The following is a 144,179-nucleotide window of genomic DNA, read 5'->3' as shown; positions in this document are numbered from 1 at the left end:
AGCTTCTCGCTAGCCCGGTGACTCATCCCTCCGGCGCCCACTTGTTTCGCTCCCATTGTTCAATTGAGCTCATCCCCCCACCCATCCACACCCATCCCCCTGATGTGTTCTGCTCGAGCAGTCTCCGTGCAATAATTGAGTTCAAACAAAAATTAAGGTGATGCACGATCAATGACCACTAAAGCGAGGTTGTAGTTCAACTGAAGGCTCTAATAAGCTAGATGTTTCCCCAGCAGCTCAGGTACAGAAAGAAGGCTGCTGGGGCGGCACGGGCTCTTATACCCCACCTTGCAGGGCGGAGCTACCATACAGCTTGACCAATAGGAAACATACAATACCTACCAATGGTGCTCCAGCATTACCAGGTACCGTAATACCTCTACACAGACTACCACATTCACCCCCTGTTAAAAAAGAGTCCGGCGGGTGTGGTGGCTTGATATTACAACATGGTAATGTGGTAGAAATTATGGAGGTACCGTAATACCTCCGTACAGCGTTTTGTAACTATTTACAGATTCACAATTAACTATATACACTTTAAAATGAAGCAATCAGTTGATTGGGGGCCCTGGTCATCCTCTGTGATCGTCGAAGCTCTGGTGGTGACGCCGGTGGAGGCTCGGGCGTCTCTGACTCCGGGAGCGTGGCCTCAATCTCTGTGGCAGCTTCAACGCCCCAAGACGGCGCTGGTGGGGAAAACGGTTGACCTGGGAAGGGAGTGTCTGCGGGGTGCGTCGGTGAGTGGGGAGGCCTAGACGGGGCCGGCGGAAGGACTGATCCTCCTGTAAGGTGCACCGGTGGGAGGGAGGGTGGGACTGGTGGCTGGGGTGTGCGTGGAGTTCCGGCGGGCGGCAGGTCCCGTAGGGAGACCGTGTCTTATCGGCCGTCGGGGTGCGCCACATAGGCGTACTGGGGGTTAGCATGGAGAGATGTACCCTCTCGACCAGTGGGTCCGACTTGTGGACCCGCACGTGTTTGCGAAGTAGGACGGGTCCAGGGGCTGCCAGCTATGTTGGGAGCGTGGTCCCTGAGGAGGACTTCCTAGGGAAGGCAAGGAGACGTTCATGAGGTGTTTCGTTGGTAGTAGTGCATAGTTTTGATCGGATGGAGTGAAGTGCATCGGGGAGGACCGCCTGCCATCGGGACACTGGGAGATTCTTGGACCGTAGGGCCAGTAGGACTTCCTTCCAGACCGTCCCGTTCTCCCTCTCTACCTGCCCGTTTCCCCGGGGGTTGTAACTGGTCGTCTTGCTGGAGGCAATGCCCTTGCTGAGTAGGAATTGATGCAGCTCGTCACTCATGAAGGAGGACCCCCTATCGCTATGGATGTAGACGGGGAAACCGAACAGGGTAAAGATGCTGTGGAGGGCTTTAATGACGGTGGCAGCTGTCATGTCGGGACAAGTGATGGCGAAAGGGAACCAGGAGTACTTATCAATCACGTTTAAGAAATACGTGTTGCGGTCGGTGGAGGGAAGGGGCCCTTTGAAATCTACGCTGAGGCGTTCAAAGGGTCGGGAAGCCTTCACCAGGTGCGCTTTCTCTGGCCTGTAGAAGTGCGGCTTGCACTCCGGGCAGATTTGGCAGTTTCTGGTTACGGCCCTGATCTCCTCGATGGAGTAGGGCAGATTGCGGGTTTTAACAAAGTGGAAGAACCGGATGACCTCCGGGTGGCAGAGGTTGTCATGGAGGGTCCGGAGTCAGTCTACTTGTACACTGGCACAAGTGCCGCGGGACAGGGCATCAGGAGGCTCGGTGAGCTTCCTAGGACGATAAAAGATCTCGTAATTATAGGTGGAGAACTTGATCCTCCACCGTAAGATTTTATCATTCTTAATTTTGCCCCGCTGTGCATTGTCAAACATGAATGCTATCGACCGTTGGTCAGTGAGGAGAATGAATCTCCTGCCGGCCAGGTAATGCCTCCAATGCCGCACAGCTTCGACCATAGCTTGGGCCTCCTTCTCGCCGGAGGAATGGCGGATTTCTGAGGCGTGGAGGGTACGTGAAAAGAAGGCCACAGGTCTGCCCGCCTGATTGAGGGTGGCAGCCAGAGCTACGTCTGATGCGCCGCTCTCGTCCTGGAAGGGGAGGGTCTCATCGATTGCGTGCATCATCGCCCTGGCGATGTCTGCTTTGATGCGACTGAGAGCCTGGCGAGCCTCTGCCGAGAGGGGAAAAACAGTGGACTGGATTATTGGGCGGGCCTTGTCCGCATAATTGGGGACCCACTGGGCGTAATAAGAAAAGAAGCACAGGCAACATTTCAGGGCCTTGGGGTAGTGGGGGAGGGGAAACTCCATGAGGGGGCGCATGCGTTCAGGATCTGGGCCTATGACTCCATCATGCTCTACGGAGCCGAGGATGGCTAGGCGATCGGTGCTAAACACGCATTTGTCCTTATTATAGGTTAAGTTAAGGATTTTTGCGGTACGGAGGAATTTGCGGAAGTTGATGTCGTGATCCTGCTGGTCGTGGCCGCAGATGGTGACATTGTCGAGGTATGGGAACATGGCCCGCAGACCGTACCGGTCAACCATTCGGTCCATCTCCCATTGGAAGACCGACACCCCATTTGTGACACCAAAGGGAACCCTTAGAAAGTGGTTGAGCCGCCCATCTGCTTCGAATGCAGTTTACTTGCGGTCGTCCGGGTGAATGGGGAGCTGGTGGTAGGCTGATTTAAGGTCTACTGTGGAGAAAACCTTGTATTGCGCTATCTGGTTGACATTTCAGATATGCAGGGGAGAGGATACGCGTCGAGCTGCGTATACCTGTTGATGGTCTGACTGTAGTCTATGACCATCCTATGTTTCTCCCTGGTCTTTACAACCACCACTTGAGCTCTCCAGGGGCTATTGCTAGCCTCGATAATGCCTTCCTTTAGTAACCGTTGGACTTCCGACCTAATGAAGGTCCGGTCCTGGGTACTGTTCTGTCTGCTCCTGCTGGCGACGGGTTTGTAATCGGAGGTAAGGTTTGCAAACAGGGAAACGTACTGGTAGGCGGATTTCAGGTGTACGGTTGAGAAGACCCGGTACTGCGCAATCTGGTTAACCATGTCAGATATGCGTGGGAGGGGGTACGCGTCGAGCTGCGTGTACCGGTTGATGGTCTGGCTGTAGTCCACGACCATTCGGTGTTTCTCCCCAGTTTTAACTACTACCACTTGAGCTCTCCAGGGGCTGTTGCTGGCCTCGATGATGCCTTCCCGAAGCAGCCGCTGGACTTCGGACCTGATGAAGGTCTTGTCCTGGGTGCTGTACCGTCTGCTCCTGGTGGCGATGGGTTTGCATTCTGGAGTTGGATTGGCAAAGAGGGAAGGTGGGTCGACCTTTAGGATCACCTTTAGGGCTATGGAGAGAGAGCGGGTAAATGGAGTTGAAATCAGCCATGATTGAATGGTGGAGTGGACTCGATGGGCCGAATGGCCTTACTTCCGCTCCTATGTCTTATGGTCTTATGGTCACGAGGCCGCACACAGTAAGGGGTGGTAAGGACCCGCCGAATTTCAGAGTTAGGCTCTGGAGGTTGCACTGGAAGTTCAGGCTGAGGATTAGTGCAGCGGAGAGGTTAGGGAGGACGTAGAGGCGGAAGCCGCTGAATTCTACGCCCTGGACCGTGACCGTATAGACCCCCGGATCGCTATGCAATGGGATCTGGAGGCCAGGGAGATTTTTTGGTTGGCGGGGTGTATCGTGAGGGAGCAGCGCCTTACCGTATCTGGGTGTATGAAGCTTTTGGTGGTCCCGGAGTCCAGCAGGCAGGAGGTTACCTGTCCGTCAACTTTCACGCTGGTGGATGCGTTGGTCAGGTTATGGGGACGAGACTGGTCGATTGACATGGCGGCGAGTCTTGGTTGGTCATTGCTGGTGTCGGATAATGGGGTGGCTGGTGAGCCCGGGTCCTGGAACGCTGGTGGTGCCCATGTGCTGAGGGGTAGACAAGATGGCGGCGCCCAAAGATCTTGAGGGTTACAAAATGGCAGCGCCCATGGAACGCACGTTGTGGGGGTGGAACAAGATGGCGGCGCCCATGGAACGCACGTGTTGCGTGGAGGGGAAGATGGCTGCTCCCACTGGCCGCACGTGATCTGAGGGGGGGGATGGCGGCGCCCATTGCCCGTGACCAAGTGGGGTGGGAGCGATAGCAGCTACTGAGCGGGCCTGGCACACTGCGGCGAAGTGGCCCTTCTTCCCGCAGGTTTTCCAAAGGGCAGCGTGGGCCGGGCAACGTTGGCGAGCTTGCTTCTGTTGGCCGCAAAAATAGCATTGGGGGTCCTCGGGGTTTGTTGGCTGGCGTGCAGCGCAGGCGTATTGGGTGGGCAGCGCCCCCGCTAGGGCGGCTGTCTGTGGGGTCCACGAAGCGTAGGAGGGGTGGGCCGCGCGCCTGGGGGTGTAGGACTGGACGTTGGGCAGGGTGACCGTCATGGAGAGCGCTAGCGGTTTAGTCTCCGCGAGGTCGCGCGTGGCCCCTTCTAGGAGTCGCTGGCGTATGATATCTGACCCAATTCCAGTCACAAAAGCTTCCCACATAAGGAGGTCTGAGTGTTCCGTGGCCGTAACGGCCTGACAGTCACAGTCCCGGACTAGTGGGATTAGGCCCCGCCAGAAGTCTTCTATGGACTCACCAGGGAGTTGAGAGCGAGTGGCGAGTACGTACCTGGCGAACAGTGTGTTCGTCTTCTGTGCGTAATTGTCCTTGAGTCGAGTCATGGCTTCGGTGTAGTTTGGCGCGCCCTGGATTAACGGAAAGACTTTGGAGCTCAACCTGGAATATAAAATCTGAATCTTCTGAGCCTCTGGAACAGGGGTTGGTGCCGCGTTGATACAAGCCTCGAAGCAAGCTAGCCAGTGCTGGAAGTCCTTTCTGGCGTCGCTTGAGTGCGGATCCAGCTGCAGGCGATCCGGTTTGATACGGAGGTCGATCCTTAGAAACTGATAGCAATAAATTGAGACACGATCAATTGGACAAAGACAATAGTTGAATCCAACTGAGGCTTTATTGCTATCAGATGTGTGGCCTCCCACAGCAGCTGGCGAAATGGCTGCTGGCTGGAGGACACGTGTATATATACCCCGCCTCCTGGGCGGAGCCAGCAGGCAGGGACTACCGGTGAACCTGTAGTACAGGTCCTACCATACATCACCTAATACAGGTGCAACAGTGGTTTACCACAGGGACGTAGTGCTCTTTTAACAAAGTCATTGCGTCCTCGAAACCGTCCGCATCTTCGATAAGCGTGTAGATTTCGCGGCTCACCCTTGAGTGGAGGACTTGCATTTTCTGTTCGTCCGTGGGGGTAGTCGGGGCCGTCCTGATGTACCCGTTGAAACCTGCCAGCCAATGTTTAAGAGTTGCTGCTGCATTTGCCGTGTGGGGGTTGATTTGTAGACACTCTGGCTTGATGCGGAGAGCAGCCATTCTTCAATTCTTGTTCATTAAATTGATGCACGATCAATCACTACTGAAGCGAGATTGTAGTCCAATTGAAGGCTTTAATGAACAAGTAGTTACCCCAGCAGCTCCAGTACAGAATGACTGCTGTGGGTGAAACACAGACTCTTATGCTCCGCCTGCTGGGCAGAACCAGCAGGCAGGTTCCACCACTCATACTACAGTATAAGGTACATCCCACCTAGGTACCGCGATACCCCTAATATAGCCTACCACAACCTGCACCCTGTGTGCCCCGTCCAGCTCCAGCGGTCGCGGAAAGGAGTTAGCCCCCATCAGCTGCTGCAACAGGTCTGCCACAAACGTCATGGCACCCGCTCCTTCGGACCCCTCTGGTAGGCCAACAATTCTCAAATTTTGTCTGCCGGCTCTGTTTTCCAGGGCTTCAATTCTGTCAAGCAGCCTTCTCTGTCGCTCCTTCAACCCATCTATCTCTATTGCAGCGATCGTTTGTGTGTCCGCCTGTTCCTCCACCGCTTGCTCCAGCTCCTTGACCTTTTTGTCCTGGGCCTCTAGCCTTTGGTTCACTTGCTCCACCGCTTTCTGCAGCGGTTCTAAGTTATGCCGCTTCATGTCTTCAAAACTTCCTTTTATGACCTGCAGCATATTGTCCACCGCTGCTTGGATCGTCTGGTCCGCGGTCCGGTCAGCCATCTTTGGTCCCGGGTCAGCTCCCACACCACTTTGTCTCTGCCCCTTCTTTTCTTGCTTTCGCTGCTTTCTGCTCTTCTTTGTTTCATATAGGGGCTGTTTAGCACAGGGCTAAATCGCTGGCTTTGAAAGCAGACCAAGGCAGGCCAACAGCACGGTTCAATTCCTGTAACAGCCTCCCCGAACAGGCACCGGAATGTGGCGACTAGGGGATTTTCACAGTAACTTCATTTGAAGCCTACTTGTGACAATAAGCGATTTTCATTTCATTTCATTTCTTTGTTTACATACAGCTCCACACACTTCAATCAGCAACTTTGTGGTGCTCAAAAGTTCCGAAAAGTCAGGAAACCAGGTCCAAAAAGCCAGCCGGAGTAAGAGCCACCGAATGTGCGACTCACTCCCTCATAGCCGCCAACGGAAGCCCCTCCAGAAAGATTTCTAACTGTGACAGCGAGTGGAACTGGCATTCTCAGAGGAGAGCTCTGAGATTGCCACAATTGATGCCTCACAGCTGTCATCCCCAGCCTCTACCAATGCAGAGACACGCACCTTGGTGGGAAATGTTAGTGGACAGGCTCCTGGGGCACAATCTGGTGAGCACCACACAGTCGCTGATGCACATCATCTGCAAGACAGCAGTCGGAGGACTTCTGGATCCCAGGTGCCAGCTGGGTCCCAGCCACATGCTGAGCCTATGGAATATGCTATTCTGGAGCTGATCGAGACGTTAGAGAGCAGCCAGGACATTTAGAGGAAGATGTCAGCGACACTCCAGCAGGTCCATGGCTGATTGGAGTAGACCCAGAGACTACGGGCGCAGGAGATGTCGCCAGCAATGCGTGGCACCGAAGCCAACACTGCTAGGGTGGCGACTGCAGTGAAGAGTCTGGTGTGCGATGTCAGCAGCATTAGTGGAGTTGGCCAAGGTGTGGCGCAATCGGTGACGGCCATGGCTGAGGGCCTTGGCATAATGTCCAACTCGCTGGGGATCGCGACCCAGTACCAGACTGACCTTGATGAAGTTCTGAGGGACATGTCCCGCTCTCAGATGAGAATGGCTGAGGTGCTGCGGAGCTTGTCCCAGTTGCAGGTGGGCATTGCCGAGGCGCTGCAGAGCATGGCCCGGTCACTGAGTGATGTGTTGGGTGCTCTGGATCCGTGGAACACATACAGACCACCAACACTTAAAATAGTACAGGGAAGATTGAGAAGCGTAAAGGCTTTGGTTTTGACTATTCCTGTGTTTTTTGCGGGGTGGGGTAGTTCTCTCTCTTATCTTTGTTCATATCTTTGCCCTGATAGGCAGCTACCTCACTAGTAGTTAGAGCTCAGCTAGTGAACAGACTGAGGTGGGGGAAGGGCTGCAGCCTGTTGGACCAGTTCAGACAGGTTTCGATGAGCTTAGAAGGTGTGTTTGGTGGGGATGGTAAGGAGAAAACTTTGCTTGAAGGGAGGTAGCTGGCAGGTTAGGGGAAGGCGGGGTGGGGTGGATAGATTACTGATGATGACCAGGGTTTTTGTCTTTGTCTCACCTTATGGGTGGGGGCTGATGGCCATCTTTGGTGGGCCTCGGTTTTAGGAACTTGGAAGAGGGAGGAAATAATCCCTTGCAGGGGAAATGGCTGATTTGAGAGGGAAGGGGGTGAGAGACCCCCGATCAGATTAGTCATGAGGAATATTAGGGGTTTGGAGGTCCCAGTGAAATGATCAAGAATTTTCTCTCACTTGAAGAATTTAAGGGCCGATGTGGTGCTTCTGTAGGGGACCCACCTGTGGGTGAGGGGTCAGACTAGGCTTTGGGAGGGCTAGGTGACTCAGATGTTTCATTTGGGCTTTGATAGCAGGGTCCGGGGGTAGCAATCTTAATTAGTAAGAGGGTCTGTTTTCTGGCGGCAAGGATCGTGGCAGGTCAGGCAGGTAAGTACGGTATAGTCACTGGGGTGCTGGACGGTACGTTAGTGGTGTTGGTGAATGTGTACACCCCAAACTGAACGATGTAACATTCATGAGGAGTGTGGTATTATAGGTATTACGGTACCTGATAGGCTAAAGCACCATTGGTGGAAACTGTATGCTTTCTATTGGTTAGAATGCATGATAGCTCCGCCTTGCTAGGCGGGGTATAAGAACCAGCAGCCTTCATTCCGTACCTGAGCTGCTGGGGGAAACATCTAGCTTATTAAAGCTTCAGTTGGACTACAACCTCGCTTTAGTGGTCATTGATCGTGCATCAATTTAATAAGCTAGTTTTTTTTAAGAAGAAAGGATGGAGCTCCGAATCAAGCCGGAGTGTCTCCAACTTAGCCCCCACACGGCGAACTCAGCGGCAATCTTTAAGCAATGGCTGGCGTGCTTTAAAAGGTATCTTTTTAAAAATATATATTTTATTAAAGTTTTCAAACACAATTTTTCCACCTTACAAATCAACATGAAAGATAACACATTAACTAATAAGTAACATTCCTTAAATAAAATAGTGAACTAACAAAGTAACAAAAAATAGTGCTCCCCCCCCCCACTCCACCCCAACCAGAACAAAACAGGTTGGCCCCCCCTCCCCTCTGGGCTGCTGCTGCTGACAATCTATTTTCCCTTAACGTTCCGCGAGGTAGTCAAGGAACGGTTGCCACCGCCTGGAGAACCCCTGAACCGATCCTCTCAACGCAAACTTCATCCGTTCCAGTTTTATGAACCCTGCCATGTCGTTTATCCAGGCCTCCACGCCGGGGAGTTTCGCTTCCTTCCACATGAGTAAGATCCTTCGCCGGGCTACCAGGGACGCAAAGGCCAGAATATCGGCCTCTTCGCCTCCTGCACTCCCGGCTCCTCCGCTACCCCAAATATAGCTAACCCCCAACCTGGCTTGGCCCGGACCTTCACCACCTTTGAAATCACTCTTGCCACTCCCCTCCAGTACTCATCCAGTGCCGGACACGACCAAAACATGTGTGTGTGGTTCGCCGGGCTTCCCAAGCACCTCCCGCACCTGTCCACCACCCCGAAGAACCTGCTCAGCCTTGCTCCCGTCATGTGTGCTCTGTGGAGAACCTTGAATTGTATCAGGCTAAGCCTGGCACATGAGGAAGAGGAATTTACCCTACTTAGGGCATCAGCCCACAGCCCCTCCTCAACCTCCTCCCCCAGCTCTTCTTCCCATTTTCCTTTCAGCTCCTCTACCAGCGCCTCCCCCTCGTCTCTCATCTCCTGATATATTTCGGACACTTTGTCCTCCCCGACCCATACCCCCAAAATCACTCTATCCTGCATCCCCTGTGTTGGGATCGGCGGAAATTCTCTCACCTGTTGTCTCGTGAATGCCCTCACTTGCATGTATCTAAGGATATTCCCCGGGGGCAACTCATACTTTTCCTCCAGTGCTCCCAGGCTCGCAAATGTCACGTCAATAAACAAGTCTCTCAATCTCCTAATTCCTGCCCGATGCCAGCTCTGGAACCCTCCGTCCATCCTCCCTGGGGCAAACCTATGGTTGTTCCTGATCGGGGACCACACCGAGGCACCCGTCACACCCCTATGTCGCCTCCATTGCCCCCAGATCCATAAGGTTGCCGCCACCACTGGGTTCGTGGTGTACCTTTTCGGGGAGAGCGGTAGCGGCGCCGTCACCAGCGCCTTTAGGCTCGTTCCTTTACAGGACACCATCTCCAGCCTCGTCCACGCCGCCCGCTCTCCCTCCCTCATCCACTTGCGAACCATCGCCACATTGGCGGCCCAGTAATAATCGTCCAGATTCGGCAACGCCAGACCCCCTCTGTCCTTCCTGCGCTGCAGGAACCCCCTCCTTACCCTCGGGGTCTTCCCTGCCCACACAAAACTCAAATCTATTTTCTTAAAATAGGCCTTGTGATCAAAATGGGGAGACATTGAAACACAAAAAGAAACCTTGGGAGGACCATCATCTTGACCGCCTGCACTCTGCCCGCCAATGAGAGCGGCAGCATATCCCACCTCTTGAAATCCTCCATCTGCTCCACCAGCCGCGTCAGATTGAGTTTATGTAAAGTTCCCCAGCTCCTGGCTAACTGAATCCCCAAATATCGGAAGCTCCTTTCCGCTTTCCTTAATGGCAGGCCGTCTATCCTTCTTCCCTGATCCCCGGGGTGTACTACGAAAGCTCACTCTTCCCCATATTAAGCCTATATCCCGAAAAGTCTCCAAAATCCCTCAATATCTGCATAACCTCTGTCATCCCCTCCACAGGATCCACCACATACAGCAGTAGGTCATCTGCGTAGAGTGACACTCGGTGTTCCTCTTCCCCTCTAACCACCCCTCTCCATTTCCTAGAGTCTCTCAACGCTATGGCCAGTGGTTCAATTTCCAGCGCGAACAGTAATGGGGACAGAGGACACCCCTGCCTTGTTCCCCTATGTAACCGAAAGTACTCCGATCTCTGCCGATTTGTGACTACACTTGCCACCGGGGCCCCATAGAGGAGTTTAACCCAACTGACAAACCCCTCCCCGAACCCAAACCTCCTCAGCACCTCCCATAAATACTCCCACTCTACCCTATCAAATGCCTTCTCTGCATCCATCGCTGCCACTATCTCTGCCTCCCCCTCCGCTGGGGGCATCATTATCACCCCCAACAGCCGTCGCACGTTAACATTCAATTGTCTCCCCTTTACAAACCCTGTCTGGTCTTCATGCACCACCCCCGGGACACAATCCTCGATCCTCATCGCTAGCACTTTTGCCAGCAACTTGGCGTCTACATTCAGGAGCGAGATAGGCCTATGTGACCCGCATTTCAGCGGATCTTTATCTCGCTTCAGGCTTAATGATATCGTCGCCTCCGACATTGTCGGGGTAGAGTCCCCCCTTCTCTGGCCTCGTTAAAGGTTCTCGCCAGCAGCGGGGCCAACAAGTCCACATACTTCCTATAAAATTCCACCGGGAACCCGTCTGGTGTTGGGGCCTTCCCTGCCTGCATGTTCCCCAGCCCTTTAGTCACCTCGTCCACCCCGATTGGCGCCCCCAGACCTGCCACCTCCTGCTCCTCCACCTTCGGGAACCTTAGTTGGTCCAAAAACTGTTGCATCCCCTCTTTTCCCTTCAGGGGTTGGGACCTATATAGCCTCTCATAAAAGGTCTTAAACAGCTCATTTACCTTCCCTGCTCTCCGCACCGTAGTTCCCGTTTCATCCCTAACTCCCCCTATTTCCCTCGCCGCTATCCTCTTACGAAGCTGGTGGGTCAGCAGCCGGCTCGCCTTTTTCCCATATTCGTATCTCATCCCCTGTGCCTTCCTCCACTGTGCCTCTGCCTTCCCTGTGGTCAGCAGGTCAAACTCCGTCTGAAGTCTTCGCCTCTCTCTATATAGTCCTTCGTCCGGGGCCTCCGCATATCTTTTATCCACACTCAAAATCTCCCCCACTAATCTCTCCCTTTCTTTGCCCTCTTTTTCCTCCTTGTAAACCCTAATGGAGATCAACTCTCCCCTAACCACCGCCTTCAGCGCTTCCCATACTACCCCCACCCGGACCTCACCATCATCATTGGCCTCCAGGTACCTTTCAATACATCACCGCACTCTTCCACAGACTCCCTCATCCGCCATTAGTCCCACATCCAGTCGCCACAGTGGGCGCTGTTCCCTCTCCTCTCCTAGTTCCAGATCCACCCAGTGCGGGGCATGATCTGAAATGGCTATGCCCGAGTACTCCATTCCTGTCACCCTCGGAATCAGTGCCCTACTCAAAACAAAGAAATCTATCCGGGAGTATACCTTATGAACATGGGAGAAAAAGGGAAACTCTTTGGCCAACGGCCTAGCAAATCTCCATGGATCCACTCCCCCCATTTGCTCCATAAACCCCCTGAGCACCTTGGCCGCTGCCGGCCTTCTTCCGGTCCTGGATCTAGACCGATCTAACCCTGGATCCAGCACAGTATTGAAATCCCCCCCCCCATTACCAGGTTTCCTACCTCCAGGTCCGGGATACGTCCCAGCATCCGCTTCATAAATCCCGCATCATCCCAGTTCGGGGCATATACATTTACCAGCACAACCTCCATTCCCTGCAGTCTACCACTCACCATCACATATCTACCACCGTTGTCCACTACTATATTCCTAGCCTCGAACAACACCCGTTTCCCCACCAATATAGCCACCCCTCTATTTTTCGCATCCAACCCTGAGTGGAACGCCTGTCCCACCCATCCTTTCCGTAACCTAACCTGATCCGCCACCTTCAGATGCGTCTCCTGAAGCATGACCACGTCTGCCTTCAGTCCTTTTAAGTGCGCGAACACTCGGGCCCTCTTAATCGGCCCATTTAGGCCTCTCACATTCCACGTGATCAGCCGGATTGGGGGGCGTGGGACTGGCCTAGAGTAGGTGATGGCTAGTCGGGGGGGTGGAGGGGGGGCAGCCCCCCAATCCGGCTGATCACGTGGAATGTGAGAGGCCTAAATGGGCCGATTAAGAGGGCCCGAGTGTTCGTGAACTTAAAAGGACTGAAGGCAGACGTGGTCATGCTTCAGGAGACGCATCTGAAGGTGGCGGATCAGGTTAGGTTACGGAAAGGATGGGTGGGACAGGTGTTCCACTCGGGGTTGGACGTGAAAAATAGAGGGGTGGCTATATTGGTGGGGAAACGGGTGTCGTTCGAGGCTAGGAATATAGTAGTGGACAACGGGGGTAGATATGTGATGGTGAGTGGTAGACTGCAGGGAATGGAGGTCGTGCTGGTAAATGTATATGCCCCGAACTGGGATGATGCGGGATTTATGAAGCGGATGTTGGGACGTATCCCGGACCTGGAGGTAGGAAGCCTGGTAATGGGGGGGGATTTCAATACTGTGCTGGATCCAGGATTAGATCGATCTAGATCCAGGACCGGAAGAAGGCCGGCAGCGGCCAATGTGCTCAGGGGGTTTATGGAGCAAATGGGGGGAGTGGATCCGTGGAGATTTGCTAGGCCGTTGGCCAAAGAGTTTTCCTTTTTCTCCCATGTTAATAAGGCTTACTCCTGGATAGATTTCTTTGTTTTGAGTAGGGCACTGATTCCGAGGGTGGAAGGAACGGAGTACTCGGCCATAGCCGTTTCAGATCATGCCCCGCACTGGGTGGATCTGGAACTAGGAGAGGAGCGGGAACAGCGCCCACTGTGGCGACTGGATGTGGGACTATTGGCGGATGAGGGAGTCTGTGGAAGGGTGCGGGGATGTATTGAAAGGTACCTGGAGCCAATGATGATGGTGAGGTCCAGGTGGGGGTAGTATGGGAAGCGCTGAAGGCGATGGTTAGGGGAGAGTTGATCTCCATTAGGGCTTACAAGGAGAAAAAAGAGGGCAAAGAAAGGGAGAGATTAGTGGGGGAGATATTGAGAGTGGATAAAAGATATGCGGAGGCCCCGGACGAAGGATTATACAGGGAGAGGCGAAGACATCAGACGGAGTTTGACCTGCTGACCACAGGGAAGGCAGAGGCACAGTAGAGGAAGGCACAGGGGATGAGATACGAATATGGGGAAAAGACGAGTCGGCTGTTGGCCCACCAGCTTCGTAAGAGGATAGCGGCGAGGGAAATAGGGGGAGTTAGGGATGGAACGGGAACGACGGTGCGGAGTGCAGGGAAGGTAAATGAGGTGTTTAAGACTTTTTATGAGAGGCTATATAGGTCTCAACCCCCGGAGGGAAAAGAGGAGATGCAACAGTTTTTGGACCAACTAAGGTTCCCGAAGGTGGAGGAGCAGGAGGTGACAGGTCTGGGGGCGCTAATCGGGGTAGACGAGGTGACTAAAGGGCTGGGGAACATGCAGGCAGGGAAGGCCCCGGGACCAGACGGGTTCCCGGTGGAATTTTATAGGAAGTACGTGGACTTGTTGGCCCCGCTGTTGGCAAGAACCTTTAACGAGGCCAGAGAAGGGGGGACTCTACCCCCGACAATGTCGGAGGCGATGATATCACTAATCCTGAAGCGGGACAAAGATCCGGTGCAATGCGGGTCACATAGGCCTATCTCGCTCCTGAATGTAGACGCCAAGTTGCTGGCAAAAGTGCTGGCGATGAGGATCGAGGATTGTGTCCCAGGGGTGGTGCATGAAGACCAGACAGGGTTTGTAAAGGGGAGACAACTGAATGCTAATGTGCGATGGCTGTTGGGGGTGATAATGATGCCCCCAGCGGAGGGGGAGATAGAGATAGTGACAGCGATGGATGCAGAGAAGGCATTTGATAGGGTAGAGTGGGAGTATTTATGGGAGGTGCTGAGGAGGTTTGGGTTCGGGGAGGGGTTTGTCAGTTGGGTTAAACTCCTCTATGGGTCCCCAGTGGCAAGTGTAGTCACAAATCGGCAGAGATCGGAGTATTTTTGGTTCCACAGGGGAACGAGGCAGGGGTGCCCTCTGTCCTCATTACTGTTCGCGCTGGCAATTGAACCACTGACCATAGAGTTGAGAGACTCTAAGAAATGGAGGGGGGTGGTTAGAGGGGGAGAGGAACACCGAGTGTCACTCTACGCAGATGACCTACTGCTGTATGTGGCGGATCCTGTGGAGGGGATGACAGAGGTTATGCAGATATTGAGGGAGTTTGGAGATTTTTCGGGACATAGGCTTAATATGGGAAAGAGTGAGCTTTTCGTAGTACACCCCGGGGATCAGGGAAGAAGGATAGACGACCTGCCGCTGAGGAGAGCGGAAAGGAGCTTCCGATATTTGGGGATTCAGTTAGCCAGGAGCTGGGGAACTTTACACAAACTCAATCTGACGCGGCTGGTGGAGCAGATGGAGGAGGATTTCAAGAGGTGGGATATGCTGCCGCTCTCATTGGCGGGCAGAGTGCAGGCGGTTAAGATGATGGTCCTCCCAAGGTTTCTTTTTGTGTTTCAGTGTCTCCCCATTTTGATCACGAAGGCCTTTTTTAAGAAAATAGATAAGAGTGTTATGAGTTTCGTGTGGGCAGGGAAGACCCCGAGGGTAAGGAGGGGGTTCCTGCAGCGCAGCAGGGACAGACGGAGACTGGCGTTGCCGAATCTGGACGATTATTACTGGACCGTCAATGTGGCGATGGTTCACAAGTGGATGAGGGAAGGAGAGGAGGCGGCGTGGAAGAGGCTGGAGATGGTGTCCTGTAAAGGAACGAGCCTAAAAGCGCTGGTGACGGCGCCGCTACCGCTCTCCCCAAAAAGGTATACAACGAACCCAGTGGTGGTGACAACCTTAAGGATCTGGGGGCAATGGAGGCGACAAAGGGGTGTGACGGGTGCCTCGTTGTGGTCCCCGATCAGGAACAACCATAGATTTGTCCCAGGAAGGATGGACGGAGGGTTCCAGAGCTGGCATCGGGCAGGAATTAGGAGATTGAGAGATTTGTTTATTGACGGGACGTTTGCGAGCTTGGGAGCGCTGGAAGAAAAGTATGAGTTGCCCCCGGGGAATATCTTTAGATACATGCAAGTGAGGGCGTTTACGAGGCAACAGGTGAGGGAATTTCCGCTGCTCCCGACACAGGGGATGCAGGATAGAGTGATTTTGGGGGTATGGGTCGGGGAGGGCAAAGTGTCCGAAATATATCAGGAGATGAGAGACGAGGGGGAGGCGCTGGTAGAGGAGCTGAAAGGAAAATGGGAAGAAGAGCTGGGGGAGGAGATTGAGGAGGGTCTGTGGGCTGATGCCCTAAGTAGGGTAAATTCCTCTTCCTCGTATGCCAGGCTTAGCCTGATACAATTCAAGGTTCTACACAGAAGCGAGGCTGAGCAGGTTCTTGAGGGTGGAGGACAGGTGCGGGAGGTGCTTGGGAAGCCCGGCGAACCACACACACATGTTCTGGTCGTGTCCGGCACTGGATGAGTACTGGAGGGGAGTGGCAAGAGTGATTTCAAAGGTGGTGAAGGTCCGGGTCAAGCCAGACTCGGGGGTAGCTATATTTGGGGTAGCGGATGAGCCGGGAGTGCAGGAGGCGAAAGAGGCCGATATTCTGGCCTTTGCGTCCCTGGTAGCCCGGCGAAGGATCTTACTCATGTGGAAGGAAGCAAAACCTCCCGGCGTGGAGGCCTGGACAAACGATATGGCAGGGTTCATAAAACTGGAACGGATGAAGTTTGCGTTGAGAGGATCGGTTCAGGGGTTCTCCAGGCGGTGGCAACCGTTCCTTGACTATCTCGCGGAACGTTAAGGGAAAAGAGATCGTGAGCAGCAGCAGCCCAGAGGGGGGTGGTGGGGACGGACCTGTTTTGTTCTGGTTGGGGGGGGGGGGAGCACTATTTAACATTTTTTAAAAAAAATATTACTTTGTTATATCACTATTTTATTTAAAGTGTGTTATTTATTAGTTATTGTGTTATCTTTTTTGTTGATTTGTAAGGTGGAAAAATGGTGTTTGAAAACTTTAATAAAATATATATTTTTTAAAAACATTCCCGTATCTCAATAATGTCACCATCTACGGCCATGACCAGCAGGACCACGACACCAACTTCCGAAAATTTCTCCAGACCACTAAAATCCTTAACCTTACATACAACAAGGATAAATGCGTGTTTAGCACCGACCGTCAAGCCATCCTCGGCAACGTAGTGTGAAATGGATAGGCCCCGACCCTGAACGCATGCGCCCCCTTATAGAGTTCCCCCTCCCTCACTGCTCCAAGGCCCTGAAATGTTGCCTAGGGTTTTTTAGCTACTATGCCCAGTGGGTCTCCAACTACGCGGACAAGGCCCGTCCCCTGATCCAATCCACAGCTTTTCCCCTGTCGATAGAGGCCCGCCAAGCCTTCAGCCGCTTCAAAGCAGACATTGCAAAGGCCACGATGCACGCCATCAACGAGTCCCTCCCCTTCCAGGTCGAGAGCGATGCGTCCGGCATTGCTCTGGCGGCCACCCTCAACCAAGCGGGCAGACCTGTGGCTTTTTTCTCTCGTACCCTCCATGCTTCCGAAATCCGCCACTCAGTCGAAAAGGAGGCCCAGGCCATAGTAGAAGCTGTGCGACATTGGAGGCATTACCTGGCCGGCAGGAGATTCACTCTCCTCACGGACCAACGGTCAGTTGCCTTCATGTTCAATAATGCACAGCGGGGCAAGATAAAAAACGACAAGATCTTGCTGTGGAGGATCGAACTCTCCACCTACAACTACGAGATCTTGTATCATCCCGGGAAGCTAATCGAGCCTCCTGACGCCCTGTCCCGCGGCACATGTGCTAATGCACAAGTGGACCGCCTCCGAGCCCTCCACGAGGACCTCTGCCACCCGGGGGTCACTTACTTTTTCCACTTTATCAAGACCCGCAACCTGCCCTACTCCATCGAGGACGTCAGGACAGCCACCAGGGACTGCCAAATCTGCGCAGAGTGCAAACCGCACTTCTACCGGCCAGAGAAAGCGCACCTGATAAAGGTTTCTCGTCCCTTTGAACGCCTCAGCATGGACTTCAAAGGCCCCCTCCCATCCACCGACCGCAACACGTACTTCCTGAACGTGATTGACGAGTACTCCCGGTTCCCATTCACCATCCCCTGCCTTGATTTGACCGCAACCACCGTCATCAAGGCCCTCCATAGCATCTTTGCACTGTTTGGGTTCCCTGCTGACATACACAGTGATAGGGGGTCCTCCTTTATGAATGACGAACTGCGTCAATTCCTGCTCAGCAAGCGCATCGCCTCGAGCAGGATGACCAGTTACAACCCCCGAGGTAACGGACAGGTAGAGAGGGAGAACGGAACGGTCTGGAAGACCGTCCTACTGGCCCTACAGTCCAGGAACCTCCCAGTCTCCCGCTGGCAAGAAGTCCTCCCGGATGCCCTCCACTCCATCCAGTCACTGCTTTGTACGACCACCAATGTAGCCAGGTAAAATGGCTAACTCCCGATTTAAAATGGCTAACTCCCGATTTAAAATGGCGAACGGCAAAGGCTGATGGGAAAGTCAGCCAACAGGACACAAACGAGCAGCTGCAGGTTGAGTGTGTATTTACCTCTGGAAAGGCCAGACAAGATCGATACCAGCAACCATCAGCATAACAAAACACCAGCCACCTGCATATTAATGAGCAATCCCCGGGAACAATGAGCAGCATTTAGACACATAAAGCCAAACCAGACTCTTTGGCGCCAGCAGAAGCCGACACAATGGGACGTGAACGACCACCTCAGGACCGCCCATCGATCAGGGAACCAGGTACAGGGTCCGCCTGGAATCCAGCATTGGAGAAAATCGAACCAAGTGATTGGGACAAAGTCCAATCACTTGGAACCAGGTACAGGGTCCGCCCCGAAAGGCGGGAAGCCCCTGGGGTCTATGAGAATCAAGCCCAAGTTCAAATTGTTCTTCTTGACCGGGTCACTCAGCAACGCGAACCAACCCTTGACAGTGACCGGTCCAGCCACCACTGATATCCAGTAAGTCTTACTTCAATGCTCGCTACGAGATAGGCGCTCCTAGCTACCAATCTGGACCAACTTCGAATCCCGCAGGCTCAGAACCCGAACGAAAGGCCATTCGTTTCCCTGACCTGGCTGGCCAGTTCCAAGTTAAGTATTGGCCTGTTAGTCATAGAAGTAGCTTATACATGAGTAGTGATTACTGTGCATAATAAATGTGCTTTGATTTAAATCTTACTAAGCGGTGCATTGGATTATTGATCATTACTCGGACTTGAACCACGTGGCGGTATCATAAAGATACCTGGCGACTCAAGAGCAAAGGTGATAAAACAGAGCAATTAAACTGAGGCAAAAGTTAGCAACATTATTTGGCCCCATCCTGACGGGACCCGATCTAGAAGTGGAAAACCACTCCGGGAGAACCCAGAATTTGAATTAGAGATCCAATTGGAAACAGAAAACCACAAGTGTTCAAGCAGTTCTGATCAATACTCATAATTCGGAAGTGTGTATGCATGCGTAACTAACAGGGCGATAAGGTAAAACTGATAGATTTTTGTTGCGTCAAAACTGTCGGAAGTTTGTATATCGGAAAGTAGCGAAAGCCGTACCCGTATTTACAGCACCGCCTTAGCCCCCTGTTCCAAATTTAAAAGAAGCATTCAGATACGAAAGATGGCAATGCATGCAATGCAGCGCCTAATGAACCCCGAGGAATTTGCGGTCGCAGCGACCAGCAGCAGTAGAGTGGGACAATGTCCCATTTGGGAGGAAGAGATCAGGAAATATCTCAAAGGGAAAGGATGGCTCCTTTGGAATGAATTCTGTGATAACGAGGAATCAGGGGCGAAATTCTCCCCCAACGGCGGGATGCCCGCCGACTGGCGCCAAAGCCGGCGCCAATCAGATGGGCATCGCGCCGGCAAAAAGGTGCGGAAGTCTCCGCATCTTTGGCGGCCTAGCCCCAACATTGAGGAGCTAGGCCGACGCCGGAGGGTTTTCCGCCCCGCCAGCTGGCGGAAATGGCGTTTGTTGCCCTGCCAGCTGGCGCGGAAATGCGGCGCATGCGCGGGAGCGTCAGCGGCCGCTGTCAGTTTCCCAGCGCATGCGCGGGAGCGTCAGTGGCCGCTGTCAGTTTCCCGTGCTTGCGCAGTGGGGAAAGTCTCTTCCGCCTCCGCCATCGTGGAGGCCGTAGCGGAGGCGGAAGGGAAAGAGTGCCCCCACGGCACAGGCCCGCCCGCAGATCGGTGGGCCCCGATCGCGGGCCAGGCCACCGTGGGGGCACCCCCCGGGGTCAGATCGCCCCGCGCCCCCCCCAGGACCCCGGAGCCCGCCCACGCCGCCTGGTCCCGCCGGTAAATACCAGGTTTGATTTACGCCGGCGGGACAGGCAATTTCTGGGCAGGACTTCGGCCCATCCGGGCCGGAGAATCCAGCGGGGGGTCCCGCCAACCGGTGCGGCCGGATTCCCGCCCCCGCCCAATCTCCGGGAGCGGAGACTTCGGCGGGAGCGGGGGCGGGATTCACGGCGGCCAACGGCCATTCTCCGACCCGGCGGGGGGTCGGAGAATGACGCCCCAGGTCCCAGGAGTATAAGACATACTTGGTGGGAGAACCTGAGCGAGATCCACAAAAAGAGCTTAGGGAAAGCTCGCAAGCCGATGGCAATCGTGTCCTGCTTGGCACAATTGCGAAGCAAAGAGGAGGTCGTTAGGACGCTCCGGAAAGAAGTAGAGAGCATACATCGGATGAGTAAGGTCAATGTAAGCGAGGTAGAAAAGGAGAATTTAGACTTGAGAAGGAAATTGGCAGCAAAAGATGGAGCGGTGGATGACGCCAAAAGGGCACACCAGTCTTGTCTGGCGCACTTAAGCAGCTTCCAGTCTCAATACGAAAAGGCCGATCAGGACACGCAACGTGCAGTCCTGGTACGAGAAGAAATGGAAAAACAGGTAAAGGCATTACAAAAACAGTGTAGTGACCTCAAGGCAGCATTAAGAGCACTCCATGCTGCCACCACAGAACAAAGACAAAGCACATTAGATCACGCAAAGTGCCGGAAGCAGATTGCAGAGCTGCAATCGCTGCTTTCTGTTCAAAAAGGTTTTCAGGAAACCTTTGGAGAAAGATTAGATCAGGAAGACGGCCCTGATTGGGAAGAATTGAATGAAACAGCGCAGAGATATGTTCAGGGAACATGTGCGCAGGGAAAGCCACAAAAGAGAAAAGCACCCCAACCTCCCACACAGCAGATAGTTCAAGCTCCAATGAACCCGGTAACCACCCACCGCACAGCCACATCGGACGATGCGGAATTTCTATATTCCATCCCCTTAACAGTGACCCAATTACGGGACGCGTGCGATAAGATCACACCGTTTCCCCCCACCTCAGACCCCCACCATTTCGTTGCCACAGTTAAACATCAAGCGAACATGTACGGCCTGGATGAGCGAGAGCATGTAAAGCTCACAGTTTTAAGTTTAGACCCGTCAGTAGCAGCAGCCCTTCCCGACCCACAGAACGTAGGAGGAGGCACCCTTGCAGAAATGCAGACCGCGATCCTGGATGCGATCGGGTATAATCGGGGTGACCCCGTAGGTGGCCTCAACAAATGTAGGCAAAAGAAATCTGAGCACCCCACAGCGTTTGCTGGACGCCTGTGGATTCACTTTGCAGCAGTCTTTGGAGACTTAGACCATGCCCATTTGTCCCCAGACAACATGGCCAAATGGACCCGCACCCTTATCTTCCATGCCACAGAAACAGGACAGAAAGCCTGCGCGAGTTATGATCCCTCAGCGGAGGCCCATAACGAGAAGTGGGTAGTGAAAAGATTGTCCCGCACTTGGGAGCAACCTGTTCAAAGTAAACCCTCAGTTAAGAATACTGAGGAAAAGCAGGCCGGCGCAGATATGCAGGCAGTAAAGACAACGCACCACGACCCCGCATGGGTGAATGAGGGAAAGAACAGCCCCCCACCCAAGTCACAGGAGTGTTACAACTGCAGACAGTTGGGACACTTCACAAGAGAATGCAATGCCCCTAAAAAGCCACAGAGAGCCCAGCAGGCGGGCACTCTGATTAAGAAAAAGACAGAGCCCATTCATAGCGTTAGCGCCCGTTCGGATCAGACGGACTTGACCGGAATGGACTGACGGTGTACGGGCTCCCCCAGTTGGGTCTGCGACACCCTTTGGGATAGGTCCGGACGACCGGTAGTCGCAGCAAAAATTCGGGACAGCCCATCGAATTTCTCTGGGACACAGGAGGGTCCCGCACCACAATAAATTCCTCCACCCTGTTTCAAAAAGACACGTGGCCCACTACAGCCACTTTCACCCTCAGCGGCTTTACAGGCCACTCACAGCAGGAACACATCACAGCCCCTGTACCCATTCAAATCGGCACCATCACCACCAAGCACCCCGTAGTTTTAGTTGACCTGCCCGACACAGCAGAACACATTCTGGGAATCAATTTCATGAATTCCCACCACCTTTCATTCGACCCAGTCAACCAGTGTGTCTGGAAGATGGCAAAATCCGCAAGAGCCCCCGCAATGCTCAACATAGGAGAGTACATGAACAAAATTAGCGCAGTCGGCGAATTTTGGTTCAACCCGACCACGCTTAGTACGGACAAGCAGGTTAGGGCGGTTCTGCAAAAGAACAGGACAGCATTCGCGACCCACAAGCACGACTGTGGACAGATGACTGGCTCCGTACAAGTAACAGGACCTGACCCTAGACCCCAAAAACAATATGGATTTCCCCAAGAGGCAGAGGGAGAAATCTCCAAGGTAATAGAAAGCTTATTAGAGCAGGGCATACTTAGATCAGTAGCCTCCACTAATAATGCCCCGATTTGGCCAGTGAGAAAGCCCGATGGTTCATGGCGACTGACCATTGATTACCGGGAACTCAACAAAGTCACCCCCGCAGCAGCCCCCACAGTAGCAACAAGTCCCGAGACCATGCTCAAGCAGGGACTCAATTCCCGATTCTTTACGGTTTTGGACATCAGTAATGGATTCTGGTCCATTCCATTGGCAAAGGCGTGCCAGTACAAATTTGCCTTCACCTTTAAAGCACAGCAGTACACGCGGACATGCCTGCCACAAGGCTTCCACAACTCCCCCTCCATTTTCCACCGACAGCTGGCAAATGGTTTAGCCAAATTCTCTCGCCCCGAATGTCTGGTACAGTACGTAGACGACCTACTACTGCAGACAGACACCAAGGAAGAGCACATTGAGCTTCTGTCCGAACTCCTGGAACTATTACACTCAATCGGTTGTAAAGTCAACCCCAAAAAGGGCCAGATTTTGGGAGAAAAGGTGATATATTTGGGAACAATTATCACACATGGTAAACGCGAGATCGAGCATAAAAGGATTGACTCGATTGCTAAATTGCCCCTTCACCAGAACGTTTCAGCCCTCCGGTCGTATTTAGGACTGGTTGGCTACTGCCAAAACCACATTGACGGTTTTGCCAGCAAGGCAGCACCCCTCTCAGACCTCCTAAAGAAAGGAGCCCCCTGGGAATGGGTTCCACAGCATACGGATGCTGTGGACTCTTTAAAACAGGCACTCATAGCAGCCCCCGCACGACAAGTTCCAGACCCGCTTTCCCCTTACGCCATAGAGGTAGCGACCACAGACCGCACCCTTTCGGCCGTGCTCCTGCAGGAACGGCACGACCAGTTAGCTTACGCCTCCAGACTTTTAGATGCTATGGAGCAGGGATTTTCAGCCTGTGAGTGGCCCCTGCTCGCAGTATTCTGGGCAGTCCAGTATTTTTCGTACATTACCGGACTGAACCCCATCACAATTCTCACCGAACACGCCCCCACCCAACTTTTACTGAACGGACGACTCAAGGACGGTACAGTCAGTCAGATTCGAGCAGCGAGATGGACCCTTCTCTGGCAGGGACGGGACATCACTGTGAAAAGGACAAAGACACACATCTATTTAGCCGACAACTGACAGTACCCCGGAACCCCCCCATGAATGCAAAATTTTCTCTCCACACAACACAGGCCCCTTTATTGCGAAAACACCCCCCAGAAAGATAGATAGTTCAACCCAGAGCCCCCAGCACATGGACACGTGTGAGCCCATAAAGATCTATGTGGATGGATCTTCCACAGTCTTGGATGGGAAGCGCATAACAGGTTGCGGTATCTATGTCGAGGACGCGCAGGGACATGCCCTCGAGGAAATATCGTTAAAACTACTGGACACTTAGGCACGCAGGCAGCAGTGCTCGCGGCCATCGCATATATAGTGGAACACCCAGATTCCTTCCCCAGCCCAGCAGACATATGCTCAGACAGCCTCTATGTCTGCAACAGCCTCACGGAATTGCTGCCCCTGTGGAAAGCAAGAGGATTTGTTTCCGCAGACGGAAAACCCCTCCCCTCAGCCCCATTGCTCCGTCATATTTTACAGAAAGCCAGAACAGGACTTTTGGGATAATCAAAGTCCGCAGTCACCATCGTTCCTCCCCCCCTGGAAATGTGAAAGCCGATGCACTGGCTAAAGCAGGTTCCTTGCATGGATACTTTTGGACACCCCCCGAAAGCGCACCAGTGAGTGCAGTTCAGGTCTCACAGACAAAGATCTAAGATCGAGGATCTAGTGGAGGCCCAGAAGCAGGACAGCAATCTCAGGGATATTGTAAAAGGAAACTATCCAACACCCTATGAGAGGTTTAGAAATGCACTGACCACACATGACGGTGTGGTGTTAAAAGACACCCTTTATGTGGTTCCTGAACAGGACAGGAATCAATTGATTTGTTTGTTCCATGACGGTCATGAACATCAGGGAATCGATCCCACTACAGCCCATCTCAAGCAGCTTTGTTGGTGGCCGAATTTAAAGGATGATGTAAACCATTACATCGAGAATTGTCTTATCTGTGCCCAGAATAATCCGGACAGATATGCCAAAAAGCCTCAACTCAGCCACACCCGCCCCGTTAATGGCCCCTGGACTAACCTCCAGATCGATTTTATAGGTCCATTGCCCCCTTGCAGGATTGGCTATAAATATGTACTTGTGGTAATTGACACATTTACAAAATGGGTGGAAGCATTCCCAGCCCGCACAAACACTGCAAAAACCACAGCCAAGATTTTGACCCACCACATCTTTACAAGGTGGGGACTCCCTCGCAGCATTGAATCCGAACAGGACTCCCATTTTACGGGACGTGTCATGCAGAATGTCCTCACGATATTTGGCATCACCCAAAAATTCCACTTAGCATACCACCCACAGTCGAGTGGTACCGTGGAGCGCATGAATCGGACCCTAAAATTCACCCTCAGAAAATTTCTACTTCCACAGGTTACACCCCACACACCCTCATGACTGGATGCCCCATGAAAGGCACAGAATATTTGTTCGGTTTGGACTTGACCAGCCCCGAGGTGACGGCCCTCACACACGAGAAAGCAGTACAGCAGTTAGTGGAAAATGTTAAAACGGCTCAGCTAGCAGCCGCAGTAAAATTGGGCACCAGAAAGAAACAGAGCAAGGCTTGTTTCGACAAGACAGTGCATGCGACTGAGTACAGTTTAGGACAGCAAGTTATGCTCTCTGTATATAACCCCAGCACATTCCTGTCCCCAAAATACTCAGGTCCGTACTCCATTGCGGACAAAGTAAGCCCTTCCGTATATAAAATAAAGTACCCCAACGGTACTTTATATGTGGTTCCATATAAACCAGCCGAAGGCATATGGAACACAGTCGAACCACACACACCACGTCATGCTTGACGCAGCACACCACACCCCGCCCACAGCCAACGTAACCCTACCATCCCCCAACACGTCCAGCCCAGCCACGGACTCGACCTCGACTCCACCCCCGAAATATACACTCCGCCCTGAAACGCCCACAGACTGCAGCAGCAGAGACAGCGACTGTGACTCGGACGATAGCCACAGCACGCCTCCCTACTATCCCCATGCAACAGGACCCACACCCAGTGATTCCGACTACGATCCAAGTGATCCCTTCATGATCACTTTCCTAAATAAACCCCACCACCGACCACCCAACTACACTGACGACCCCGATTTTGTCCCCACACAAATAGACACCAATTACTGGCACCAAGATAACTCGTTCAGACTCGTCTGCAACGACGAGAGCGACCCCACCTCACACCATGCAGCCCTTTCAGCCCTAACACACTCAAGAGTGTGGCACCCGGGAGATGAGGACGACCTTGGGTCTGACTCCCACACCAAGAACCCCTTTGCGACCCTGTTCGCAACCGAGGTGTCCAGATGATGTTTTAAAAGGAACCGCTTGGGAGAAGTGTTGTCCTTTCTGATGGAACCTGCAGAATGTTTTATGTTGTGTGTACGTTTGTGAAATGTTGTATGTCCGATAGGAGAGTTTTTTTTCTTACTGCCCCATGCCTATTCGGCCGAAACCTCTAAGACCTTGCCTACAGAGACACATCGTTGCCAGACACTAGTTCAGCAGAAACCTCTGAGGACTTGCCTGCAGAGACTGGTTAAGGAACCAGACGCCCGTTCGTAACTGCCCTTCTTATTCGAAGGAAGGAACCACTACGGCAGCCCCACCACGATGACGACATTTCTTGCCCGTTCTTGTCGGTTGCTCAGGCAGTGGAGAAACGGCTTGGGACCCGCCCTGCCTGGGAACCCCCCGCTCTGGTCAACTACGCTCAGGTAGGAGAGATACGGCATTGGTAGCCGTCCTACCCGGGGACTCCATCCAACTCTTACCCGTCGCGGCCCATATGCACTTCATTTTGGCACTTTCAGTTCAAAAAGTTTTGTTTTGTTTAGGTAACCTTTACATTGCCAACCACATGCTATTTACATCCTGAAACATTTGGATGGTAAATTGCACAGTCTGCGAGACGGCTCGCACTGGCTCATTATTGGGAAGTGTGTCTTGTCCTAAAATTCAATTTTTGACCGGAGAAGAGAAGAAAGAAAAGGAAAGAGAAGAGCCATGAGGACTTCCTTCATATGGATCAGCATCATGTTTATGGACTTTTGGTTGCGCGTGAACGCGAACCCCATGACTTCAAGCCCCCCCGCCGTTAATGTTTCACTTCCCCGCAGTATCCAGAGCCCAGTCACCAGCGACCCCACATCATCCTGGTGTGCCAGGTTTATAACCTGGTACTCCCTGTCCTATGTAATAGAAACTTTACTAGCATTAGCGATACTCTGCTGCATTGTGCAGACTATGCGTCTGTGGAAATGGAGAAGGAGAGCCTACCGCGCTCGAACCCCGGTATATAGGATCAGATCCCCTATGTTCGGATACGACCAGACCCCCGGCCTCCGCGATCTATAATAAAGTGCATTCACTTGCATTTATTGTAAATAAATAAATGTAAAGAACTGTTCATGAGTAAATTGTACGATTCTGAGCTTGACTGCCAAGCTAGGAAGACTGATGTATAAAATGCTATGATTTTGTTTGTATGGTTGAGGAAGTTAGGATGATGAAATGTTTAAGTGAGTGTAGTGGATTAAGAATAGTTAGAGGTGGACTTCCGGGTGCGGCGATGACCAGCTAAGTCGCACGTTTCGGCACCTCCCATTATAACGGACATTTGGGCTCTGATCGGGAGCCCCAATGGCAATTTTCGAAGGCCAAACCCACTGTGAGGCGACATAGAAGGGAGTCCCCCCGGATGTGAATGGATAGAAGAGATAATAGTGGCCAGATTGCGGAGGATCCTCTGGAGCAGCGGCAAAGAAGGGAAGTGAGAAGCAAGATGGCGGCGGAGGGAGGCCAGTTGGTATGGGGCCTGGAACAGCAGGAGTTCCTCCGGCGATGTGTGGAGGAGCTCAAGAAGGAGGTGCTGGCGCCGATGCTGCAGGCGATTGAGGGGTTAAAGGAGGCGCAGAAGACCCAAGAGATGGAGCTCCGTGGAGTGAAGGCAAAAGCTGCTGAAAACGATGACGAGATACAGGGCTTGGTGGTGAAGACGGAGACGCACGAGGCAATGCATAAGAGGTGTATGGGGAGACTGGAAGCCCTGGAAAATAGCTCGAGGAGGAAGAACTTAAGAATCTTGGGTCTTCCCGAAGGGGCAGAGGGAGCGGACGTTGGGGCGTATGTGAGCACGATGCTCCATACCTTAATGGGAGCTGAGGCCCCGACGGGCCCCCTGGAAGTGGAGGGAGCGTACCGAGTCCTCGTGAGAAGACCAAAGGCAGGAGAAATACCTCGAGCAAGAGTGGTGAGGTTCCACCGCTACAAGGACAGGGAGATGGTCCTGAGATGGGCGAAAAAGACACGGAGCAGCAGGTGGAAGAACGCGGTGATCCACGTGTATCAGGATTGGAGTGCGGAGGTGGCGAGAAGGAGGGCGAGTTTCAATCGGGCCAAGGCGGTGCTCCACAAGAGGAAAGTGAAATTCGGAATGTTGCAGCCAGCAAGACTGTGGGTTACACACCAGGGTAAACACCACTACTTCGAGACGGCAGAGGAGGCGTGGACATTTATTGAAGAGGAGAAGTTGGACTAGATTTGAGAATGAGTGTTTGAAATGAAGTAGCGAGGTGGTGGCAAGGGACTGTGAATCAGATGGGGGCAAATGTTCTTTCCCCTCGAAGGGGGGGGACACGAAGAAATGTGGGCGCCGGTGGGGAAGGGGAGGGGGAAGGAGAGAGGGAGCTGCGCCATCAGGGGCGGGGTTGAGAGGGGCTTTGTTCCCGCGCTGTGGAAATTGTGGCGGGAAAAGGGGGCGCAGGAAGGAGGGGGCCTCACATAATGGGAGGCTGAGGATAAACGGGGGAAGCCGAGGTCAGCTAGAGTTTGCTGACTTCCGGAAGCAATATGGGGGGAGCAACTAAGCTAGAGCGGGATCTAGCGGGGGAGGGGTTAACTGGGTTGCTGCTGCTAAGGGGAAGGGGGAGCTGTTACGGGATGGGATGGTCGGGACGGGAGGGCACCGTCCGGGGGATAAGCGGGTGCGTGGGAACCGGGTGAGGAGCTGGTCTAAAAAAGGGGATGGCTAGTCGACGAGGGTGGGGGGGGGGTAAAGAGCCCCCCAACCCGGTTGATCACGTGGAACGTGAGAGGGTTGAATGGGCCGATTAAGAGGGCAAGGGTATTTGCGCACCTAAAGAAACTAAAGGCAGACGTGGTCATGCTTCAGGAGACGCACCTGAAACTGGCGGATCAGGTCAGATTAAGAAAAGGATGGGTGGGACAGGTATTCCACTCGGGCTTTGATGCGAAAAATAGAGGGGTGGCAATACTGGTGGGGAAACGGGTACTGTTTGAGGTGAAGACCACAGTGGTGGACAGTGGGGGTAGATATGTGATGGTGAGTGGCAGATTGCAAGGTGAGGCGGTGGTGCTGGTGAACGTATATGCCCCGAACTGGGATGATGCGAACTTTATGAAGCGTATGCTGGGGCGCATCCCGGACCTGGATCGGGAAAGTTGGTAATGGGGGGGGACATCAACACGGTGCTGGACCCAGGGCTGGACCGGTCCAGATCTAGGACCGGGAGGAGGCCGGCAGCGGCCAAGGTGCTTAAGGGCTTTATGGAGCAGATGGGAGGAGTGGATCCCTGGAGATTTACCAGACCAAGGAGTAAAGAGTTTTCCTTCTTCTCCCATGTCCACAAAGTGTACTCCCGGATAGACTTCTTTGTCCTGGGAAGGGCGCTGATTCCGAAGGTGGCAGGAACGGAGTATTCGGCTATAGCCATTTCAGATCATGCCCCACATTGGGTAGATCTGGAAGTAGGAGAGGAAAAGGAGCAGCGCCCACTCTGGAGATTAGATATGGGACTGTTGGCGGACGAGGGGGTATGTGTAAGGGTGAGGGGATGTATTGAAAGGTACCTAGAGATCAATGATGACGGAGAGGTCCAGGTGGGAGTGGTCTGGGAGGCGCTGAAGGCGGTGGTTAGAGGGGAGCTGATCTCCATAAGGGCCCATAAGGGGAAACAAGAGGGTAAAGAAAGGGAGAGATTTTTGGGGGAGATTTTGAGGGTGGATAGGCAATATGCGGAGGCTCCAGATGAAGGGCTATACAGGGAAAGATGGAGATTGCACACGGACTTTGACTTGTTGACCACGGGTAAGGCGGAGGCACAATGGAGGAAGGCACAGGGAGTGCAGTATGAATATGGAGAGAAGGCGAGCCGGCTGCTGGCCCAACAACTTAGGAAGAGGGGGGCGGCGAGAGAGATCGGAGGGGTTAGAGACGAGGAGGGAAAGATGGAACGGGGAGCGGAGAGGGTGAATGGGGTGTTTAAGGTGTTTTACGAGAGGCTATATAAGGCTCAACCCCCGGAAGGGAAAGAGGGAATGATGCGTTTCCTAGACCAGGTGGAGTTCCCGAAGGTTGAGGAACAGGAGATGACTGGACTGGGAGCGCAGATTGAGGTGGAGGAGGTGGTAAAAGGAATTGGGAACATGCAGGCAGGGAAGGCCCCGGGACCGGATGGGTTCCCGGTGGAGTTCTATAGGAAATACGTGGACCTGCTGGCCCCACTTCTGACGAGAACCTTTAATGAGGCTAGGGAAAAGGGGACACTGCCCCCGACGATGTTGGAGGCGACGATATCGCTGATCCTGAAAAAAGACAAAGACCTGCTGCAGTGCGGGTCATACAGGCCTATTTCCCTCTTGAACGTAGATGCCAAGCTTTTGGCCAAGGTGATAGCGACGAGGATAGAGGACTGTGTCCCTGGGGTGGTGCATGATGATCAAACGGGGTTTGTTCAAGGGAGGCAATTGAATGCTAACATACGGAGGCTGTTGGGGGTGATGATGATGCCCCCACCGGAGGGGGAGGCGGAGATAGTGGTGGCGATGGATGCAGAGAAAGCATTTGATAGAGTGGAGTGGGACTACCTGTGGGAAATACTGAGGAGATTTGGATTTGGAGAGGGATTCATTAGATGGGTTCAGCTCCTGTACAGGTCCCCGGTGGCAAGTGTGATTACAAATAGGCAACGATCTGACCACTTCCGACTATATAGGGGTACAAGACAGGGATGTCCCCTGTCCCCGTTACTCTTTGCGTTGGCAATTGAGCCATTGGCCATAGCGCTGAGGGGCTCTAGGAAGTGGAGGGGGGTACATAGAGGAGGAGAAGAGCATCGGGTGTCATTATACACGGATGATTTGTTGTTGTATGTCACGGACCCAGTGGAGGGGATGCCTGAGATAATGCAGACACTCAGGGAGTTTGGAGAATTTTCAGGATATAAATTGAATACGGGGAAGAGTGAACTGTTTGTGATGCACCCCGGGGAACAGGGCAGGGGAATAGACGATTTACCGTTGAGGAGGGTAAGAAGAGATTTCCGGTATTTAGGGATCCAGGTGGCCAGGAATTGGGGAACCTTGCATAAGCTTAACTTGGCACGACTGGTAGAGCAGATGGAAGAGGACTTTAGGAGGTCGGCCATGGCGCCCCTGTCACTGGCGGGCAGGGTGCAGGCGGTTAAAATGGTGGTCCTTCCGAGGTTTCTTTTTGTGTACCAGTGCCTCCCTGTACTGATTACAAAGGCCTTTTGTAAGAAGGTGGACAAGAGTATTATGAGCTTTGTGTGGGCTGGAAAGACCCCAAGAGTAAAGAGGGGGTTCCTGCAGCGCAGTAGCGACAGAGGGGGACTGGCACTGCCGAGTCTAAGTGATTATTATTGGGCCGCCAACGTGTCAATGATATGTAAGTGGATGAGGGAAGGGGAAAGAGCGGCGTGGAAAAGACTGGAGATGGCGTCCTGTAGGGGAACTAGCTTAAAAGCACTGGCGAAGGTGCCGTTGCCATTCTCCCCGAAAAAATACACCACAAACCCAGTGGCGGTAGCAACTCTGAAAATTTGGGGGCAGTGGAGACGACATAAGGGAGTGACGGGTGCCTCAGTGTGGTCCCCGATAAGGAACAACCATAGGTTCGTCCCGGGAAGGATAGATGGGGGATTTAAATCCTGGCAGCGAGCAGGAATTGCGAAATTGCAGGACTTGTTCTTAGACGGGACGTTCGCGAGTCTGGGAGCACTGACAGAAAAATATGGGTTGCCACCTGGGAACACATTTCGCTATATGCAAGTGAGGGCATTTGTGAGGCAACAGGTGAGGGAATTTCCCGCAGCTCCCGGCGCAAGAGATTCAGGACAGAGTGATTTCGGGAGCATGGGTGGGTGATGGTAGGGTGTCAGATATATATAGGGAAATGAGAGATGAGGGGGAGACGATGGTAGAGGAGCTGAAGGGAAAATGGGAGGAGGAGCTGGGGGAAGAGATTGAGGAGCGGCTGTGGGCAGATGCCCTACGTAGGGTAAACTCTTCGTCCTCGTATGCCAGGCTCAGCCTGATACAATTCAAGGTTCTACACAGGGCGCATATGACGGGAGCTAGGCTGAGTAGGTTTTTTGGAGTGGAAGATAGGTGCGGGAGATGCGCGGGACGCCCGGCGAACCACACCCACATGTTTTGGTCATGTCCGGTATTGCATGGGTTCTGGGTGGGTGTGGCAAAAGTGATCTCGAAGGTGGTGGGGGTCCGGGTCAAACCAAGCTGGGGGTTGGCTATATTTGGGGTTGCAGATGAGCCGGGAGTGCAGGAGGCGAGAGAGGCTGACGTGTTGGCCTTTGCGTCCCGAGTAGCCTGGCGAAGGATTCTACTTATGTGGAAAGAAGCTAAGCCCCCGGGTGTGGAGGCCTGGATCAACGACATGGCAGGGTTTATAAAACTGGAGCGGATAAAATATGCACTAAGAGGTTCGGCTCAGGGGCTCACCGGGCGGTGGCAACCGTTCCTCGACTATCTCGCAGAGCGATAAGGGAAAATAGGAAAGGCAGCAGCAGCAGCCCAGGGGGGAGGGGGGGGGAGGGCTCATTTGGGTCTTCAGGGGTTTTATGTGTGTGTTTATATATTAGTTATTTATATTTGATTAAAAAGTTACTATCTTAGTTATTATTTCTGTTGTTTCTTATTTTGTTATTGGCAGTTGCCGATAGCATATTATTTATTTAAAAAACGATCAATGTATATATTATTACAAAGTTGTAAAATGGGAAATTTTTGTTTGATCGAAAAACTTTCATAAAATATATTTTTTTTAAATAAAAAAAAAGAATAGTTAGAGGTTCCCAGTTTATTGTTTTGTAATGCATGTCCCTGTTTGACATAGCGCCCTTAGAATTGTTAGTTAAAAATCTTTTGCATAGCTATGGTCAGTGCAGAGGCCATGAAGGAAGTGTCCCCCCCAGGTCAGGGAATGGAAAGCAACATAGTTATGTGATCCTTCACGCTTCGTGTTGGGATCACAAGGAGAGAATGTAGCCAGGTAAAATGGCTGACTCCCGATTTAAAATGGCTAACTCCCGATTTAAAATGGCGAACGGCAAAGGCTGATGGGAAATTCAGCCAACAGGACACAAACAAGCAGCTGCAGGTTGAGTGTGTATTTACCTCTGGAAAGGCCAGACAAGATCGATACCAGCAACCATCAGCATAACAAAACACCAGCCATCTGCATATTAATGAGCAATCCCCGGGAACAATGAGCAACATTTAGACACATAAAGCCAAACCAGACTCTTTGGCGCCAGCAGAAGCCGACACAATGGGAGGTGAACGACCACCTCAGGACCGCACATCGATCAGGGAACCGCTCCAGCATTGGAGAAAATCAAACCAAGTGATTGGGACAAAATCCAATCACTTGGGACCAGGTACAGGGTCCGCCCCGAAAGGTGGGAAGCCCCTGGGGACTATAAGAATCAAGCTCAAGTTCAAATCGTTCTTCTTGACCGGGTCACTCAGCAACGCGAACCAACCCTTGACAGTGACCGGTCCAGCCACCGCTAATATCCAGTAAGTCTTCCTTCAACGCCCGCTACGAGATAGGCGCTCCTAGCTACCAATCTGTACCAACTTCGAATCCCGCAGGCTCAGAACCCGAACGAAAGGCCATTCGTTTCCTGACCTGGTGGGCCAGTTCCAAGTTAAGTATTGGCCTGTTAGTCGTAGAAGTAGCTTAGACGTAGAATTTATACATGAGTAGTGATTACTGTGTATAATAAATGTGCTTTGATTTAAATCTTACTAAGCGGTGTATTGGATTATTGATCATTACTCGGACTTGAACCACGTGGCGGTATCATAAAGATACCTGGCGACTCAAGAGCAAAGGTGATAAAACAGAGCAATTAAACTGAGGCAAAAGTTAGCAACACCAATCAGACACCTCACGAACGTCTCCTTGTTTTCCCTAGGAAGTCCTCCTCTGGGACCTCCCTCCTGACCTGGCTGGCAGCACCTGCTCCGAAAACACGTGCGGGCGCACAAGTCAGACCCGTTGTTCGAGAGGGTCCATCTGCTCCACGCTAACCCCCAGTACGCCTACGTGGCGTACCCCGGCGGCCGACAAGATACGGTCTCCCTACGGTACCTGGCATCCGCCGGAACCCCACGCACATCCCAGCCACCAATCCCACCCTCCCCTCCACCGCAGCACCTTACAGGACTGTCTGAGGATACAGCAGGATTTAGATTGTCTGGAGACTTGGGCGGAGATATGGCAGATGGAGTTTAACCAGGACAAATGTGAGGTAATGCATTTTGGAAGGGCTAATGCAGGTAGGGAATATATGGTGAATGGTAGAACCCTCAAGAGTATTGAAAGTCAAAGAGATCTAGGAGTACAGGTCCACAGATCACTGAAAGGGGCTACACAGGTGGAGAAGGTAGTCAAGAAGGCATACGGCATGCTTGCCTTCATTGGCCGGGGCATTGAGTATAAGAATTGGCAAGTCATGTTGCAGCTGTATAGAACCTTAGTTAGGCCACACTTGGAGTATAGTGTTCAATTCTGGTCGCCACACTACCAGAAGGATGTGGAGGCTTTAGAGAGGGTGCAGAAGAGATTTACCAGAATGTTGCCTGGTATGGAGGGCATAAGCTATGAGGAGCGATTGAATAAACTCGGTTTGTTCTCACTGGAACGAAGGAGGTTGAGGGGCGACCTGATAGAGGTATACAAAATTATGAAGGGCATAGACAGAGTGGATAGTCAGAGGCTTTTCCCCAGGGTAGAGGGGTCAATTACTAGGGGGCATAGGTTTAAGGTGAGAGGGGCAAAGTTTAGAGTAGATGTACGAGGCAAGTTTTTTACGCAGAGGGTAGTGGGTGCCTGGAACTCACTACCGGAGGAGGTAGTGGAGGCAGGGACGATAGGGACATTTAAGGGGCATCTTGACAAATATATGAATAGGATGGGAATAGAAGGATACGGACCCAGGAAGTGTAGAAGATTGTAGTTTAGTCGGGCAGTATGGTCGGCACGGGCTTGGAGGGCCGAAGGGCCTGTTCCTGTGCTGTACATTTCTTTGTTCTTTGTTCTTTGAGTATTGGCCCTTCCGTCGGCCCCGTTTAGGCCCCCCCACCCACCAACGCCTCCCGCAGGCGCTCCCTTCCCAGGTCAATCGTTTTCCCCACCAGCGCCGTCTAGGGGTGCCGAAGCTGCCATGGAGATCGAAGCCACGGTCCCGGAGTCACAAACGCCCGCGCCTCCACAGGAGTCACCGCTGAAGTTCCGACGATCATTGAGGACGACCAGGGCCCCCGATCGACTGATTGCTTCATTTTAATTGTAAACTGTAAATATAAACCGTCAAATGTACATAGCTATCAGAATTGTAAATAGTTACTAAACACTGTATGGAGGTATTACGGTACCTCCATAACTAATTATAACATGTTGCCATGTTTTGTAGTTTCAGGCCACCACCCCCGCATACAGGAGTTGAATGTGGTATTATAGGTATTACGGTACCTGATAGGCTAAAGCACCATTAGTGGAAACCGTATGCTTTCTGTTGATTAGAATGTATGAAAGCTCCGCCCTGCTAGGCGGGGTATAAGAACCAGTGCCGCCCCAGCAGCCTTCATTCTGTACCTGAGCTGCTGGGGGAAACTCTAGCTTATTAAAGCCTTCAGTTGGACTACAACCTCGCTTTAGTGGTCATTGATCGTGCATCAAGGAGATTGTTGGCTGCACTACCAGACTTGGATACGCATCAGTTGCGGATGGGGGGCGGGGAGACTTGAATTGTGTCTTGAATCTGAAACTAGACCAGTTTAAGCTCAAGTTGTTTGCCCCTTAGGTGGTAGCAAAGGTGCTGCTGCTGTTAATGGTAGAGATGGGGTTGTGGGGGGGGTGGGGTTGTGGGGGGGGTGGGAGGGCGTCCGTGGCGGTTTATACACCTTGGCGGTAAGGAATTCTCTTTTTTTCTCCCCAGTACATAAATGATATTCAGGGATTGATTTTTTTTATGATGGGAAAGTCTCTTCTGCATAGGGTGAGGAAAACCGAATACTCCACGATAGTCATTTCAGACCATGCTCGGCAATCTGGTAGATTTGGTATTAGAAATAGGTCCAGTTCAGCGTCCGGCAATGGAGGCTGGATATGGGGTTATTGGCAGAGTTGGATTTCTGTGGACAGATATTGAGGGCGATAGACGAGTCTGTGGGGTTTAATGGGAACAGTTCGGTCTTGCACTCGGTTCTCTGGGAGGCCGTAATTAGAGGGGAGATAATTTTGCACAAAGCACATATAGATAGGGAGGCAAAAGAGGAATGACAAAAGTTAGTCGATGGTATCTTAAGCGTAGACCGCATGTACTCGAATGAGCCAACCCCAGAACTCCTGGCTAGCATGAAGAAGCTGCAGGTGCAATTTAACCTGTTGTCTACAGCTAAGGCGGTGCCAGTTGAGGGGGAGGGGGGGTTAGGTATGAGTATGGAGAGGTCAGTTGTCTCTTGACTTGCCAGTTAAGTTGACAGGTGGCCTCCTGAGAGATTATCCAGGTCAGAAACTCGGGTAGCAGGCTGCTGTCTATGCCGCACAAAGGTAGTTGAGTGTTTGAAGTGGTCTAAAAGAACCTTTGTGTGTCAGAGTTACAGGAAGGGTGTTGGGGGGGGGGGGGGGCGGAGAGAGGTTGGGTACGTTGGAGTTCCTGGAGGGTTTACAGTTTTTCAAGATGGATAAGAAAGAGCATGGAGAATTGGAGAGGCCGTTGGCGCAGAGGAGGTCTTGCCAGCCTTGGGTGGATGCAGACAGGTAAGGCCCCAGGGCTGGATGGATCCCCGATGGCATTTTGCAAGACGTTTGTGGGATAGCTGGTGCCGTTATTAGTAGGGATGTTGGAGGACTCGGTAACACAGGGTTCCCTGCCCGAGATACTGATGCAAGCATGAATTTCACTTCTTTTAAAGAAGGATAACGATCCCGTGGAATGTGGGTTGTATTGTCCTATTTCTATACTTAATGTAGACTTAAGGCTAAGGTGTTAGCGAGCTGGAACCATGCCTTCCTCAAATTATTGGGGAAGATCAGATGAATTTTGTTAAAGGCCAGCTATTGTTATCGAATGTGCGGCAATTGCTAAATGTGGTGCTTTCCCTGTCTGAGGGGTCGAATTCAGAGGTAATGATCGCATTGGATGCCGAGAAGGCATTCGGTAGAGTAAAGTAGGGTATCTTTTTGTGGACTTGGAGAGGTTTGGTTTGGGGCCCAAGTTTGTGTCCTGGACACGACTGTTGTACAAGACCACAACATCTAGTGTCCGCACCAATAACATGAGCTTGGGGTATTTTCAATTAAATAGGGAAACAAGCGGACATCCTATGTACTCACCCCTCTTGATCTCATTGGCGATTGAGCCTCTGGCCATCACCTTGAGGGCTTCAAATAAGTGGAGGGGGATACTGAGGGGAGGGGTGGAGCATAAGGTGTCCTTGTACTCTGATGATCTCTTACTTTATGTGATGGACCCAATCCCCACCATAGGCAATATATCGGAACTGCTGAGGCACTTTGGCTATTTTTCAGATACAAGCTAAATCTGAGTGCTTTCCAGTTAAACCTCTTGGAGAGAGATCAATCTAGGGGTGCTACCTTTTCTTATGGCTGGTCCTAGCGTTAGGTATTGGGGGGTTCAAGTAACCCGGGATTGGGCCCGTCTCCGTAAACTGAACTATACGAGCTTGGTAGGCAGGGTCAGGACTGACCTGCAAGGTGGGATAATCTTCCCGTCTTGGGCGGCATGGTGGCCCAGTGGTTAGCCCTGCTGCCTCACGCCGCCGAGGACCCGGGTTCCTTCCCGGCCCTGGGTCACTGTCCATGTGGAGTTTGCACATTCTCTCCATGTTTGCGTGGGTCTCACCCCCACAAACCGATATGCAGGGTAAGTGGATTGGCCACGCTAAATTGCCCCTTAAATGGGAAAGAAAATTCTTTCCCTGTCTTTGGCGGGCAGGATTCAGTCAGTAAAGACAAACATTTTGCTAGATTTTTGTTTTTGTTCCAGTGTTTGCCAATTTTTCTCCCCAAATCTCTTTTGGGGGTATTGATTACATCTTTCATATGAGCGGGCAAGACCATGAGGATTCGAAAGGACAGTCCTTCAAAGGGATAGACAGTCAGGGGGTTAGTGATGCCATTCCTGATATTTTATTACTGGTAGTGAATGCGGAAAAGGTGTCTAGTTGGTGTGTTGGTGTCGTGAGCCAGGAGCAAATGGAATTGAAGTTGTGTAAAGGGTCTGGTCTAAGGGCATTAGCGACGGCCTTGTTTTCGATTTCACCGGCAAAGTATTCGGCAAATTCAGTGGTTGTTTCCACTTTGAAGATATGGAGAGAATTTTGACAGCGTTTTAAATTACGGTCAGCATCGAAGCCTGCTTCGATTTGTGCGAATCATTTATTTGTTTGAACCTGCGAGACTGGATGCAACTTTGGGGGTTGGGAGGGGAAGGGGTTGGAGAGAATGGGTGGTCTGTTCCTGGAGGGGCGCTTCGCCAGTTTAGAGGCACTGTCGGAGAAGTTTGGGCTCTCGCAACCTGACTTATTCAGATATTTACAAGTTCGCAACTTTGCAAAACAGATTTTCCCGCCATTCCCCGTGGCACCGCCAACCTCTCTAATGGAGAGGGTTCTCTTGCTTGCAGAGTCGGTGGAAGGGAGAACCTCCACTATTTATGGAGTTTATATTGGAGGATTCAGTGTTGATGGAGGGGGTTAAGGCTAGGTGGGAAGAATTAGGGCCTATTCGACATGATGAGGTGTGGACTGAGGCCCTGCGGAGGGTGAATTCTCATGTTCTCATGTGCAAGGCTTGGTTTAATCCAACTCAAAATTAATTTATAGGGCTCACCTGACAAGGTCCAGAATGAGTTGTTTCTTTGCGGGGGTGAAAGATAAGTGCGAGCGCTGTTCAGGGGGTCCTGCCAACCATGTACACATGTTCTGGCCTGCCCCAAGTTTGTGAGTTTTTGGGTCTCCTTCTTCAGCGCCATGTTGGCGATTCTGAAAGTTGAACTGGAGCCCTGCCTTTTAGTGGCCATGAATGGGGTGTCAGACTCTCCAGAGCTGCAGATGAGTGCGGGGCCTATGTCCTGACCATCGCCTCACTGATTGCCTGGAGGCAAGTACTGCTGGGGTGGAGATCTGCTTCTCTGCCCAGTGCCTCAGTATGGCTGGGAGATCTGATGGAGTTCTTAAACCCCTAGAAAGTCAAGTACACCATGAGGGGAGCAATTGAGAGGTATTACCTGAGATGGCAGATTATTATGTATTTCAAGGAGCTGGTCACCGTTAGTTGCTAAGAGGAGAATGTGGGAGAGGGAAAGTGGGGAGGGTTTAAGTTTTATGAGGGGTTAGGTTGTGTTTTGGGGTATGTATGTGTGTATTGGTGTTTTATTCTGTTTTGTACTATTTTGTATTGTGTATAAAATGGAAAACGTGAATGAAAATATTTTTAAAAAATTTAAATACCAAAATAAAGTGAAATCTTTCAAATAATTTTTGTTGTTGTGGCCGTTTGGTGATAGTAGTTCTTTTGTTTATTGATCTCAAAGTGGGGGATTGTATCATTTTTCTTTATTCCCAATTCAACCGTATTTCTTTATTCAGCAAGGCAGCATCATTACTGATGGCTTTTTTTGTTAGTGCAGTATCTTTCTCCTGGATGTTATTGATCACCACTTTATCCCATGCTACTCTATTTAATTGCCAGGAAATGATATTTATGTTTATGTTCCCTTGTTGCGCTCTCATCTTCTTAAAATCAACCTTTTTAAAATTAATTACTTTGGTCCCGAAATAAAGTATTGCAAACGCTGGAAATCCAAGATAAAAACAGAAAATGCTGGAATTGTTCAATAGGCCAGGCAGCATCTCTGGAGAGAGAAATATCGAGTTAATGTTTCATATCGTAATCAGGTCCTGAAACATTAAACCCGGCAGGAAGAATAGCAAAGCAGCATATTACTTAAATGAAGAGACTGCAGAACTCTGAGCTACAGAGGGATCTGGGTGTCCTGGCACATGAATCAGGAAAGGTTAGTATGCAGGCACAATAAGTTATTAGGAAAGCAAATGGAATGTTGTTTATTGCAAGGGAATGGAATATAAAAGTAGGGATGTTTTCCTACAGTTGAATCAGGTGTTGGTGAGACACACCTAGATATAGTGTACAGCAAAGATATAAATAGAAACATGTGTAGGCCATTCAGCCCCTCGAGCCTGTCCCGCCATCTAATGAGATCATGGCTGATATGTAGCCTAACTCCATATACCTGCCTTTGGCCCATATACCTGAATGTCTTTGCTTAAAAAAGATCATAAATTTAACGTTAACAACTGTTCTTGCTTCAACTGCTGTTTGTGGGAGGGAGTTCCAAACCTCTACCACCCTTTGAGTGAAGAAGTGCTTCCTAACATCTCTCCTGAATGATCTAGCCCTAATTTTTGCACTTTTAGAATCTCCAACCAGTGGAAATTATTTATCTTTATCTACTCTGTCTTTCCCTGTTAATATCTTAAATACTTTGATCAGATCACCCCTTAACCGTCCCAATTCTAGAAAACAGGCTTAATTTGTGTAATCTCTCCTCAATTTAACTCCTGTAATGCAGGTATCATTTTTGTAAACCTACATTGCACTCCCTCCAAGGCCAAAATATTCTTTCTAAAGTGTGGTGCCCAGACTGCTCACAATACTCCAAGAGGAGTTTAACCAGGGTTTTGTATAGCTGCAGCATAACTCGTCTTTATATTCCAATCCTCCAGATAGAAAGACGAGCATTCCATTAGCCTTTTTGATTATTTTCTGCACTTGTTTGTGGCATTTTGAGGATCTATGCACCTGAAATCCCAGGCCTCTTTGGACATCCACTGTACCTAACCTCTTTCCATTTAGAAAGTACTCTGCTCTATCCTTTTTTAGTCCAAAATGGATAACCTCACACATGCTTACATTTAATTCCATCTGCCACAATTTTGCCCATTCACCTAGTCTGCCAATATCTCCTTGCAATTTTATGCTAGCACTTAGGCTGTCTACAATGCCATCTAATTTTGCAACACCAGCAAATTTGGATATGACTTTCCATGCCATCATCCAAGTTATTAACGATGTGTGTTAGAAGCAGAGACTTGGCACCTAGGATGGGGATGGGTGGCTAAGTTTCTTCCAGGGAGAGGTTCGACAGGCTGGGCCTGTAACCATTGGAGTTTAGAAGATTGAGAGGTGATGTGTTCAAATATAGAAGATCCAGAGGGGACCTGATCGGATGGATGCCGAATATCACGCCTTGTGGGACAGACTAGAATTAGGAGATTCAGTTTAAAAATAAGGGGCCTCCCATTTAAGATGGAGAATAGAAGATTTTTTTTTTCTCTCAGAGAGTTGCGAATCTTTGGAACTCTCTTCAAAGAGAGTGGGAGAGGACGGGTCAATGAGTATTTTTAAGGCAGAGGTAGATAGACTCTTGACTAACAAGAGAGTCAAAGGTTATCGGGGGTAGGCAGAATGTGGCGTTGAAGTCACAATCAGATCAGCCCTGATCTTATTCAATGGTGGAGCAAGCTTGAGGAGCCGAATGGCCTATTCCTGCTCCCAATTCGTATGTTTGTACTCATGTTTATATGTTTCTTTACAGATGCTACCAGACTTGCTGAGTATTTACAGCATTTTCTGTTCTTACTACTTTGCCTATATTGTCTCTCTTGCCTATATCCTTCTCCATCTTATTTTGGTGATTGTTATTGCCTATATGTTCCCCTGCACTTGCTTTTATTTGTTCTGTTCAAGTTCTCATATTAGCTCCATTGTGTTCTCTCTCTTGTTGAGCTTTTTTCTAGTCTACAACTTAAAATTTAAACTTAAAAGTCCACCACTTCAAGGAAGTGGAGGAGACGTTATTGCAGCACGGTGATCAACTTGCCTCGATGGGGAAGGAGATGCAGAAGGTGATGGACATTAACAAGGATCTGCGAGGAAAAATGGAAGACCTGGAAAACAGATCCAGGCGACAGAATTTGAGGATTGTGGGGCTGCCCGATGGAGTTGAAGGACCAAAGCCGACTGAGTATTTTGCCGCGATGCTGGCAAAACTATTGGGGGAGGGGGAGGATCCCTCCCGATATGAACTGGATCGGGCTCATCGGTCGTGGAGGCCTGTACCAAAGGCGAGTGAGCCGCCAAGGGCAGTGACTCTGTGCTTCCGTAGGTACAGTGTGAAGGAGAAGGTCCTGAGCTGGGCCAAGCAGAAGCGGGTGGTGCAGTGGGCTGGAACTGGTATACGTGTATACCAGGACTTTACGGTGGAGCTAGCGAGGAGGCGGGCTGCCTTCAACCGGGTGAAGAGGGCACTGTACATTAGCAAGGCGCAGTGCGGCATTGTATATCCAGCAAAGCTGAGGGTGACTTATAAGCTCAGGGACTTTTATTTTGGAACGGCGGAAGCAGCGGAGGAGTTTGCGAAGGCAGAAGGACTGTGGCAGAACTGACAAATTGAGAAATGGCCATGTGCCGATGTAACCTCATGACTGTATTTTCTTCTTTTTTGTTTCACTGCGTGCGGGTGTATGGGCTAAAGGAGCCAATGTTGTATATATTTGGACAAGGGAAGTGATGGGACTTTCACTCGAAATGAGGGCTCTTTGGGGTGTAGGTGGATATGCGGGGTGTGTGTGCTAAAAGGGGATCTCTGGGCTTTCCTAGGGCCGGGCAAGGGGGAAAGGGACCCGGGCGGGGGCCTCCACGCTGGCCGGTTTAAGCCGGCCAGTGAACGGGAGTGAGGTGGGGGGAGGGGCTGCGGCCATCGGAGCCTGGCAGAACAGGGTCCGAGTGGTCTAGCCGGGATGGAAAGTTGGGGGGAAGGAACCGAGGTTGGGAGGAAGGGTTTTACAAGAGGCAGTGGACGGGAGGAGCTGGAGACTTGGGGGCAGGGGGGGCGGTGTACAACTCTTGGGTATCATGTACGGTACTCTTTCAGAGGTTGGATGGCGTTGAGTGTAGGGGGGGGGGGAGGGGGAGTGGACTCTATAGGTCAATGGTAACCATGGGCGGTCCCGGACTCCTTTTTCTTTTTCTCATTTGTTTTTTGTTTCCACCGTGGGAGGGTTTGGTTTATTGGATGCATATTCTTCCCCACTGTTACCAGACTCCTAAATGACCCTCTTATGGACTGACTTCATTAACACTACACCCTGTATGCTTCATCCGATGCCGGTGCTTATGTAGTTACATTGTATATGTTGTGTTGCCCTATTATGTATTTTCTTTTATTCCCTTTTCTTCTCATGTACTTAATGATCTGTTGAGCTGCTCGCAGAATCACTGTACCTCGGTACATGTGACAATAAACAAATCCAATCCAATCCAATCCAATATTGACAGGTGGGCCGTTGTTTGGGGTGGTGGGAGGATGCGATCATTGGTATTGTTAAGGGGATTGATTTTGTATTTGTTACCGTTTACTGTTTGTGGGTGGGGTGTAAATTTTGAAGGAAAATGTGAAAATGTAGAATAAAAAATTATTTTTTAAAACAAAGTCCACCACTTCAATCATAGTAAAAGCTGTTCCACCACCCTTCATCACAGTAAACATCAAATATAAGGAATCGGAGGAAATACTCCTGCAATACTCCTGGACAGTACAAACGTCGAGAAAACAAATTTTGCTTCAGTGATGTACAAAGAATGGAACACTTTGCATCCCTCCTACGTAACATACAAATGTTCTACATATGTGTCAGGTTATCTATCATTTAACTCCATTACCAAATTCTCCAGCTTTTTTTTAGAAAATATTTTATTGAAGCATTTGTAATTTTCACAGTTTTAACACTTTGACATCCCCTACTACCCCCACCCTATTTCCTGATTACCCGTATATGAAGTTCCCTGTCCTTGTCTTACTCAACCATGCCTCCCATTCCCCCACCCCCACCCCTCCCCCCACTTTGCTGCTGACGTTCAATTTTCCTTGAAGAAGTCGATGAACGGCTGCCACCTCCGGGTGAACCCCTAAATTGAGCCTCTCAAGGCGAACTTAATCTTGTCCAGCCCGAGAAACCCTGCCTTGTCGCTGACCCACACTCCTGTGTGGAGCTTTGGCGGCTCCGAGTCGCTCCATCCCAGTAAAATCCGTCTCCGGGCCCCCAGGGGGTTGAAGGCCAGAACATCGGCCTGCCCCCCCCCCCCCCCCCCCCCCCCCCGCTGGGCCCCCGGATCTTCCGATACCCCAAATATTGCCAATTCTGGACTCGGAGGAACCCTCCCTTCCAGGACCTCTGACATAACATCTGCAAATCCCTGCCAGAATCTCAACTTCGGACACACCCAAAACATATGTACATGATTCGCTGGGCTTCTCCCACAGCGTCCGCACCTGTCCTCCACCTCCTCAACCAACCTACTTATCCTGGCCACAGTCATATGAGCCCTATGGGTCAGTGTCTGTGCAGAGACTGCACATTCTCCCCGGTTTCCTCCGGTGCTCCGGTTTCCTCCCATACTCCAAAGATATGCGGGTTAGGTGGATTGGCCATACTAAATTGCCCTTAGTGTCCAAAACTTGTTCAGTGGGGGTTACTGGGTTATGTGGATAGGGGGAATATGTGGGCTCCAGTAGGGTGCACTTTTTAAGGGCCGGTGCAGACTTGATGGGCTAAATGGCCTCCTTCTGCGCTGTAAATTCTATGACTCTATGGACCACATTGAACTGGATCAGGCTAAGCTTGGCACACAACGAGGATGCATTGACTCTCCTCAAGGCCTTTTCCCATAGTCCGACTTCCAACACCCCTCCCAACTCTTCCTCTCACTTCCTCTTCACCTCCCCGATTGGGACCCCTTCCCACTCCATCAATTCCTTGTATATCTCCGAGACCCTCCCCTCCCCAACCCCTGTTTTTGACATCATCTTATCCTGTAGTCCCCTCGGGGGAAGGTGAGGAAAGCTTGGAATTTGCCTCCGGACAAAATCCTGTACCTGTAGGTACCGAAACCCGTTCCCACCCGGCAACTCAAACTCCTCCTCTAGCTCCTCCAGGCTCGGGAAACCCTCCTCAATGAAGAGATCCCCAAATCTTTCAATCCCTGCCCGCTGCCACCTCCTAAAGCCCCCATCCAGATCCCCGGGAACAAAATGGTGATTGTCACAGATCGCTGACCACACTGACGCCCCCTCCAAATCCATGTGCTGCCTCCATTGCCCCCACGCCCTCAGGGCTGCCACTGGGCTTGTGGAGTACTGGGCCAGCGAGAATGGCAGGGGTGCCGTTAATAGGGCCTCCAAACTTGTACCCTTACAGGATGCCGCCTCTACTTGCTCCCAAACCGGCATCATCTCCCCACTACCCACTTCCTGACCATTGTTATGTTGGCCCCCATTAATAATTAATAAAACTCGGGAGGGCCAGGCCCCCCTTCCCCCGACCCCGTTCCAGGTGTGCCTTCTTCACCCTCGGGGTTTTACCAGCCCACACAAAACCCGAGATTACCGCATTCATTTTTCTAAAAAAAGGCCTTCAGGACAAAAATCGAGAGACATTGAAAAAAGAACAGCAGCCTTGGGAGGACTGTCATCTTTACCGTCTGGACCCTCCTCACCAGTGTCAGCGGGACCATGTCGCACCTGCAGAAATCCTTTTTCATTTGATCGACCGCTTTACCCAAATTTAACTTGTGGAGCTGCCCCCAATCCTTAGCCACCTGAATCCCCAGATACCTGAAGCTTTTCCCCACCACTTTAAAAAGTAATTCCCTCAGTCTCCTTTCCTGCCCCTGTGCCTGAATCGCAAACGCATCGCTCTTTCCCATATTTAGTTTGTAACCTGAAAACCGCCCAAATTCTTCCAGCGTCTCCATGATTCCGGCCATCCCACCAACGGGTCTGTAATATAAAGAAGGAAATCGTCCGCGTAGAGCGAGACCCTATGCTCCACCCTCCCCTCTCACTATCCCCCGCCAAACATTCGATGACGTAAGGGCCATTGCCAAGGGCTCTATGGCCAGGGCAAACAGTAGTGAGGAAAGCAGGCACCACAAAGACTAAAATGTTCTGACCGGACCCGGTTGGTTCTTACATTTGCCACTGGAGCCTGATATAGCAACCGGATCCAATCCACAAATCCCTGCCCAAACCCAAACCTGCCTAGAATATCCCATAGGTACTTCGACTCCACCCGGTCAAAAGCCTTTTCTGCATTCATAGCTACTACCACCTCAACCACTCGCCCCTCCGCTGGCATCATTATAACATTTAAGAGCCGTCCAATATTGGACATCAGGTGCCTGTCCTTCACAAATCCCATCTGGTCCTCCCCAATAACCTCCGGGACACAGTCCTCAATACGTGTGGCCAAGAACTTTGCCAGCAATTTAGCGTCTATGTTCAAAAGGGAGATGGGCCTGTATGATCCACAGCTCTCTGGGTCCTTATCCTGTTTCAAGATGAGAGAGATCGATGCCTGTGATAACGTTGTGGGGAGCACTCCCAGTTCCTTAGACTCATTAAAGGCCTTAACCAGGAGCGGCCCCAGTAACCCAGAAAATATTTTATAAAACTCCACTGGGTATCCATCCGGTCCCGGGGCCTTGCATCGCCCCCAATCCATCTATCACCTCTCCGAGCCCAATTGGGCCCCCCAGGCCTTCCAACAGCTCCTCATCTACTTTCGGGAACTGTAGCCCCCCCAAAAATCGCTTCATACCCTCCTCCCCGGCTGAGGGTTCCGATTTATAAAGTCGACTATGGAATTCGCGAAACACATTGTTCACCACCACCTACCCCCTCATATCCTTTACTTTCCCAATTTCTCTCGCCGTCTCCTGCTTCCTCAGTGATGTGCTAACATCCTACTAGCTTTCTCCTCATATTCATATACCACCTCTTTTACCCGCCTCAGCTGCCCCTCTGGACAGGAGGCCAAATTCCATTTGAAGTCTCTGATGCTCCTTTAGGAGCTCCTCATCCGGAGACTCCACATGACTCCTGTCCACCTGTAAGATTTCACCTACCAGCTTGTCCAACTCCGCCCATTCAGTCTTCTCCTTGTGGGCCTGAATCAAAATAAATTCCCCTCTGATAACTTCCTTCAATGCTTCCCAAACCACCCCTGCCACGGTCTCACCCGTGTTGTTGCTTTTTATGTACCCTCGAATGGCCTCCCTCACCCGCCCACAGACCTCATCCTCCGCTAACAGCCTTACATCTTACCTCCACTGCAGACGCTGGGTCTTTCCTGTACTCACCCATAGGCCTATCCAATGTGGGCCGTGATCCGACACCACTATTGCAGAGTATTCAGTACCCTCCACCCCCGCTAACAGCGTTTTGTCAAGTATGAAAAAGTCTATCCTGGAATACACCTTGTGCACATGGGAGTAGAATGAATACTCCTTGCTCCTTGACCTCCCGAATCTCCACAGATCCACCCCACCCCATGTGCTTCATGAACCCCCGCAGCTCTTTTGCCATTGCTGATACTTTCCCCGACCTGGAACTCGACGGGTCTAGTCTCGGATCCAGAACCGTGTTAAAATCCCACCCCATAATCAGCCGGTACGAGTCGAGGTATGGAATCTTCCCCAGCACCCTCCTGACAAACATGACATCATCCTAATTTGGGGCATAAATATTCACCAACACCACAGCCATTCCCTCCAGCTTCCCACTTGTCATGTTGCGTGTTCCGATGCACAAATGATCCAACCCTGCTGTAGATGGTACAACTCTGTTTTATTGTCTTAAACAACGACAACTACTAACTGCTGGCTTAGGTTCGTGCTTCACCAGCTAACCTGTGGACCCAGCCCTATCACTATCTTAGTGAGGTACTCAGCACATGATCTATGTCTGAGTGGCACGCTGTGAGCTCTGTGCTCTGAGCTATCTCCTGGTAGAATGAGCGGGAACTGTGGAGTTCCCTGTTTTATAGTGCGTGTGCTCTCACTGGTGATTGGCTGCGATGTTGTGTGTGTGTTGGTTGGTCCAACTACCTGTCCATCAGTGTGTGTGTGATTGCACCATGATATGTTGATGTGGATATCATGACATCCCCCCCCTTTCACAAGGATATGTGCCTACATGCTAATAAATAGAAATGTGTACTGAGTGCATCTGAGTATGTGTGCAATATTTACAACATGCACATGAGGCTAAACTATATACATAGGAAGGTGTCAGGTGCAACAGAACAACGGGGTTGTACAAATAACAGAACAAATGCAATCAGCAAACGACGGGAGAAAACTTCAGGAACAATAAACGACAAGAGAGAAACGCGTTAACAGTACTGTAAAACAATTCAGTGAGTCCAATGTGCTAACAGGCTCATAAATCAAGTCTCTCAGGTGGGCGACGAATTTGGGTTGACCACCTCAAGGGTGGGTCAGGATTCACCGGCTGAGGAATGGGCCTGGCCGCGGGCGAGAGAGGAAGTGGCAAGGTGGCAGGAAGCTCAACGAAGTCGACATCAGGGACAATAGGAGGGCGTGGCACTAGTGTATGATCTTGTAGCGAGCGCGGAACCAGACGAAGGGCTCGCCGATTACGGCGGCGAATGGAGCCATTAGGCATGCGAACCAGGAATGAGCGGGGAGCCACGTGGCAGAGAACTTCAGCGGTTGCTGACCAGCAACCTCCGGTAGGTGTATGCGTACGTTGTCTCCAGGCGCCAGGGCAGGAAGATCAGTCGCCCGAGCATCATGTTCCACCTTCTGCTGAGCACGCTGCTGTCGCATCCTTCGCAGTACTGGAGCATGGTCGGGTTCAGGAACATGAATGGATGGCACAGTGGTCCTGAGGGTGCGACCTATCAACAGCTGGGCTGGCGAGAGGCCCGTGGACAGTGGGGCCAAGCGATAGGCCAACAGGGCTAAACAGAAGTCAGATCCGGCATCAGCAGCCTTGCAGAGGAGCCGCTTCACAATATGGACGCCCTTTTCCGCCTTGCCATTCGACTGGGGATGCAAGGGACTGGACGTCACGTGCGTGAAGTTGTATGAAGTGGCAAAGGAAGACCATTCTTGGCTCGCAAAGCAAGACCCATTGTCAGACATGACGGTGAGCGGAATTCCATGGCGAGCGAAGGTTTCTTTGCATGCCCGGATGACAGCTGATGATGTCATATCGTGCAGGCGTATGACCTCCGGATAATTTGAGAAGTAGTCAATCAGAATGACGGAGTCCCTGCCGAGCGCATGAAAGAGGTCCACGCCCACCTTCGCCCAGGGGGACGTTACCAACTCATGGGGCTGAAGTGTCTCAGGGGGTTGCGCCGGCTGAAACCTTTGACAGGTGGGGCAGTTGAGCACCATGTTGGCGATGTCGTCGCTGATGCCCGGCCAGTACACAGCCTCTCGAGCCCTCTGCCTTCACTTTTCAACTCCGAGATGGCCTTCGTGCAGTTGTTCGAGGACAAGTCGGTGCAAGCTGTGTGGGATCACGATCCGGTCCAACTTCAAGAGGACACCATCAATGACGGCAAAGTCGTCCCGGACATTGTAAAATTGTGGGCACTGCCCCTTGAGCCACCCTTCCGTCATGTGGCGCATTACACGTTGTAGAAGGGGATCAGCCGCAGTCTCACGGCGAATGTGGGCCAGACGTGGTCAGTGGCCGGCAGATTGGCCGATGTGAAGGCTACTTGTGTGTCGACCTGACAAACGAACCCTTCCGATTCGGGCGGTGTGTTAACTGCCCTGGACAGAGCATCTGCGATGATGAGATCCTTCCCTGGGGTGTAGACAAGTTGGAAGTCGTACCTCTGGAGCTTGAGCAGAATGCGCTGGAGGCAAGGGGTCATATCGTTGAGGTCCTTCTGAATGATGCCAACCAGGGGGCAATGGTCGGTCTCCACAGTGAACTGCGGAAGACCATATACATAATCATGAAATTTGTCGATGCCGGTCAATAAGCCTAGGCACTCCTTCTCAATCTGCGCATAGCGCTGTTCTGTGGGGGTCATGGCCCTCGACGCATAGGCGACCGGGGACCATGATTCGGTGTCGTCCCGTTGCAGGAGTACCGCCCGAATGCTGGACTGGCTGGCGTCAGTTGAGATCTTTGTTTCCCATGTGGTATCGAAAAATGCCAGTACCGGGGCGGTGGGTGAGCTTGACCTTGAGCTCCTCCCATTCACTCTGGTGTGCGGGCAGCCACTGGAATTGGCGAAGAGCAGTCGTGTGTGAGGCAAGGTTAGGAATGAACTTCCCCAGGAAGTTGACCATCCCGAGAAAGCACAGCACTGCATTCGTGTCTGACGGCTGCTGCATGGCTGCGATGGCCGCCACTTTGTCGGCATCCGGCCGCACACCTGACCGGGAGACGTGTTCCCCCCAAAACTTTACCTCAGTCTGGCCAAAAGAGCACTTGGCTCGGTTGAGGCACAGGCCCTGATCTCGTATCCGTGCAAAGACACGCTGGAGACGACTGATGTGCTCCTGTGGTGTGGTGGACCAGATGATAACGTCGTCTACGTAGACGCGTACCCCTTCGATGCCCTCCATCATTTGTTCCATGATGCGATGGAACACCCGAAGGCCGAGATGATGCCGAATGGAATCCTATTGTAGCAGTATCTGCCAAATGGAGTGTTGAAAGTGCACAGCTTCCTGCTGGACTGATCCAATTGAATCTTCCAAAAACCCTTTGAGGCATCAAGCTTGGTGAATATTTTTGCCCGAGCCATTTCGCTCGTGATTTCTTCTTGTTTGGGTATGGTGTTGTGCTCCCTCATGATGTTGTTGTTGAAATCTTTTGGGTCGATACAGATCCGGAGCTCGCCAGAGGGCTTCTTGACACACACCATGGAGCTGACCCATGGCGTTGGCTCTGTGACCCGGGAAAGCACTCCTTGGTCCTGCAGCTGCTGCTTGAGGCGGTCCTTGAGGGGTGCTGGGACTCTACGAGGTGCGTGAATGACCGGGGTGGCGTCCGGTTTGAGCCGTATTCTGTACGTGTAGGGCAGTGTGCCCATGCCCTCGAAAACCTCCTGGTTGTGCGCGAGGAGTGAGTGGAGCTGCGCCCTAAAGTCTGCATTCGGGAAATCGGACGTGCCTTCTGGAGACAGTGTGTGTACCCGCTGAACGAGGTGGAGGATCTTGCATGCCTGTGCGCCTAACAGAGAGTCCTTCGAGAATCCAACTAATTCAAACGACAATGTGGGTTTGTGTGAGTTGTGTGTAACCTCGAGCTGGCATGACGCCGCGACCGGGTTGATGTTTCCATTGTAGTCAACCAGTTGACAGTGGGATGGCAGAATCGGTGGTTTAACCTTCAAGGTCTGGAAGGCTGACCATGCGAGGAGATTGGCGGAAGCACCAGTGTCCAAGCGAAATGTGATCGGTTGACCGTTAGGGTGGCACACCACTCATCGCCCAGATCAATGCTGTGCACTGTGCTGGTGGTTCCGACTTGGGGACATCCGGTTCTTGTGGATTACCGCAACGCGGAAGGGCTCCCTGTCTTTAGTATCGCTGATCTGCGTACTGTCAGGGTATGACTCAGTGTATGGGGGCTGAATTGCCCGCACGTCCCTGCGAGGCTGGCGGAATTGTTGAGAGTTGGCAGGTTGAGCTGCTCGACAGCAGGCAGCGTAGTGGCCCATCCTGCCACAGCGGAGGCATTGTCGTGCTTTGGCCAGACATTGCTGCTTTAAATGGGCGGAGCCACAGTTGCTGCACGTCGTGACATCATGGCGTTCGTTGCGCCACTGCGCATGCACGGTGCTGTCTGGCGTAGAGCGCGGCTGCGCATCACGTCTCTCTGCGTCAACGTTCCCTCTTTTGGCGCGTGCAAGCACGGGAGGCCTCGGAAAGCGCGTGAAATGGCCACCCTCGTCCGGGCCGCGGGCCGGGAGGAACTCGATCGACTGGACCCGCTCTGCCTCGTGGGACCCGTGCCGTTTCGGCCGCCTGGATTTGGGAGTACCGGCTGGTCGCGTTCTCATGGAGGACGCAGGTCTCGATGGCAATCGCTTGGGTGAGGCGCTTAATTTTGAGGAGCTGCTGGCGTAGGGTGTCCGAGATGACCCCAAAAACTATCTGATCCCGTATCATGGAGTCAGAGGTGGCCTCATAGCCGCAGGACTGCGTGAGGATATGGAGGTGTGTCAAGTAAGATCGAAAAGGCTCATCCTTACCCTGCAGGCGCTGCTGGAAAAGGTACCTCTCGAAGCTCTCATTGACTTCCACGCTGAAGTGTTCCTCGAACTTTAGAAGCACCGTTTTATATTTAGTCTTGTCCTCGCCTTCCGCGAATGCCAGGGAGTTGTAGATGTGGATGGCGTGTTGCCCCGCCGTGGAGAGGAGGAGGGTGATCTTCCTGGTGTCCGATGCATTCTCCCTGTCTGTGGCTTCTCGGAAGAGCTGGAAGCACTGTTTAAACAGCTTCCAGTTGACGCCAAGATTTCCAGCGATTCGGAGTGGCTCATAGATTATCATAGAATATGATAATCTATGATTAAACAGCTTCCAGTTGACGCCAAGATTTCCAGGGATTCGGAGCGGCTGCAGCGGGCTGATGTTTTCCATGGAGCAGGATGGCGGATTTCTGAAAGGGTGCAGGTAGGTCTCACAGTCGCTGGTTAGCGTCCACTACTGGTATCATGTCGTGTTGGGTGTTCCGATGCACAAATGATCCAACACGGCTGTAGATGGTACAACTCTGTTTTATTGTCTTAAACAACGACAACTACTAACTGCTGGCTTAGGTTCGTGCTTCACCAGCTAACCTGTGGATCCAGCCCTATCACTATCTTAGTGAGGCACTCAGCACATGGTCTATGTCTGAGTGGCGCGCTGTGAGCTCTGTGCGTCTCTTACAACATGGCCACGTCCGTCTTCAGCTGCCTCAAGTGTGCGAACACACAGGCTCATTTGCCCGGCCCATTCAGTCCACGAACATTTCATGTGACCAGCCTGGTCGGGGGGCACCCTAACCCCTTCCCCTGTTGATCAGCCATGACCTTTCCTCACCCAGCCCATGCCCCGCACCTCTACTGGCCCGCCCCCTAGCAGCTGCCGTCATCCACTCTCCTCCTCCAACACCCTAAAAGTCTCCTCGTCATCAGCAGTTTACCCACCCCCCACCTGTTAATCTTCAGCTCACGCTCCACTTTGCTTCCGGGGACTAGCCCTCCCAGCTAGCCTGGCAGGTCCCGCCCCTGGTGCCTAGCATCCTACCACCTGCTGGTTCCCCTCCCCCCCACTCTTAGTATAAGTTCCCAGAACAATGGCAAAAAGCACAAAAAACAAACAATCCCTCCCAAGGTCCAAGCACAAAGGCCCACCCCTCCTCCTTTAACAAAATCTTATCCAGTCAAACACCTTCAAACAGAGCCAGATGGAACAGACCGAGGAAAAAAAAAAGAAAAAGGAATTATACATGCAGAATCTCAAACAACTTTTTGAACTGTCATGAGACTTTAAGAAATGTTTGGCTGCTCATATTACTGCAGTGATGTCGGAGTGTGGGTGGAGCTGGGCTGCCGGTCAGCTTTTTACTTTCGTTTTAGGCTGTTTGCTGCACGGTGTGTTTTAGTTTTTTTTCAGTATTGGAGCTGAAGCCAGACAGAGCAGGTGTACTGTTGATCTCTCTGCCATGAAAAGACTTGATTATTTGGTGAGTTCAGAATTATAAATGTTCTCAGTAGTGAATGTAAACCTAATGTGCTTCTGTTAAAAGGTTTCTTTTGTCTTCTGGATGTTGCTTGGGAAGTTATTAAGGATTACTTAGTGTTGGATTCTTTGGGGGTTGTATTTGAATTGATGGTTGCTAAGATGTTCACTGAATGTTTTAAAAAGGTTAACTTGAGTTCATAGAATAAACATTGTTTTGCTTTAAAAAATACTTTTCCATTTCTGCTGTGCCACACCTGTAGAGTGGGCTGTGTGCTCCCCATACCACAATCTATTAAAAGTTGTGGGTTAGGTGAACTCCATGATACACTTCTGGGTTCTCTAAACCCTGGCCCATAACAGAACATCGCAAAATAAATTACAAAGTTAAAAGACTAAGGATTTTACATGACAAAACATCACTTCTAACTCAGTTCTCCACAGTCAAGGTTCAAGGTCCTTGTTTTCCCATCAGGTTATTGTCCTTCATAAAGCCCGCCACGTCCTCCGGCGATACAAAGTACAGCTCCCAACCCTCATAGGTCACCCATAGACGGGCCGGGTAAAGCAGTCCAAACTTTATTTGCTTCTCATACAGGGCCGCCTTGACTTTATTAAAACTCGCCCTCCTCTTTGTGAGTTCTGCTCCCAAGTCCTGGTACACCTGGATCTCAGCATCTTCCCACATGCACCGTTTCGTCTGCCTGGCCCATCTCATGATGTGTTCCTTATCTAGGAACCGATGCAGTTGTACCACCATTGCCCTCGGGTGCTTACGCCCCTGGGGTATACGCATAAGCACCCTGTGAACCGGCATCCGATCCTTCCTTTTGCTCTGGCAGACCAACGATCCGGTTATTCTGTCTCCCAGAACGGTGCTCCACTTTCTCTAGCAGTCGTTTCTCTTGGTCCTGTAGCATCCCGATCTCCACTGCCATCGCGGTGGACTGCTCCTCTCGTTCCGCCACCAGCTTCTGGATCGCCTGTCCCTGGGTCGTCAATCTCTCCTCCACACGGTCCACCGCCTGGGCCAGGTCTTCCGAACACTCCTTGCGATGTTGAGCGAACTTCTCAGTCAAGAAGTTCACCAACTGATCCGTCAACCATTGAGCTGGCGAGGTCAGACCCTGCGTCCCTGCCTCCTTTGAACTCTGGTCCTCGCTTCCAACCAATTATTGATTTCTCCTTTTCCTCGGGCACAGCTCCATATACTAGGGGTCACCTCTTTCTCTTCTCACTTTTACATCTTCATTTTTGAAAAATTCCTGTGGAAATCCAGCTGAAAAGCCACGAAAAGACCACCACGAGCGGGAGCTGCCAAATGTGTGACCTTTCACTCCATGGCCACCACCAGAAGTCCAATTTCTCCAGCTTTCTGATGGGTTTAATTATTTTGTCTTAAAAATTTTGTCCAATTAAGGGGGAATTTAGCATGGTCAATCCACCTACCCTGCACATCTTTGGGCTGTGGGGGAGACCCACGCTGGCACGGGTAAATTTGCAAACTCCACAGGACAGTAACCTGGGGCCGGGATCAAACTCAGGTCCTCTTGCCGTGAGGCAGAAGTGCTAACCAGAAATTATTTTTTACATCATCAACAATGCAGCCAGCGAGGGCGGCACAGTGGCGTAGTGGTTAGCACTGATGCCTCACGGCACTGAGGACCAGAGTTTGATCCTGGCCCCAGGTCACTCTCCATGTGGAGTTTGCACATTCTCCCCTTGTTTGCGTGGGTCTCAACCCCCCCCCCCCCCCCAAACAACTCAAAGATGTGCAGGGTAGGTGGATTAGCCACACTAAATTGACCTTAATTGGAAAAAAATAATTGGGTACTCTAAATTTATTTAAAAAGCAATGCAGCCAGTGATTGTTAGAGTATTCTTGATCTGTGCATTGAGTCCTCACTTTAAGCACCCCAATTAAAGTTGTTTCATTTTGACATTGTTTATTCTTGATGGCCTCTTTTTTTTGATTTGCATCACCAGTTTTGGTTTTATGTTGTCTGTACTCTGGCCCTGCCATGCCCCCTTCGCTGCACTCTGGGTCACCCGTCAATATGTTCTGATGACACAGCAGCTGCCACAATCACAACAGGCCTAGGGGCAGGAGAGAGAGAGAGAACAGGACGGCAGAGCAGGGATAGGAAACAGCTGGCTTTTGATCGTTCGCTGAATTGTGAGTAACCACAAGGGTGGGGTAGAGGTAGCAGCGCCCCAGGCTCCATCAATGGCTTTTCCACAGCCTCCCCCTGGGTCCAGGTTCTGGAGAGAGTGAGAAGGACAAGAGTAGGAAAGGAGAGAAAGACAGGGAGATACTGGGGCTCTTTCTGGGGAAGGTGGGACCTCTACAGACAGGATGGTCTACATCTGAACCTGAGGGGCACAAATATCCTGGGGGGGAGATTTGTCAGTGCTCTTTGGGGGGGTTTAAACTAATGCAGCAGGGGCATGGGAACCTGGATTGTAGTTTTAGGGTAAGGGAGAATGAGAGTATAGAGGTCAGGAGCACAGATTTGACGTCGCAAGAGGGGGCCAGTGTTCAGGTAGGTGGTTTGAAGTGTGTCTACTTCAATGCCAGGAGTATACGAAACAAGGTAGGGGAACTGGCAGCATGGGTTGGTACCTGGGACTTCGATGTTGTGGCCATTTCGGAGACATGGATAGAGCAGGGACAGGAATGGATGTTGCAGGTTCCGGGGTTTAGGTGTTTTAGTAAGCTCAGAGAAGGAGGCAAAAGAGGGGGAGGTGTGGCGCTGCTAGTCAAGAGCAGTATTACGGTGGCGGAGAGGATGCTAGATGGGGACTCTTCTTCCGAGGTAGTATGGGCTGAAGTTAGAAACAGGAAAGGAGAGGTCACCCTGTTGGGAGTTTTTTATAGGCCTCCTAATAGTTCTAGGGATGTAGAGGAAAGGATGGCGAAGATGATTCTAGATATGAGCGAAAGTAACAGGGTAGTTATTATGGGAGACTTTAACTTTCCAAATATTGACTGGAAAAGATATAGTTCGAGTACAATAGATGGGTCATTTTTTGTACAGTGTGTGCAGGAGGGTTTCCTGAAACAATATGTTGACAGGCCAACAAGAGGCGAGGCCACGTTGGATTTGGTTTTGGGTAATGAACCAGGCCAGGTGTTGGATTTGGAGGTAGGAGAGCACTTTGGGGACAGTGACCACAATTCGGTGACGTTTACGTTAATGATGGAAAGGGATAAGTATACACCGCAGGGCAAGAGTTATAGCTGGGGGAAGGGCAATTATGATGCCATTAGACGTGACTTGGGGGGGGATAAGGTGGAGAAGTAGGCTGCAAGTGTTGGGCACACTGGATAAGTGGGGCTTGTTCAAGGATCAGCTACTGCGTGTTCTTGATAAGTATGTACCGGTCAGACAGGGAGGAAGGCATCGAGCGAGGGAACCGTGGTTTACCAAGGAAGTGGAATCTCTTGTTAAGAGGAAGAAGGAGGCCTATGTGAAGATGAAGTGTGAAGTTTCGGTTGGGGCGATGGATAGTTACACGGTAGCGAGGAAGGATCTAAAGAGAGAGCTAAGACGAGCAAGGAGGGGACATGAGAAGTATTTGGCAGGAAGGATCAAGGAAAACCCAAAAGCTTTCTATAGGTATGTCAGGAATAAGCTAATGACTAGGGAAAGAGTAGGACCAGGCAAGGACAGGGATGGGAAATTGTGTGTGGAGTCTGAAGAGATAGGCGAGATACTAAATGAATATTTTTCGTCAGTATTCACTCAGGAAAAAGATAATGTTGTGGAGGAGAATGCTGAGCCCCAGGCGAATAGAATAGATGGCATTGAGGTACGTAGGGAAGAGGTGTTGGCAATTCTGGACAGGCTGAAAATAGATAAGTCCCCAGGACCTGATGGGATTTATCCTAGGATTCTCTGGGAGGCCAGGGAAGAGATTGCTGGACCTTTGGCTTTGATTTTTATGTCATCATTGGCTACAGGAATAGTGCCAGAGGACTGGAGGACAGCAAATGTGGTCCCTTTGTTCAAAAAGGGGAGCAGAGACAACCCCGGCAACTATAGACCGGTGAGCCTCACGTCTGCAGTGGGTAAAGTCTTGGAGGGGATTATAAGAGACAAGATTTATAATCATCTAGATAGGAATAATATGATCAGGGATAGTCAGCATGGCTTTGTGAAGGGTAGGTCATGCCTCACAAACCTTATTGAGTTCTTTGAGAAGGTGACTGAACAGGTAGACGAGGGTAGAGCAGTTGATGTGGTGTATATGGATTTCAGCAAAGCGTTTGATAAGGTTCCCCACGGTAGGCTATTGCAAAAAATACAGAGGCTGGGGATTGAGGGTGATTTAGAGATGTGGATCAGAAATTGGCTAGCTGAAAGAAGACAGAGGGTGGTGGTTGATGGGAAATGTTCAGAATGGAGTACAGTCACAAGTGGAGTACCACAAGGATCTGTTCTGGGGCCGTTGCTGTTTGTCATTTTTATCAATGACCTAGAGGAAGGCGCAGAAGGGTGGGTAAATGTGCAGACGATACTAAAGTCGGTGGTGTTGTCGATAGTGTGGAAGGATGTAGCAGGTTACAGAGGGATATAGATAAGCTGCAGAGCTGGGCTGAGAGGTGGCAAATGGAGTTTAATGTAGAGAAGTGTGAGGTGATTCACTTTGGAAGGAATAACAGGAATGCGGAATATTTGGCTAATGGTAAAGTTCTTGAAAGTGTGGATGAGCAGAGGGATCTAGGTGTCCATGTACATAGATCCCTGAAAGTTGCCACCCAGGTTGATAGGGTTGTGAAGGAGGCCTATGGCGTGTTGGCCTTTATTGGTAGAGGGATTGAGTTCCGGAGTCGGGAGGTCATGTTGCAGCTGTACAGAACTCTGGTACGGCCGCATTTGGAGTATTGCGTACAGTTCTGGTCACTGCATTATAGGAAGGACGTGGAGGCTTTGGAGCGGGTGCAGAGGAGATTTACCAGGATGTTGCCTGGTATGGAGGGAAAATCTTATGAGGAAAGGCTGATGGACTTGAGGTTGTTTTCGTTGGAGAGAAGAAGGTTAAGAGGAGACTTAATAGAGGCATACAAAATGATCAGGGGGTTGGATAGGGTGGACAGTGAGAGCCTTCTCCCGCGGATGGAAATGGCTGGCACGAGGGGACATAACTTTAAACTGAGGGGCAATAGATATAGGACAGAGGTCAGAGGTAGGTTCTTTACGCAAAGAGTAGTGAGGCCGTGGAATGCCCTACCTGCTACAGTAGTGAACTCGCCAACATTGAGGGCATTTAAAAGTTTATTGGATAAACATATGGATGATAATGGCATAGTGTAGGTTAGATGGCTTTTGTTTCGGTGCAACATCGTGGGCCGAAGGGCCTGTACTGCGCTGTATTGTTCTATGTTCTATACAGTGGAAAAGAAAAGCAAGCAAAATGTTTAGCTGTTTTTCAGGAGTGCTGTGGGGGAGACACAGAAGCTGTGTTACTTTTGTTTGGGTGATGCTAAAAACTCTGCTTTTATTAAATAGGAGGGTATCCTAAACCTCAGAAGTCACTTGGAACACTGGTTCTTAGTGGTGTATGTTTTCAATTTGGTATAATGTGAGAAAGATATGCAAACCAGGGAGGAACAGTCCAGCCTTGTTGTGATCAATTAATAAAGAATATTTATTAACTTCAAAGAAGGGTGGCATAGTGGCGTAATGGTTAGCACCGCTGTCTCACGGCGCCGAGGAACGGGTTCGATCCCGGCCCCGGGTCACTTTCCGTGTAGAGTTTGCACATTCTCCCCGTGTCTGCGTGGGTCTCACCCCCACAACCCAAAAAGATGTGCAGGGTGGGTGAATTGGCCAAGCTAAAATTGCCCCTTAATTGGAAAAAAAATTGGACACTCAAATGTTTTTTTTTTTTTTTTAACTTCAAAGGAAACACATGACAAGAACGACTGTAATACACGACAACAGTACACTCAACTATATTAATGGCTATACACCGACAGTGTCTATGAAGGTACCCCCTGTTCCCAACTATCTACATTTCTTGAACTCTGACAAATGCCCCTTTTTTCCCCAAACAACATCCAATATTATATAACTCTATTAGCTAAATCCAGATAGAGGTACCATCCCCACAGGTTATTTTCCTTTCGGAAAGCAATCTTCAGTATTCAGGATGGAGATGCTGGCATTGGACTGGGGTGAGCATATTAAGAAGTCTTACAACACTAGGTTAAAGTCCAACAGGTTTGTTTCGAATCACTAGCTTTCGGAGCACAGCTTCTTCCTCAGGCGAATTCACCCGCGGAAGGCGCTATGCTCCGAAAGCTAGTGATTCGATACAAACCTGTTGGACTTTACCTGGTTCAATATTCAGCATAGAGATTTTTCTTTGCTTTTCTTTTGATTTTAGCAGCAGCCTTTCAGCAACAACTTGGTTTCGGGAGAGCCCGCTTTTCCCCCCTTTTTGCCAGTAATCTTGCGGACCAGTCTTTTAGCATACAAGTGCCAATTCACTAATGTCCTTTACGGAAGGAAATCTGCCAGCCTTCCCTGATCTGGCTTGATTGTGATTCCAGACCCACAGCAATGTGATTAACTCGACTGCTCTCTGAAACAGTTCAGCAAGCAAATTGCTCAGTTCAAAGGCAACAAATGCTGGCCTAGCCAGTGACCCCCACATCCAATGAAAGAATAAAAATATACATTTAGAATAACAGTACATTACATTTATTAATTCTGTACATATAAAACACTAGTGGAGTTGATAGAGAACAGTTCCCCACTCAGGCAAATAGCAGAAAACTGGCTCCTGTTTCACTCCTATTTTCAGTCGGGGCATCAAGTACTTTTCATATAGATCTGCATGCAGTCACAAACACGGAGTTCTGAATCCTCTGGTCCTCCCAGCAGGAATAGTATTGTCATATGAGACAGTCATGTGTAGGATAGCAGGGTGACATCATAGGAACCATCCACCTGTGGACCGGATATACAAAGTATAGTAAGACTGATTCCTTCATATTCTGCCTCAATTCCTTGTCTTTTTAAAAAAATCTTTCAATAATATCTTTCCCTCCAAAACAACCATTCTCCAGATGTTAATCCCCTGGCAGCTCTTTTCCTGTGCCCATACTTCATCTCAGGACTCAGACTGTGAATATTGACAAACTGGCAGATTGCAGAGGCCATCAAAACATGTCATAGAATCTACAGTGCAGAAGGAGGCCAATTGGCCCATCCGAGTCTGCACCGGCCCTTGGAAAGAGCACCCCACCTAAGCCCACACCTCCACACTATCCCCGTAACCCAGTAACCCCACCCAACCTTTTTGGACACTAAGGGCAATTTAGCATGGCCAATCCACCTAACCTCCACATCTTTGGACTGTGGGAGGAAACCGGAGCACCCGGAGGAAACCCACACAGACACGGGGAGAACGTGCAGATTCCGCACAGTGACCCAAGCCGGGAATCGAACCTGGGACCCTGGAGCTGTGAAGCAACTGTGCTAACCACTGTGCTACCGTGCTTGCCCGCAATCCTGTCTTCATCTAACATCCACACAAAAGGACTTCCAGTAGGTATCATTGGTTAGTGATTGGGATCAAAGTTTCCTTGAAGATGTGCGGCTGTTTAAAATTAATTCAGGACCCATGCATTTAAACAATTCAGCCACACAACACAAATAAAAGAGGAGATCCGTTGATCAGGAGTGGGAAGTTTGGCTGATTTTCTTCCTTTGTAGCCCAGGAACGTGAGGACTAATTGTAGCTGTCCCAAACTGACATGGCAGCGGAGATGAGCTAACTGAGCATCGCCTGTGGTTTGAACCTGTAGCCTCTGAAGAGATTAGTGCTACATCAGGTCATCACTTATCCCTCTGAGCACCGTTTTTATTTTTATTTTTTAAATAAAAATTTTTTATTGAGGTTTTCACAAAATATCAACAACAGAATGAAAAAGGAATCCAATAGAATTAAATACAGAACAAAATAAAACAACCCCGTGCCCCCCTCCCCCATATACATAAGTAATAAATTAACACCCCGAATTAACACAAAGCAAACATAGCAAATATATACACCCCCTCAGATCCCCCAGTGTAAACAAACATAAATAAAATAGAACCCCCCCCCCCCGCCCCCTGGTTGCTGCTGCTGACCATTGTCTACCGTTCTGCCAGGAAGTCCAAGAACGGTTGCCACTGCCTGAAAAACCCCTGCACCGATCCCCTTAAGGCGAATTTCACCCTCTCCAACTTAATAAACCCCGCCATATCATTGATCCAGGATTCCACGCTTGGGGGCCTCGCATCCTTCCACTGAAGAAGAATCCTCCGCCGGGCTACCAGGGACGCAAAGGCCAGAATACCGGCCTCTTTCGCCGCTTGCACTCCCGGCTCCCCTGCAACCCCAAATATTGCGAGCCCCCAGCCTGGTTTGACCCTGGATCCTACCACCCTCGACACTGTCCTCGCTACGCCCTTCCAAAATGCCTCCAGCGCTGGGCATGCCCAGAACATATGGGTGTGGTTTGCTGGGCTCCCTGAGCACCCAACACACCTGTCCTCGCCCCCAAAGAACCGACTCACCCTTGTCCCAGTCATGTGTGCCCTGTGCAGCACCTTAAACTGTATGAGGCTGAGCCTCGCGCACGAAGAGGAAGAGTTCACCCTCCCTAGGGCATCTGCCCACGTCCCCTCTTTGATCTCCTCTCCCAACTCCTCCTCCCACTTACCTTTCAACTCCACCACCGAGGCCTCCTCCTCCTCCTGCATCACCTGGTAAGTTTCCGAGATCTTCCCCTCTCCAAACCGCCCCCCCCCCCGCCACCCCCCTCCGAGAGCACCCTGTCCTGCACTGTGCATGGCAGCAGCCGCGGGAATTCCACCACCTGCCGCCCGGCAAACGCCCTTACCTGTAAATATCTAAAGGTGTTCCCCGGAGGGAGCCCATACTTCTCCTCCAGCTCACCCAGGTTCGCGAACTTCCCATCCACAAACAGGTCCCCCAACCTTCTTATCCCTGCCCTGTACCACCACGAAAACCCTCCATCTATTCTCCCTGGGACAAACTGGTGGTTCCCCCGTACTGGGGTCCACACCGAGGCCCCAACTTCCCCCCTGTGCTGCCTCCACTGCCCCCAGATTTTGAGGGTAGCCGCCACTACCGGGCTCGTGGTATACCTCATTGGAGGGAGCGGCAGCGGCGCCGTTGCCACGCCTCCAGACTCAAACCCTCACGCGACGCCGTCTCCAGCCTCTTCCATGCAGCCCCCTCCCCCTCCATCACCCACTTGCGCACCATCGCCACATTGGCGGCCCAGTAGTACCCACAGAGGTTGGGCAGTGCCAGCCCCCCCCCCCCCCACCATCCCTACTCCGCTCCAGGAACACCCTTCTCACCCTCGGAATTCCTCGCGTCCACACAAACCCCGTTATACTCCTGTTGACCCGCCTAAAGAAGGCCTTCGGGATAAAAATGGGGAGGCACTGGAACAGGAACAAAAACCTTGGGAGTACCGTCATCTTAACTGACTGCACCCTACCCGCCAGGGACAGCGGCAACGCGTCCCACCTCTTGAACTCCTCCTCCATTTGCTCCACCAGCCTCGTGAAATTAAGTCTATGCAGGGCCCCCCAGCTCCTGGCCACCTGGACCCCCAAATACCTGAAGCTCCTCTCCACCCTTTTTACTGGGAGCTCGCCAATCCCCCTCTCCTGGTCCCCTGGGTGAACCCCGAACAACTCGCTCTTCCCCATGTTGAGCTTGTACCCTGAGAAATCCCCGAACTCCCTGAGGATCCTCATTACCTCCGGCATTCCTCCCACCGGGTCCTCCACCTATAGTAGCAAGTCGTCCGCATAGAGCGACACCCTATGCTCCTCCCCACCCTGCACCAACCCCCTCCAGTTCCTCGACTCCCTCAGTGCCATAGCCAGGGGTTCAATCGCCAGTGCGAAGAGCAGGGAGGACAGTGGACACCCCTGCCTCGTCCCTCGATGCAACCGAAAGTACTCAGACCTCCTCATGTTCGTGGTCACACTCGCCATCGGGACCTCGTACAACAGCCTAACCCACCTGACAAACCCCTCCCCAAACCCGAACACTCTTCAGCACCTCCCACAAGTACCCCCACTCTACCCTATCGAAGGCCTTCTCAGCGTCCATCACCACCATCTCCAATCCCTCATAATAACGTTCAGGCGCCTCCGCACATTCGCGTTCAACTGCCTCCCCTTCACGAACCCCATTTGGTCTTCGTGGATCACCTGCGGCTCACAATCCTCAATTCTCGTGGCTAAGACCTTCGCCTGCACCTTGGCATCTACGTTTAACAACGAAATCGGCCTGTAAGACCCACACTGCAGGGGATCCTTGTCCCGCTTCAGGATCAAGGAGATCAGTGCCCGGGACATCGTCGGGGGCAAAGCCTCCCCCCCCCCTCCCTTGCCTCATTGAAGGTCCTAACTAGCAACAGGCCCAACAGGTCCACATATTTCTTGTAGAATTCGACCGGGAAACCGTCCGGCTCCGGTGCCTTCCCCGCCTGCATGCTCCCTATCCCTTTGGCCAGCTCCTCCAGCCCAGTCGGGGCCCCCAATCCCGCCACCTGTCCCTCCTCCATCTTCGGAAACCTCAATTGGTCCAGAAAGCGGCCCATCCCTCCCTCCTCCAGTGGGGGCTCTGACCGATACAGTTCCTCATAAAAGTCCCTGAGAACCCCATTGATGCCAACCCCACTCCGCACCACACTCCCTCCCCTGTCCTTAACTCCCCCGATCTCCCTAGCTGCGACCCGCTTCCGAAGCTGATGCGCCAGCATCCGACTTGCCTTTTCCCCATACTCATGAATTGCCCCCTCGGCCTTTCTCCACTGCGCGTCCGCCTTCCTGGTTGTAAACAGGTCGAATTCGGCCTGGAGGCTACGCCTCTCCCTCAACAGTCCCTCCTCAGGCACCTCCGCATACCTCCTGTCTACCCTCACCATCTCCCCCCACCAGCCTCTCCCTCTGCTCTCTCCTCTCCTTGTGGGCCCTGATGGAGATCAGCTCTCCCCTAACCACCGCCTTCAGCACCTCCCATACCATCCCCACTCGGACCTCCCCGTTATCGTTGGCCTCCAGGTATCTCTCTATGCTTCCTCGGACCCACTCGCTCACCTCCTCCTCCGCCAACAGCCCCACCTCCAAGCGCCACAACAGGCGCTGGTCCCTCTCCTCCTCCAGCACTAGGACTACCCAATGCGGGGCGTGATCCGAAATGGCTATCGCCGAGTACTCGGTATCCTCTACTCTCGCTATCAGCGCCCTACTCATAATAAAAAGGTCGATCCGGGACTAAGCCTCATGAACATGCGAGAAGAATGAAAATTCCCTAGCCCCCGGCCTTGCAAATCTCCAAGGGTCCACCCCTCCCATCTGGTCCATAAACCCCCTCAGCACTTTAGCCGCCGCCGGCTTCCTACCCGTCCTAGACCTGGAGCGATCCAGTGCCGGATCCAATACCATGTTAAAGTCCTCCCCCATCATCAGGCCCCCCACTTCCAAGTCCGGGATCCGACCCAACATGCGCCGCATAAAATCCGCATCGTCCCAGTTCGGGGCATATACATTGACCAGCACCATCCTCTCCCCTAGCAGCTTACCACTTACCATTACGTGCCTGCCGCCATAGTCTATCACAATGCTCGATGCCTCGAACGACACCCTCTTTCCCACCAAGATCGCCACCCCCCGATTTTTGGCATCCAGCCCCGAATGAAACACCTGACCTACCCACCCTTTCCTCAATCGTACCCGGTCTGCCACCTTCAGGTGTGTCTCCTGGAGAGTGACCACATCCGCCTTCAGCCCCTTCAGGTGCGCGAACACCCATGCCCGCTTGACCGGCCCGTTCAGTCCCCTTACATTCCAGGTTATCAGCCGGATCAGGGGGCTGCCTGCCCCCCTCCCCCGCCGACTAGCCATAACCCCTCCTCAGCCAGCCACGCGCCGCACCCCACGCCCGGCCCGTTCCCCACGGCGGCAGACCCCCGTCCCAACCCTCTCTACTCGCTCCAGCTCCCCCTTGACCATACCAGCAGCAACCCCTCCTAACTGCTTTGCTCCCTCCATTGCACTCCCACAAGTCAGCTGACTCCTGCTGACCGCGGCCACTCCTACCTCTCCTTCGACTGCTCCCATTGTGGGACATACCCTCCTCCTCCATTACCCATCAGCATGCTCTCCGCCTCCCCCTTCCATCCCAAGCGCGGGAAACAACCCTCGCTTACCCGCCCCCTTCAGCGCGGGAAAAAGCCCGTGCTTTCCACCTGCCCGGCCCCGCAACCTCTGACGCAGCTCCTTTTACAGGCCCAGTCCCCTCACACCCGACTCGGGCCTCCCCCTCCCCCGCGGGGCCCCATCCCCCCTACCAGCCATCCACCCCTACTCCATTTACTTACCCCCCTCCAAGAGCCCACCCGACAGACCCAACTAAAACAGTGCCCAACCCACCCTAACCACTCACATCGAACCAAAAAGAAAGAGCAAAGAACCCCCCCTCAAAATGTAACACACCAACAGCGATCCCCGACCACCCATCCGGACCCTCAGTTTGTGTCCAGCTTCTCGGCCTGAACAAAGGCCCACGCCTCCTCCAGGGAGTCAAAATAATGGTGCCGCTCCTTGTAGGTGACCCACAGTCGCGCCGGCTGCAGCATGCCAAACTTCACCCCCTTCCTGTGCAGCACCGCCTTCGCCCGGTTGTACCCGGCCCTCTTCTTCGCCCCCTCCGCACTCCAGTCCTAGTATATTCGAACCTCCGCGTTCTCCCACCTGCTGCTCCTCTCTTTCTTGGCCCACCTGAGCACGCACTCCCGATCAGCGAACCGATGAAACCGCACCAGCACCGCCCGCGGCGGCTCTTTCGCCTTGGGCCTCCTCGCCAGCACTCTATGGGCCCCTTCCAGCTCCAGGGGCCCCTGGAAGGACCCCGCTCCCATCAGCGAGTTAAACATGGTGACCTCATAGGCCCCCACGTCCGACCCCTCTGGGAGGCCCAGAATCCGCAAATTCTTCCGCCTCAACCGATTCTCCATCTCCTCGAACCGTTCCTGCCATTTCTTGTGGAGCGCCTCGTGCACCTCCACTTTTACCGCAAGGCCTAAGATCTCGTCCTCGTTGTCGGAGATCTTTTGTCGGACCTCGCGGATCGCCACCCCCTGGGCCGTCTAGGTCTCCAGCAGCTTGTCGGTAGAAGCCTTCATCGGCTCCAGCAGGTCCGCTTTGATCTCCCTGAAGCAGCGCTGGATAGCCTCCTGCATCCACGCTGCCTGGTCCCCACCCGCCGCCATCTTGCTCTTCTTCCCTCGCACTTTCTTTGGGTTCAGCACCAATTTTTTAGTCGCCCCGCTCCTGGTCCAAGCCATACACTGTCGGGGGAATGTTGCAATCTTCTTCCCACACCGGGAAATGTCGAAACAATTCCGTTGGGGGCCCTGAAAAGAGCCCCAAATTCCGTTCCAAGCGGGAGCTGCCGACGTGCGACTTAACTCTGCATAGCCGCAACCGGAAGCACCGTTTTTACTTTTTAAAAAAAAAAAATTTTTATTAAAGTTTTTCGATCAAACAAAAATTTCCCATTTTACAACTTTGTAATAATATATACATTGATCGTTTTTTAAATAAATAATATGCTGACTATCGGCAACTGCCAATAACAAAATAAGAAACAACAGAAATAAGAACTAAAATAGTAACTTTGTGAAATCAAATATAAATAACTAATATATAAACACACACATAAAACCCCTGAAAACCCGAATGAGCCCCCCCCCCTCCCTCCCCCCTGGGCTGCTGCTGCTGCCTTTCCTATTTTCCCTTATCGCTCTGCGAGATAGTCGAGGAAAGGTTGCCACCGCCCGGTGAACCCCTGAGCCGAACCTCTTAATGCATATTTTATCCGCTCCAGTTTTATAAACCCTGCCATGTCGTTGATCCAGGCCTCCACACCCGGGGGCTTAGCTTCTTTCCACATAAGTAGAATCCTTCGCCGGGCTACTAGGGACGCAAAGGCCAACACGTCGGCCTCTCTCACCTCCTGCACTCCCGGCTCATCTGCAACCCCAAATATAGCCAACCCTCAGCTTGGTTTGACCCGGACCCCCACCACCTTCGAGATCACTTTTGCCACACCGACCCAGAACCCATGCAACACCGGACATGACCAAAACATGTGGGTGTGGTTCGCCGGGCTTCCCGCGCATCTCCCACACCTATCTTCCACTCCAAAAAACCTACTCAGCCTTGCTCCTGTCATATGCGCCCTGTGTAGAACCTTGAATTGTATCAGGCTGAGCCTGGCACACGAGGACGAAGAGTTTACCCTACGTAGGGCATCTGCCCACAGCCCCTCCTCAATCTCTTCCCCCAGCTCCTCCTCCCATTTTCCCTTCAGCTCCTCTACCATCGTCTCCCCCTCGTCTCTCATTTCCCTATATATATCTGACACCCTGCCATCACCCACCCATGCCCCCGAAATCACTCTGTCCTGGATCTCTTGCGCCGGGAGCTGCGGAAACTCCCTCACCTGTTGCCTCACAAATGCCCTCACTTGCATAAAGCGAAATGCGTTCCCAGGTGGCAACCCATATTTTTCTGTCAGTGCTCCCAGACTCGCGAACGTCCCGTCCAAGAACAAGTCCTGCAATTTCGCAATTCCTGCTTGCTGCCAAGATTTAAATCCCCCATCTATCCTTCCCGGGACAAACCTATGGTTGTTCCTTATCGGGGACCACACTGAGGCACCCGTCACTCCCTTATGTCGTCTCCACTGCCCCCAAATTTTCAGAGTTGCCACCACCACTGGGTTTGTGGTGTATTTTTTCGGGGAGAACGGTAACGGCGCCGTCGCCAGTGCTTTTAAGCTAGTTCATCTACAGGACGCCATCTCCAGTCTTTTCCACGCCGCTCCTTCCCCTTCCCTCATCCACTTACATATCATTGACACGTTGGCGGCCCAATAATAATCACTTAGGCTCGGCAGTGCCAGTCCCCCTCTGTCCCTCCTGCGCTGCAGGAACCCCCTCTTTATTCTTGGGGTTTTTCCAGCCCACACAAAGCTCAGAATACTCTTGTCCACCTTCTTAAAAAAGGCCTTTGTAATCAGTACAGGGAGGCACTGGAACACAAAAAGAAACCTCGGAAGGACCACCATTTTAACCGCCTGCACCCTGCCCGCCAGTGACAGGGGCGCCATGTCCCACCTCCTAAAGTCCTCTTCCATCTGCTCTACCAGTCGTGCCAAGTTAAGCTTATACAAGGTTACCCAGTTCCTGGCCACCTGGATCCCTAAATACCGGAAATCTCTTCTTACCCTCCTCAACGGTAAATCGTCTATTCCCCTGCCCTGTTCCCCGGGGTGCGTCACAAACAGTTCACTCTTCTCCATATTCAATTTATATCCTGAAAATTCTCCAAACTCCCTGAGTGTCTGCATTATCTCAGACATCCCCTCCACTGGGTCCGCGACATACAACAACAAATCATCCGCGTATAATGACACCCGATGCTCTTCTCCTCCTCTAAGTACCCCCCCTCCACTTCCTAGAGCCCCTCAGCGCTATGGCCAATGGCTCAATTGCCAACGCAAACAGTAACGGGGATATGGGACATCCCTGTCTTGTACCCCTATATAGTCGGAAGTGGTCAGATCGTTGCCTATTTGTAATCACACTTGCCACCGGGGCCCTGTACAGGAGCTGAACCCATCTAATGAACCCCCTCTCCAAATCCAAATCTCCTCAGTACTTCCCACAGGTAGTCCCACTCCACTCTATCAAATGCTTTCTCTGCATCCATCGCCACCACTATCTCCGCCTCCCCCTCCGGTGGGGGCATCATCATCACCCCCAGCAGCCTCCGTATATTAGCATTCAATTGCCTCCCTTTAACAAACCCCATTTGATCATCATGCACCACCCCAGGGACACAGTCCTCTATCCTCGTCGCCATCACCTTGGCCAAAAGCTTGGCATCTACGTTCAAGAGGGAAATAGGCCTGTACGACCCGCACTGCAGCGGGTCTTTGTCTCTTTTCAGGATCAGCAATATCGTCGCCTCCGACATCGTCGGGGGTAGTGTCCCCCTTTCCCTCGCCTCATTAAAGGTTCTCGTCAGAAGTGGGGCCAGCAGGTCCACGTATTTCCTATAGAACTCCATCGGGAACCCATCCAGTCCCGGAGCCTTGCCTGCCTGCATGTACCCAATTCCTTTTACCACCTCCTCCACCTCAATCTGCGCTCCCAGTCCCTGTCATCTCCTGTTCCTCAACCTTCGGGAACTCCAGCTGGTCTAGTAAATGCATCATTCCCTCTTTCCCTTCCGGGGGTTGAGCATTATATAGCCTCTCGTAAAATACCTTAAACACCCCGTTCACCCTCTCCGCTCCCCGTTCCATCTTTCCCTCCTCGTCTCTAACCCCTCCAATCTCTCTCGCCGCCCCCCTCTTCCTAAGTTGTTGGGCCAGCAGCCGGCTCGCCTTCTCTCCATATTCATACTGCACTCCCTGTGCCTTCCTCCATTGTGCCTCCGCCTTACCCGTGGTCAACAAGTCAAAGTCCGTGTGCAATCTCCGTCTTTCCCTGTATAGCCCTTCACCTGGAGCCTCCGCATATTGCCTATCCACCCTCAAAATCTCCCTCAACAATCTCTCCCTTTCTTTACCCTCTTGCTTCCCCTTATGGGCCCTTATGGAGATCAGCTCCCCTCTAACCACCGCCTTCAGCGCCTCCCAGACCACTCCCACCTGGACCTCTCCGTCATCATTAATCTCTAGGTACCTTTCAATACATCCCCTCACCCTGACACATACCCCCTCGTCCGCCAACAGTCCCATATCTAATCTTCAGAGTGGGCGCTGTTCCTTTTCCTCTCCTACTTCCAGATCTACCCAATGTGGGGCATGATCTGAAATGGCTTTAGCTGAATACTCCGTTCCTGCCACCTGCGCCCTTCCCAGGACAAAGAAGTCTATCCGGGAGTACACTTTGTGGACATGGGAGAAGAAGGAAAACTCTTTACTCCTTGGCCTAGTAAGTCTCCAGGGATCCACTCCTCCCATCTGCTCCATAAAGCCCTTAAGCACCTTGGCCGCTGCCGGCCTCCTCCCGGTCCTAGATCTGGACCGGTCCAGCCCTGGGTCCAGCACCGTGTTTAAGTCCCCCCCCATTACCAACTTTCCAATCTCCAGGTCCGGGATGCGCCCCAACATACGCTTCATAAAGTTCGCATCATCCCAGTTCGAGGCATATACGTTCACCAGCACCACCGCCTCACCTTGCAATCTGCCACTCACCATCACGTATCTACCCCCACTGTCCACCACTGTGGTCTTCGCCTCAAACAATACCCGTTTCCCCACCAGTATTGCCACCCCTCTATTTTTCGCATCCAAGCCCGAGTGGAATACCTGTCCCACCCATCCTTTTCTTAATCTGACCTGATCCGCCAGTTTCAGGTGCGTCTCCTGAAGCATGACCACATCTGCCTTCAGCTTCTTTAGGTGCGCAAATACCCTTGCCCTCTTAATCGGCCCATTCAACCCTCTCACGTTCCACGTGATCAACTGGGTTGGGGGCCTCTTTTACCCCCCCCCCCCGCCTCGTCGATTCGCCATCCCCTTTTTTAGACCAGCTCCTCACCCGGTTCCCACGCACCCGCTTATCCCCTGGACGGTGCCCTCCCGTCCCGACTATCCCATCCCGTAACAGCTCCCCCTTCCCCTTAGCAGCAGCAACCCAGTTAACCCCCCCACTAGATCCCTCTCTAGCTTAGTTGCTCCCCCCATATTGCTTCCGGAAGTCAGCAAACTCTGACTGACCTCGGCTTCCCCCGTTTATCCTCAGCCTCCCATTATGTGAGGCCCCCTCCTTCCTGCGCCCCCTTTTCCCGCCACAATTTCCACAGCGCGGGAACAAAGCCCGCGCTTCCCTCTCGGCCCCGTCCCTGATGGCGCAGCTCCCTCTCTCCTTCCCCTTCCCCACCGACGCCCACATTTCGTCGTGTCCCCACCCTTCGAGGGGAAAGAAAATTTTCCCCCATCTGATTCACAGTCCCTTGCCACCACCTCGCTACTTCATTTCAAACACATTCTCAAATCTAGTCCAACTTCTCCTCTTCAATAAATGTCCATGCCTCCTCTGCCGTCTCGAAGTAGTGGTGTTTACCCTGGTGTGTAACCCGCAGTCTTGCCGGCTGCAACATTCCGAATGTCACTTTCCTCTTGTGGAGCACCGCCTTGGCCCGATTGAAACTCGCCCTCCTTCTCGCCATCTCTGCACTCCAATCCTGATGCACGCGGATCACCGTGTTCTCCAACCTGCTGCTCCGTGTCTTTTTCGCCCATCTCAGGACCATCTCCCTGTCGCGGTGGAACCTCACCACTATTGCTCGAGGTATTTCTCCTGCCTTTGGTCTTCTCACGAGGACTCGCTACGCTCCCTCCACTTCCAGGGGGCCCGTCGGGGCCTCAGCTCCCATTAAGGTATGGAGCATCGTGCTCACATACGCCCCAACGTCCGCTCCCTCTGCCCCTTCGGGAAGACCCAAGATTTTTAAGTTCTTCCTCCTCGAGCTATTTTCCAGGGCTTCCAGTCTCTCCATACACCTCTTATGCAGTGCCTCGTGCGTCTCCGTCTTCACCACCAAGCCCTGTATCGCGTCCTCATTTTCGGCAGCTATTGCCTTCACTCCACAGAGCTCCATCTCTTGGGTCTTCTGCGCCTCCTTTAACCCCTCAATCGCCTGCAGCATCGGCGCCAGCACCTCCTTCTTGAGCTCCTCCACACATCGCCTGAGGAACTCCTGCTGTTCCAGGCCCCATGCCAACTGGCTGCCCTCCGCCGCCATCTTGCTTCTCACTTCCCTTCTTTGCGCTGCTCCAGAGGATCCTCCACAATCTGGCCACTATTATCTCTACTATCCATTCACATCCGGGGGGACTCCCTTCTCTGTCGCCTCACAGTGGGTTTAGCCTTCGAAAATTGCCGTTGGGGCTCCCGATAAGAGCCCAAAAGTCCGTTAAAACGGGAGGTGCCGAAACGTGAGACTTAGCTGGTCATTGCCGCACCCGGAAACACCGTTTTTACTTTTAAACAACATCCTAATGCTTAGACTGAATAAATATAACATTTCTCTAGAATGTTCACTTTCCATTCTGTCTGTTTACAAACATAGATTGAGAGAATGTTAACAATACTTACATCAAACCGTCCGACGCGGTTGCTCGTTGGATTGTTTCGGACCATTTCAGTTAATACCCACATCTGCTGAACACTGGAAGCTACAACCTCTGGATCTGGTAGTCCCTGTGAAAGGATATTTATTGTAAAAAATGAACAGAGTGTAATGATTGCACCTTATCCTCCACATCCATATTATTAATAATAATAATAATAATAATAATAATAATAATAATAATAATAATAATAATAATCGCTATTGTCACAAGTAGGCTTCAATGAAGTTATTGTGAAAAGCCCCTAGTCGCCACATTCCGGCGCGTGTTCGGGGAGGCTGGTACGGGAATTGAACCCGCGCTGCTGGCATTGTTCTGCATTACAAGGCAGCTGCTTAGCTTACTGTGCTAACCTAGCTCATATTCATAATCTAGTAACCCTTTGCTTTCTCTCAGTCCATTTAGCCTATTAGAATCCCTACAGTGCAGGAGGAGGCCATTAAGTCTGCACCGACCCTCCAAAAGATCACTCGGCCTGGGCCCACTTCCCCGCCCCATCCCCGTAACCCCACACATTAATCTACCTAACCTGCATACGACTGGACATCAGGGGCAGTTTTAGCGTGGCCAATCCACCTAACCTGCACATCTTTGGACTGTGGGAGGTAATCAGAGAGCCCAGAGGAAACCCACACAGACATGGGGAGAACTCGCAAACTCCACACCGAGTCACCCAAGGCAGGAAAAGAACCCAGGTCCCTGGTGCTGTGAGGCAGCAATGCCAATCACTATTCCATCCTGATTTCCTTGATTCTTGCTCCTTGTGCATTTTTTTTTTACCAGATCAGTGATGACATAATGGAATGGTGGAACGGGCTTGAGGAGCTGAATGGTCTTTTCCCATGCCTCCTACACAATAAAATAGACAAATACATTTTTTATAAACAAAACTGATCATTTCCAACTGAGTGCCAAGCAAGTAGTGAAGAACAGGAATTGGGAGCAGGGATGTGGGTAGGTGGGTGATACAATTCATGGAGAAGGGCAAATGGGGCAGGGGACTATACTATTTATTTCTTAAAACATTCACATAAAATAATCATTTCTTTAAAATGTTATCTGATGTAGTTACATTCTCCAGGAAATAAAAATTTATGAAGACTGAAAAACGCAATCTGCAGTATCCTTTATAAATACTGGGAGACAGAGGCTGCAGGAGCCTATGGTTTAGGAAGACTAAAGGTAAGGATAAGGGGAATCACAAAATATCTAACTGTGAAACACAATACGTTATCTGACCTTGGATGGTATCACGCACGATTGAGCTGAAAGCAGCATGATGATCGTCATATAGAGACACAGTTAGTAAGGCTGGTGGTGGTCACTAGGTGAGTTCAGCATTGTTCAGGCAAGTAAATATTTGAGTATTACTTACTTAAACATAAAGGACGGGATTCTCCACCCGGCGACCAGAGAATCTGGCCTGAGATCAATGGATTTCTCCACTGTTGGCGTCTCGCCTGTGGCGTTCTTGTGGCGGGGTGGAAGAATCCAGCCCAAAGAAAGGGTGTCAAAGTACAAGTTCATCAGGACACCATTTTCCCTGAGGCTAGCACTGTTACCGAGTATAACTGTAACCAACTTCTTGTCTAGTGCCTGAAAAACTATGAAATGAGACACAACAGACGTTCATGGTGCAATATGGAGCAAACAAATATATATACATTTAAAACAAATTTTGTGGGGACTTCTGGTGGTGGCCATGGAGAGTGGTAGCACATTTGGGGGCTCCTGCTTGTGGCGGTGTTTTTGGACCTTTTCTCCGGCTAACGGGTGGATTTGTTAAGGAAACAAGGTGCAGGAGTGGTGGAAGGAGAGGGTGTCCCATCAGTGGATGGATTTGTGGACCAGGAGTGGTTTTAAAAGAAAGGAGCAGTTGCGAGAAGCTGTACCTGCGACACAGAGGAAGATGGCAGAGGGTAAGGATCCGGTCCTAACGTCTCTGTGGTCGATGGAGCAGCTGGTGGACTTCTTGAACGAGAGGTTCACCCAGCAGAGGAAGGAGACTTTGGAGGACCTGGCAAAGACGGTGAATCCGATTAAGGCAGGGATCGACCGCCTGGAAACGAGGCTGGAAGCACAGAGCCAGGCGATCCAGAGGGTGGAGGAGACGGTGGTGGAGCACGGGGAGCAGCACACCTCGATGGTGGCTGAGTTGGGAGTGATGCGTGATACTCAAGAGGCAGCTCCAGGAGAACGTGGAGGAATTGGAGAACCGGTCCCGGAGGCAGAAGCTCAGGATCGTGGGGCTGCCGGAGGGCAACGAGGGAGCGGACGCTGGCTCGTACGTGGCTCGGATGTTTGAGGAGTTGCTGGGAGAGGGGGGTCTTCGAACGGCCCTTTGAGATGGGCCGGGCACACAGGGCGCTGATGAGGAAGCCGCAGGGTAACGAGCTGCCGAGGGCGCTGGTGGTCCGGCTGCATCGGTTTATGGATAACGAACGGATCCTGAAGTGGGCCAATCGGATGAGGCGATGACCTAAGAGGGCAGTGAACTTCCCAGGACCTGTGTGCGGAGCTGCCCAAGAGGAGAGCGGGCTTTAACAAGGTGAAGGCTGCCCTCTTTAAGAAGTGTGTGAAGTTTGGAATGCTGTACCTGGTTCGCCTCTGGGTGACTTACAATGACCGGAAACTTTATTTTGGGACATCGGAGGAAGCGGTGGAGTTTGTGAGGGACAATGGACTGGCAGGGGAGGGAGGACATTGAACTTTGGCGGAGGTGTTCTTTTTTGTTCCTTTTGTTTTTTTCTCTCTGGAGGCCATTGTCCTGTATTCTCTTTTCTTTGTGGATGCTCTTTTCTTTGTTTTGGGGTTTTAAATGTCGGTGCTATTGTTTGCGGGGTAGGGGGGGGAATCAGTGAAGGGTAGGATGCTAGGTGCCATGGGCGGGGGCTGCCAGGCTAGTTCATGGATGCGCAGTGGGGGGTGAGAATGTGGTTAGAGTGTTGATGGGTGTTGGGATTATTATGTTGTGGGGGCAGGGGGGAGGGAACTGATGACAGGGGAGGGGCTTTTGAATTGTGGTGTGGGAAGGGTTGATGACAGTGGACATCCAAAGGCGGGCCTGAGGTTGTGCCTGAGGTGGTTCAGGACGCGGGCTGGAGGCTGGCCCAGGAGGGGATATGGTTGATTGGTGGGGCGATGCCCCCCCCGCCCAGGCTGTTCACATGGAATGTGAGAGGGTTGAATGGGCCGGTCAAGAGGACTCGCGTATTCGCACATCTGAGGAGTCTAAAGGTTTCCAGAGTGGCCAGGATTAATGAGTGAGTCTTCACACTGAACTCTCTACTGGGCTAAATGACCACAGGCAACATCACAGCAGAGCCCAATTTCTGGTTGTCCATTTTCTTTTTTTTTAAAAAATATATTTTATTCAAGATTTTTTTGGCCAAACATAACAGTACGTAGTGTTTCTTTTAAACAACAATAAAGCAATATAAATAACAGTGGCCAGTTTTAAACAAATAAATAAATAATATATGAACAGAAACAAAAACCAAACGAAATGGCAACTGCCTGGTCAAAAATAAATACTCTCCAAAGATACAATCCAACAGTCCAATATACATGACCTAAAACAAGTGCCTATACATATACAATAACATCCCTGAGAGTCCGCCCGATTCCCCCCCCCCCCCCCCGGGTTGCTGCTGTTGTCTTCTTCTTTTCCATTCCCTCTATCCTTCTGTGAGATAGTCGGCGAACGGTTGCCACCGCCTGGTGAACCCTTGAGCCGAACCCCTTAGTACGAACTTAATCCGTTCTAACTTTATAAACCCTGCCATGTCGTTTATCCAGGTCTCCACACCCGGGGGTTTGGCTTCCTTCCACATTAACAATATCCTGCTCTGGGCTACAAGGGACGCAAAGGCCAAAACATCAGCTTCTCTCGCCTCCTGCACTCCCGGCTCTTCTGCAACCCCAAATATAGCCAACCCCCAGCTTGGTTCGACCTGGACCCCCACCACCTTCGAAAGCACCTTTGCCACCCCCACCCAAAACCCCTGTAGTGCCGGGCATGACCAGAACATGTGGGTGTGATTCGCTGGGCTTCTCGAGCATCTCGCACACCTATCCTCGACCCCCAAAAATTTACTGAGCCGTGCTCCAGTCATATGCGCCCTGTGTAACACCTTAAATTGTATCAGGCTTAGCCTGGCACACGAGGATGATGAGTTTACCCTACGTAGGGCATCAGCCCACAGCCCCTCCTCAATCTCCTCCCCCAGCTCTTCTTCCCATTTCCCTTTCAGCTCATCTCTCATCTACCATGATCTCCCCCTCGTCCCTCATTTCCCTATATATGTCCGACACCTTACCATCCCCCACCCATGTCTCTGAGATCACTCTATCCTGCACCTCCTGCGTCGGGAGCTGCGGGAATTCCCTCACCTGTTGCCTCGCAAAAGCCCTCAGTTGCATATACCGAAATGCATTCCCTTGGGGCAACCCATATTTTTCCGTCAGCGCTCCCAGACTCGCAAACGTCCCATCTACGAACAGATCTCTCAATTGTGCTACCCCTGCTCTTTGCCATGCTCCAAATCCCCCATCCATTCTCCCCGGAACAAACCTATGGTTATTTCTTATCGGGGTCCCCACCGAGGCTCCCGTCTTTCCCCTATGCCGTCTCCACTGCCCCCAAATTTTCAATGTAGCCACCACCACCGGGCTTGTGGTGTATTTCTTCGGTGAGAACGGCAACGGTGCCGTCACCATAGCTTGTAGGCTAGTCCCCCTGCAGGACACCCTCTCCAATCTCTTCCACGCCACTCCCTCCTCTTCTCCCATCCACTTACACACCATTGAAATATTGGCAGCCCAGTAGTACTCACTTAGGCTCGGTAGTGCCAGCCCCCCCGTCCCTACTACGCTGCAAAAATCCCCTCCTCACTCTCGGGGTCTTCCCGGCCCACACAAAACTCATAATACTCTTCTCGATTCTTTTGAAAAAAGCCTTCGTGACCACCACCGGGAGGCACTGAAACACAAAAAGGAATCTCAGGAGGACCACCATTTTAACCGCCTGCACCCGACTTGCCAGTGACAGGGACACCATGTCGCATCTCTTAAAGTCCTCCTCCATCTGTTCCACCAACCGCGTTAAATTAAGCCTATGTAATGTACCCCAATTCTTGGCTATCTGGATCCCCAAGTACCGAAAGTCCCTTGTTACCTTCCTCAACGGTAAATCCTCTATTTCACTGCTCTGCTCCCCTGGATGTACCACAAACAACTCACTTTTCCCCATGTTCAAATTATACCCTGAAAAATCCCCAAACTCCCCAAGCATCCGCATTATCTCTGGCATCCCCTACGCCGGGTCCGCCACATATAGCAACAAATCATCCGCATACAGAGATACCCGGTGTTCTTCTCCTCCCCTGAGTACTCCCCTCCACTTCCTGGAACCCCTCAATGCTATGGCCAGGGGCTCAATCGCCAGTGCAAACAATAAAGGGGACAGAGGACATCCCTGCCTCGTCCCTCTATGGAGCCGAAAATAATCAGACCCCCGTCCATTCGTGACCACGCTCGCCATCGGGGCCCTATACAGCAACTGTACCCATCTGATATACCCATCTCCAAAGCCAAATCTCCTCAGCACCTCCCACAAATAATCCCACTCCACTCTATCAAATGCTTTCTCGGCATCCATCGCCACCACTATCTCCGCTTCCCCCTCTGGTGGGGGCATCATCATTACCCCTAGCAGCCTCCGTATATTTGTATTCAGCTGTCTCCCCTTCACAAACCCAGTTTGGTCCTCATGAACCACCCCCGGGACACAATCCTCTATCCTCGTTGCCATTACCTTGGCCAGAATCTTAGCGTCCACATTCAGGAGGGAAATAGGCCTATAGGACCCGCATTGCAGCGGGTCTTTTTCCTTCTTTAGGAGGAGCGATATCGTTGCCTCTGACATAGTCGGGGGCAGCTGCCCCCTTTCCCTCGCCTCATTAAAGGTTCTCATCAGTAGCGGGGCCAGCAAGTCCATATATTTCCTATAGAATTCAACTGGGAATCTGTCTGGTCCCGGGGCCTTCCCCGCCTGCATGCTCCCAATCCCTTTCAATACTTCCTCCGTCTCAATCTGTGCTCCCAGTCCCGCCCTCTCCTGCTCCTCCACCTTAGGAAATTCCAGCTGATCCAGAAAGCACATCATTCTCTCCTTCCCATCCGGGGGCTGAGCTTCATATAATCTTTCATAAAATGCCTTGAACACTCCATTCACTCTCTCCGCTCCCCGCTCCATCTCTCCCTCCTCATCTCTCACCCCCCCTATCTCCCTCGCTGCTCCCCTTTTCCTCAGTTGGTGGGCCAGCAACCTGCTCGCCTTCTCCCCATATTCGTACTGTACACCCTGTGCCTTCCTCCATTGTGCCTCTGCATTACCCGTAGTCAACAAGTCAAATTCTACATGTAGCCTTTGCCTTTCCCTGTACAGTCCCTCCTCCGGTGCCTCCACATATTGTCTGTCCACCCTCAGACGTTCTTTCAACAACCGCTCCCTTTCCCTACCCTCCTGCTTTCCTTTATGTGCCCTAATAGATATCAGCTCCCCTCTAACCACTGCCTTCAGCGCCTCCCAGACCACTCCCACCTGAACCTCCCCATTATCATTGAGTTCCAAGTACCTTTTAATACACCCCCTCACCCTTAAACACCCCCCCTCATCTGCCAATAATCCCATGTCCATTCTCCAGGGTGGACGCTGTTCTTTTTCCTCCCCTATCTCCAGGCCCACCCAATGTGGAGCGTGATCTGAAATAGCTATAGCCGTGTACTCCGTCCCCGTCACCTTCGGGATCAGTGCCCTTCCCAAAACAAAAAAGTCTATCCGTGAATAAACTTTGTGGACATAGGAGAAAAACGAAAATTCCTTACTCCTAGGTCTACTAAATCTCCAGGGGTCTACTCCTCCCATCTGCTCCATAAAGTCCTTAAGCACCCTAGCCGCAGCCGGCCTCCTTCCGGTCCTGGACCTCGATCTGTCCAGCCCTGGATCCAGCACCGTATTAAAATCTCCACCCATTACCAACTTCCCCACCTCTAGGTCCGGGATACGTCCTAACATACGCCTCATAAAGTTGGCATCATCCCAGTTCGGGGCATATACGTTCACTAAGACCACCGCCTCCCCTTGCAATTTGCCACTCACCATCACGTATCTGCCCCCACTATCCGCCACTATGGTCTTTGCCTCAAACTTTACCCGCTTCCCCACTAGTATAGCCACCCCCCCTGTTTTTTGCGTCTAGCCCCGAATGAAACACCTGCCCCACCCATCCTTTGCGTAGTCTGACCTGGTCTATCAGTTTCAGATGCGTCTCCTGCAGCATAACCACATCTGCCTTAAGTTTCTTTAGGTGTGCAAGTACCCGTGCCCTCTTTATCAGCCCGTTCAGCCCTCTCACATTCCACGTGATCAGCCGGGTTGGGGGGCTCTTCCCCCCCCCCCCCCCCCCCCCTTGTCGACTAGCCATCTCCTTTTTCAATCCAGCTCCTCACCCGGTTCCCACGTAGCCGTATCTCCCCCCAATGGCGCTCTCCCGCCCCGACCACCCCACCCCATACCAGCTCCCCCTTCTCCCCAGCAGCAGCAACCCAGTTAACCCCCCCCCCACCCCTCCCGCTAGATCCCTCACTAGCGTAATTGCACCCCCCATGTTGCTCCCAGAAGTCAGCAAACTCTGGCCGACCTCGGCTTCCCCCCGTGACCTCGGCTCCCACTGTGCGAGGCCCCCTCCTTCCTGCTTCCCTGTTCCCGCCATGATTACCATAGCGTGGGAACAAAGCCCACGCTTCCCATTTGGCCCCGCCCCCAATGGCCGGCGCCCCCAGCTCCTCATCCTCCCTCCCCCCTCCCCCACGACATGGGGAAGAGAGAAAAGTTACAGGGTCGCAGGATTAACAACTTGGGAAATCATCTCTTCCCCCTTTACCCCCTCTTCACCCCACATATTTGCCCCACCACTTTGTCCCAAACGTTCTTTTTCTAGTACGAAGTCTTACAACACCAGGTTAAAGTCCAACAGGTTTGTTTCGATGTCACTAGCTTTCGGAGCGCTGCTCCTTCCTCAGTTGAATGCAGAGGTCTGTTCCAGAAACACATATATAGACAAATTCAAAGATGCCAGACAATGCTCGGAATGTGAGCATTAGCAGGTGATTAAATCTTTACAGATCCAGAGATGGGGTAATCCCAGGTTAAAGAGGTGTGAATTGTATCAAGCCAGGACAGTTGGTAGGATTTTGCAGGCCAGATGGTGGGGGATGAATGTAATGCGACATGAATCCCAGGTCCCGGTTGAGGCCGCACTCATGTGTGCAGAACTTGGCTATAAGTTTCTGCTCGGCGATTCTGCGTTGTCGCGGGTCCTGAAGGCCGCCTTGGAGAACGCTTACCCGGAGATCAGAGGCTGAATGCCCTTGACTGCTGAAGTGTTCCCCGACTGGAAGGGAACATTCCTACCTGGTGATTGTTGCGCGATGTCCGTTCATTCGTTGTCGCAGCGTCTGCATGGTCTCGCCAATGTACCACGCTTTGGGACATCCTTTCCTGCAGCGTATGAGGTAGACAACGTTGGCCGAGTCGCACGAGTATGTACCGCGTACCTGGTGGGTGGTGTTCTCACGTGTAATAGTGGTATCCATGTTGATGATCTGGCACGTCTTGCAGAGATTGCCATGACAGGGTTGTGTGGTGTCGTGGTCACTGTTCTGAAGACTGGGTAGTTTGCTGCAAACAATGGTTCGTTTGAGGTTGCGCGGTTGTTTGAAGGCAAGTAGTGGGGGTGTGGGGATGACCTTGGCAAGATGTTCATCGTCATCAATGACGTGTTGAAGGCTGTGAAGAAGATGACGTAGTTTCTCCGCTCCAGGGAAGTACTGGACGACGAAGGGTATTCTGTCGGTTGTGTCCCATGTTTGTCTTCTGAGGAGGTCGGTCCGGTTTTTCGCTGTGGCGCGTTGGAACTGTCGATCGATGAGTCGAGTGCCATATCCCGTTCGTACGAGGGCATCTTTCAACGTCTGTAGATGTCTGTTACGCTCCTCCTCGTCTGAGCAGATCCTGTGTATACGGAGCGCTTGTCCATAGGGGATGGCTTCTTTAATGTGTTTAGGGTGGAAGCTGGAGAAGTGGAGCATCATGAGGTTATCCGTGGGTTTGCGGTAAAGCGAAGTGCTGAGGTGACCGTCCTTGATGGAGAAGAGTGTGTCCAAGAATGCAACTGATTTTGGAGAGTAGTCCATGGTGAGTCTGATGGTTGGATGGAACTTATTAATGTCATCGTGTAGTCGTTTCAGTGATTCTTCGCCGTGGGTCCAAAGGAAAAAAATGTCATCGATGTATCTGGTGTATAACGTCGGTTGAAGGTCCTGTGCGGTGAGTAGGTCCTGTTCAAACTTGTGCATGAAGATGTTGGCGTATTGGGGTGCAAATTTGGTCCCCATGGCTGTTCCGTGCGTCTGGATGAAGAACTTGTTGTCGAAGGTGAAGACGTTGTGATCCAGAATGAAGCGGATGAGTTGCAGAATTGCGTCTGGAGATTGGCAGTTGTCGGTGTTGAGTACTGAGGCTGTTGCAGCAATGCCGTCGTCATGGGGGATGCTGGTGTAGAGTGCCGAGACGTCCATTGTGACGAGGAATGTTCCTGGTTCAACTGGTCCATGGGTGCTGAGTTTCTGTAGGAAGTCCGTCGTGTTGTGACAGAAGCTGGGTGTACCTTGTACGATGGGTTTCAAGATGCCCTCGATGTAGCCAGTTCTGTTTCTTTTTCTAGCCCGCTTATTCCAGTTTCTCCTCGACAATAAATGTCCACGCCTCTTCTGCCGTTTCAAAGTAGTGGTGTTTCCCTTGATGTGTGACCCACAGTCTTGCCGGCTGCAGCATTCCAAATTTAACCTTCCTTTTGTGCAGCACCGCCTTGGCCCGATTGAAGCTTGCCCTCCTTCTCGTCACCTCCGCACTCCAGTCTTGATATACGCAGATCACCGCGTTCTCCCACTTACTGCTCCGAGTTTTCTTTGCCCATCTGAGGACCATCTCTCTGTCCTTATATCGGAGAAATCTCACCACTATGGCTCGAGGAATTTCTCCAGCCCTCGGTCTTCGCGCCATAACTCGATAGGCTCCCTCCACCTCCAACGGGCCCGTCGGGGCCTCCGATCCCATTAACGAGTGCAGCATCGTGCTCACATATGCCCCGACGTCCGCCCCTTCTGCACCTTCGGGAAGACCAAGAATCTTTAAATTCTTCCTCCTCGCATTATTCTCCAGCACCTCCAGCCTTTCCACACATCTTTTGTGTTGTGCCTCGTGCATCTCTGTCTTCACCACCAGGCCCTGTATGTCGTCCTCATTCTCAGCAGCCTTTGCCTTCACGACCCGAAGCTCCTGCTCCTGGATCTTTTGCTCCTCCTTTAGCCCTTCAATCGCCTGTAATATCGGAGCCAACAGCTTCTTCTTCATCTCCTTTTTAAGTTCTTCCACGCAACGCCGCAGGAACTCTTGTTGGTCAGGGCCCCATATTAAACTGCCACCTTCCAACGCCATCTTGCTTTGTGCCTGCCTTCCTGGCCGCTGCTCTAGAGGATCCACCGCAATCCGGCCACTTTCCTCTCCTTTTTCCATCCATGTCCAGGGGGAATTCCCTTCTGGTTTACCGCACAGTGTTTTTAGCCGTTAAAATTGCCGTTGGGGCTCCTATTAAGAGCCCAAAAGTCCTTTCCACCGGGAGCTGCCGAAACGTTCAACTTAGCTGGTCATCGCCGCACCCGGAAGTCTGGTTGTCCATTTTCAATTGAATAGCAACCAAAACATTAAGTAACTTTCTCTTTTTAGTTTAGAGGGGCCTACTGATATCAGTTGTAGTGTCGTCTGCTGATCTGGCTTGAGATAAATTAATTCAGCATAGAGCAGAAATCAAATCTGGGATAGAAACATGGAAAATAGGAGGAGTAGGCCATTCGGTCCTTCATTCTGATTCTGGCTGATCATTAAACATGGTCTGTTCCTGCCTTCCCCCATATCCTTTGATCCCTTTCGTTCCAACAGCTACATATTCCTCCTTCTTGAAAACATACAATGTTTTGGCCTCAAATGGTTTCTGTGGTAGCAAACTGGGACCTGTGAGTTGTAAGCTGCATTGTAGCAAACTTTATTTTTAAGAATTAAATGTTGTTTAATTTACCTTCTCGGGCCACCTGAGCTTTTATACCCACCAGGACATTCTTCCTACATCAACCCTGTCTAGTCATAGTATCATAGAATTTACAGTGCAGAAGGAGGCCATTCATTCCATCGAGTCTGCATCGACCCTTGGAAAGGGCACCCTACTCAAGCCCACACCTCCACCCCATCCCCGTAACCCAGCAACCCCATCTAACCTTTGGACATGAAGGGGCAATTTAGCATGGCCAATCCACCTAACCTGCACATTTTTGGACTGTGGGAGGAAACCGGAGCACCCGGAAGCAACCCACGCACACACAGGGAGAACGTGCAGACTCCACACAGACAGTCACCTGAGGTTGGAATTAAACCTGGAACCCTGGAGCTATGATGCAGCAGTGCTACCCAATGTGCCACCGTGTCGCCTACAGTCCTGTTAGAAGTTTATAGGTTTCTATGAGTTCCTTCTCTCATTTTCTGAATTCCAGAGAATATTAGAATATCATAGAATCCTTACAGTGCAGAAGGATGCCATTCGGCCATCAAGTCTGCTCTGATCCCCCGAAAGAGCAGTTCACCCTCACCCCCGTCTTATCATACCCAACTCAATCTCTCCTCAGATGTCAGTCCCATCATCCCAGCAATCAGTCTGGTAAACCTTTGCTGCACTCTCTCTATAGCAAGAAAATACTTTAAGTGTTATTATATACTATGGGAAAACAAATGGGCTACTACAGACCTTTGCCAAACCCCACTGAAACTGCCATCCAATCACACAAACACCTGTGGACCATTAGTGTCAACTTTTGCCTTTCAGTCATAACATTCTGGGTTCAAGTTCCACTGCAGAATGTAAAAGTTGACGAACCAGTGCAGCACTGAAGGAAGAGAGCAGGGGCATTTCCCCCGTGTTATGGCCAAAATTTATCCATCGATTCCAGTTGAGGCCATGGAGTGAGTGGTCGCACATTTGGTGGCTCCTGCTTGAGGCGGAATTGTTTGCTCCTTGTTGCCCAACGTTTGTTGGTACAAAGTACAGGAACAGATGGAGCTAAGAATTCTCCTTCGGGTGGTCATGTCTCAGCCCTATCAAATAAGGAGTGCAACTGTAAAGGGGCATCAGTCGAGTTTTCGAGGAGTGTGGTAGAAGCAAAGATGGCGGAGAGCTGTGTGGCATCGTTGCCCACTCAGTGGTCCATGGAACAGTTGGTGGAATTTTTGACGGTCAAGTTTCAGTGGCAATGCAGGACGCTCCGAAAGACCTAGCTTAGGTGGCTGACCTAATTCAGGCAGCCATTGAGAGAGTGGAGCAGAGGTTGGAGGCACACAATGCGTTGCTCCAAAGAGTGGAAGAGTCGGTTGCGGACGATGAGGACCGGTTGGCCTGGGTGGAGGCAGAGGTTACGCTGATGGTGGAGGGCCAAAGGAAGCAGAGGGAGAAAGTGAACGATTGGGAGAATCGGTTGAGGAAGTATGTAGCTAACATGCTTGGGAAGCTGGCAGGGGAGGGAGTTTTGACCAATTCCGCATTCCCGGAGAATCGCCGGGGGCTGGCGTGAATCCCGCCCCCGCCGGTTGCCGAATTCTCCACCACCGGATATTCGGCGGGGGCGGGAATCGTGCCACGCCGGTTGGCGGGCACCCCCCCCCCGCGATTCTCTGGCCCGGATGGGCCGAAGTCCCTCCGCTAAAATGCCTGTGCCGCCGGCGTAGATTAAACCACCTACCTTACCGGCGGGACAAGGCGGCACGGGCGGGCTCCGGGGTCCTGGGGGGGGGGCGCGCGCGGGGCGATCTGGCCCCGGGGGGTGCCCCCACGGTGGCCTGGCCCGTGATCGGGGCCCACCGATCCGCGGGCGGGCCTGTGCCGTGGGGGCACTCTTTCCCTTCCGCCTTCACCACGGTCTCCACCATGGCGGAGGCGGAAGAGACTCCCTCCACTGCGCATGTGCGGGAATGCCGTCAGCAGCCGCTGACGCTCCCGCGCATGCGCCGCCTGGAGATGTCATTTCTGCGCCAGCTGGCGGGGCACCAAAGGCCTTTTCCGCCAGCTGGCGGGGCGGAAATTCATCCAGCGCGGGCCTAGCCCCTTAAGGTTGGGGCTCGGCCCCCAAAGATGCGGAGCATTCCGCACCTTTGGGGCGGCGTGATGCCCGACTGATTTGCGCCATTTTGGGCGCCAGTCGGCGGACATCGCGCCGATACCGGAGAATTTTGCCCATTATATTTCATACCCTTATCTGAAGCATTAATATATATTGTGAATAGCTGGGGTCCCAGCACCTATCCATGTGGTACCTCACTCGTCACAGCTTGCTATTCAGAAAAAGACCCATTTATCCTGAGCTTTGATTCCTGTCTGCCAATCAGTTTTCTATCCCTCTATAGACACTATCCCCAATCTCATGCACTTTAAATTTACACGCTAATCTTTGAAGTGTGATTTATGTGTGACTCCTCATCAAACTCCTCCTGGTGCTCGGACGTGGCGACCCTGGCGAACTACTGCTCCCTGGACCTGAAATACCTGACCGTGAAGTGCCATCCATATTACCTTCCAAGGGAGTTCACTTCTGCCATCGTCACAGCGGTCTACATTCCACCCCAGGCGGAAGTGAAGAAGGTGCTTGATGAATTGAACACCACTATAAACAACCGTGAAATGGAATAACCAGAGGCCTTGTTCATCATGGCCGGGGACTTCAATCAGGCCATCCTCAAGAGGGTACTGCCAAAATTCCACCAACACATTTCCTGTCCCACCAAGGGCCCGAACATCCTTGACCACTGCTACGCAAACATCAAGGGCGCCTAGCGCTCCATCCCCAATCACATTTTGGAACATCAGACCACAAGTCAGTGCCCCTTCTCCCGGCATACAAGCAGAACCTTGGTTAAGGTTGTGCAATGCTGGTCTGAGGCATTGGAAGAGCTCCAAAGCGACTGCTTGGAGTCAGTGAACTGGTCCATTTTCGAAAACACAGTAGCCAACCTAAACAAGCATGCCACTATCGTCACAGCCTTCAACAGTTACTTTGTCGAAGAGTGCGTGCCAAAGTTAGTACATGCGTTTCTCAACGGAAACCATCATTTATCTGGAAGATCCACTCTATACTGAAGTCCAGGTATGAGGCGGCCAAGGTAAGTGACCCTGACCTATACAAGAAATCTAGGTATGGCTCCTAAACATTATTATGATGCCCTCAGAAGGAGGGGACGCAGAAGTAGTGGCTGCAATGGATGCGGAGAAAGCCTTTGATCGGGTGGAGTGGGAGTACCTGTGGGAAGCGTTAAGTAGATTTGGATTTGGTGAGGAATACATAGGGTGGGTCAAACTATTGTATCAGGCCCCCGTAGCAACTGTGTCCACGAACGACTGAGGTCGGAGTATTTCCGGCTGCACCGAGGGACGAGGCTGAGGTGCCCCCTGTCCACGCTGCTATTTGCCCTGGCTATTGAGCCCTTGGCCATGGCGTTGACCCGCTAGAGGAGATGGGGGAAGGTCATACGGATCCTAAAGGACTTCGGGAATTTCTCGGGGTACAAGTTGAACGTGGGGAAAAGTGAGCTATTTGTGATCCATGCGAGGGGCCAGGAGGAGAGACTGGGGGAGCTCCCGCTCAAGAGGGTGGAGAGGAGCTTTCAGTACCTGGGTATACAGGTGGCTAGGAATTGGGATGCCCTACACAAGCTCAATCTATCTCAGCTGGTAGAGCAGATGGAAGGAGGCTTCAAAAGGTGAGACATGCTCCTGCTTTCCCTGGCGGTTAGGGTGCCGTCCCTGAAAATGATGGTCCTTCCCAGGTTTCTGTTCGTCTTCCAATGCCTTCCCATCTTCATCCCAAAATCCTTCTTCAAGCGGTTGAACAGGATTATCACAGGATTTGTGTGGGCAAACAAGACCCCGAGTTAGGGGCACTGATAACGGCACCGCTGCCGTTCTCGCCGGCACGGTACACCACAAGCCCGGTGGTGACAGTGGTACTGAGGATCTGGGGTCAGTGCAGAAGGCACAAGAGGGAGGAAGGGGCCTCAGTCTGGACCCCGATAAGGCATAATCATAGATTTGTTCCGGGCAAGATAGACGGAGGGCTTCAAAGTTGGCATAGGGTGGGTATCAAAAGGATGGGGGACCTGTTTATAGATGGGACCTTTTCCTAGCCTGAAGGCGCTAGAGGAGAAATTTAGTCTGCCCCCGGGGAATGCCTTTAGATACCTCCAAGTCCGCGCTTTTCTGAAGAAACAGGTGGTGGCATTCCCGCTACTACTACCCCCCCCCCCAGGACAGGGTGGTCTCTGGCATCTGGGTAGGGGAGGCGAAGGTGTCGGACATATACCAAAAACTGCATGAGCCCGAGGAAGTCTCGGTGGAGGAGCTGAAGAGCAAGTGGGAGGAGGAGCTGGGTGAGGAGCTGGATGAGGGCCTGTGGGCTGATGCCCTAGGCAGGGTTCATTCCTCCTCATCTTGTGCCAGGCTTAGCCTAATTCAGTTTAAGGTGGTCCACCGGGCACACATGACGACAGCAAGAATGAGCAAGTTCTTTGGGGTGGAGGACAGGTGTGCGAGATGCTCAGGGAGCCCAGCAAACCATGTCCATATGTTCTGGGCATGCCCGGCGCTTAAAGAATTCTGGCAGGGCTTTGCAAAGGCTTTGTCCAAGGTCTTGGATGCTCGGGTAAAGCCGAGTCCGGGCATAGCGGTATTTGGGGTGTCGGAAGATCCGGGAGTGCAGGAAGCGAAGGGGGCCGACGTCCTGGCCTTTGCCTCCCTGGTAGCCCGGAGACGGATCTTGTTAATGTGGAGGGACTCGAAGCCCTCAAGTGACCTGGGTTAGTGACATGGCTCAGTCTTGAGAGGATAAAGTTTGCCTTGAGAGGGTCCTTGCTGGGGTTCTCCAGGCAGTGGCAGCCGTTCCTTGACTTTCTGGCAGAACGTTGAAAGGTCAGCAGCAGCAGCAATCTGGGGGGGGGGGGGGGGGGGGAGAGAGAGATAGGTGGGAAACTGTGTACGGAATGTATACTCTTCTTTTGTAAATGGACTATAACCACCTGTTTGTTAAATTTTCTCCTTTTTGTTATTGGTTATGTAAAATATTGTTTAAGAAAAACTTGAATAAAAACAATAAAAAAAGAAGAAATCTAGGTCTGACCTCCACAAAGCCATCAGGGATGCCAAGAGACAATACCAGACTTAGCCAGAGTCCAAGGCTAAAGACACGAACTCTCGTTGGTTGTGGCAAAGCTTAAAGAATAAAATGGGCAACAAAGCAGAGTAGAATCCCTGGCAACAGAGCACCCCTCCCAATGATGTTGGTTACCACTATGGGTGCCGTGATCAAGAGAGAGTGAGTGAGGGGCTCCCAGGTGTCTCTTCTCCCCCATTCTTGCTCCACTCATGCTCTCTCCAGGCTCCTGTTCTCCCCTTGCTGCTCTCCTCTCCAGGTTCCTGCTTTCTTCGGGCTCTTTCTCCACTGTTTTTGCTGCCACCCTCTGCTCCTGTTCTATCCATGTTTTGTTCCTATAGTGCTCTGCTTTCCTCCTGCTCCCCTATTATTTCCTCCTGGTTCTGCTCTCGCAGGGCTCCTGTTCTCCCCAAACTTTAACCAAAGATAGATAGACTTTGCAATGAGAAGCAATACCAGTGATACTAGCAAGGAAATAAATGTTTTCTTAAAAGCATTATATCATTTGCATGCAGCACTTTCATCTTATAAGTATTATATTTTTTAATAGATGGGAGTCAGTGATTATTAATCCATTCAAAAATGTTTGCGAATGGTTGAATTAGAGATAATAGAGAAACTGAATTAGTACATTTAGGGAATCCTGGAAATCAGAAATAAAACCAGAAGTCTGACATATAAACAAAAACCGAAAGCGAAAGAAATAAAACACAAGATTCAAGGACATCCGAAGAGAGGAGAAACAGGTTAGTGTTTCCGGCACAGACTCTTTACTCTTTTTGAAGTTATATGGAGTTGTTGCATTTCAAACTGTATAAATCTGCATCATACTCACGTCACTCAAGTTCAAAGGTCGCTCTGGAGGAGTGAGCTGAGAAAGCCATGGCCCCTGTACCTTCTGTAAAACAGAAATAATTAGACGCAAACCATTAAAAAAGAAATTTAAATCTATTTAGTTAGGCTTCAGCAAAACATTGACCTTGAATTTGAGACTAATCCAAGGAAACGCCCAAGCCCATTGCTGTTTTTGCATGTATCACTCCCGTTCTATGACTCTACATACTCGCTTACCATCAAATGTCCTCCTTTATTTTATTTTTTCCTATGTTCTCTTGCCTGTTTTGTTTACATTTAAGCAACTGACATTTCTTATAGATCCCTCCCTCCACTTATTACTGCCACTTCCCAATTTACCCTTTCTGCTAAGACATGGGGTCTTGGTTTAGATGGAGCCTATCCCATCAGTACAATTTCTTCCTGTCACAGAACTGGTACCAGTGTCCCATTAGAAGGAACCCCTCTTGCCCACATTTTCAGTCACATGTTAATTCTCCTAATATGTCTGTTCCAATGCCAATTTTCACATGGCTGGGCAATAATCTAGAGATTATTACTCTTGAGGTCCTGCTTTTTCATTTAAAGCCTAACTCCCTAATACTCTTTCAGGGGCTCCTCCATAATCCTACATGTCATTTATTCCAGTATGGAGCACAACATGAGCCAACGTGAGACAGCCCTGGCACCGAGTAGGTAACACACCCTTCGGGATTCTTGTTCTTGGCTGCAGAGGACATTAGCACATAGCACATACAGTGCAGAAGGAGGCCATTTGGCCCATCGAGTCTGCACCGATCCACTTAAGCCCTCACTTCCACCCTATCCTCGTAACCCAATAACCCCTCCTAACCTTTTTGGACACTAAGGGCAATTTATCATGGCCAATCCACCTAATCTGCACATCTTTGGACTGTGGGAGGAAACCGGAGCACCCGGAGGAAACCCACGCAGACACGGGGAGAACATGCAGACTCCGCACAGACAGTGACCCAGTAGGGAATCGAACCTGGGACCCTGGAGCTGTGAAGCTACAGTGCTAACCATTATGCTACTGTGCTGCCTGTTCAACTCCCTAATTAGATACAGCGGCATCACAGAGTTCTAGCAAAACTCCAAGTCAGTGGAAATCAATGAGAAAACGTTCCACTGGTTGAAGTCATACCTAGCAAAGGAAGGTGGTTAAGGTTGTTGGAGGTCAATCATATCAGTCCCGGAACATCGCGTCGGAGTTCCTCCGGATAGTGTCCGTGGCCCAACCATTTTCCTCAGAACTCAAAATATAAATATATCCTCACATTTCTGGTATCATCATTATAAGTCCCTTTTGCATCCTCTTTTGAATAAAATGGTGACTATAACTGTACACAGCACTTCAGATGCGGTCCACTATAAGTTTTGCACAACTCCTCTACTTTTCAAATCTACACGTCCAGAAATAAACCTGATTTGGATTTTTATGGCCTTATTAGCCAGACAAATGTCAATCTATTCACTTTTAATGACCCCACCCCCCCCAGCCCCAGGCAGCTCCAATTCCCTGACTAAACTCACCTTTCCGCTCTCCTATTTCTTAAACCTGGTTAGAAAAATCGATTATCAATTGTTTAATTTTTTGGAGAACTTTTATTCATCCAGCTGACCGACGTACTGCTTCTACATCATGAGAGAGTTAAAAAAAAAAATGTATTTTTCCAATTAAGGGGCAATTTAGCGTGGCTAATCCACCTACCCTGCATATCTATAGTTTGTGGGGGTGAGACCCATGCAGACATGAGGACAATGTGCAAACTCCATGCGGACAGTGACCCGGGGCAACCATGCCGCCCAGATCATTGAGATAGTCAGGGGTCCAAAAAACAGTTGTCAAATCCAATGTGGAAGGTTAGTAAATGTGAATGTAATAAAATTGTCTTAAAAATCACAACTTCAACAGGAATAGCTAGTTAAGGAATCAATTTGTTTCAGTTCAATAGTTATTTTTTATTTGACAGCCAGTATATTACACAACATATTGGTGCAGAAAGTTTAACATGCTGAACAAATGTTTTTATTCATTAAAGGGATGTGAGCATCGCTGGCCAGGCCAGCATTTATTGCCTGATCATCATTGCCCTTGAATGTATCATACCCAGAAACAGGATTTTGGTTTTAAAAATTAGAGAACAAGGCAAGATTCTCTGGTCTCATCTGTGGCTGCTCCGCTGCAAGTGAAAACAGAGGATTTGGCGTTCCAGCCAGAAGTCCATTCACATTCAGCAGCACAGGAGAATCCCAGCCACAAACGAGGGCGGAGGTTTTTGGCACTTATTTCTTGAATGGTCCAAAGTGTTTTTAGAAAGGGCAAGTTGACCTATAACAGATCTTTTGTAATAAACACATTTACAGATTGTATTTATCATAATTTTGTCCTTCCAATCTCTAATAAATTGCAACTAAAAACATATTAGCTACAGGCCATATTGAAATTGTGGGAAAAATTAAGGTATACTTAGCAAACTGCTGTGCAATATATCATGAACCACACAGCCTGTTAATGTGCTGCAGATAATTCAGAGTCAGCTACTTTAGATTGGGGATATTATCCAGGACTTGCTGCATTTATACAAGGACTACGTCAGTATATGAGAAGTCTTGAGTAGTGATGAACATTGTGCAATCATCAGCGAACACCTTCAACTCTAACCTTATGACCGAGGGAAGGTCATTGATGAAGTAGCTGAAGATAGTTTGGCCTAAGAGACTACTCTGAGGAACTCCCATGGTGATGTCCTGGGACTGACATGATGGATTTCCCACAACCAGAATAATCTTCCTTTGTGCTAGGTTTGACTCCAACCAATGGAGAGTTGTCCTCCTTATCCTCATTGACTGCAGTTTTGCTCAGGTCCAATGCTGCCTTGATGTCAAGGGCAGTCAATCCCCTGTCACTTCATGTTCGGCTCTTCTGTCCATGTTGGGACGAAGGCTGTAATGAGATCAGGAGCTGAGTGACCCTAGCAGAACACAAACTGAGCTACTTGACAGCGTTGTCGAGGACATCTTCCACCACTTTGCTAACCATTGAGAGTGAACAGATGGGGTGGTAATTGACGGAGTTGGATTTGTCCTGCTTATTGTAGACACAATATCCGACAATTTGCCACATTGTCGTGTTGAGGCCAGTATTGTAGCTGTACTAGAACAATGTGGCTAGGTGCGTAGCAAGTTCTGGAGCACAGGTCTTCAGTACTCTTGGAAGAATGTTGTTAGGGCCCCTTTCTTGATGTCATTTGGAGTGAATCAAATGCTATCTGTAATGCTGGGGGTGTCAGAGGAGGCAAAGATGGATGATCCACTCAGCATTTCTGGCTGAAGATGGTTGCAAATGCTTCAGATTTGTCTTTTGCAGTGATGATCCATCTCGGTCTCCTCCAGAAGTCCCCAGCATCACAGATGTCAGTCTTCAGCCAATACGATTCACTCCATGTGATATCAAGAAATGGCTGAAGGCATTGGATACTGCAAAGGTTATGGGCCCTGACAATATTTCCACAATAGTACTGAAGACTTGTGCTCCAGAACTTGCCGCACCCCTAGCCAAGCTGTTCCGGTACAGCTACAACACTGGCATCTACCCGATGTGGAAAAATGACCAGGCGTGTCCTGTACACAAGAAACAGGACAAATCCAACCCAAACAATTACCGCCCTTCAGTCTACTCTCCATCATCAGCAAAGTGATGGAAGAAGTCATCAACAGTGCTATCGAGCAGCACTTACTCAGCAATAGCCTGCTCACAGACGCTCAGTTTGGGTTCTGCCAGGGTCACTCAGTTCCTTACCTCATTACAGTCTTGGTTCAAACATGGACAAAAGAGCTGAATGCCAGAGGTGAAGTGAGAGTGACTTCCCTTGACATCAAGGCAGCATTTGACCGAGTATGGCATCAAGGAGCCTTAGCTAAACTGGAGTCATTGGGAATCAGGGGGAAAGCACTCCACTGGTTGAAGTCACACCTGGCACAAAGGAAGATGGGTGTGGTGGTTGGAGGCCAATCATCTCAGCTCCAGGACATCATTGCAGGAGTTCCTCAGGGTAGTGTCCGGACTCAACCATCTTCATCTGCTTCATAAATGACCTCCCTTTCATCATAAGGTTATAAGGAGGGATCTTCGCAGATGACTGCACAATGTTCAGCACCATTCGCGACTCCTCAGATAATGAAGCAGTCTATGTCCAAATGCAGCAAGACCTGGACAATATCCGGGCTTGGGCTGACAAGTGGCAATTTACATTCGCGCCGCACAAGTGCCAGGCAACGACCATCTCTTACAAGAGAGGATCTAACTATCGCCCATGACATTCAATGGCATTAACATCGCTGAATCTTCCAAAATTAACATCCTGGGGGTTACCACTGAAGGATTCGGGATTTAGGTTTTGTAAATTTTGCTAAAGCAGCACACATGAAAAAAAGATTCTATTTATTCACAATATTACACTCTCCACTTCCCAAAGGGCCTCCTCTCCGACCTGCTCCCAGGCTGGGGTTTTTATAATAGAGAGCTCAGCTTTCGGTTGAAGGAAAAACCCCACCCCCTCGTTACCGGGGGAACTCATATTCAGAGGAGGTCACCTGGAATCTAATTGTCCTTATCTTGTGACTTCCCTGAGGGTTATAAAAGGTTTCCTCCATTTTGGACTGGTCAGGACAGAACAGAGTGAGGTTCTGTTAATTCGGCAGGACTCCATCTTGGACAACATATAACCTAAGGAGATTGGCCCCTTATCTGCTATGCTCACTCCCAAAAATAACTCAAGGCCATCTGACATTAATTCTTACTTTGTTAACATTTGTCCCATTCGCCTCCATAAATAACTCATAGGCAACGAACGGAGGCCTCCACTTGCAATAACAGAAATCACTCTGCCTGCATGAACATACTCCCTCCCCCAAGAGATTGGAGCTAAAAAGGCTTCCTGTAATACCAAATGCTGATTGTGATAATCATTGATTTAAGGCAGAACCACAGGTGTCCATTATATGTTAGTCTACTCCATAAGTGACAAGAAGCAATTACTTTAACCTTGTATTTGAACAAACTTTGTAACAGTATAGCACAATTCTTTACATCATTATTATTAAACATCATGTATTAACCAATATTTCATCAGCTGTTAAGGATACCCAGGGTAATTCCCTCCTAACTGTACACCACCTCTGGTGGGTTTCACCTGTTGGTTGGACAGGCACAAGCCCCCAGATGTTAGAAAGGAGAACTTTGTAGGGTCGACAAGGATGGATGTGCTGTTATTGTTTCCGATACCTAGGTTGATGCTGGGTGGTCTGCCCTGTTTCATTCCTTTCAGGCTTTGTAGTTTTGTAGTGATACAACCGAGTGGCTTTCAAAGAGAATTTAAGAGTCAACCACATTTCTGTGGGTCTGGAATCATGTATCATCCGGATCAGGTATGGGCGGCAGATTTAGATTCCCTAAAGGACATTATAATCTTTTTATAATCTTTATTGTCACAAGTAGGCTTACATTAACACTGCAATGAAGTTACTGTGAAAAGCCCCTAGTCGCCACACTCCGGCACCTGTTCAGGTACACTGAGGGAGAATTCAGAATGTCCAAATTACCTAATAACACGTCTTTCGGAACTTATGGGAGGAAACTGGAGCACCCAGAGGAAACCCACGTGCAGAATCTGCACAGACCCAAGCCTGGAATCGAACCTGGGACCCTGGCGTTGTGAAGCCATAGTGCTAACCAAATCAGATGGGTTTTTACAACAGTGGACAAAGGTTTCAGAGTCACTTTATTGAGCCAAGCTTTATATTCCAGAGTTATTGAGTTTATATTCTACCAGCTGCCGTGATTGGAATTGAACTTGTGTTCCCAGCACCTGAGCCTCTGGATTGCTAGTGCACTTACATTACCACTACACCAATGATTCCCCCCATTGCTAACCCTAACGGTGTGTGACCTTGGTAAAAGAGTCCATGGCAGGAAGTGATATCCATTAGTTCTCTTGACTAAAACGTTGAGAGAATGTTCTCCCTTAGTTTGCAGGAATGTGTGAGATAGCAGCCTTTGGGAGAAATTCGATTATCTTTTGCCACTTAAATTGTCAAGAGTCTCTATCTTAAAATGGTGTGATGAATATCACGTTCGCCGCAGAATTCGGTTTAAAATAAGGCATTAATACAAACAGCTTTTTAATTCAATGTGGAATAAAACCACTTCAGCTAAAGGTCAGGTAGAGGTTACCACCTGATAGTAGAAACTCGAAGCTGGTTTCAAAGGCTCATTACTACAAACAAATACAAAGGCTATTCCATTACAGACTATAAAATTATTTGGGTTACTCCCTGCACCTATAAGTATTCCAAACATAAGGACAGGGAATTCTCCAGATAAATAGATACACAACTCTTTCCCTAACTCTACCTCTTGACACTTAGAATAACACCCTCACAAAAGTGTCTGTTTTGGTATCTAAAGAACATGACAACACTGAAAAAGGACAGGCCTCTATGCGGGCCCTCCCTTGCCAATATATCTTATGACACCTGACATTTATAGACCCTATGACCATTAAAAGATGTATTAATGATAATACATTCAATTAGCCATTTGGCAATAGGTAATTAACCAACAATAAGTGACAGGATGACAGATGCCGTCCTTGACCGATAAGAGAATTTTATGTATATAAAGAAGAGGCATTATAGCAGAAAGTTACAACACATTCCTGCTGACCCCCTCTTCGGGGTGAGAGTCAGTTCTGTCCTTAAAAGCTTGTCTTGTCAAACAAAACCACAGGTGTTGCAAGTATGGTTTTGTTTAACTTCTTAGAAATGTATTAAGAAATTGATGAGATACTTTAGGATTTTCCATGTTTCAGATATCTCATTCTATTGACAGAAGTTAGTGTGTTAGCAGGTAACATAGGACTGCTAACGATTTTATATTATTAACAGATAACTAAAGACTGTTAATCAATTTATATTTTAACTCTGCAATTCTGTATGTATCTATCGGGAGTATTTTGTATAATAAAAATACTTTGATTAAAATTGTACTGTGTAGATTCACTCTCAAAGTCTAAACTCCTGGACACTCATTTAGGAAGTCTTAAATGACTAAGGACCCACGACGATAGAGGTAAAGATTTAGTTATGAGTGACATATCTGAACTTTTCCCATAAAAAGTAACTGAGATTCTGTTTAACTGTCTGAGACCCGGAAAAGTATACTCCCTTTGTGAGATCTATTCTGAGTCTCAGCAGAGAAACAGATTTCCCTCTTTTGTGGGTTAACCTAGAGCATAAGTTATTGATAAAGTATTATCAGGTCCGGAATAACCTAAATCCTTAACAATGGCTTAAATTTCCATGTCCACAAGTTCCATGTTACCCATGTTTTGTCCCAAAGACAAGTTTAAAATATTTTCAGGATGGCTATCTTAAAAGTGATGCTCGGCACTGATACTTACATCCTTGTCGTGGTCACACTCATACATTTTAATGTCTTCTATTGTAAACGTCAACCAGACTGGAGATGGCTGCCGCAGGATCAGGCGCACTGTCATTACATCATCTGGTTCAAACAGCATCTATGGTTAAAGCCCAATATGCATAGTCAGTCAACTGAACAACATGTTTACAAATGCCAGACACGATCCCACTGTTTTACTGCAGAATAATAATTCTGGTCACCGGCTGACAACACAAGCAGTGCATTATGACAAATGTAGGAACTTCAGATCAATTGTATTATATGTATTTGGTGCAGTAAGGGTTAAAAGCCTGGATTAGTACGTGTGTGACTGCTGCAAGTATGCATTTTAAAAATGGTTTACAAGACCAACAGACACTTCGGCTACAGAGGTGCAATTAACACATTGTAAAAACGTAAACATCATTCATTCCAACCATGTACATAATTTACTACAAGTAGGGCGAATGGAATTTGGTTTATAAAGGTTCCCTGTGGAGTAGATAATTAGAGACATTGGGCTGGATTCTCCGTCGTCGTGATCCTCCGTTTTGCTGGCAGTGCACTCACGCCTGCGGATTTCCCAAGAGAGTGGGGGTGCCCACAATGGGAAACCCCTTTGGCCGGCTGCTGGGACGGAGGATCCAGCTGCCTGTGGGGATGCGCCGCACCAGAATGCGGGTGCAGTGGGTCGGAGAATCCCGTACAGTGTGTTCAGTTTTAGAAGACAATGTAGTTAATTGGAGGAACTGGGGCCTGAAGCAGTCAGGTTTGAGTTTTCCGATTTGAAATTCAGTTAGAAATTTTACTGTGAAGGGCAGCACGGTGGTTAGCACTGCTGCCTCATGGTTCAATCCCGTCTCCGGATCACTGTCCGTGTGGAGTTTGCACGTTCTCCCTCTGTCTGCATCGGTCTCACCCCCTGTAGCCATCTGGGATGGCCACGTCCCGATTACAAAATGGACACCCGCAAAGAATGCAGGGAAAATTGGACAATGCTAAGAGACAAGCAGGTGCAAGCTCTGTCTGTTGATTAGAACCTTAAAACGCTCAGACAGGACAGAAACTACCAAACAATCTAATGAGCCATCTCCGGGGACAAAAGGGAAACATTTATATAGACAATGTTGGGACAGACTCCCTGGCGCCAGAAGAAGCTAAGACAAAGCAGACTGACAGTCACCAGGACACGCCCCCATTGGAGGAAAATCGATACAGCTGATTGAGAAAGACCCAATTAGGTGAGGCCAAGTTCAAGGCCTGCCCAAAAGAGCGCGAAGCCCTTTTCAGGATAAAAGGTATCCCCAAGGGAGAACCACCCTCCTTTGGCTTTGGCTCTCACCGAAGAGAGAGACCTGCCTAGCAATTGCATCAGACCAAGTAAGTCCCAAGTCAACGCACGCTACAAGATAGACGCTCCTAGTTGCTACCCTGTAAACAGCTCAACCCAGCAGCCTCTGAACCGAGCAACGGCCATTGTTCCTCTGACTGAGTGGGCGCCCGAAGCTACGTATAGGCTTTAGTAATAGTGGTAGTTTAGTTTGTAGAGTTTATGCATGAGTAGATTTGACTGTGTGTAAATAAATGAGCATTGCTTTTGAACTTACTAACTGGTGTATCGAGTCATTGATCAGTATTCGGTTCTGAACCTTGTGGCGGTGTCGAAAGATATCTGGCGACTCTTGAGCAAACGTGATTAAATAGAGCCAAATTAAGAACCAACCAAAAGTTAGCAACATTTACTGGTGACATATGACGGGCCTCGATTTAGAAGTGGCCTAACCACTCCGAGGGAACCCAAAATTTGAATTGAGAATCCAATTGGGAACAGAAAGAAAAACCACAAGCGTCAAAACAGTATTGATCAAGCCTCTGAAATTCGGAAGTGTGTTAATGCATGCGTACTAACAGCAATATAAGGTAAACACGAGAGATTTTGTTGCGTAAAACTGTCGGGAGTTTTGTAGGCCGGAAATTTGCGTAAGTCGTACCCGTGTTTACATCACCGCTTTATCACCCCCTGTTCCAAATTCAGTAGAGATCCTAGTAGAGAAAATGGCAATGAAGGCAATGGAACGCCTTATGAACCCCAGGAGTTCGAGGTCGCAGCGACCAGCAGTAGAGTAGGACAGTGTCCCGTTTGGGAAGAAGAGATCAGGAAATATCTCAAAGGGAAAGGATGGCCCCTTTGGAGTGAATTCTGTGACAATGAGGAAACAGTACCCGGGAGTATAGGGCATACTTGGTGGGAGAACCTGACAAGAGATCCATAGGAAAAGCTTAGGGAAAGCTCGCAAGCCGATGGCAATAGTGTCCTGTTTGGCACAATTGCGAGGTACAGAGGAGGTCTTTAGGACGCTCCGTTGATATAGAGGAGAGAGACAGAACCAGTGAGGTAGACGTGAGTGAGGTAGAGAAAGAGAATCGAGATCTGAAAGAACAGTTAGCAGCGAGGGACAGAGAGGTGGATGATGCCAAGTGGACACATCAGTCTTGTCTCGCGCATTTGAACAGTTTTCAGACACAATACGATAAGGCCTACCATGACACGCAACGTGCGGTCTTGGTAAGACAAGAAACAGAACAGCAAGTTGAGAAATTGCAGAAACAGTGCAACGCTGTAAAAGCAGCCCTGTGGCAGTTTGACTGGCTTTGTGAACATTACAGGTCCCGACCCTAAACCCCAGAAGCAGAACGGATTTCCCCAGGAAGCAGAGGGAGAAATCTCCAAAGTAATAGAGTTTGTTGGATTAAGGCGTACTCAGATCAGTAGCCTCCACAAACAACGCACCGATTTGGCCCGTCAGGAAACCAGATGGATCATGGCGACTGACCATTGATTACCTGGAACTGAACAAAGTAACCCCAGCAGCAGCCCCCACCTTCGCCATGAGTTCCGAGACCATGCTCAAACAGGGACTCCAGACAAAATTTTTTTTGGTTTTGGACATTAGTAATGGCTTCTGGTCCATTCCATTGGCTAAAGCGTGCCAGTACAAATTCACCTTTACATTCCAAGGGCAACAGTACACGTGGACATGCCTTCCACAACTCCCCCTCCATTTTCCACCGACAGCTGGCAAATGGTTTAGCAAAATTTTCCCGACCCGGTTGTCTGGTCCAGTACGTAGACGACTTGTTACTACAGACAGACACAAAGGGAGAGCACATTTTGCTTCTCACCGAACTCCTAGCACCCCTAAAAGAAATTGGTTGTAAGAAGGCCCAGATTCAGAAAGAAAAAGTGATTTACTTGGGAACAGTGATCACTCATGGTAAGCGCGAGATCAAGCACAAGAGAATTGACTCGATCATCAAATTGCCCCTTCCCCACAATGTCTTAGCCCTCCGGTCATTTTTAGGACTGGTTAGTTACTTCCGAAACCATATTGACGGTTTTGCCACTAAAGCAGCGCCCCTTTCCGAACTTCTCAAGAAGCAGGCACCTTGGGAATGGCTTCCACAGCATACAGATGCCGTGGATGCTTTAAAAAGAGCACTCAGCACAGACCACGCACTACAGGTCCCAGATCCACATTCCCCATACGCTATTGAGGTAGCAAGCACCGACCGAACCCTTTCGGCCGTGTTCCTCCAGGAACGCCACGACCAGTTATCACTTATGTTATAACACGCCTGTCGTGTTATATATAACACGCCTCATGCATGTTAGACCCCGTAGAGCAAGGATTTTCTACCTGTGAAAGGCACCTGCTCGCAGTTTTTTGGGCAGTGCAATACTTCGCCTACATTACAGGACTCAACCCCATCACCATCCTCACAGAACACACACCGACACAGCTATTGTTTGACGGCCGACTTAAAGATGGCACAGTCAGCCAAATCCGCGCAGCCCGTTGGACCCTTCTTTTGCAGGGACGGGACATCATGGTAAAGAGAACCAAAACCCACACATTCCTTTCCGATAATTTGCAGTATGCAGGCACCCCTCACGAATGTGAGATCATCACCACAAAACACAACAGAGGCCCATTTATTCCCAAAACACCCCCCAGGAAAACAGGTAGTACACCCCAGAGACCCCAGCCCACAGACACGTGCGCGCCCCTGAAGATATATGTGGATGGCTCCTCCACAGTGTTAAATGGAGAATTACCGGTTGCGGTATATATGTAGAGGACGCGCAGGGATACGCCCTAGATGAAATTTCCTTGAAGTTGCCAGGACACTTCGGCTCGCAGGCAGCAGAGCTGGCAGCAATTGCATATATTGTAGACCACCCAGACTCGTTCCCGACCCCAGCAGACATCTATTCAGACAGCTTGTATGTCTGTAATAGTTTGACAGAGTTCCTACCACTCTGGGAAACAAGAGGATTTGTTTCCGCGGACGGTAAACCCCTACCCTCAGCCCCATTACTCCGCCATATCTTAGAGACAGCGAAGGATAGGAAATACGGTATAATTAAGGCTCGCAGTCATCACCGTTCTTCCCCCCCCGGTAACGTTAAAGCAGACGCCCGAGCGAAGGCAGGCTCCAGGCAGCGAAAGCCCAGAAAGAGGACGAGAAACTCAGGGAAGTTTTAAAGGGAACCTTCCCAGCCCCGTACGACAAGTTTAAAAACGCAATCACCACACACGACGGTGTGATCTTAAAGGATGGCCTTTACATAGTTCCCAGCCAGGACAGGAACCAGATCATTTGTCAATTCCATGACAATCATGGACACCAAGGAATTGAACTCACCCTAGCCCACCTCAGACCGCTTTGCTGGTGGCCTGATTTAAAAATCGATGTCACACACTACGCAGAGAATTGTTTAATCTGTGCCCAGAACAATCCGGACAGATATGCTAAAAAGGCTCAACTTAGCCATACCCGCCCCGTTAATGGACCCTGGACAAATCTCCAGATAGATTATATAGGACCCCTACCCCCGGGCGGAAAAGGTTACAAGAATGTGTTGGTGGTCATAGACACCTTCACAAAATGGGTGGAAGCATTTCCATCACAAACTAATACGGCCAAGACGACAGCTAAAATATTAACACACATCTTTACAAGATGGGGCCTCCCACGCAGTATAGAGTCCGACCAAGGCTCCCATTTCACCGGACGTGTAATGAAAAACGTCCTCACGATTTTTGGAATTAGACAAAAGTTCCATATCGCATACCACCCCCAGTCAAGTGGTATTGTAGAACGAATGAATAGGACATTGAAAGCCACCCTCAGGAAAATGGTACAGCAGAATAATAGCACCTGGGATTCAGTACTCCCATTTGCTTTGATGTTTTTAAGAAACACGGTATCTACATCCACAGGATACACCCCCCACATCCTCATGACCGGACGCCCCATGAAAGGTACTGAGTACTTATTGGCCAGCCCCGCAGTTACACCCCTCACGCATGAAAATGTGGTTACACAACTAGTACAGAACATAAAGGCAGCCCAACTCGCCGCAGCAGTGAGCCTTGGAACCAGGAAGAAACAGAGCAAGGCCTGTTTCGACAAAACAGTACACGCCACTGAGTTTACAGTAGGGCAACAAGTTATGCTTTCTTTCCCTTAACAACCCCAGTTCAGTCCTCTCCCCCAAATTTTCCGGACCGTACTCCATTTCGGACAAAGTCAGCCCCTCAGTATACAAAATAACCTATCCCAATGGTAAGTCTGCATGGTTTCATATAAACCAGCTCAAGGCTTACGGCTCACAGAATAACCACACACACATCCTGCTCGCAGCAGCAGACGAGCACGCCCCGCCCACAGATGACGTATTCCTACCCTCCCCCAACCACCCCAGCCTGTCCTCAGACACAACTTCAACTCCGCCCCCAGAGGCACGACTCCGCCTCTCCCATCCCTCAACCAGCAGCGACAGTGATAGCGATCACGATGACGACAGCCACAGCACACCAGGTTACGACTACACCCCAGCACCAGGCCCCACTCCCAGCGAATCTGAGCACGATTCTACTGACCCATTCAAGATCACTCATATCAAAGCCCCTGACCCAGACCCACCGCCCGACAATTACGGATTGAAGCATAGTAGCTCCAACCTCGACATACGATTCTGGCACCGAGACAATTTGCTCAGGCTCATCTGGAATGATGAGATGGACCCCAATTTGCCCCAAGCAGCTTTAGCACGGTTACTATAGACAAGAGTTTGGCAGCCGGGAGAAGATGATGACTTAAGAGTCTGACTCCCATCAAACAAATCCCTTTGCGACACTGTTCGCTATTGAGCAGTGAGGTGTCCAGATGATGGAGAAAAAAGGAACAGATGGAGAGATACGGTGTCCTTTCTGATGAAATCTGCACCATGTTTGTTGAATGTTTGTTCGTTAATGTTATCGTTAAGTGTTGTGTGTAAACTCGGAAAGTTTTCACGGCCCCACGTCACCACCCCCTTTGACGCCCAATGGCTGTTAGAGGAACTAGTTTGTCCCCAGAAACTTGTTAATGGAACAAGTTTGTCCCAGACAATAGTTCAGAGGAACTAGTCTGTCGACAGAACCCGACTCATAGTTGCTCTCCTAATTCGAGAGGCAGCCTCCCCACGACGACCACATTCTTACCCGTTCTTGCTGGTTGCTCAGGCAGTGGAGAAACGGCATTGGTCCCCGCCCTGCCTGAGGACCCCCTCTGGTCAGCTACGCTCGGGTAGAGCACATACGGCATTGATCACCATCCTATCCGGGGATTCCACCCATTTCTCACCCGCTGCGGCCCATACACCCCATTTTGGCTCGTTACGTTTGAAATTCTTCTGTTTGGTTTTGGCAACCCTTAGGTTGCTTCCCTATGCTATTTACATCCTCAAACACTGGGATGGTAAATCACAAAGGCTGTGAGGCGGCTTGCAGTACGGCAGTATTTTTCTTAGATGTCTTGTCGAAATATTCGGTTTAAAAAAAAATGAGGGAGTCACAGGTGGTGACCAATTATAAAGGGAAATTGGCAATAAAGGACAGACAGACAGACATACGAGATCTTAAGCAAGATAATAACATAAATTATGTTTGTGTTCACAGACCTCCAGAAACCCCAGAGGAAGACAAAGAAGAAGTCTGACAAAGATGAAGACAGCCTCCGTGTTCACATGGATCTTAGCGGGATCCTTTCAATTGCCCATTAAACAATGCTTACCAATACAATGAAACAATAAATCCTAACTGCTATCTTTATCTCCATTCAAGCAAAACCTATCTCAGGTCAAAATCCACTTTTAAATAGTTAGCAAACCCAGGAATAATTGAAAAAATATCTTGGATATGGTGCTTTGAGAAAGAGATATCCTTTCAGAACCAGCTTGCAGATTTGTGCCTGTCTCAAACTATTGTTTAACCCACCAGCCTTTGAGAGACTGTTCCTGTCCTGTTCACAGGCAAATCCTTAACTCACTGTTTTGAGAGAAACTGCTCGTATTCACAGACAGATCCAAACTCATTATTTTGAGCGCAGTTGCTAGTCTGTCCACAGTAAAATAATTAGTTTTTCATAAATTTAGAGTACCCAATTATTTCTTTACAATTAAGCGGCAATTTAGCGTGGCCAATCCACCTAGCCTGCACATCTTTGGGTTGTGGGGTGTTGCTAACTTTTGGTTGGTTCATAATTTGGCTCTATTTAATCACGTTTTCTCAAGAGTTGCCAGGTATCTTTCGACACCGCCACAAGGTTCAGAACCGAATACTGATCAATGACTTGATACACCAGTTAGTAAGTTCAAAAGCAATGCTCATTTATTTACACACAGTCAAATCTACTCATGCATAAACTCTACAAACTAAACTACCACTATTACTAAAGCCTATAGTTAGCTTCGGACGCCCACTCAGTCATACATAACATAAGATAAGAACTAGGAGCAGGAGTAGGCCATCTGGCCCCTTGAGCCTGCTCCGCCATTCAATGAGATCATGGCTGATCTTTTGTGGACTCAGCTCCACTTTCCGGCCCGAACACCATAACCCTTAATCCCTTTATTCTTCAAAAAACTATCTATCTTTATCTTAAAAACATTTAATGAAGGAGCCCCTACTGCTTCACTGGGCAAGGAATTCCATAGATTCACAACCCTTTGGGTGAAGAAGTTCCTCCTAAACTCAGTCCTAAATCTACTTCCCCTTATTTCGAGGCTATGCCCCCTAGTTCTGCTTTCACCCGCCAGTGGAAACAACCTGCCCGCATCTATCCTATCGATTCCCTTCATAATCTTATATGTTTCTATAAGATCCCCCCTCATCCTTCTAAATTCCAACGAGTACAGTCCCAGTCTACTCAACCTCTCCTCGTAATCCAACCCCTTCAGCTCTGGGAACAATGGCCGTTGCTCGGTTCTGAGGCTGCTGGGTTCAGCTGTTTACAGGGTAGCAACTAGGAGCGTCTATCTCATAGCGTGCGTTGAGTTGGGACTTACTTGGTCTGATGCAGCTGCTGGGCAGGTATCTCTCTTCGGTGAGAGCCAAAGCCAAAGGAGGAAGATTCTACCTTGGGTGATACCTTTTATACGGAAAAGGGCTTCGCAGTCTTTTGGGATGGCCTTGAACTTGGCCTCACCTAATTGGGTCTTTCTCAATCAGTTGTATCGATTTTCCTCCAATAGAGAGGTGGTTCCCTGATCGCTGGGCGTGTCCTGGTGACTGTCAGTCTGCTTTGTCTTAGCTTCTTCTGGCGCCGGGGAGTCTGTCCTAACATTGTGTACCTAAATGTTTCCCTTTTGTCCCTGGAGATGGCTCATTAGTATGTAAATCATTTGGTAGTTTCTGTCCTGTCTGAGCGTTTAAGGTTCTAATCAACAGACAGAGCTTGCACTTGGTTGTTTCTTAGCAAAGTCCAATTTTCCCTGCATTCTTTGCGTGTGTACATTTTGTAATCGGGACGTGTGATCCTCAACACGAAGCGTGAAGGATCACATTACTATGGCGTCTTCATCCTCTGATCCCCGGGGCACCCATGCTTAGGCTCTACACTGTCCTATCCTATGCAACACAATTTTACCTAAACCATTTTAAATACATTCATTATCAAAAAATTCTACGGGGCGCCATGACATTAATACATGCATTACAGTAAAATTAAAAAAACTGGTACCTCTAACTATTCTCAATAAGCTATCCTCATTCAAACAATCCAAAAATACAAACAACCCAAAAATAATCTATACATCTTAAATTGTACAAAATAGCAGCACACAAATTTCTCTGGCCTGGCAGTCAGACACAGGGGTTTACATCTCTTTATTCCATAGAATACATTAAACAAAATGGATGTTCTTTAATCCGTCCCATTGGGTTCGGGGGTCTGGTGAAATCCGAAAATGGGAGGCCTAAATCTGTATACCGGGGTGCGAGAGCGGTATGCTCTGTTTCGCCATTTCCTGACTCTAAACGTTTGCACGACACTGCAAAGTATCGCCCTTTTCACCCAGACTTTGGGGAGAATTTTATATGATTGATTGTTGGAAAAGTTATGGAACCAAAGGATGTCGAAATACCAGAAAAAGTATTCGGGAAGAAAGGGTGCGAGCGATAGTCTGCTGGTGAGCTCGGTGGAGAGTTCAGTGGGAGGAAAGATGGCGGGAGCAGCTCACTGGGTGGATAAGGTGGCCGAAGTGATGGCGGGAGAGTTTGAGCACCTGTTTTCCAAGCACTTTGACAGACATTGAAAGGAGATAATGGCCTCGCTCAAGGAGTGGGCAGATGAGATTGTTAAACCCAGTAAAGGAGACTTTGGCAAAGACGTTGACGGAGGTGTGGGAGCAAGGAGAGGTGTTGAAGAGGGTGGAGGAGGCATTGTTGCAGCGCAGGGACCAGTTCACCTCAATGGGTGAGGAGTTGTGAAGAGTAACAAAGGGCTGAGAGCCAAAGTGGAGAACGGGTCTCGAAGGTAGAATCTGAGGATCGTGAGATTGCCCGAGGGGAGGCCGGCGGAGTATTTTGCGGAGATGTTCGCCAAGTTGTTGGGGCAGGAAGAGGACCCCTCCCTCTATGAGCTGGACAGGGCTCACTGGCCGCTCCAGCCAAAACCAAAGGCGAATGAACCGCCAAGGGTTGTGATAGTCTGCTTTCATAGCTACCAGGTTCTTATTATTATTATTAATAAGAAAAAGATGTTGAGATGAACAAAGCTGAATCGCGAGCGAGGCGGGAAGGAGGGGTGCAGTACGAATAGGGGGAGAAGGCAAGTCGAATGTTAGCGCATTAGCTATGAAGGCAGGCCGCGTCAAGGGAAATATTGAAGATACGGATTGGGGCAGGAAATGTGGTGTCGGAGTCGGGGAAGATAAACGAGGCATTTAGGGATTATTATAAGGAGCTGTACAGGGCTGACACAGTGAGGTTGAAGAGGGGGACATGCGATGGTTTTTAGACAAACTGGAGTTTCCACAGTAGGAGGAAGAGAAGAGACAGGTGCTAGAGGAGCCCCTGGGGCTGAGGGAGGTTTTGGACAGTATAAGGGGTATGCAGTCGGGAAGGTCTGGGGCCCGATGGTTACCCGGCGGAATTTTTAAGGAGTTCGCGATGGACCTGGTGCCACATCTCTTGGGGACATTTAATGAGGCGTTCGAACAGGGGGAGCTACCGGAGACGATGATGCAGGCAACGATCACATTAATGCCAAAGAAGGGGAATAACCCGTTGGAATGTGGGTCGCATAAGCCCATATTGCTGCTAAATACGGGTGTGAACGTGCTGGCGAAGTTGGTGGTTGGAAGGCTGGAAGGATGCGTCCCGGAGGACCAGATAGGTTTCGTAAAGGGCAGGCAGCTTTCCAGTAATATAAGGAGGCTGTTAAATGTGGTCATGACCTCGTCAAGAGCTGAGGTACCGGAGATAGTGGTGTTCATGAACGCAGGGAAGGCATTTAACCGGGTGAAGTGGCGGTACCCGTTTGAGGTCCTGAGAAGGTTCGGGTTTGGGCCGAAGTTTGTGGCCTGTTATACGTGGCACCGAAGACTAGTGTGCGGACCAATGACATGGGCTCACAAAACTTTGAACTGCACAGAAGAACAAGGCAAGGGTGCCCGCTGTCACCACTGTTGTTTGCGCTAGCGATAGAGCCTCTGGCAATGGCTTTTAGATTACGAGGGGATGTCGCTATACACGGACGATCTACTATTGTATGTACCGGACCCGTTGGAGTGGATGGAGAGGATCATGGGCCTGTTGGGGAAGTTTGGGGCGTTCTCGGGATATAAACTAAATGTAGGGAAAAGTGAAGTGTTCCCGGTGAACGAGCTGGATCAACGAGCCAACCTAGGGGAGTTGCCATTCAAGGTGGCTAGAGAAACGTTTAGATACCTGGGGATTCAGGTGGCGAGGGAATGGGCGATGCTACATAAATGGAATCTGACAAAGCTGGTGGAGGAGGTTAGGGAGGATCTGAAGAGGTGGGACAGATTGCACCTGACTCTGGCAGAGAGGGTCCAGGTGGTGAAGATGAACATTCTGCCGGGGTTCGTGTTCATATTCCAGACACATCCGATCTTTTTACCAAAGGCCTTCTTTCAAAAACGGGATATGATTATCTCAGACTCTGTATGGGCAGGGACGGTGCCAAGGGTTAACAGGACCCTATTACAGAGACAGAGGCAAAAGGGAGGGTTGGCGTTGATGCAACCTGCTACACTATTACTGGGCAGCGAACGTGGAGAAGGTGAGGCAGTGGTGGTAAGGAGAGGGGGCATTTCATAGAATTTACAGTGCAGAAGGAGGCCACTCGGCCCATCGAGTCTGCACCAGCTCTTGGAAAGAGCACCCTACCCAAGGTCAACACCTCCATCCTATCCCCATAACCCAGTAACCCCACCCAACACTAAGGGCAATTTTCGACACTAAGGGCAATTTAGCATGGCCAATCCACCTAACCTGCACATCTTTGGACTGTGGGAGGAAACCGGAGCACCCGGAGGAAACCCACGCACACACGGGGAGGATGTACAGACTCCGCACAGACAGTGACCCAAGCCGGAATCGAACCTGGGACCCTGGAGCTGTGAAGCAATTGTGCTATCCACAAGGCTACCGTGCTGCCCTGCAGAATGGGTGAGGATGAAGGAAGAATTGTGTCGGGGTGCAGCCGGAGGGCGATGGTGACGGCGGCTTTGCCAATGGTGGTGCAGTCCACAGTAAAGGTCTGGAACCAGCTGAGGAGGCATTTCAGGATAGAAGGGATGCCAGTGCTGGCGCCGCTGTGCGAAAACCACAGTTTTGAGCCGGGTGGGGTTAGATGGTATGTATAGGAAGTGGAGAGGTGGGGCTGCACAATTCGTACAGTGCAGAAGGAGGCCATTCGGCCCATCGAGTCTGCACCTGCTCTTGGAAAGAGCACCCTACCCAAGGTCCACACCTCCACCCTATTCCCATAACCCAGTAACCGGTGAGGGATCTGAATCTGGAAGAGGGATTTGCCAGTATTGAAGGACTGAAGGAGAGGGTGGAGCTCCTGAGAGGAAGTGAGTTTAGGTACCTGCAGGTAAGGGGACTTTGCGCGGAAGGTTTGGAAAGAGTTCCACATGTTGCCGAGGTACACCCTGCTGGAGCGATTGCTGCTTCCGGATGTGGAAGGGGAGAGCAGGAACGGAGGCATATATGGATGGCTGGGAGAGCAGGGAGGTGAGCAGGTGGTGAAGATTAAGGAGAAGTGGGAGGGGAGATAAACTGGGGAGTATGGAGTGAGGCACTATGAAGGGTAAATGCGACCTTCTCGTGCGCAAGGTGAGCTTGATACATTTCAAGCTGGCATACAGGGTACATATGACTCAGGCAAGAATGAGTGGGCTCTTCCAGGGAGTGGCAGACGAGTGTGAGAAGTGTGGGTGGGGACCAGTGAATCACACACACATGTTCTGGGGCTGCAAATCGTTGGAGAGATTCTGGGCGGGAGTGTTCGCTGTGCTAACAAGGATAGTGGGGGAGGAGGTTGAGCCGGAACCGTTGGTGGTGATATTCGAAGAAGCCGGAGCTGATGGAGGGAAGGATACTGACGTTGTGGCCTTCGCTTCTGATTGCTCGGCGAATAATTCTGTTGGAGTGGCGGTCAGCAAAGCCGTAGGTGTGGCGACCTGGCAGGGGGACCTATATGGCTTTCTTCTGCTGGAAAAGGTCAAGTATGAATTGAGGGGTTCAGCGGTGGCCTTTCGGGAAGTGGGGGATGTTCACAACCATGTTTGAGGAGCTGTTTGTCGCGCACATGCACTGGGGGGGGGGGGGGGGGGGGGAGCGGGGTGAGATGGGGCAGTCTTCTGCCATCATTGGCAGGCCAGGTGCAGACGATTAAGGTGAACGTTTTGCACGCTTTTTATTTTTATTTCAGTCCCTATCAGTCTTTTTGCCAAAAAAGATAATTTGGCATAATTTATGAGGGTGGAACGGTTGATTTTGTTGTTTGTGTGGACAGATAAGTTGGCAAGGATTAGGAGGACTGTGCTTCAGAGAAGGCGATGGTCAGGCGGCCTGGCCCTTCCAAACCTGGTGTGGGGCTGAAGCAGAGAGCCGGAGGCTTTGTGGGTGAAGCTGGAGGCAGGCTCTTGTCAGGGATCGTAGTTGCGGGCGCTGACAACGGCGCCGCTCCCATTTGCCTCAGAGAAATATTTGGGCACTCCAGTATTGGTGGCCATGTTGAAAATATGGAGGCAATTTCGGTAGTTCCTTTGGTTAGGGGCAGAGTCGACATTGATGCTGATCTGAGGGAACCATGAGTTTGAGCCAGGGAGAATGGAGGTTAGGTTTTGGGGATGGGACGAGTGAGAGGAGATGGAAATGAAGGACCTATTTCTAGAAGGATGGATTGTGATTTGGAGGAATTGGGGGAGAAGTTTGAGATCCTGCGGGTGATGATTTACACGTATATGCAGGTGCCGGACTTCACAAAAATGGTCTTTCCAACTTTTCCGGTGGCACCGCCCTCCTCGTTGTTGGAGGGGGTACTGTCGGTGATGGGGGGGGGGTGGTTGGTGGTTTGCTATCTGGGCGATCAATGGCATATCTGCAATGGGTTAAGGCCAAGTGGAAGGAGGAGCTGGGGATGGCGCTGGAGGAATGTTGTGGTGGGAGGTGCTACAGAGGGTGAATGCCTCAACCTCATGTGGGAGGCTGGAGTTGATACAGCTAAAGGTAGTACATAGAGCGCACCTGACGAAGTCGAGGATGAGCCAGTTGTTTGAAGGCGTGGCGGATACTTGTGAGCGGTGTGGGAATAATCCGGCCAATCACGCACATATGTTCTGGAGCTGCCCTAAGTTGGAGAAATTTTGGTGGCTGTTCTTCAGCGCCATGTCGGCGGTCTTGCACGTGGATTTGGAGCCCAGTCCCCTGGGGGCCATATTTGGGGTGTTGGAGCTGTAGACAGGAGCGGGGCAGATGTTTTAGCCTTTACCTCGCTGATCGCTCAGGCAGGTCCTGTAGGGGTGGAGGTCAGTTACTCCACCCTGTGCCTCGGTGTGGCTGGGGAGCTTTTGTGTCTGGAAAAGGTGAAATTTGGTTTGAGGGGGGGCGAGTGAGGGGTTCCACAAGAGATGGGGTTTGTTTGAACTACATTTCAAGGAGTTGGTTACTGTCAGCTGTTAAGGGGGGTGCAAAGTGGGGTATTTGGTTCAGGTTACTGGGGGTGGGGTGGGGGGGGGGGAAACTTGTGTTGTCTTTTCTTTGCTATGTTGTGTGTTTAAAATGTTAAAATATCAAAAACTGGAATAAAAATATTTTTAAAAAACACATAATTACCTAGACTTGAATGTACATGGCGCAATTTCAAAATTTTTGGAAGATGAAAAATTGCGAACTGTGAGGAGGGTAGTGATAAACTTCTGTAGGACGCACAGTGGCAAGCACTGCTGCCTCACAGCGCCCAGGACCCGGATTTGATTCCGACTTTGGGTGCTGTCTATGTGGAGTTTGCACTTTCTCCCCGTGTCTGTATGCGTCTCCTCCGAGTGCTCTGGCTTCCTCCCACAGTCCAAAGATGTGTAAGTTAGGTGGATTGGCCATGGTAAGCTACCCTAGTGTCCAAAGATGAGCCGGTTAGGTAGATTGGCCATAACAAACTGCCTCTTAGTGTCCAAAGGTTAGGTGGAAGTTACTGGGTTGGGGTGGGGAGGGGAAGTGGGCCTAGATTAGGGTGATCTTTCTGAGGTTTGGTGCAGACGTGATGGGCCGAATGGTCTCCTTCTGCACTGTAGGGATTCTATGATTCTTTGACATAGATAGGTTGATGGAATGCCTGGACAAGTGACAGCTGAAATTTAATGCAGAGAAGTGTGAAGGGACACATTTTGTTAGGAGGAACAAAGAGAGGCAATATAATATGAAGGATATAATTTTAAGGTGGTGCAGAAGCAGAAGGACCTGGGGGTATATGTGCACAAATGATTAAATGGACAGGGCAGGTTGAGAAAATGATTCATAAAGCATGCAGGATAATGGGCTTCATAAATTGGAACATATTGTACAAAAGCAAAGAAGCGATTATATTCTGTACCTGTATGAAATATCTCAACTAGGTTTCTGTCCAGTTCTGGGCACTAAGCTTTAGGGAGATTGTGAAGGCATTAGAGAGTGCAGAAAAGATTCATGAGAATGGTTCTAGGGGAAGAACTTCAGTTACGTGGATAGATTGATTAAGTTGGGATTGTTCTCCTAGGGGAAAAGATGATTAAGAGGAGACTTGAGGGAGATGTTCAAAATGTTGAGGGGTCTGGACAGAGTAGATATGGAGAAGCTGAACTAGAGGACACTAATTTAAGATAATTAGCAAAAGAACCACGAGTAAAAAACTTTTTATGCAACAAGTGGTTAGGATCTGGGATGCACTGAGAGTGCGGTGGAGGCAGATTCAAGTGTTGCTTTCAAAAAGAAATTGGATAATTATCAGAAGAGAAAAAAATGACGTGACGCGAGCGCGGGAGTGACTGTGTTTTTGCAAGCTCCGGCTTTGCTCATCTTTCAATCTTTATTTTTATCCTTGTGTACATCTTTTTTTTGTCTTTTCTTGGTCTGCAATACAAACGTACCAAGGGCTTTTGGTCAATGTTTCAGCTTTATTGAGACAAAATGAAAGGTTGATTTGTGACAGCTGGAAAGAGTTGGGGTGGATCCCTGTCTTTGGTGGTGCAGCTATTTCTGGGAGGATTCCCGCCCTGATGGTACAGTGTTATCTGGTGGATGGTGGCTCTAAGCGATGAAGTTGGTCGGTCTGAATGGCTCTACGGTGTGGGACATCAAAGCTCAGTTTCAGGAGTTGTGAGATGTATTTATGGAGGCAATGGCAGCGCGTGAAGGAGGTTCTTGTGACAGAGACAGCATTGGCTTTGGTGGAAGCACGCCTCTCTGCAGTTAAGGCCCTGTTGCATGGTCCATCATCCACCTGTATGGGCTTGGATGAGGATGAGAGGCAACCAGTGAGGAGCCCTGGTGAGAGGGTGGAGATGTTCCCAGCCGAGTTTGGAAACCGGGTTCCATGTTTGGGGAATCTTGATCTGGAGGGCGGACAGCTCAAATTCCAAGCGGCACATTTAATCCTTTGTCTGAGGGTTGGGGTGGCCTTCCAACCTCTGGTTCTGTGTGGTTCTGTTCCTGTTGTGGCCGAATCCTTTCTTTTTTTAATGGTATCGGTGGTTGGGGGTCCCGCAATTCCACGTAATGGGGATGGGGCACGGCCCTCCCTCCCATGGCACCTCTCAATTTGAGGACCGCTCTGATGGCCCTCCTGTCTTGGTGTGGGTTTCCTCCCTGTCTTTTTGTCTGGGTCCAGTCAATATTCCTCTTGAGTTGCCTGTTGGTTTTTTGGGGGCGGTGTTGGTACTGGTGCTTTGATGATCTGTTTGTCCTTGAACCAGGGATTGGGAGTTGGTGTTGTGGGGGCTTGGTTTTTCGCTCTTGTTCTTATTCTCTTTTTATTTCTTTTATACGATACCCTGGGTGGATTACATGGGTCTGGTTGTGCCCGGTCCTCTCTTTGAATCTGTCATCTTTTGCCACCTTGAGTGTGTAGGATGGCTGCTCCTTCCAGTCTGGGAAAGGGTTCAAATTGTTCTGCAAGAGTTAGCCTATTTTCCCTCAGTACTGGGGTTCTGTGTATTGTTTTCCCCTGTCATTCTGTTTTTAGTCTGTGGGTGTGATATAGGTCTAAATTGTTACCTGTATCCTGTTCGCGTGCAGACGGTATCCTTTATCCTTGGGAGGGAACTTGTTGGGGACTTTATCGCTTTATCGCTGATTCATCCTATCTTCACAGAATTCATACAGAAGGCCATTCAGCCCATTGCGTCTGCATTGACCCTCCGAAAGAACACCATAACCTAGGCCCATTCCCTCGCCCCATCGTATGGCCAACTAACTTGCACATCTTTAGAGATCTTGTTGTTCCGAACACTGTAATGACTGTGTACCTGTTGTACATTGACATCTGCAGCTGTCTTTTTGCTTTTTTCTACGAATTTATGTAAAAATGGAAAAATTCCAATAAACCGACGTGTAAAAAAAAAAAGAAAACATTTGCAGTGTTATGCGAAAAAGACAGGAGAGTGGGATTAGGTGAGTTGCTCTCGTAGAAGGCTGGCACAGACATGACAGGCTGAATGGCCTCCTTCTGTCTTATAACCATTCTATTATTTAGTATCGTACCAAAGACTTTCGGAAGTGATATATAAGATACATACAGCACAGCACTCAGAGTTCAGCCAGGTTTATCGAATTATAGAATCCCTACAGTGCAGAAGGAGGCCATTCGGCCCATCGGGTCTGCACCGACTCTTCGAAAGACCACCCTGACTCAGCCCAATCCACCGCCCTATTCCTGCAACCTCAGCCTAAGGGACAATTGAGCATGACTAATTCACCTAACCTGCACATCTTTGGACTCTGGGAGGAAATTGGAGCACCTGGAGGAAACCCATGCAGACTCGGGGAGAATGTGCAAACTCCACACAGTCACCCGAAGTCGGAATTGAACCCGGGTCCCTGGCGCTGTGAGGTAGTGCTAATCACGAATGTACAAATCCAACATAAACATTCAATCTCTAAGTTAAGTTATGAATTCTATTTGCAGTTACCAAAACATACATAATTGCGAGCATACAAACAAAAGGTAATCTTTGCAAGTTTGGTATTAAACTGGTAAGCTCACTCCAGGATCTCAAGAATAGCTGGTGTAGTAGTAAATGTTAAACTAGTATTCTGAAACTGAGGCTAATAGATATTGTTGAACTAATGGAAAGAAGCTTCGGTTTGCTTTTTCCCCATATTATGACTCTCCTCCAAGTGCTTAAAATGACACTGGGCAAAGCAGATATTCCATCCTGTACCTTGATTGGATTAAAATTCCAATATTTAATTTGTAAAATCATAGAATCCCTACAATGTAGAAGGAGGCCATTCAGCCCATAAAGTCTGCACCGACTCTCCGAAAGAGTACCCAGCTGGGCCCACTCTCCCAGCCAATCCCCTTAACCCTGTCTAACCTGCATATCTTTCAACACTAACGGGCAATTTAGCATGACTACCCCACCTAACCTGCACACATCTTTGGGCTGTTACCTATGGTTGCATGCTTTTACAGTTTGGCAGTTTATTCACACATCAAGTATTTGAATGAAATGAAAAATGAAATGAAAATCGCTTATTGTCCCAAGTAGGCTTCAAATGAAGTTACTGTGAAAAGCTCCTCGTCGCCACATTCCGGCGCCTGTTCGGGGAGGCTGGTACGGGAATTGAACCTGCCCTGTTGGCTGCCTTGGTCTGCTTTAAAAGCTAGCTATTTAGCCCTGTGCTAAACCAGCCCCGAATGAAGTTATCTCCAGAATGTCTATACCCATGAGCTTCTAAATTCTAGAGTGTAATCTTTGTTGCATTGTAAATGGTCTTTCTATTCTCTTGATCTTTTTACAGGTAGTGAACAATACTAGTTACCATGTCCAAATGTGATCTTGGGAGCTCTCCATTGAAATGTTGGGCGAGATTTACCGAGCAACCTGCCGTGTGTTTTTTGGCGGTGGTGGCGGCCCACCAGTTGGATTTTCTGGTCCCTCCGTTTTCCCATTGACTGCACCCCTCGCCGCAGGGAAACCCGTGCGCTGTTGGTGAGACTGGAATGTCCCGCCAGCGTGAACAGCTGGTAAATTTCCCCCATTATCTCCAATGTTTTGTCGTGAGTCGTAATAGCAAGTAGCTTTCTCGAGGATTGTTGTTGGAAATACTGTGCTGTGGGTGGTAGGACAGGGAGTTGCAGATGCAGTTTCACACTGAACCCTCAATTTCAACCATGCTGCTTTTGACACTTGCCAGCACACACCAAGCAGCCAACAACAGAAGTGATCTGGTTCTAGTTGAACAGTATCAGCTGTTTAATTTTAATAGATTGCTTTTATTTTTTCAGTGGAGAAAGTTAGGGCTGCTGGGTCTCAACTTCTGATTTATTCTGAGCAGCTTCTTAGAGTCTGTCCCCAATCTACTTCATTATTTCACTGTTAAGAGGCTTAAATGAAATGTGTTAAGGTAGTCTCCCATCTGATGCCTACTGGATGCAGTCACTGCCCATAATTTGGCATGTTATTGGCAAGGTCATTCAGAGATGCTACAAAGAAGGCTTGTCTGTGAAATTGAAAAATATCACATTGGTGTACAAGCCGATAATAATATGAAATGTAGGCTAAACTGCACCGGCAACTCACAACTAATTCTGGATTTCCAATCATCTGATGTGCAGTAGCTTAAGTATCAAAGTGTTAAGATGAAACAATAAGAATATTCAGTCTGTTAAATCAAACAAATTTACAGTTGAACCTGACCTGATCTCTCGAGATGGAAAAGTAATTCTGTGATCCATTCTCAGTGTGGGGATTGGGCATCAGACACATGTTCCGGATGCAGGTCTTCCATTTCAACAGCCTCCTGTCAACAGCCATTTCAACACCCTCCGTAGTCACTCGCCGTTGAAGACGTACAGTTAAGAAAGCGGTATAATAATTCTTAAATGTAATTGTCTGAAGCTGGTCAGTAAAGAGTAATATAACGCAATGTTAAGAGACAGCTGAATGGGTGAAATGACAAGTTCTTCCAATGAAAGGAGATAAATGTTCTGAAAAAGACGATCTATATAAAAGACTGAAACATTTCAATCAAAGGAAATTATGATAAATCTGGAATGGTTAAGATTATTCTTCTATTTATATAAGAGAAAATCTCTAAATTTGCAGATGATACTAAGCTAGAGAGAATAGTGAATTGTGAGGATGACGCTGAACGACTTCAGAAGGACATTGACAAGTTGACCAAATGGGCAGCCACCAGGCTGATAAATTTCAATGCAGAGAAATGTGCGGTGTTGCATGTTGGAAGAAGACATGGAAACTATAAAGGCTCAATGGTACAACTTTGATGGGGGTACAGGACCAGAGGGACCTTTGGGTTCAAGTGCATAATTCTCTGATGGTGGATGGCCAGGCAAATTGAAACAGTTGTTAAGAAGGCTTATAGGATCCTTGGGTTTATAAACAGAGGCAGAGAGTATAAAGGCAAGAAAGTGATGCTATACCTCTACCAATCATTGGTCAGACCACATTTGGAGTATTATGTTCAGTTCTGTGCACCTTATTTAAGGAAGGATTTGTTTGTTATTTACAGCACAGGAGGCCATTCGACCTATCGTGTCTGCACCGGCTCCCAAAAGAGCTACCTAGCTAGTCTCATTTGCATGCCGTATCTCTCTAAATTAATCGGTTTCAGATATTTATTCAGCGCTCTTTTTAAACCTCCTCCACTTTCCCAGGCAGCGTATTCCAAACTCCAACAACTCGGAGTAAAGAAATTTCATTCCTAGTTTTATTGCTGACCATCTTGACATTATGACCCCCTGGTCACTGACATACCAACTAGTGGAAACAGAGTAGTCTTCTTTACCCTGTCAAAATTGTTCATAATTTTGAACACCTCAATAAGGTCACCGCTTAATCTTCTCTGCGCTAAGGAGAACAAGCCCAATTTCGCCAGTCTTTCCTAGTGTCTAAAATTCCTCATTCCTGGTATCATTCCAGTAAATATCCTCTGCACTCCCTCCAGGGCTTTAACATCCTTCCTTAAATAAGAACACGATATTACAAATGTGGTCTGACCAATGATTTGTAGAGGTGGAGCATCATTTCCTTGCTTTTATACTCTTATGCCTTTATTTATAAGGGTACTCTAGCTTTGGATACCCCATATTTATTTCTCATGGGTACATACCTCGCTTGAACCGTATTCATCTGTCCTTTGAAAGTCTCCCATTTTTCACCCACTGTTTTATCAACCTGCTTCTGTTCAACTTTTAGACCCCTAAAATGTGCCCTTTTCCAATCTGGAACTTAATCCGTGACTGACTTTTATCCTTTTCCAACTTAATATTGAATCATATGATATTATGGTCGCTACTTTCCAACGGCTCCCACACTGTGACGTTCTCCACCTGCCCTGCCTCATTTCCTAGGACGAGAACCAGCACAGCTTGCTCCCTGGTAGGACTGGAAATGTACTGTTCCATAAAGTTCTGCACACATTGCAGGAATTTCTCCCCTTCCTTGCCCCACATTCTACCTTTTTCCAGTTTACCTTAGGGTAATTGAAATCCCCAACTATCACAACCCTACTTGCCCTGCAAGCTTCCATAATCTGCCTACAAATGCTCTCTTCCACTTCCTCCCCACGATTTGGAGGTCAATAATAAATACCAAACAAGGTCACTGCTCCGTTCCTATTTCTCACCTCTAACCATATAGATTCTAATTCAGGAAATACATCTTGTTCAAGGACTATGATACTTCAGGAAGCAAAGTACTGTACACACCCCGGTATCAACGGGGCCGAGGTGGAGATGGTTAGCAGCTTCAAATTCCTTGGGATACACATCTCCAAAAATCTGTCCTGGTCCATCCACGTCGACGCTTCAACCAAGAGAGCACCTATACTTCCTCAGGAAACTAAGGAAATTTGGCATCTCCACATTACCTCTTACCAACTTTTACAGATGCACCATAGAAAGCATCCTATCTGGCTGCATCACAGCCTGGTATGGCAACTGCTCCCCAAGACCGCAAGAAACTTCAGAGAGACGTGAACACCGCCCAGTCCATCACATAAACCTGCCTCCCATCCATTGACTCCATCTACACCTCCCGCTGCCTGGGGAAAGCGGGCAGCATAATCAAAGACCCCTCCCACCCGGCTTACTCACTCTTCCAACTTCTTCCATCGGGCAGGCTACAAAAGTATGAGAACACGCACGAACAGACTCAAAAACAGCTTCTTCCTGCTGTTACCAGACTCCTAAATGACCCTCTTATGGACTGACCTGATTAACCCTACACCCCTGTATGATTCACCCGATGCCGGTGTTATGTAGTTATATTGTGCACCTTGTGTTGCCCTATTATGTATTTTCTTTTCTTTTCATGTACTTAATGATCTGTTGAGCTGTTCGCAGAAAAATACATTTCACTGTATCTCGGTACATGTGACAATAAACAAAATCCAATCTAATCCTATGATACTATCTTTGACCACAACTGCTACAGCTCCTCCCTTTTTACCCTCCCTGTTTCTGCTAAAAATCTTCCAACCCGGGATGTAAAGTATCCAGTCCTGTTCTGGCTTGAGCCACGTTTCTGTCAATGCTACTATGCCATATGCCCCAGAGCAGTTTCTGCTTCCAGTTGCCCAATTTTGTTCACTACACTCCGTGCATTTATATACAGACAATTTAACCCGGCCCTTATCTCTTTCTTGAACTTTGGGAGGTGACCATTTCTTTGTTCACTGTCAACACTCAAGCCTTCCCTCACTTCCTTTTCCCTATTCCCCATCTTCTCTTTTGCCCTCACTGGTACTTCTAAAACTAGGTGTATTAGTCAACTCAACCCCCTGCCTTGCAAGTTTAAATCCCATTGTCAAAGCCCTAGACAGAAAGCAGAGGAGATTTACGAGAATTATACCAGGAAAGAGAAATTTTAGACGCATGAAAAGATTAGAGAAATTGGGCTTGATCTCCTTAGAGTAGAGAAGATTAAGAGGTGACCTTATTGAGGTGTTCAAAATTATGAACAATTTTGACAGGGTAAAGAAGGATATTCTGTTTCCACTAGTTGGTAAGTCAATGACTAGGGGTCACAATTTCAAGATGGTCAGCAAGAGAGCTAGAACTCTCATCAACTTCAAGTGGTAAAAAACAAAATAAATATTTACACTTTGCACACAGAGGGAGCACATGGCTCTCACAGCCAATGTTGTGTACATTCAGCACCCACCTCACTTCACTTGCTTATGCTTTGCATGCATATCACTTCAATCATATTGGGAGGAAAGAAATTACGCAGATATCATCGGAATGTGGCAACCCTAGATGTGGGCAACGATCTATAAAATGTCTTGTGGGCCGCACTTAGAACCCAGATGGGCCGTATGTGGCCCACCACTGATCGACAGTTTACAATTCAATCACGTTACAAACAAATGCTCCGGATTAAAAGATAGCATTTTCCCAACAACAGAGAACATTTGTTTCAATTTCTTATCCTCCCTTTAAAAACTCCTGTTCCTCGCCCTCAATTCCCAGTTCTGAAGGTTGACAAAAAGCTTCAAGGATTTGCTAATATATTTCATAGAGTTGCCAACTACGACAGTAGTTTAGGGTTTGCACCAAATTGATCCAATCAAAGTCTGTGACTGTGGTGATTTAACCTCGATACTCAGCCATTCACTCATCTCAGATCCAGGACATCAATGCAGGAGTTCCTCAGAGTAGTGCCCGACCTAGGGCCAACCACCTTCAGCTTCTTCATCAACCTTCCTTTGGTCATAAGGTCAGAAGTGGGGATGACCATCTCCAACAAGAGTCTAACCATAGCCCCTTGACATTCAATGGCATTATCATCGCTGAATCACCTACTATCAACATCCTGGTGGTTACCATTGACCAGAAATAGAACTGGATTAGCCATATAAATACTATGGCTACAAGAATAGGTAAGAGGTTAGGAGTTTTGTAGCGATTAACTCCTGACTTCCAGCAGCCTGTCCACCATCCACAAGGCACATGTCAAGATGTGCGCAGCTCCAACACTCAAGAAGCTCGACACCATGCAAGACAAAGCAGCCCGATTAATTTACACATCCACAAACATTTACTCCCTCCACTACCGATGCACAGTAGCAGCCGTGTGTACCATCCACAAGATGCACTGCAGCAACTCACGAAGTCTCCTTATTCAGCATCTTCTAAACCCACAGCAACTAAACACTTAGAAGAATAAGGGCAGCACTTACATGGGAACACCACCACCTGGAGGTTCCCTCCAAGCCATTCACCTCCTGACATGGAAATATATTGTTGCTTCACTGTCGCTGGGCCAAAATCCTGGAACTTCCTCTCTAACAGCACTATAGGTGAATCTGCATCACATGGACTGCAGCGGTTCAAGAAGGCAGCTCACCAGAACCTTCTCAAGGGCAATTAGAGATGTGCAATTAATACTGGCCTAGACAGTGAAGTCCCACAACCCATGAATTAATATTAAAAGAATCTCCTCAATATCTCTTGATAGGAGGAAATGGAGAGGCCACTTATAATAATAATAATCATTATTGTCACAAGTAGGCTTACATTAACACTGCAAGGAAGTTACTGTGAAAATCCCCTAGTTGCCACATTCTGGCACCTGTTCGGGTACACAGAGGGAGAATTCAGAACGTCCAATTCACCAAACAGCACGTCTCTGGTGACTTGTGGGAGGAAACTGGAGTACCCGGAGGAAACCCATACAGACACGGGAAGAATGTGCAGATTCCGCACAGACAGCGACTCAAGCAAGGAATCGAACCTGGGACTCAAGCTAAGAATCAAATCTGGCACTGTGAAGCAACAGTGCTAACCACTGTGCTACCCTGCCACCTCGTTATTAGTTTACTGGCTGGAGTGGAGGAACAAAGGGCTCTTGCGGTAGAAATATACCAATCACTATGTTAGGCTACAGGTTCTCAAGGCCATAAAAAAGGCAAAACAAGCACTAGAAATGATTTCTAGATGGACAGTTGGAAAGTTAATCTGAACCTGTATCGACTCTTGGTTAGATTATACTTAGGAGTATTGTGTGCAGTTCTGGTCGCCATATTATAAAATGGACAGAGAGACACTGGAGAGGATGCAGATAACATTTACAAGGATGATACCAGAAATGTGTGAGTATGCATATCAGGAAAGGATTCATTGCTGGGTCACTTTTCTCTGAAAAAAAAACCAAAGTCTGAGGAGTGATCTTTAAGATGAGGAAAGGCGGGACTTCCGGTTGTGGCCATGCCTGGGTAGGTCGCACGTTTGGCAGCTCCCGCCGAGATCGGACATTCGGGCCAATTAACGGACATTTAGCGGCACTTCGGCGGCGATCCCCGGTGGGGCAATAAACGCTGGTGAGTATCCCCCCAGCGCTGTATGGAGTGGACCAGGAGTGGGGCAGTAAAGAAGGCTGGATCGGTGAAACGAGGGGAACGGGCGCGAAACGACAAAATGGCGGCCGTCGCGGACCAGGAGGCGTGGGCACAGTGATCTCGGGAGCACCAGGTGTTCCTGAGAAGCTGCTTCACAGTGCTCAAGACGGAGATGCTGGCCCCTGTGAAGGCTTCCATGGAAAGGATGGTGGAGACTCAGAAGATGCAGGAGGAGGTGATCAAAGAGGTGGAAGAAAGGGTCTCTGAAAATGAGGATGAGATCTTGGGCCTGGCGGTCAGGGTGGAGGCGCACGAAGCCCTGCACAAAAGATGGCAGGAGAAACTGGAAGACCTTGAAAATAGGTCGAGGAGACAGAAGCTGCGAATCCTGGGCCTCCCCGAAGGTGCGGAGGGGTCAGATGCGAGCGCATTTGTGACCATGATGCTGGGGTCGCTGATGGGCGCGGGGGCCTTCCCGCGGCCCCTGGAACTGGACGGGGCGCATAGAGTCCTGGCAAGGAAGCCTAGGGCGAACGAACCGCCGAGGGCTATGGTGATAAGATTCCACGCTTCACAGACAAGGAACGTGTCCTGCAGTGGGCAAAGAAGGAGCGAAGCAGTAAATGGGAGAACTGTGAGATTTAAATTTGCCAGGACTGGGGAGTAGATCTGGCTAAGAGGCGTGCGGGATTCAACCGGGCCAAGGCTGCCCTCCACAACAAAGGGGTGACGTTCGGGCTGCTACATCCGGCGAGGCTGTGGGTCACGTACCAAGGCCGGCACCACTACGTCGATACGCGGATGAGGCGTGGACATTCATTAAGAATGAGAAGTTGGACTTGAACTAATGGGTAGCTGCACGTTGTTGGAACGCCCGGGTGAAGAGGTGTAACCGGTGCTGTCCTAATGTAAGATTGGAAGCAGAGTGTAAGTTGTATGGGGGCTGGGGAGGCAGCTGGAGGGGGCTACGTTATGTTGGTTTGCCCAGTTCTCTCTTTGTTTTTGCCCTCGGGGTCCTTTGCCAGCTCTCTGCTTTCGCGGAGCCACGCCGCAGAAGGGAGATGGGCCCGTCAGTTAGGGCAGCTCGCCAGGTTGGGGGGGGTCGTTCGTTGTTCGGGGCAACGCCCGGAGTTTGTTCGTTGTTTTCTTTTTCTTTTTTCCTTTCGTTTTTTGTTTGTTACACGGGAAGAATGGGGTGGCTCTCCCTCTCTTACCCTGTGGGGGAGGGGAGGTTGGGGCCCGAAGAAGGAGACAACAGTAGGATTGGAGGTAGAGGCGGGAGCGGCCGGGGTCAGCTGACTTACGGAAGTGCAATGGGGGGAGAGTTAGTGTTAAGCGGGGGCTTGGGATTGAGAGGTTGGAGGGGGGGATGCTGCTTTGCTGGCTGAAGGGGAGGCAACTTTCGGGAACAGACGGAGAGTCGGAATGGAGAGCCTCCGGCGGGAGGGCTCGAGTGAGCGGGGGGCGCGGGCACGTGGCTGGGTGAAAAAAGATGGCTAGTCGGCGGGGGCGGGGGGGGGGGGGGGGTGTCAATCCCCCGACCAGGCTGACCACGTGGAATGTAAAGGGCCTAAACGGGCCAGTCAAAAGGGCCCGCGTGTTCTCGCACTTAAAGGGATTAAAGGCAGACATAGCCATGCTACAGGAGACACATTTAAAACTCGCTGACAAACTAGACTGAGGAAGGGATGGGTGGGCCAGGTGTTCCACTCGGGGTTGGACGCAAAGACCAGGGGGGGGTCGCAATCCTGGTAAGCAAACGGGTGGCATTTGAGGCGGGACGTATTGTGGCGGACAAAGGGGGCAGGTACGTTATGGTGAGTGGTAAGCTACAGGGGGCCTGGGTGGTGCTAGTGAACGTTTATGTCCCGAATTGGGATGACGCGGAATTCATGAAGCGCATGCTGAGTAAAATACCGGACTTGGAGTCAAACAATTTGATAATGGGGGGGGACGTCAACACAGTCCCGGACCCGGCTCTGGACCGGTCTAAGTCCAGGTCGGGGAGGAGGCCGGCAGCGGCCAAGGTCCTGAGGGGTTTCATGGACCAGATGGGGGGAGTGGATCCGTGGAGATTTGCTCGGCCAAGGGCGAAGGAGTTCTCCTTCTTCTCCCACGTGCACAAAGTGTACTCTTGGATTGATTTTTTTTGTGTTGAGCAGGGTGCTAATCCCAGGGGTGGAGGGGGTAGAGTACTCGGCCATTGCGGTCTCGGACCATGCTCCGCACTGGGCGGACTTGAGACTGGGGGCGGAGAGAGGGCAGTGCCCTCTCTGGAGATTGGACGTGGGACTGTTGACGGATGAGGTCTGTGGGCAGATTAGGAGGAGCATTCAAAACTATGTGACAACAAACGATACGGGAGAGGGAACAGTGACTACGGTCTGGGAGGCCTTGAAGGCAGTTATTAGAGGGGAGTTAATCTCTATCAGGTCCCACAGAGAGAAGGATACGGCGGAGACGGAGAGGTTAGTGGGAGAGATACTCAGGGTAGACAGAAGGTGCGCGGAGACCCCCCCCCCCCGCCCGAGGAGGGGCTACTAAAGGAGCGCCGGAGTTTGCAGGCGGAGTTTGACCTGCTGACCACAGGGAAAGCAGAGGCACAGCTGAGGAAGGTGAACGGGGCAGTATACGAGTATGGGGAGAAAGCGAGTAGGATGCTGGCGCACCAAATTCGAAGGAGGGAGGCGGCCAGGGAAATTGGGCGAGTTAGGGATAAGGGGGGTAACATGGTCCTGAGCCCGGAAGAGATCAACAAAGTCATCATAGAGTCTGCACCGGCTCTTGGAAAGAGCACCCTACCCAAGGTCAACACCTCCACCCTATCCCCATAACCCAGCAATGCCACCCAACACTAAGGGCAATTTTGGACACTAAGGGCAATTTATCATGGCCAAACAACCTAACCTGCACATCTTTGGACTGTGGGAGAAAACCGGAGGTAACCCACGCACACACGGGGAGGACATGCAAACTCCGCACAGACAGTGACCCAAGCCGGAATCAAACCTGGGACCCTGGAGCTGTGAAGCAATTGTGCTATCCACAATGTTACCGTGCTGCCCCTTCAAGTTCTATTGCAAGCTGTATGAGTCAGAGCCCCGGAGGGGAGGGAAGGGATGACGCAATTTATGGACCGATTGAGGTTCCCAAGGGTGGACGAGGAGCTGTTGGAGGGATTTGGGGCCCCGATTGAGTTGGAGGAGATAGTTAAGGGCTTGGAGAATATGCAGTCGGGCAAGTCCCCGGGACCAGACGGTTACCCAGTAGAATTCTACAAGAAATTGGTGAAAAGTGAGCTATGTGTGATCCATGCGAGGGGCCAGGAGGAGAGACTAGGGGAGCTCCCGCTCAAGAGGGTGGAGAGGAGCTTTCGGTACCTGGGTATACAGGTAGCTAGGAATTGAGATGCCCTACACAAGCTCAATCTATCTCGGCTGGTCGAGCAGATGGAAGGAGGCTTCAAAAGGTGAGACATGCTCCTGCTTTCCCTGGCGGTTAGGGTGCAGTCTGTGAAAATGATGGTCCTTCCCAGGTTTCTGTTCGTCTTCCAGTGCCTTCCCATCTTCATCCCCAAATCCTTCTTCAAGCGGGTGAACAGGATTATCACGGGGTTTGTGTGGGCAAACAAGACCCCGCGCAGTTATTACTGGGCGGCTAATATAGCGATGATTAGGAAATGGGTAATGGATGAGGGGGCGGCGTGGAAGCGGCGTCATGCGAGGACACCAGCTTAGGGGCTCTGATAACGGCACCGCTGCCGTTCTCGCCGGCACGGTACACCACAAGCCCGGTGGTGACGGCGGTACTGAGGATCTGTGGTCAGTGGAGAAGGCACAAGAGGGAGGAAGGGGCCTCAGACTGGACCCCGATACGGCATAATCATAGATTTATGCTGGGCAAGATAGACGGAGGGTTTCAAAGTTGGTATAGGGCGGGTATCAAAAGGACGAGGGACCTGTTTATAGATGGAACTTTTCCTAGCCTGAAGGTGCTAGAGGAGAAATTTAGTCTGCCCCCGGGGAATGCCTTTAGATAGCTCCAAGTCCGCGCTTTTCTGAAGAAACAGGTGGTGGCATTCCCGCTACTACCCCCCCCCAGGATACAGGACAGGGTGGTCTCTGGCATCTGGGTAGGGGAGGCGAAGGTGTCAGACATATACCAAAAGCTGCAGGAGGCAGAGGAAGTCTCGGCGGAGGAGCTGAAGGGCAAGTGGGAGGAGGAGCTGGGCGAGGAGCTGGATGAGGGCCTGTGGGCTGATGCCCTGGGCAGGGTTAGTTCCTCCTCATCTTGTGCCAAGTGTAACCTAATTCAGTTTAAGGTGATCCACCGGGCACACATGACGACAGCGAGAATGAGCAAGTTCTTTGGGGTGGAGGACAGGTGTGTGAGATGCTCAGGGAGCCTAGCAAATCATGTCCATATGTTCTGGGCATGCCCGGCACTTAATGAATTCTGGCAGGGCTTTGCAAAGGCTATGTCCAAGGTCTTGGACGCTCAGGTAAAGCAGAGTCCAGAGATAGCGATATTTGGGGTGTTGGAAGATCCGGGAGTGCAGGAAGCAAAGGAGGCCGACGTCCTGGCCTTTGCCTCCCTGGTAGCCCGGAGATGGATCTTGTTAATGTGGAGGGACTCGAAGCCCCCGAATGTGGAGACCTGGGTTAGTGACATGGTTGGGTTTCTCAGTCTTGAGAGGATAAAGTTTGCCTTGAGAGGGTCCTTGCTGGGGTTCTCCAGGCGGTGGCAGCCGTTCCTTGACTTTCTGGCAGAACGTTGAAAGGTCAGCAGCAGCAGCAATCTGGGGGGGGGGGGGGGAAGAGAGATAGGTGGGAAACTGTGTATGGAATGTATACTCTTCTTTTGTAAATGGACTATAACCACCTGTTTGTTAAATTGTCTCCTTTTTGTTATTGGTTATGTAAAATTTTGTTTAAGAAAAACTTGAATAAAAACATTTTTTTTTAAATGAGGAAAGGCTAGGGCGGCACCGTGGTTAGCACTGCTGCCTCACAGCGCTGAGGACCTGGGTTCAATCCTGGTCCCGGGTCACTGTCCGTGTGGAGTTTGCACATTCTCCCCGTGTCTGCGTGGGTCTCACCCCCACAACACAAAATGTTGTGTAGGTAGATGAATTGGTCACGCTAAATTGCCCCTTAATTGAAAAAAAAAAAGAATTGGGTACTCTAAATTAAAAAAAAAACGAGAAAATGCTTTGATAGCGTGGATACAGAAAGAATGGCCTGAATCTACTAAGTAATGGCAAACACTGTTGGATTGTCACTTTGCTCTGCATTTCTTGCCTGGGCTTCTGAACCAGGGCTCCTGAGAGCGTGCCTGCTCCTGAAGTTCTACTCTTGGAGTGTAAGACCTTTGGCAAGCAATGGAGAGAGGTAAGTGGGTGAGGGGATAGGATGTCAGGTGGGTGGGTGGGTGAGGGGCTTGGGGTACGTTTGGTGGTCAGGAGTGTATTCAGCAGACGGGAGAGCAGTCGGGTGGTCAGGGGGTAGTTGGGAATTGGGGTTGTCCGGGGTGAAGGGGGTAATCAATGGTTCCAGTGGGGAGTGGGGAGAATCAGTAATATGATTAACCAGGAGTTAGAACTGATTTTCAACCTTCTAGCTTTTCCTGGGTAACTATTCTGCTAAGTGAGTCTGTACCATCAAAGTCTCTGACTCTAAACGTTTTGGAGGGTTCCAGATCCAGGGGGATTCCCATCAGAAGTTGAAACTCCCCAGGCAATTCCCACGGATCCTTGGGTTGGGACTTCTGAGGGTTCCCCCCAGCGCAACTTCTCGGTTATCTCTGAGGTACGACCAACCAGAAACCAGAAGATCTGGGCCAATATTTTCTCTTGTGGGGAAGAGTGTAACTGGAGGGCAGCAAAATAAGACAGTAATAGGTAGGATCAAGGATAACCCTAAAGCTTTCTATAGATATGTCAGGAATAAAAGAATGACTAGGGTAAGAGTAGGGCCAGTCAAGGACAGTAGTGGGAAGTTGTGCGTGGAATCCGAGGAGATAGGAGAGGTGCTCAATGAATATTTTTCGTCAGTATTCACACAGGAAAAAGACAATGTTGTCGAAGAGAATACTGAGATTCAGGCTACTAGACTAGAAGGGCTTGAGGTTCATAAGGAGGAGGTGTTAGCAATTCTGGAAAGTGTGAAAATATATAAGTCCCCTGGGCCGGATGGGATTTATCCGAGGATTCTCTGGGAAGCTAGGGAGATTGCTGAGCCTTTGATCTTTAAGTCATCTTTGTCTACAGGAATAGTGCCAGAAGACTGGAGGATAGCAAATGTTGTCCCCTTGTTCAAGGGGAGTAGAGATCACCCCGGTACCTATAGACCAGTGAGCCTTACTTCTGTTGTGGTCAAAGTCTTGGAAAGGTTTATAAGTGATAGGATGTATAATCATCTGGAAAGGAATAATTTGATTAGAGATAGTCAACACGGTTTTGTGAAGGGTAGGTTGTACCTCACAAACCTTATTGAGTTCTTTGAGAAGGTGACCAAACAGGTGGATGAGGGTAAAGCAGTTGATGTGGTGTATATGGATTTCAGTAAAGCATTTGAGAAGGTTCCCCACGATAGGCTACTGCAGAAAATACGGAGGCATGGGATTCAGGGTGATTTAGCAGCTTGGATCAGAAATTGGCTAGCTGGAAGAAGACAAAGGGTGGTGGTTGATGGAAAATGTTCAGACTGGAGTCCAGTTACTAGTGGTGTACCACAAGGATCTGTTTTGGGGCCACTGCTGTTTGTCATTTTTATAAATGACCTGGAGGAGGGCGGAGAAGGATGGGTGAGTAAATTTGCAGATTACACTAAAGTCAGTGGAGTTGTGGACAGTGCGGAAGGATGTTACAAGTTACAGAGGGACATAGATAAGCTGCAGCGCTGGGCTGAGAGGTGGCAAATGGAGTTTAATGCAGAAAAGTGTGAGGTGATTCATTTTGGAAGGAATAACAGGAAGACAGTGTACTGGGCTAATGGTAAGATTCTTGGCAGTGTGAAATGAAATGAAAATGAAAATCGCTTATTGTCACAAGTAGGCTTCAATGAAGTTACTGTGAAAAGCCCCTAGTCGCCACATTCCGGCGCCTGTTCGGGGAGGCTGTTACTGGAATTGAACCGTGCTGCTGGCCTGCCTTGGTCTGCTTTCAAAGCCAGCGATTTAGCCCTGTGCTAAACAGCCCCTTAAAGAATATACGTAGTCGGCAGGGTTCGAACCTACGCGGGGAGACCCCAATGGATTTCTAGTCCATCGCCTTAACCACTCGGCCACAACTACACGTGTGGATGAGCAGAGAGATCTCGGTGTCCATGTACATAGATCCCTGAAAGTTGCCACCCAGGTTGAGAGGGTTGTTAAGAAGGCGTACGGTGTGTTAGCTTTTATTGGTAGAGGGATTGAGTTTCGGAGCCATGAGGTCATGTTGCAGCTGTACAAAACTCTGGTGCGGCCGCATTTGGAGTATTGCGTGCAATTCTGGTCGACGCATTATAGGAAGGAATGTGGAAGCATTGGAAAGAGTGTGGATGAGATTTACCAGAATGTTGCCTGGTATGGAGGGAAGATCTTATGAGGAAAGGCTGAGGGACTTGAGGCTGTTTTTGTTAGAGAGAAGAAGGTTAAGAGGTGACTTAATTGAGGCATACAAGATGATCAGAGGATTGGATAGGGTGGACAGTGAGAGCCTTTTTCCTCGGATGGTGATGTCTAGCACGAGGGGACATAGCTTTAAATTGAGGGGAGATAGATATAGGACAGATGTCAGAGGTAGGTTCTTTACTCAGAGAGTAGTAAGGGCGTGGAATGCCCTGCCTGCAACAGTAGTGGACTCGCCAACACTAAGGGCATTCAAATGGTCATTGGATAGACATATGGACGATAAGGGAATAGTGTAGATGGGCTTTAGAGTGGTTTCACAGGTCGGTGCAACATCGAGGGCCGAAGGGCCTGTACTGCGCTGTAATGTTCTATGTTCTATGTTATCAATTGGTTCAAGTAATTTTTTTTTCTTTTTCTACACTAAGCATTAAACACTGGACAACATTTTAAATACTTATTGCCACAAGCTTACAAGAGCCATTAATCCTTTTCCATCTCTCTAACCTCCTCCAACCCTGCATTCCCTTTTTCTGAACCCTCTCCTCCTCTGCACTGCTCCTTTGCCCTACCAGCTATCTCGTCCTATGTACTGTCAAATTTCTGCCCTAAACCACTCAGTGTCTCTCTTCAAGACATTAAAATGTACATCACCTATCAAGGTTTGTCACTTTAATTTTGTAACTATCTAATTTTGTTAACCACTGAGACCGTAACTTAGATATTTGAGCACAACATACTGATTCTATACTTTAATATGGTGTAAAAAAAGTGGTAATATTTCCATTTTGAGTTTTGCATTTAATCATGAATATGTTTGAGAGGCACGGAACTCACATACATTGACGATTCTTTCCCGTGGAAAAGTCACCTCAATAACAAACACTCCGGGTTTTGCCAAGTCTGTTTTCACATCGCCAGCCTGTAGTGCAATCGGACTTTTGATTATACAAGCAATGCTCTCATCTGCCATTTTAGCTGTGTGCATGAAACAGGAAAATCGTGTTAGATACAGTTAAATGGTCAGTGGAATAGTGGGAGAACCATTGTAATTGAATAATGCCTCAAGATATCAAACCACTCGAGTTGGAAGATGTTCATAATTGGAATTCGAAACTTCTAGTTTTTTTAGGAGACTCATCAAATATTGTATTTACAAAGCATGCTGGAGATAATGGAGCTGAAATAAATGCAACGAAAAGCTAGTTTCAGATATAACACACATTGGCATTTTGACATTGGCATTGGGCCTTACGGTGGTTAGCACTGCTGCCTCACGGCACCAAGAACCCGGGCTCAATCCTGGCCCCAAGTCACTGGTGTGTGGAATTTGCACATTCTCCCAGTGTCTGCATGGGTCTCACCCCCACACCCCAAAAAGATGTGCAGGGTAGGTGAATTGGCCATGCTAAATTGCCCCTTAATTGGAAAGAAAAATAATTTGGTACTCTTAATTTATCTAAAAAAATGAACAGTCTACAAAAAATACACTTCTGCTACAGTGATGTTTTATTGGGCCATAACGTTTGTGGGCTGGCAGTCAGCATTGGATTCCCAATCTGTACCTACTTACCTGTGCTAAAATTCATCTGCGCCCACCTGGCCCGACCTTCCTGATTCAGACTGGGTGAAAGTCAGGCGCACTGTTGAGTCCAGCGCCGGAGTCCAAAAGAATCGCAGAGGTCGGATATGTGGTTTATCAGATATGGGAGGGCAGTTGGGTCAGTTCAGCGGGGGGAGGGGGAGGTCAGGTTGGGTTGTGGGGTGTTCACCCGGATGAGAGTCAAGGTTGGAGGTAACTTCCGAGACGGAAGCAAATCTGTTGTGGGGAACCAGGACTTTATGGGCCATTATTCTAATAAATTAACGAATAACAACTTGTGTGTCTTTGTGTAGCACAATTAACATAATAAGTCATGACAAGGCACTATACAACATAGGAACATTTTAAAAAAATATAAATTTAGAGTGCCCAATTCATTATTTTTAATTAAGGGTGGCCAATTCACCTACCATGCACATCTTTGGGTTGTGGGGTGAAACCCATGCGAACACAACATAGGAACATAAGAATTAGGAGCAGAAGTAGGTAATTCAGCCCTTTGAGCCTGCTCCGCCATTTAATCAGATCATGGCTGATGGCTCAAGGAGAATTCTGAAGCAAAATAAGACACTGAGCCGCATGAGGAGATATTAAATTAGATGACCAAAAGCCAGGTCAATGAGACAGATTTTAAGCAGTAACCTAGAGGAGGAAAGTGAGGGAGTGAAGCAGAGTAGTGTAGGGAGGAAATTCCAGAGTTTAGGACCTGGGCAACTGTGGGCGCAGCCACCAATATTGGAGCAATTAAAACTGGGGATGCTCAAGAGGCCAGAATTAAAGGAGCACCTTGGAGATTTGTGGGGCTGGAGGAGGATGCAGTGATACAGAGTGTATCGAACATGAAGGTAGTTGAAAACATGGATTCAAATTTTAAAATGACGATGCTGTGTGACTGGGAGTCAATGTAATTCAGTCAGCACAGGGGTGTGATAGGTGAATGGGACTTGATGTTAAGACATTGGCAGCCGAATTTTTCATGATCTCAGTAAGTAGAATGTGGGAGACCAGCTAGGAGGTTGTTGGAACAGTCAAGTTAAAAGATAAGAAAACAGAACAAAAGCATGAATGAGGATTTTGGCAGCAAATGTGCTGAGACAGGGTGACATATGTTACCACAGCCTGGTCTAGTGCACGGTCAATTCCTGCCCCCACTTGACCCGGAGTCACAAACAATGAATTAACAAATAATTCTTAGAAAAATGTTTTTGGCCCTTGGCTGCCCAATAATTACAGTCATCAGGTTTGTAAACGTAAACGCAATTACTTTTTGTTAAGAACAGGAACTGTAATGAAATATGCAGCAAATATAATTGGTTAGCTATTGTCTAATTCCCCCACTTTAAACTTTCCCCCACTCTCTATGCACACACACACACGTGCGTACACACGAGGCAAACAAACACAGAGGAAACACAGAGGGGAACAAAGGGATGAAAAATAATAAGCAAAAGGAAAAAAAGTATTTGTTTTAGATGGCTGTCTTTAAGCAGACCTTCATTCAAAGAAAGTTTTCAGGTTGAGGTCTCTGTTCGCAGTCTGCAATCGTTTTCGCTCTAGATTCATTCATTCAGATACTCTCACCACATTTCTGGAGAGAGATATCGAGAGCAGGCACTCACAGCTCCTTCTTCTTCACCGTCCATGACCCAACTGCTTTCCTTCGGTCCCTGAAGACCATGCCACTCGAGTAGGACACAATCATCTCTTGTTACTGGGCAGAATATGGCCTCTTGGCCAATTCATTGGCCACCAGCCAACCAACTGAAGCGAGTCCCAGCCCATCTCTCGGGGCTGAGTTCTCCTGTTCGAACACTAGCATCAAATGCAGTTTGCAACATTCTCTCTCCTGCTTGACCTAAAGATAATATCCATTTCGCATCCATGGAACAAAAATGATAATGACAAAAATAACAAAAGGGGAAATAAGGGAATCAACAGAAGAATATAAGAAATGGGAGCAGAAGACCAGGTGGCCCGTGGCACTGCCATTCAACATCATGGCTGATCTTGGGTTTGAAGTTCACTTTCCAGTCTGGTCCTCATATCACTTTATTCCCTTAGACACCAAAGATCTGTCAATTCAGCCTTGCATACATTCAGTGATGACACATCCCCAAGTCGCTGGTGTAGGGAATTCTAAAGATTCACAACCTTTGAATGAAGACATTTCTCTTCCTCTCAGCCCTAAATGATCACTTTCTTATTCTGAATGTGCCCTCTTGTTCTAGATTTCACAGCCAGAGGAAGCCATGTTTCAGTATCTATCCTATCAAATACCTTCAGAATCTTTAATGTTTCAATGAGACCACCTCACACATTCTTCAAACTGCAGAAAATATCGGCCCATTTAGTCAGCGTCTGAACAGAGGACATCATCCTATCCCAGAGACCAATCTAGTGGCTCTTCGCTGTACGAGCTCCAATAATGCCAAGGGATGTTATGAAGGTGGAAAGAGACAGTCTTCATGACTGTTGAATATGATATTGGAAGCACATTTTAGGTCAAATGGATGAGAATAGACTGACTTAATCTGAGATTGTTGCCATGGAGAGGGGAGGATTTAGTAACCAGTGAACACAGTTTGGAGTGGGGACTGCAAACAATGCCTTCCTAATATTTAAGTGGAGAAAATTTCTGTTCATCCAGTGCTGAATATTAGATAATCAGTCTGGTAATTTAGCAAACCTGAGGCAGTCAAGAGAGGTGGTGTTGAGGAAAAGATGGGTGCCTTCAGCAATCATCTGAAAACAAATGCAGTGCTTTTGGATGGTGGCACCGAGGGGCAGCGTGTAAATGATAAATAAATTAGAAATTAGTGGATAGGAAATGCTGGAAATACTCAGCATATCTGGCAGCATCAATGGAGAGAGAAATAGAGTTCATATTTCAAGTGGATTACCTGTCATCAAACCTAGGAGATTATACCTCTCAGGCTATTGGAGTTTAGGAGGTTGAGGGGAGATCTAATAGAAACTTACAAGATAATGAATGGCTTAGATAGGGTGGATGTAGGGAAGTTGTTTCCATTAGCAGGGGAGACTAGGACCCGGGGGCACAGCCTTAGAATAAAAGGGAGTCACTTTAGAACAGAGATGAGGAGAAATTTCTTCAGCCAGAGAGTGGTGGGTCTGTGGAATTCATTGCCACAGAGGCCGGTGGAGGCCGGGACGTTGAGTGTCTTTAAGACAGAAGTTGATAAATTCTTGATTTCTCGAGGAATTAAGGGCTATGGAGAGAGAGCGGGTAAATGGAGTTGAAATCAGCCATGATTGAATGGCGGAGTGGACTCGATGGGCCGAATGGCCTTACTTCCGCTCCTATGTCTTATGGCTATCATAAACCTTTCCTTTTATCTAGCTCAGGGAGATAATGGCGTAGTGGTTATGTCACTGGACTCCTGACCGACAACATGTGGTTGACTCCTAACTGCCCTCTGAAATGGTTTAGGAAGCCACTCAGTTGAAAGACAATAAGGGATGGGCAACATATGTTAGCCTTGCCAGAGATATCCACATTCCAGTTTAAAGCCTATATTTCTAACTTTCTGAGTTATGATATAAGGGGCGAAATTCTCCGTTATCGGCGCAAAGTCCGCCGATCGGCGCAAAAAACGGCGCAAATCCGACTTGCGTCACGTCGGAAAAATGGGTCAAATGTCTCCGGCCCGAAATGGGCTAGCAGCGACGTGACGGGATCCGCGCTTGCGCACGTGGTTCACGCCGTGCGGCGTGACGGCTCATAAGGCCGCACTGCTCCCCCCCACCCGACCGGAACACCCGACTGGATGGCTGGCCGCCGCTCAGCCCCGAAGTTCCAGTCACGGGATGTGGAGGCGCTCCTGGATGCAGTGGAGCAGAGGAGGGACGCCCTGTATCCCGGGCACGGCCGCAGAGTTGCCCCACGCCACAGCCGGCGTCTGTGGAGGGAGGTGGCAGAGGCCGTCACCGCTGCGGCCCTGACACCACGGACAGGAACCCAGTGCCACAAGAAGGTGAACGACCTTGTCAGACCAGCCAGGGTGAGCCTCCCCCCCCCCCCTGCCCGATATCCATATCCCCCATATCCCCCCTCCCCCATATCCCCCCTCCCCCATATCCCCCCCTCCCCATATCCCCCCCTCCCCATATCCCCCCCTCCCCCATATCCCCCCCTCCCCCATATCCTCCCCTCCCCCATATCCTCAAGTGAATCCAGCCCTAACCTTAACCTCTGCAATGCACGCGCAACCAATGGCGTGCATTCATATACCTGCCTAACACTGTTGCCTTTTACCCCTGCCACCACCCCCACCCACCCCCTCCGCCACAGGAGAAGCGTGCACACAACAATAGGGAGCATGTGAGGACTGGAGGAGGCCTCGCTGATGAGAGGCCACTGACCGAACACGATGAAAGGGCCCTGGAACTGGCTGGCGGACCAGAGGACCGGGAGGTTGCTGATGCAGAGGTCGGGGGCGTACTAGCAAGTGAGCCACCGACAGCTCGGCCCCATATCCCCCCTCCCCCATATCACCTGATCACTGCCTCCGTGTCTAACCATGCATGCTTCATTGTGTATCGCAGGAGCAAACGTCGAGGCACCCATCCCCGCAGATGCAGACCGCCCGCAGGATGCCCCTTGGAGGCCACGGGAGACGGAGAGACCCGAACCCTCCGGCATGCGACACCCGCAGGATGCCCCTCGCACACCACGGGAGACGGAGTGACCCGGACCCTCCGGCATGCGACGCCCGCAGGATGCCCCTCGCACACCACGGGAGACGGAGAGACCCGGACCCTCCGACATGCGACGCCCGCAGGATGCCCCTCGCACACCATGGGAGACGGAGAGACCCGGACCCTCCGGCATGCGATGCCCGCAGGATGCCCCTCGCACACCACGGGAGACGGAGAGACCTGGAGCAACAGGGAGACGACACCCCCGTCACGTGCGGGAGCGACGAGGCAGGCGTGTGCCACCCAGCGACGAGGGGGGCAGCCACAGGCCCCCGTCACATCCGAGCCAGGACACCACTACCCAGGACACCACTATCCGGGACACCACTACCCGGGACACCACTACCCGGGACACCACTACCCGGGACACCACTACCCGGGACACCCCTACCCGGGACAGCACTACCCGGGACAGCACTACCCGGGACAGCACTACCCAGGAAGACAAAATACCGGACAGTGACTCAGAGTGGATGGGTGGAGACGAACCCCCACCCCAAAGTGCCATGGACTCAGAGTGGGACGAAGAGCACGACACAACGCCACTGCTGTCACCAACACCCTCCACCATCGCAGAAACACTCACCTCGGTTGGGCACTTTAGTGATGAGGCGTCTGGTACACTCACTGGTGCGCACAACACAGCCGTCCCGGTACAGCAGGTGGAGGTAGGAGCAGCAGAGGGGCCGGGCGGTCGGAGGGCAGCCCAGCCCAAGCGAACATCTGCCGCCCAGATGGATCCCGGCTTCCTGGAGTTTCCACACCCACACATAGGTCCGATGCAACCACCGACCCGGAGACGAGCGAAGAGGGTGACGGCCGGCTTGTGGCGGCTGCAGTCGCAGGTGGAGGAGTCCACCCGCGTCCAGGAGCTGGAAGTGGTGCCGGTCATGCGTGCCACCCAGGCCGACACCGCACGGGTGGCGTCCGCGGTGGAGGCAATGGGTGCGACGGTGTCAGACATGGGAAACGGTTTGCGAGGCCTGGGGCTTTCCGTGCAGGCGGCGTCTGTGGCCCAGGACATGGCTGCCCTCTCACAGGAGGCCATGAGCCAGTGCCAGCGCCAGATGGCAGAGGCACTCAACACCATAGCCCAGTCTCAGCAGGCCATTGCCCAGTCTCAGCAGACCATGGCCCAGTCTCTGCAGGCCATCGCTGAGGGCATCGGCGCCAGTGGCCACGTGCGAGCCGGCGTCGCACTGTCACAGACAGGGTTTGCCAACCCCCTGGGCTCCATGGCTGCAAACCTGCAGACCCCTGTCGATACCAGCACGGGCCTCCAGGACTGGCAGCGCCAGATGTCGGGGGGGCGTCGGATGGCCAGTCCGTTCGCATCCCCCACCCATGTAGAGGCCTGGGGGCCATCGGGCACCCCGAGGGAGGAGGAGGTGGTGTGGTCCGTCCCGGCTCCCCCTGTAGGGGAGGTCCCGGAACACCGCGACACCTCGGACTCCCCCCCTTCCGTCCCAGGTGCATCGGGTGGGCAACGGGCAGGACAGGCTGGCAGCTCGCCATCCCAGTCGCCCGGGCCGCAGCCTTGCCCATCTAGGCCAGGACGCCCCAGGAAACGGCCGCCAAAGGGATCTAGTGTCAGAGGGCAGGAATCACAGGAGTCCACCTCCAGTTCTGCTGTACCGTCTGGGGAACCACATAGACGTAGTCAAAGGGCCCGTAAGGCCAAACAATTAGACACTGAGTAAGTTGGCACGGGTGCAGGGCACAGATGAGTTTTAGGGGCTAGGGCACGTGCATGAACTCGTTTGGTTATTAAAGTCAATGTTACACCTACAGAAGCTGCCTTTGTGCTCTGTCCAAAGCGTGCGGGGGTGTCATGTACGTTGAGCGCAAGTGTGTGTGTGTGTGAGGGGTGGTCTTACCTCAGCCCCAGGTGAGTCTGCCCCCATCCCCCTGGGCCGCCATCAACATCCCCCCGGGCAGAGGACGGGACCATGCGCTGCAGTGTCACAGCCGCATGCAGGGATGGTCCGGGTGGATGGTGGTACTGTGGCCATGGGTCAGACATAGTCCAACGATGTGGAGCCAGGAGCTCACCGCAGGGCGGGTTGTCATCATCCTCCATGGCCTGCAATAGACACGCGTCCACCCACAACTGTGTGAGCCCGGCCGTTGTGCCGCAGGTGGATCGGCAATGGGGGGGGTGGTGTGCATGCGGGTGGGGTGGGTGGGGTTGGGGAGGGGGGTGAGGGTGCTGGGTGGGTGGTCGGCTGTTGCCATGGCGTGCGGTCTGTGGCCATACTACCCGATTCCCACGCCCATCTAGTCAGTGAAGCGGGCGGCTATCAGTCTGTCCCGTGCCCGCTGGGCCAGCCGGTAACAGTGGACAGCCACCCGCCTGTGTCTAGCCCGTCTGCCCTGACCATTGCCCCAATCCCCCTCATCTGGGGAGGACTGCGCCTCTTCCTGCTGCTCCTCCACTCCACCCTCCTCTGCCTGCGGCACATCGCCCCTCTGCTGGGCTATGTTGTGCAGGACGCAGCACACCACAATGATGCGGCCGACCCTATCTGACCGATACTGGAGGACACCCCCAGAGAGGTCCAGGCACCTGAAACGCATCTTCAGCACGCCAAAGCACCTCTCTATCACTCCCCTTGTCGCTACATGGGCATCATTGTAGCGGTTCTCCGCCTCATTGCGTGGCCTCCGTACAGGCGTCATCAGCCACGATCGCAATGGGTAGCCCCTGTCGCCCAGCAACCAGCCCCTCAGCCGGGGATGGCGTCCCTCATACATGCTGGGGATGGATGACCGCGACAACACGTATGAGTCGTGTACACTGCCTGGGTAACGGGCGCAGACTTGCAGGATCATCATGCGGTGGTCACAGACCACCTGTATGTTCATAGAATAGGTCCCCTTCCTATTGGTGAACACGGCCCTGTTATCTGCAGGTGGCCGCACGGCGACGTGCATCCCATCGATCGTGCCCTGGACCATTGGGAACCCGGCCACGGCAGAGACGCCCACGGCCCGGGCATCTTGGTTGGCCCGGTCCACAGGAAAGCGGATGTAGCGGTGCGCCATGGCATATCGGGCATCTGTCACTGCCCCGATGCACCGATGTCTGCGATATGCCGGACAGGTCCCCACTCGGTGCCTGGAATGACCCCGTTGCATAAAAGTTCAGGGCAACCGTAACCTTGACGGACACGGGGAGAGGGTGTCCCCCGCCAGTGCCACGCGGTGACAGGTGTGCCAGCAGGTGGCAGATGTGTGCCACGGTTTCCTGCCTCATCCGGAGTCTCCTCCTGCATTCCCAGTCCGTGAGATCCTGGTATGACTGCCGGGGCCGGTACACACGGGGCGCCCTCGGGTGCCTCCGTTGCCGTGGGGCCGCGACGTCCTCCTCCCCCTCCTCGTCCTGTCGGTCAGGTGTCCCTCCAGCCTGTGCGGCTGCCGCCTGCCCCTCTGCGGCAGCCTGCGCCGCCTCTCTGGCACGCTCCTCCTCCTCCTCATCCAGGGCAACATGGACATTAGCGGCTGCCGCCACGGCGGTCAACATCGCTGGATGATCGGAAAACATGACGGCCTGGTTGGGGGGGGTGAACGACGACATGTCATCATTGCCCATATCCCCTCCTCCCCCCAGCCAGGTGGCATGGACCGCATGGGTCCAACTGTTGGAGGCTGGCACCTGGCCAGGTGGACCAACTCACTTGCCCCCCCATCCCCCTCCCCGGCACGGACCCCCCCCATCCTCCTCCCCGGCACGGACCCCCCACCCCCCTCCCCGGCACGGACCCCCCCATCCTCCTCCCCGGCATGGACCCCCCATCCCCCTCCCCGGCACGGACCCCCCATCCTCCTCCCCGGCCACGGCCACCCCCCCCCATCCTCCTCCCCGGCACGGACCCCCATCCCCTCCCCGGCACTGACCCCCCATCCTCCTCCCCGGCACGGACCCCCCATCCTCCTCCCCGGCACGGACCCCCCTCCCGGCACTCCCCCGGAGCCCAGCCCATTCTAACCACCCCCCCCCCCCCCCGCCGCACACACACACACACACAACCCGAGACACACCTCTCCCCACACATTCAGACTGCGGCCACGCCATCGCCTGCCCAGCGGCCAACTCCCCAGGCCGTCACTCATCTCCACGCTGGTCGGCGTGAACCTGGAGCACAGGTTCACGCCGATGAAAAGGAGGTTTGATTTACGTCGACGTGAATGGTCATCACGTCTACGGGACTTCGGCCCATCCGGAAGGGAGAATATCGGCAGGCCAAAAATCGGCTGCCTTGCGCAGACCCGTGCCATTCTCCGACGTCAGCGGCGCCATTAACGCCCCGCCGACTTTTCCCCCTTTGGAGACTTCGGCAACCGGCGGGGGCGGGATTCGCGGCCGCCAACGGCCATTCTCCGACCCGCTGGGGGGTCGGAGAATGACGCCCAAGGTCTTCAACCTGAAACATTAACTCTCCCCATAAACATTTCCAGCATTTATTGTCTTCATTTCAGATTGCTAACCTATGTAGTGTTTTTCTGGTAGAAATTGATTAAAAAATAGCCAAGGGAGGCAAAGCAGCATTGGGAACAGTTCCATCTCATGTTTTAAAATGTTCCAGTTTTTCAGTTTATCCATGGCTATTTTAAATTTACCAGGTGCTCATGCATTTTAGACCGATTTTAGGACAATAATGGGGTACTTGATGCAATTAGTTTCAATAGACACAGTGAAGAGACTGCTGGGGTAATCAGTGGATGTGGAGGGAATGCAGGAACCATCTAGTGTATGGGCACTGGGGCATCTAGTATATGGGAACTGGGGCATCTAGTGTATGGGCACTGGGGCATCTAGTATATAGGTACTGGGGCATCTTGTGTATGGGCACTGGGGCATCTAGTATATGGGTACTGGGGCATCTAGTATATGGGTACTGGGGCATCTAGTGTATGGGTACTGGGGCATCTAGTATATGGGTACTGGGGCATCTTGTGTACAGGCACTGGGGCATCTAGTATATGGGTACTGGGGCATCTAGTATATGGGTACTGGGGCATCTAGTGTATGGGCACTGGGGCATCTAGTATATAGGTACTGGGGCATCTAGTGTATGGGCACTGGGGCATCTAGTATATGGGTACTGGGGCATCTAGCATATGGGTACTGGGGCATCTAGTATATGGGCAGTGGGTGCGGAGAAAAATATGCTAATTTATGATGCCTCACATTTGAAGTATAGCTGCTCTCCGTTCTTAATCTAGATTATAAACTGCTTCAGAAAGTGGTGCTTGAACCCCAAACCTTTGATCAAAAGAGCCAAACTGAAAACTGCAGTTGTCCACAGCCAGAACAACTTATACCATAGAGTTTACATGTGGAGCACATATGGAGAGAGGGAAATGAGAAGGGAAAAGGGGATTTATTTTACTGGGATGTGGAATTATTTGTGAATTTTAAGCTTTATTGCCCAATGTAACCATGTTTGTTGATTTAATAAAGGAGCAGGAGTGTGATTAACATTGATTGTCAGATATCATAATACATTCAGAAGTGAAAGCTTTTAGATAATAACGGAGTTTTATAATAAAACCAGCAAATTGGTCTGAGCAAATCCCCGTTGTGATCAGGGAAGATTGGTTTAAAAATCACACAATTGCTCCAGATATAACTAGAACATCACAAAGCGCAGATCTTACCGTCTGTTCAGTAATGTTGGAATAAATTATGATGAATATCTTCTGATTTTAACTCAAACAAACCGGATCCATTGATTTGGTGGAAGGCGGAGCGCGACCATGGCGACAAATCACGTGACCAGAGGGGGTGGGGCCCGGGGCGGTGATGTCATCGGTGGGCGAGCCGGGGAGGACACGTGATCATGACGTTAGGCACGCGCGGCACGTGATGCCGACCTCGTGGTTACGCGGACTATAAATAGGTCTAATCGGACTTGCGCGCGCTCAGAAGCGAAAGCGGTTATGGGGCGCGTGGAATTGGGAGATGCGCGGGAAGAATTTTTACTATAAATTTTAGTCTCTAACGAGTAACGCAAATGTGAAGACAAATGTTGACATATAAAGGCATAATTTTTGTGCCACAAATTCAATTGAACCAATGGTGAAATTAGGTCCTCTTGACGTGTGGAAAATGAGGCTTCAACCGTTTTTTAGGCGGGAAATCCGTATTTAACGGACAAATCGGCTCTTGGTGATAGGATATCAAATAATGTGGAAAAAGTTACTTTTAAAATTATATTTTTATCCCAAAAGGCGTAGAAGACTATATTGAGATCAAGATTTGCACGCATTTTGTTTTAAAGTTTGAATAATAGCTATTTGGATTCCGTTACATTAAATACAGTTGGAATCACAAATAGTATTAAAAATCAATTAAATGAAAAACCTTTTGAAATGATTTCAATTTGAAATAAAATTTTCAATTAAATTTCAATTGAATTGAAACATGAGCTTTTCCTGCACAGCAACTCAGTCGTTAGTTTGTGCTGTCTTGGTGTTTATCCACCTGGACTGATTTCAATCTCTTCACCAGTGAATGTTGAAAGTGCTTTGAGGTTTCTCGGACCTTGCCTCACCTGGTGTCAGTTCCTGACATGTACTCTTAAAGAAACCAGCAGGTCCGGGAAGAAGAAAATAAATAATGATAATCTCACAAAGAACTTGTAAATGCTCCTTACTGTGAACAAACTAGATAAGTTCAGATGCAAATCTGGATAAGACTTGGATATTAAAAGCAGGTAGATGCGGAAGGAAATGGTTATCAGGAGGTAAAACCTGACCAGAATAGTCCAACCTGCTTCTGAAGTGAAGTCACTTAGATGAGCACCAAAGAACCGCATGAAAACAGACTTATGTCTGGCTTTAAGAAACAAGATTGAACTGGTTGGGCCCTATACCCATTCTAGGAGAATGAGCTGAACTAATTGAAAAGATCCTGAGGGGACTTGATAAGATTGGGTACCCGGAGACTAGTTCCATTTATTAGGGATACAGGATTGAGGAGAAATTAATTTGAAGGGTATTTTTTTCTCAAAAAAACTCAGACTGGAATCCTTTCCCAAGAGAGCAGTGGAGTCTCTGTCATTGAATGCATTTCAATGCTTCAGGTTTGACAGATTCTTGATAAGAGAGTCAAGGGAGGTCATGTGGGGGACATACAAGAAATTGGAGCTGAGATTACAACCAGATCTGCCATGATACTGAATGGTGGAGTAGATTTTCAGGGCAAAACAGCCTATGCCTGCTCCCAAGTCCAGTGTTACTAAGAGCAATTGAGATTGCTGAATTCGGAAGCCATCTGACTGGGAATTTGTCAATTCCTCGCAGCCATTCCCAAAATCCAGGCAGATGGGTTGCAGTGAGATTAAACAGCCTAAACAAATTAAATGTTGGACTCGAAAGGAGATCACAGCAAGTACAATGGTGAGGTGCAAGGCAGATTATTAAAAATATAACAATTGCA

General features: G+C 50.3%; 1 protein-coding gene and 1 non-coding gene across 4 annotated transcripts; both read right to left on the bottom strand.

Annotated features, from left to right (window-relative positions):
• Positions 1-60,133: 60,133 nt before the first annotated feature.
• nicn1 (nicolin 1) lies at positions 60,134-142,531 on the bottom strand. 3 transcript variants are annotated; one of them, XM_072472082.1, is made up of 7 exons: positions 142,397-142,531; positions 131,258-131,394; positions 117,141-117,341; positions 97,380-97,499; positions 89,897-89,959; positions 72,665-72,769; positions 60,134-60,398 (listed from the first exon to the last, which is right to left on the bottom strand). In XM_072472082.1, exons 2-7 carry the CDS (start codon positions 131,387-131,389, stop codon positions 60,357-60,359), a joined length of 663 nt encoding a protein of 220 aa, XP_072328183.1. In that variant the 5' UTR covers positions 131,390-131,394; positions 142,397-142,531; the 3' UTR covers positions 60,134-60,356. The 3 variants fall into 3 exon arrangements, with proteins under 3 accessions (XP_072328183.1, XP_072328185.1, XP_072328184.1); XM_072472084.1 differs by lacking the exon at positions 117,141-117,341; XM_072472083.1 differs by lacking the exon at positions 142,397-142,531 and having other exon boundaries at positions 131,254-131,395.
• Positions 130,017-130,098, bottom strand: trnas-aga (transfer RNA serine (anticodon AGA)). The gene has a single exon. It is a non-coding gene; the product is annotated as a tRNA-Ser (tRNA).
• Positions 142,532-144,179: the final 1,648 nt, after the last annotated feature.

Source organism: Scyliorhinus torazame, chromosome 13, assembly GCF_047496885.1.
Source record: "Scyliorhinus torazame isolate Kashiwa2021f chromosome 13, sScyTor2.1, whole genome shotgun sequence".
NCBI classification, from domain to species: Eukaryota; Metazoa; Chordata; class Chondrichthyes; order Carcharhiniformes; family Scyliorhinidae; genus Scyliorhinus; species Scyliorhinus torazame.
Note: the sequence above shows the minus strand (reverse complement) of the source record. Positions and strands in the feature narration are given on the sequence as shown.

Coding starts and splice junctions, on each gene's coding strand:
- nicn1 (XM_072472082.1), bottom strand. CDS start 131,389: ATGGCAGATGAGAGCATTGCTTGTATAATCAAAAGTCCGATTGCACTA. Junction 97,500..117,140: donor TTTCCATCTCGAGAGATCAG/GTCAGGTTCAAC, acceptor CTTTAACCATAG/ATGCTGTTTGAACCAGATGA. Junction 89,960..97,379: donor AGTGTGACCACGACAAGGAT/GTAAGTATCAGT, acceptor TCTGTTTTACAG/AAGGTACAGGGGCCATGGCT.